This window comes from Arachis hypogaea, chromosome 6 (genome assembly GCF_003086295.3).
Source record: "Arachis hypogaea cultivar Tifrunner chromosome 6, arahy.Tifrunner.gnm2.J5K5, whole genome shotgun sequence".
In the NCBI taxonomy this organism is placed as follows: domain Eukaryota; kingdom Viridiplantae; phylum Streptophyta; class Magnoliopsida; order Fabales; family Fabaceae; genus Arachis; species Arachis hypogaea.
Window position 1 is genome coordinate 110,090,912 of NC_092041.1, and position 131,860 is coordinate 110,222,771.

General features: G+C 32.8%; 13 protein-coding genes and 1 long non-coding RNA gene across 31 annotated transcripts; 9 read left to right on the forward strand and 5 right to left on the reverse strand.

The window, feature by feature from the left end:
* Window positions 1-415: 415 nt before the first annotated feature.
* Window positions 416-9,013, reverse strand: LOC112755636 (glycosyltransferase BC10). Of its 2 annotated transcripts, none has more exons than XM_025803852.3 (11): window positions 8,339-9,013; window positions 7,416-7,890; window positions 7,016-7,114; window positions 4,742-4,842; window positions 4,577-4,648; window positions 4,312-4,402; window positions 3,561-3,641; window positions 2,692-2,754; window positions 2,487-2,609; window positions 1,097-1,135; window positions 416-975 (listed from the first exon to the last, which is right to left on the reverse strand). In XM_025803852.3, exons 2-11 carry the CDS (start codon window positions 7,806-7,808, stop codon window positions 847-849), a joined length of 1,191 nt encoding a protein of 396 aa, XP_025659637.1. In that variant the 5' UTR covers window positions 7,809-7,890; window positions 8,339-9,013; the 3' UTR covers window positions 416-846. The 2 variants fall into 2 exon arrangements, with proteins under 2 accessions (XP_025659637.1, XP_025659638.1); XM_025803853.3 differs by having other exon boundaries at window positions 8,131-8,947.
* A 16,536-nt stretch (window positions 9,014-25,549) lies between these two features.
* Window positions 25,550-25,978, reverse strand: LOC114925527 (uncharacterized). The gene has a single exon (XM_029293901.1). The coding sequence runs from the start codon at window positions 25,976-25,978 to the stop codon at window positions 25,550-25,552; it is 429 nt and encodes a 142-aa protein (XP_029149734.1).
* Window positions 25,979-28,935: 2,957 nt separating this feature from the next.
* On the forward strand, window positions 28,936-32,045 carry LOC112755637 (probable plastid-lipid-associated protein 8, chloroplastic). Its single transcript, XM_025803854.3, has 4 exons — window positions 28,936-29,344; window positions 29,958-30,081; window positions 30,812-30,991; window positions 31,660-32,045. Exons 1-4 carry the CDS (start codon window positions 29,120-29,122, stop codon window positions 31,845-31,847), a joined length of 717 nt encoding a protein of 238 aa, XP_025659639.1. The 5' UTR covers window positions 28,936-29,119; the 3' UTR covers window positions 31,848-32,045.
* An 869-nt stretch (window positions 32,046-32,914) lies between these two features.
* LOC112755638 (putative RNA methyltransferase At5g10620) lies at window positions 32,915-37,241 on the forward strand. Its single transcript, XM_025803856.3, has 7 exons — window positions 32,915-33,122; window positions 33,217-33,248; window positions 33,466-33,608; window positions 34,331-34,397; window positions 35,234-35,311; window positions 36,455-36,600; window positions 36,960-37,241. Exons 1-7 carry the CDS (start codon window positions 33,074-33,076, stop codon window positions 36,997-36,999), a joined length of 555 nt encoding a protein of 184 aa, XP_025659641.1. The 5' UTR covers window positions 32,915-33,073; the 3' UTR covers window positions 37,000-37,241.
* Window positions 37,242-41,600: 4,359 nt separating this feature from the next.
* Window positions 41,601-46,209, forward strand: LOC112755639 (uncharacterized protein At2g24330). 2 transcript variants are annotated; one of them, XM_025803858.2, is made up of 6 exons: window positions 41,602-41,821; window positions 42,007-42,329; window positions 42,661-42,805; window positions 43,663-43,772; window positions 44,997-45,420; window positions 45,567-46,209. In XM_025803858.2, exons 2-6 carry the CDS (start codon window positions 42,030-42,032, stop codon window positions 45,836-45,838), a joined length of 1,251 nt encoding a protein of 416 aa, XP_025659643.1. In that variant the 5' UTR covers window positions 41,602-41,821; window positions 42,007-42,029; the 3' UTR covers window positions 45,839-46,209. The 2 variants fall into 2 exon arrangements, with proteins under 2 accessions (XP_025659642.1, XP_025659643.1); XM_025803857.2 differs by having other exon boundaries at window positions 41,601-42,329.
* Window positions 46,210-50,152: 3,943 nt separating this feature from the next.
* Window positions 50,153-58,855, forward strand: LOC112755640 (ubiquitin carboxyl-terminal hydrolase 26-like). The gene is given in 15 exon segments (XM_072197613.1): window positions 50,153-50,480; window positions 51,153-51,247; window positions 51,365-51,961; window positions 52,755-53,010; window positions 53,663-54,335; window positions 54,338-54,395; window positions 54,579-54,687; window positions 55,239-55,417; window positions 55,671-55,955; window positions 56,035-56,233; window positions 56,443-56,514; window positions 56,760-56,990; window positions 57,439-57,702; window positions 58,269-58,416; window positions 58,494-58,855. Coding segments are annotated over 14 exon segments (3,246 nt in total). The 5' UTR covers window positions 50,153-50,480; window positions 51,153-51,167; the 3' UTR covers window positions 58,589-58,855.
* A 1,804-nt stretch (window positions 58,856-60,659) lies between these two features.
* On the reverse strand, window positions 60,660-63,515 carry LOC112755643 (mevalonate kinase). Of its 3 annotated transcripts, none has more exons than XM_025803863.3 (5): window positions 63,119-63,515; window positions 62,776-63,022; window positions 62,142-62,395; window positions 61,388-61,804; window positions 60,660-60,980 (listed from the first exon to the last, which is right to left on the reverse strand). In XM_025803863.3, the coding sequence occupies exons 1-5, from the start codon at window positions 63,249-63,251 to the stop codon at window positions 60,862-60,864; spliced, it is 1,170 nt and encodes a 389-aa protein (XP_025659648.1). In that variant the 5' UTR covers window positions 63,252-63,515; the 3' UTR covers window positions 60,660-60,861. The 3 variants fall into 3 exon arrangements, with proteins under 3 accessions (XP_025659648.1, XP_072053715.1, XP_025659649.1); XM_072197614.1 differs by having other exon boundaries at window positions 60,660-60,971; window positions 61,339-61,804; window positions 63,119-63,464; XM_025803864.3 differs by having other exon boundaries at window positions 60,660-60,971; window positions 63,119-63,459.
* Window positions 63,516-77,146: 13,631 nt separating this feature from the next.
* LOC112755646 (uncharacterized) lies at window positions 77,147-81,196 on the forward strand. 2 transcript variants are annotated; one of them, XM_025803867.3, is made up of 8 exons: window positions 77,147-77,332; window positions 77,603-77,687; window positions 77,824-77,894; window positions 78,864-78,970; window positions 80,052-80,158; window positions 80,425-80,474; window positions 80,566-80,648; window positions 80,741-81,196. In XM_025803867.3, exons 2-8 carry the CDS (start codon window positions 77,630-77,632, stop codon window positions 80,853-80,855), a joined length of 591 nt encoding a protein of 196 aa, XP_025659652.1. In that variant the 5' UTR covers window positions 77,147-77,332; window positions 77,603-77,629; the 3' UTR covers window positions 80,856-81,196. The 2 variants fall into 2 exon arrangements, with proteins under 2 accessions (XP_025659652.1, XP_029149571.1); XM_029293738.2 differs by having other exon boundaries at window positions 77,197-77,392.
* An 839-nt stretch (window positions 81,197-82,035) lies between these two features.
* Window positions 82,036-84,806, forward strand: LOC112755645 (uncharacterized). The gene is made up of 5 exons (XM_025803866.2): window positions 82,036-82,688; window positions 83,115-83,360; window positions 83,657-83,725; window positions 83,886-84,078; window positions 84,239-84,806. Exons 1-5 carry the CDS (start codon window positions 82,341-82,343, stop codon window positions 84,640-84,642), a joined length of 1,260 nt encoding a protein of 419 aa, XP_025659651.1. The 5' UTR covers window positions 82,036-82,340; the 3' UTR covers window positions 84,643-84,806.
* A 1,576-nt stretch (window positions 84,807-86,382) lies between these two features.
* On the forward strand, window positions 86,383-90,296 carry LOC112755647 (uncharacterized). 3 transcript variants are annotated; one of them, XR_011862673.1, is made up of 8 exons: window positions 86,383-86,678; window positions 86,774-86,867; window positions 87,380-87,619; window positions 88,107-88,215; window positions 88,760-88,805; window positions 89,036-89,121; window positions 89,429-89,839; window positions 89,934-90,296. XR_011862673.1 is itself a non-coding variant. In XM_072197624.1 (8 exons), the coding sequence occupies exons 1-8, from the start codon at window positions 86,675-86,677 to the stop codon at window positions 89,944-89,946; spliced, it is 651 nt and encodes a 216-aa protein (XP_072053725.1). In that variant the 5' UTR covers window positions 86,383-86,674; the 3' UTR covers window positions 89,947-90,296. The 3 variants fall into 3 exon arrangements, 2 of the variants coding, with proteins under 2 accessions (XP_072053725.1, XP_025659654.1); XM_072197624.1 differs by having other exon boundaries at window positions 89,429-89,487; XM_025803869.3 differs by having other exon boundaries at window positions 89,429-89,487; window positions 90,066-90,296.
* A 1,296-nt stretch (window positions 90,297-91,592) lies between these two features.
* Window positions 91,593-95,754, reverse strand: LOC112755648 (uncharacterized). The gene is made up of 4 exons (XM_025803871.3): window positions 95,499-95,754; window positions 94,680-94,760; window positions 94,128-94,505; window positions 91,593-93,433 (listed from the first exon to the last, which is right to left on the reverse strand). The coding sequence occupies exons 3-4, from the start codon at window positions 94,475-94,477 to the stop codon at window positions 91,897-91,899; spliced, it is 1,887 nt and encodes a 628-aa protein (XP_025659656.1). The 5' UTR covers window positions 94,478-94,505; window positions 94,680-94,760; window positions 95,499-95,754; the 3' UTR covers window positions 91,593-91,896.
* Window positions 95,403-97,982, forward strand: LOC112755649 (uncharacterized). The gene is made up of 2 exons (XR_003179056.3): window positions 95,403-95,711; window positions 96,154-97,982. It is a non-coding gene; the product is annotated as an uncharacterized lncRNA (long non-coding RNA).
* Window positions 97,983-110,575: 12,593 nt separating this feature from the next.
* On the forward strand, window positions 110,576-113,525 carry LOC112755650 (glucan endo-1,3-beta-glucosidase 5). The gene is made up of 2 exons (XM_025803872.2): window positions 110,576-111,531; window positions 112,299-113,525. Exons 1-2 carry the CDS (start codon window positions 111,188-111,190, stop codon window positions 113,392-113,394), a joined length of 1,440 nt encoding a protein of 479 aa, XP_025659657.1. The 5' UTR covers window positions 110,576-111,187; the 3' UTR covers window positions 113,395-113,525.
* Window positions 113,526-119,279: 5,754 nt separating this feature from the next.
* LOC112755651 (uncharacterized) lies at window positions 119,280-126,244 on the reverse strand. Of its 11 annotated transcripts, none has more exons than XM_072197618.1 (10): window positions 125,953-126,200; window positions 125,469-125,819; window positions 125,122-125,380; window positions 124,163-124,225; window positions 123,873-123,912; window positions 123,318-123,382; window positions 122,985-123,101; window positions 122,264-122,392; window positions 120,351-120,406; window positions 120,065-120,215 (listed from the first exon to the last, which is right to left on the reverse strand). In XM_072197618.1, the coding sequence occupies exons 2-10, from the start codon at window positions 125,534-125,536 to the stop codon at window positions 120,152-120,154; spliced, it is 861 nt and encodes a 286-aa protein (XP_072053719.1). In that variant the 5' UTR covers window positions 125,537-125,819; window positions 125,953-126,200; the 3' UTR covers window positions 120,065-120,151. The 11 variants fall into 11 exon arrangements, with proteins under 11 accessions (XP_072053722.1, XP_072053719.1, XP_072053717.1 ...); XM_072197616.1 differs by having other exon boundaries at window positions 123,861-123,912; XM_072197619.1 differs by having other exon boundaries at window positions 125,469-125,548; window positions 125,890-126,200.
* Between the last annotated feature and the right edge of the window lie 5,616 nt (window positions 126,245-131,860).

Sequence of the window (131,860 nt, forward strand, 5' to 3'; positions counted from 1 at the left end):
TGGGGACGGGGATGGAGAGTAGAGAGACATCACCCACCCCCACCCTGCCCTGCCCCGTTGACATTCCTAGTTGCTGGCATTTGAACATAAAAATAATGATATTTTCGACATTAAAACATTATCTGTCTTTTAACTTTTTAAATAATTATTGTCAATTACTTTTTATTTATCACAAATTTTAATGAAACAGAAAAAATTTTACTTCAAAAATTGTTATTTCATTAACAGTGTTTTATAAACAAACACATCATTGTTCGTAATGATACATAAAAACAGTATCGTTTAGTTTTACATAATAAAATAACGAAAAAACATACATTATTCACCATTTGCTATCGTAAAAAATCTAATTAGTATTTTTTGTCTTTAGAAACTAATTTGTCAGAAGTAAGAAAAAGTTTAATACTCTGCTATATACCATTCACCAAGTAATTTTCAATGCTGAAGGCTTGAATTCCAATGTAATAACAGAAATATGCAATACGTTAGCGTCCAGAGTCAAAAACAACCCCAAAATCCTTTTCCCTCCTTCTCTAAGTCTCTATCAATGATACAAAAAATTTATCCTTTCAGGGAAATCTATAATGTTCCCAATAATTAAGAAAGAAAATCAAAATAGAGTACAACAGGAATAACAAATCATACAAGAACAGCTCAGCGGTTTTGACAAATCCCAGCAAAGCAAAGATTTTGCATTGAATCAGCTCGTGTGTCTTCCTAAGAATTTTAACCATTCACCTTAGGGCGTGGGCGCTTCTCGAAACCAAATGATGAAGAGGAAGAGCATGAGGCTGGGGGATCGAATGGTGTTGATTCACCAAAGAATGATGATGATGCACAAATCATTCAGAATAATGTAGAGTTGGAGAAAATCTGTATCAACTTATCCTGAGTTTCTGGGAAAAATTTCCGGGCAAATAAATAACACGGTCGTTTCAAATTGTTCAATATGCAAGGTGTGATCACCACTGATCTCTGCAAACAAGGCATATATGAAAATGAAAACCTTATAATGATGCACTCAATTCATTAGATACAGAAGCAACATGACAAAATGGAGGACATCTGAACCTAAATTAGAGAAATGAGATAATACCTTTATATCGCTTGTATAATGCGGACTCTGGTCAATGGACTGCAGCAAAGGAAATCATGTTATTAAGTAGAATTGAAGATAATTGTGATTTTCGTAAACAAGTGAAGTAACAAGGAAAATACTAGGAGGTAACACCAAGGGTGCAAATAAAGATTAGGGAGAAGATAAAAATGGAGAAATAATTAATAAACTTTAAACACTGAGATTCTTGGATCGGCTAATATCTGGAGAGAATCTTAAATAGAGTGAAATCCGAAACATAGAATTAACATGTTCTATTATCATTTTCATTTCTCTTTATTCTCCGTAAATCTTCAAAGCTATATTAAGAGATTCATGTGAATAGGGATGGCAATACTACTCGAATCCGTGGGTACCCACCCCGCCCCTACTCGCTCAGGGCGGGTAATTACCCGCCCCGCACCGGGACGGGTTTTTAGCGGGGCGGGTTCTTGGGAGGGGTGGGACGTGGGACGGGGTCGGGTTTAGGTAATACCCGCCCCTACCCGCCCGCTATATATATAATATATAATTTTAATATATAATATGTATAATATATGTAAAATAATTAGTAAATGATTAATAATATTGTCTCATATTTAAATTTTTACTTTAATTTATGTTATGTATGTGATGATAGTTATATAAATTTTGAAATTTAATTTTATTTATTGGATTTTAATAATTATAGGGGCGGGTAAGGGCATGGCGGGTAGAAGCGGGGCGGGTTCTATGCGGGTTGCTGTATGGCGGGACGGGGTCAGGTAGAGCAAAAACCTGCCCCGTTACCACCCCTACATGTGAAAATGTCTTCTGAGAACCTTAACACAATTGATACATAAAACAAGGGGTCATGCACAAACATCCCACATTAACAGGATACGGAGAAGGGTCATACCCAAAGGATGTACAGAAATTGCTACATATTGTTTGAAAAAGTACAGAAGGAGGAAGGCCGAAAAAACTGATTACAGTTACATAGTCCATTTAGATGGTAAAAGTTAGCTGGTTTATGCGAATTGATATACCAATTGAACTTAAAATTTTGGATAAAGCACCAAAAATACACCGGAATTATTGTCACCAACAAAACTGCCTCCGAATTTTGTTACGACAAAAATAACCTCAAATAATTTAAAAATGTGCCAAAATACACTCCCGTGAACTAAGACATTCTACGCTAACAAAAAGGGTGAGGGCGTTTTTGTCACGTTTTTGAATAATTTAAAGGCATTCTTGTCGATAACAAAATTCAGGGTATTTTTGTCAGGACCAAAATAATCCAGGTGCATTTTTTGTGGTTTACCCTAAAATTTCATAAGAAATGAAGAACTCAGGCTTTCAGTAGAGCATATTAGCATAAAAAATAAGGGTAAGGTTGGTAACATACTGCTATTTTTCTAATGAGTTGATGACTAATATCCCGAGCCTTGTATGACCTTGGATGCCATTTTCTTTCAGACCAATCAACATAGGTCACTGACCAATTTGCAATTCCACCCGGATCACGCATCTGAACATGTCCGTCAAGTCAGCAGGGAGAAAGAAAAATGGCTGTTATTGCAAGTTAAAAGATAAGAGATTGATGGACTAACACTAAAAAAGGTTGGCAAGTAGTGTTCATCGGCGTAGCAGTTCTTTCCTCCCTCCATGTTTGGCTAGGAAATTGAAACATGAATAGTATAATTTTGTCAGTACTTATTACATTCTTCCAACAAGTAACAACGTCTAGACATGGCTAAAAAATCCCACATAAAAGATAATAAGTCTGCAAAGAGTGAAAGAAACAAAAAAAATATTGAGTGGTGCTTGAGACTTGCTGACTTGGTAAGGGGGGGAAAAAAGTAAAAATCAATTGTCACAATCATATTTTCAGAACATTTCACATATTCAGAAATTTGTAAACTTCGTGCATACTGCAGCAGGTACAGCAAGAAATACCCCAGAAAATATAAAACATAACCATCCAACACTTTTAGTACACGATATCAATTTCTTAATAGCAAAAGAAAAGAAAGAACTAAATATACATGAATAAAATATAAAATATCAGATATTAGCAACTGAGAAAAAAAAGAACCTGGAGCCTATGCTATTGGTAGATTTAAGTGCAGGAAATGTGCTATCTTTAAAATGTTGGCATGTTCCATAAGTTTACTCATTGCAGAGTTACAAAATGTTATATCTCACTCTAGCATGACAAGTGAGGTGTTTTATTTTTTTATTTTTTATTTTTAACCAAAAAGTCCAAGAAAATGGACAAAACAATAACTTCAATAAAAACAGTGGATCAACATAGTCCCGAAATACACTACATCTCTTATTTCATTAACCAAAAAATATGTATACTGGCTCTAACATTCTTAACAAAGGTGCTACTGTGAAAGGAACAATATAATATGGATAATAAACTCAATCCAGTTGGTAAATGCAAAAGCATGAATGACTCTTAGTAACATAGTACCCTGCAATGATGCTTGAATTTTGTAAAGTAGAGACTGTCTGCCATAACTATTATAGCATGTTGCCGCTTCATTGAGAACCACTGCATTACAAACAAGATCCAAATCAGATGCATGTCAGAAAGATTCTATTGATTTCCTACAACTCTATAATTGTAACATAACAAGTAATCTTTTATCCAAATCTAGGATGTAACGGATGCATCTACATTTTAGATGGTGATGAATTGTTAAAAACTAAAATTAGACTACCACATAGAATTCTCACAAACTAAGAATGAAATTCCACCATCTAAAATAAATGCAAGACAACAAATCTCAACAACTATCACTTATCAGGCATTCATTAAACAGATAATGTATCTCAAGGAAAAGCATTTGGAATATTGATGAAAGAGATAAGCTAGTGTTTTCACAATCAATTCCACTCCATGCAAGATAGCATGATAGTATAGGAATAGAATTCAATGAATGGGAATTAATTGGACTAATCAAGGACATTTGTGATGCAATGAAGCGGAAAAGGACCTTTTTACAACTAAAATTGAAATTGATGTTATTCCATATGGCAGTGAGAATGGAATGGAGAAAATAAGTCATAGGAGTAGCCAACCACTCCTTTCAAGAAATTACTCATACCCCTATCTAAGCAAAAGAGATAATAAAAGGGAAGTGACCTTGATGAAACACTGCAAATGAGTAGATGCTTAAATTTTCTAGCAAGTTTGGCATCAACATCGACATGAATTATACCTGTGAACCCTTCCGGAAATCTTTCATTTCAACTTCTGGCAACATACGCTCTATATACCTGCCATTTCCATGAGGACCAGCATCCACATAGCTTTTTTTTTTTCAGGAAAAAAAAAAGAAGAAAGAGAAGTTGAGTAGGGGAAAACAGACAAATATTAGTTCAATTTCCATCCAAAAATCTGCATCAAACAATTTTGTTAAATGAAAGGAAAATTATATAGGATTTCATCAACCAATTTGTAAAAGGTTCATTTATAATTCTTACCAGTCAACGAAGCTGACATTTGTTAATAACAAGTAGTTGTACATGAAGTCAAACTTGCGCACGGGTATACAACTGAAAGAAAATTTGAAGACATAGTTGCCAAAGATTAAATCCAGCAAATATAACATGTCTAAACAGGATAAAGAACCGGGTTGAAAAAAATACCTATCAGATAGCAAGACAAAATGTTGGTTGTCGGGATCTAAGAGTGCATTCGCCAACAGCCTTCGTTCTGCTTCAACCATGGAAAATTTTCCCCAACCTACCTGAACAAAATTGAAACTGAGTTGCCATGACTTATGTAAAATGGTTGCATTTTAAGTACCAGGTGTTTAGTGCTCAAAAAAGAAAGTATAATATCCACCAAGCCTTGTCCTACTAGGTATATTCAGCTACATAAATAAAATGTCTTGGTGTCCGATTATAAAACATATCCATAAACAAATAATTAAAATCTAAATCCTTTTAATTGTTTCGCTTGTAGTTATTTGTCTCTATACTTCTAATCCACTTCTAGCCTTATCTTATCTTGTGTAGCCACTCATCCAATACAACATTCTCATCTCTACAACATTGAGTTTATTATCTTGTTGCCTTTTTCACCACCCAACATTAGATCCTGTAAAATATATTTCCTATACAGTAAAATCTTCCTTAATGTTATGATACTTTTCTATAATAAATAAGACTAGAAATATTTTTTTTCCTTTATCCACTTAGCTTAGATCCTTTGATTTCCCATCATTTTGTATATGGAATAAAACCACTTGACTTGAGGTGGGATCTCTATTTTAGTATCTAACAAAGAATTAGTATCATCTTGCCAAAATTACACCCAATATACTCTGCCATACTTATAGTAAATCAATATCATGTGCCACTACACTTACTTGGTATACAAGAATTATGCTCAAAATTTGTAGTTTGGATTACACTGACAACTCGTTCCTATTGCAAAGATTGCTTCTGTTTGTCTTCTCTCTACAGCTGTCATGTGTCATTGGCCCCTCTATCATATTGATATCAATAATGCCTTTTGATATGGTGAACTTGTATATGGAGGCATCCCTCGTGGTATCACTAAGGGGAGGGCGGATTAGTATGTCATTTTTTACGGCCACTTTCTGGTTTAAAACAATCAGTAGTTTATCAGTTTTATATGGAGACGAGTCTATTTTGTTTCAATTTTGTTTAATTCTTGTGGGCTTAGATTTGATTCTTTTATTTATTCACTTTTGGTATTATCAATGCCTCTAAATCACTGAACATCATCTGGTTTACTAAACAATCTACTTGGAACTGAGAGGGTGAGAGACAAAAAGGGTATTAGTAGTAATCAAACCAGTAGCCTAGTACCAGTGAAATTTGAGAGATGTTATGTGTACATTAGCCTATCTTTAAGGGGTTCCCTCAAGCTTAATGACTTTTTGGTTGTTAACTATGAAAAGTTATACTTTTGTCGAAGAAGGGACACTTACATACTAATTAGGGTAATCCCTGACATGATATTGAATGGAAGAACTAGGATATCAGTTTAATTGAATTAATTTGGACTAGAGAAGGACAGCCAAGTCCTGAGTCCTTGCTTGTTTGTGTGAAATTTTCTACTAAGCTTCATACATGGTATTAGTTCTATCCACTACCTACTTCATTGAGTTCAAATGAAATAGACTTATCTAAGAAAAGCAGTAGTTAAAAACTCCCAACTGCTCTGAGAATGATATCGGCTTGCTAATATGCATTACTTATAAGCATGTATGTTTGCAAAAAGCACACACAATTCTATTATAACACAGATCCTATTTTCCCAAGTGTGAGTGCTAATGTTGGGTACCTAGAGTAGGCCATCCATTGGTAATGCTCTAGTAATTACAGTTCCTTGTGTAATTATGCTTCAAAATAACTTCTTTTCCTTGATGAATTTTGATAAATGATAGACCCAAATAATCTTTTTAGAACATCCATGTAGTTGATCCCACCTAGTAAAACAAAATTTAGCAGTTGTTGCATGCTTTTAGAACAGCCACATCATCTTTTATCAATAAATAAGAAACTTAATAAGTGTGCCACGACCATACTTTCCCTTTCACCAAGGATGTGCCCAAGTTATCCTGCTTTAAGATGCTTCAGTGGCAATAAATTAGTGCAATCTGAACATATATAAATCTTGGAATTTTAACCCACACTGTTAACCTATGGAAGTGCTTTGACAGAAAACTTGACCATGTATAAAAAAGGGTAAAAGAATAATGTTAAATCTATGCCATAGTATCCTCAAAGTTCAACCAATTGCTGGAATAATTTTTTAAAATTATATATCATACCATGCATATCATAATGACAAATTCTTACATTGGAACTTGAAAGTTGAAACCATAATATAAAGAAATTGTAATTTATATATTGAAGTCAGGTAGAAGTCAATTGCTAAACCCATACCGGTTCACTATGAATTTCTCTGCCAACAAAATAGGGGCTAACATGTACAGGTTTTTCCCTCGATGCATGTAAATAGACACTGAATTTGCCCTCATGGCCCTGCATTTTTGTTACAATAGAGTTCAAATAAATAGGAAGTATACATATCTATAACATGTTCAACGGGAAAGGAACTGAAATGGTTAAATGAAAATAAATCTGTATATCATAAAAAATGTTAAATCGTCACTCGATCAAATGTACTCATAAATCGTAACATCTGGTATATCTTTGAACATCCTTCTAGGACTCTTAAAATCAGACACAGTCACATAGCATAGTGCTTTAGGAAAATAGCCACCATGGGGAGGCTATTAGGTTGATTTTCCAGTGCAAATTTTGTGGAACAAGACTGCTTTACCTTAAAGAACATGTGCCATAGTTTCTCAAAAGGCAACGATCCTGGAGTCAAAAACAAGAAAGCAACTTTTGGGATCCTGGTCTTGGCAGGGTCAACATTGAGAATCTCATTAATAACAACCCGGGATTCAAGCTCTCGATCAGTTAATTCCCGGGCAACAGCTTTCGGAACCTCAACACGTGTAGTACCACAACCTTCAGAGGAAAAGAAATAGCATGCTGAGTGTTTAGGGGTTTGCGGCGGATAAATATAGGCAGCAACCAGAAAGACGCACACTATGGAGATCAGAACAATAATCCAAGTCGGCCTCCTCAACTGCGGCCGGTTTCTTGATCCAACAACCATGATCAGAAGATTCCTTAAGAACTTCGTCCATGCAAGTTCTTCCTTCATTTAATTTCAATGTAACTCAGCAACTCTCCCATACATCTATGATCTATCAACATTTATATCTCAATGATTCTTTCTTTCTTCCCTGTCATTGCAACAAAGAAACAAGCAAAGTCAAATTCATAATAACAAGTATAACTCTTAACTACCAAAAAACAAAGAAGGAAGATCAAATTAAATAAATAAATAAAAACACACACAATGACTTCCAAAAATAGCAACAGGGAAAAAAAGACGGTTATAAAAAGCACCATTCAGATCTTAAAATACTCGAAACAGCAAGATCCGTAAACAGAACAGAGCTGAAGTCAACGCATTAAATTACCCGAATTTTTGCAGTGTTCAATGGAATTTTCAGTGACCAACGTGGGTCCTTAACAATAAACTACAACAGTTCCATGTAAATTTCAATTCTCATGTCAAATTTGACTATACAGATCTTTGAATCTTTTTCCCCTCTTCACAAATCCAAATATCGGAAATGAAATTGAAACTGAAATCACAAGTTCACAAAAATTGAATAGTATTAGTACCTGTGAATCTGTGATCCAATGCAGAAGTGGATCTAGTACGGGTCCACAGGAAGGACACAGACCAAAGAAGATCGAATAAATAAAATAAAAAAGAAAGAAAGGAAAAAAAACACTCGGAAAAAAAGAATAATAAAAGTTTGTTGGAAAAGAAATAAATAAGGAGAATGAATGAAAGGGAACAAGAGAGAAGAAGACGAAGCAGCGACTAGAAAAAGAAAGTGTGTTTGGGAGATTTTTCAAAGTGGATCGATGATGTCAACACGAGAGAGAGAGAGAGAGAGAGAGAGAGAGAGAGAGAGAGAGAGAGAATGTGTGTGTGTGATGTGCAGTGTAGGTTGGTGGGTCGCTGGATCGATGGCCCTGATTTGTCAAATGAATCTCAAATCTCTGTTACTAAAGAAGTGGAGAGAGAGTGTGGAAGGGAGAGAGGAAGATTCCGGTGAAGATGCCACGTCACGCGCCAAGGGACTGGACTATATTATTATGATCCCCTTCATAATTTGAGTTGAGTCATTGCAAAATGGAAGCAATGGATGTTGTTATTGTTGTTACTCGTAACTCGTAAGTTGATGCTGTCGCTACCGTATTTTATTGCGTATGTTTCTGCCCTTAGACGTCGTATGTTACTTCCCTTTTCTCTGTAAGCTTTAGACTTTTGGATCCTTTTGATTTCCCTCCGCAACTTGTTTCAGTTTTCTTTTAAAAAAAAGGGCAATGCAACTCGTTTTTCTTTTTATTTTTATTTTTTTTTGGTCATAATTGCAACTTGCTTCATTTGGGCATTTGGTTATTGGCTTCAGGCTTTCATGCCTCCTCTAGGTACATCCCCCAATTTCTTTTTATTTTTAATAATTACTTATTATGTCCGGTGTTACGATGGTAACCGAAGATTAATGAATTGGGTTTGTAAGGTTGGCCCAAACGTTAGGGTGAGGTGGTCTCCGACTTGGTTTGCGTCTGAGAGCTACCGTCCGACTTGTGTGTATGAGGAAATAGGGGATGATACATGCAAAGATACTCTAATGCCTAAGTCAGCAAAAGGCTAAGTAGATTTTAAGAGTATTGAAATTTAGAGATACCTGAGGGGTATCAGTGTATTTATAGTGGTGAACCAATAACTACCGTTTGAGTAGTTCCACCTTTTAAGGTGAATAACCGTCCCTTTGTCTTAGGAAAGTTGAGATATGACTCCTAGAAGTGAGTTGAGAGATTTTAGGGGCAATTACTTATTTGAATAAGGGTTATCTCTCAGCTATCATTCGATCCCGACTTTCTTAGAGTGGAGTCTATGTTGGATCCGACCTCTTTTAAGGAGGTCGATAGGCAGCGAAGACCAATTCTTGAATTGGGCCTTTTTGGTTTATTTGGACCTGAGCCCTAATGTTGGGGCAGGGTATGAACATCCGGAATTAACAATATGTTTGTTTGAAAGAAAAATAGAAGAAAAGAAAAAGAGAAGGAAAATGATTATTTTTCATTGTTTGGTTGAAAAGAAAAAATAGGAGAGAAAGAAAAAGGAATGAAAAAAAATTTGGTTGGACTCACCAATTTTTTTTTTCTCCACCGTTGGAAAGAAAATGAAGAAAAAACTAATTCTCTCTCTTTAATTCCAATATTACTCTTTTACTTTTTTTCAATATATTTTATAATATAAAAGTAAAATTGTCTTTTTATAACATTTCTTTTCTTTTTATTTTTCTTTTATCCAAACAAACACGTTTAAAAAAAATAAAAATCCACTCAATTTCTTTTCTTTCTTTTTTTCTCTATTTTTTCTTCTCTATTTCTTTCTTTCTAACCAAACATACCCTACAAAATTTAAGCATCAATTTTTTGTATTGATTTTTTTTTAGTGATTTATAAGTGAATGAGACAAAAATATTGAATGCGTATATAGGCATTATAGTACAAAGAGGAGCTTGTCGATATATTTTAAATTCAGTAATTTCGTCATTATTAAAATCCGAAAGATTCTAACAATATGACAAAATACTAAAATGACGACGTTAGAAGTGAGGACAATGATATCAACGATCCAAAATTCTTGATACTGCTTAAATGCCAGAGTACCAGAGTGAAAAGAATAATTCAACAATTAATGATAGAAAAGAGATTAATTTATTAAACTGAGTCATCTTTTTGTTGTGTTGTTAAATTATTTGATTAATTTGTTTGAGTTTTAAAAGGACAATAGTTATATGTGGCTGTTATTTTTAGAATTAGAGGAGGTTTGAAAGATATAAAGAGTAATAGAGGAGGAGGTGAAAAAAAAAATTGAGAAATAGAAGATCATACTAAAAAGAGAGAAAAACAAATAAAAGGATATTTTTGTTTGATTGATGATTTTAAATCTAAATTTAAAATTTGAAATAATTTTAAACAAAAAAAATTTCTTAGGAGCGACTTTGATTTTCGATCAAAATCATAGAAACTAAAATTATACTTAATTCTGTAATATTAATATAATTTGATTACAAATTTAAATATAAATTTATTTTTTATATAGTGTAAATACTAGCATGTATATATTTATTTTGATATGATGTTTTTACTAAATTTGAGAATATTTTTTTACTATTTTTACATGATAATGATAGTAAACTATACAGATAATTAAATATAAAATTATACATATTATTAGAATAATTCTCATAATTTCTGTATAGTAAACATTAACATTAATAGGTAATATATAATTATAATTTTTTTATATTATTGGGAAACTGATTATGGCACTTGAAAGAGTTTTTAATTTTTGGATTTAGAAAATAATAAAATATTATTTTATATTCTTAAGTTTAGAAAAATATAAAAAGAATTTGATAAAATAAGAAAGGATACAAACTTAAATAAGTAGATAAAATAAGAATAAAAACTTGATAATTAAGAGAGAGAAAGAAAGAAATACTTATTAATAAGATATAAAAAATTTAATAAGTGTTGATTTTATAGAGTTAGGAGGATAATTAGGTTTACTGTTTAATCTTTTTAATAATTTTTTATTTATTTAATATCTATAATAATATATCAAGAATTATTAATTAATTTATATTTATTATACAACCATACAATGAAAATTTATTAAGAAAATGTTAATATAATAAATATCACAATAATAAAAAATTAATTTAAAAACAAAGGTAAAGGGACCAATTAGTAATTCGCTCAAAACAATAATTAATAAATTGAGTTGCGTTGGGATGCTGTAGGTTAAGTTTTTTTTGCTCTTGTTTATTTTGGGCTTACTAGACAATTGTTTTTTCCCATTAATGTTGGGCCTGAAGATTGTAGAAAACACAGAAAGGAAACAGAGAAAAAAAAATCAGAACGACGGGAAAGCGCCAAACTGTCAACTCTGTATCTGTTCAGTATACTAGCAATTGGGCCACGCGCAAGTCGCAACTATAATTAATCGAAATTTGCAGCCGAGGTCGTGGTTCAATGGCAGCATCATCTGCCTCGCTGGGAGCTGCACCTGAGTTCGAATTCTCAATGAAGAATATAAAATTCATGTTAGTAATAATAGTGTGTGTAACTTAGGATTGGGGGTTGTCCAATCTATTAACAAAAAAAAATCGAAATGTATAACTTTTATAATTTATTCAATTCTGTTAACTAGATAATAAAAAATCTGAACAACATAAATAATAGGCTAATTTTTTAACCCACTAAGAATTAAAAAAAAACCACCCCAACTCAAATTAGAAAAAAAACACTTTTAACTCTAGTAAAAATTTTAATCATACCCTCCCTTCTAATCATAATTACACTCCTTCTAATCCAAATCCTCTCTCCAGTGTCGCCATCTCTCGTTGTCACCAACCTCGAGCACCGTATTAAGAATAAACATCTCATTTATACAAAGAACAAATAAACATCTACATGTGTATATAAAACTTCTGCGGCATACCTTCTCACAGCATCGATCTACGCGTCCATCGTGTTGCTGTAGATAGCCTTTTGGATCGTGAATACCAAAAGCGTTACCGAGAAAAACGTAATCGAGGTTCACAAAGGTAGGAATGTCTCGATAAGCAAAGTAAGGATAAGCATTGATCATAAAAGATAATTACACCTTATATACTATGTACTCTTTATGTACTCTCACTAAAAAATAATTACAATGGTAAGCCTATTGTTGATAAAAAAAATTTAGGTAACATTTTCTCCAGCAACGGTAAGTTCTTATTTCGCAAACAAGTTAGGAAGGAAGGCAGCATTGTACTACAAGCTATGAAAAACTTTTTTTTTGTAAGTTATATGCTATACTTGATTGCAAATGAGAGAATGAGATCCTGATAGTGTTATTTACTTGGATGAAATGTTGCTCGATTTTGCCTAGGTGTTATTTGTACCCTAGTGATTTTGTTTGTAATGGAGCAGGTGTCTCTATTTTTTTCCATGTTGATGACAACGGATTTGTTTTGTGGTTAATAAACTCATTTTGAATGTGTTTTGGCTGGAATTTGTATGTGGTTTATAGTTTAGCATTATTATCTTTGAAATTTCGTTAGGATTTGCCAATTGTAATCAGTGGATGTAAACATGCATTAGGCTACATTTTTTGAAAATAAAATAAATGAAATGAATTGTTTTCAAATACGTACTCCAATTACGTAATCCAAATACGTACTCCAAATTATGAATGTTAATTTTTCTAAATTTGAAATTATATTTACAAAAGATCATGCAATTTTTCTCCATTTACCTGTATTGGTCTACTTTTTAAGAATAAGATCATGCAATATTATGAGATAAAAAATGGAGATAAGAAATTATTCACGTTCTAAGTAGCATGAAAAATAATCCTTAGCTAATAAGTTTACTTGTATGATATTACTTGTCTGCTATTACTTAGGTAATACTCTTAGAAAATATGAATGCTAATTTTCCTTGTATGCTATTACTAATGAGTTAAACTTTTTTTTGTTGTCAAAACTCTTGTAATAGGGTGATGTACATTATATAATTGTTTGTCATTTTGGAATTAGGCTGAGTTTTATCTTTATTCCTTTGTAGATGGAAGGACCTCCAATGACATTTGTATTTTACCGTGGGAGAAAGTTTAAAACCGATATAAAAGGAAAAATGATTTATGAACCAGAACACACGAAAGTATTAATGGGTATTGAGACAGATACAGTAGATAATTTTTTTGTAAAAGGGTATTATAAGGAGTTAAGATATGCTAAGGTGAACAACTGCGTTCGGAAGGTTCCCTGGTTGTTTCTGGAGTTTGGCTTGATGAAGTTAGACGTTGATGCTGATTTGATTGCGATTATCAAGTATTATAGGAGGAATAACAATGTTATTAACATATACTTTGAGCATGGGGTTTAGGAACCACAACTGGTAGAGGGTGTGAGTAAAGAAGTAGTTGTACTTGCAAATGATGAAGAAAAGAGTGTCCCAAAGTCTAGAAAAACTCACTCTCAGTCCACAGTATCCAGAAGTGAGTTAATACCTTCACTGTTACAGCCCAAGTTAAGCTCCTCTTAGCCCACAACAAGATCACAACCAAAAAAAACTAACATGGAGGCCAAAAAACTGGTGGAACAACCCCCTTCGAAGCCCACTTCGGTTCCAAAAAACAATTCCTCTCAGTCTAAACCAAAACTTACTTTTAAGCCCACACCAAAGCCTTGCTTAGTTGTCCCAGATCCCTCCAACATCCCAGCCTTTGGAAAAAACAAAGAGAAGGTCAGTGAAGGTGTTAAGACAAGATCTGGAAGATATGTTAAAAATACCACTTTAGAAGGTGATGCTGACTCTGATGACTCATATGATTGTTCTGAAGACAGTTTATACCAACCTGAAAATATTGTGGAAGACCAAAATAGTGACACTGACAGTGTGAAAGAAATTGGCATTCCTATAGCTTCCAAGAAGGGTAATGTCAGAGGAAGACAAGGATCAACTTCGTTGGGAGATCGGGATAAAACAATTGACACCGATGATTTTAGCTATGAATAAATTGAATCCGATAAGAGCACTGATTTAGGTAATGACTCTTGCTATTAGAATTCAAAATAATATAGACCACTGTTTTTTGCATAAATTAAAAAGAGTATGTGGTCAGATTTTGTTTATTTATCATGCTTTGTTTGATGGTCAGGTTTGGAGGATGAAGATGAATATGAAGTGGACTATGAAAGTGGATCTGATGCTAACTAGTGGCACTCGGAAGAATCGGACAAGGTGTTGGACTCTGACGATGAGGAACCACGTGTGTTTCCAAGATACAATGAAAAGACAAGGTTTAGAAATTTGAAAGTTTGAGGTTAGTATGATTTTCAATAGCAAACATGACTTTATGGTTGCCACTAGAGACTATACAATATAATGGGATAGGACTATAATATTCATTAAGAATGACAAGGTTAGATGTAGGGCTATTTGTAAGAATGAGGACTGTCCTTGGTTAGTATATTGTGCACTCAATAAACAAGACGGATCATGACAGATTAAGACTCTTATTGATAACTATACATGTGGAAGAAAGCGAAAAAATAGGACTGCCAACCAAGAGTGGACTGTGAATAAATTGTATCCTAAGCTTAGAAAGCATCCTACAATGAAGCATTGATGATTGGATTTTTGACGGTTTAGAATTTCACAAATGAAATCTCGTTGCAAGTATAGTTTCTAAACCAACACAAATCCTTTCATACAAAAATTTGGTTGTCACTAAGTGCAAACCCCTAAAATTAATAACCGAAGTATTTAAACCTCGGGTCGTCTCTCAAAGGACTTGCAGGGTAGTGTTCTTGTTATTGGTTATGGATTTATTTATTTTGGGGTTTTAGATGAGAAAAATGAATATCAAATGGTAATGAAATTTTATTAACAAAATGGTCTTGGCAAGGTTTGGTTGTCAAGGGTCTTCATCATTATCACTAGCCACAAGTATGGTAGTTGCAAGGATTAATCCCACTTAGTCATCCTTAAATCAATTAACAAAGGAAAGTCAAGTGAGTAATATCAATCCAAGTCCATAAATCCTAGCTTTCCACTAATTGGCTTAATGAAGGCTAGAGTCAATGGCTATCAACTATCAATCAATTGGACACTAACAACTCAAGAAATCCTAAATTACTTTCTCAAGCCAAGAACAAAAATTCTACTCTAACATTCTCCCAAGCATTTCATCAAACACTTGGAAGGTGCAAAAGAAAAGTATGGTAAATCACAACAAGAATGAATTATAACAACAATTGAATACAAAGAACTAACAACAACAATCAAGGAACTCACAATTATCATGAATTACCTCAAATTGCATTACTGAAAGAAAATAAAAGGACAAGAGTATCTCAATTACAAAACCTAGAAACAAAATAAGAGAAATTACAACAAGAGAGTAGAGATAGAAAGAAGAACCAAAGTGTAGCAATCATCAATTGAAGGTAGAAGTAGAAAGAGACTTGAATTAAACCTAGAACTATGAGATCCTAATCTAACCCTAATTCCTAATCCTAATTCTAGAGAGAAGAGAGAGCTTCTCTCTCTAGAAACTAACTCTAACTTCTTCTAAAACTAAACTATGACTATTGATCAAAAGTATATTGATTCCTCTTCAATCCTTGGCTTAAATAGCATCAGAAATGAGTTGGATTGGGCCCACAAGGCTTCTAAAATCGCTGGCCACGTGTTGCATTAAGTGGGTCATGTGCCACCATCGGCGCGTCCGCGTACCGTGCGCGTGCGCGCCCCTATGCGCGATGCAACTATGGCAAAATCTTATATCGTTTCGAAGCCCTGGATGTTAGCTTTCCAACCCAACTAGAACCGCATCAATTGGACCTCTGTAGCTCAAGTTATGATCAATTAAGTGCGAAGAGGTCAGCTTGACAGCTTTTACGATTCCTTCATTTCTTCATGAGTTCTCCATTTCTACATGCTTTTCCTTCATTCCCTTGATCCAATCTTTGCCTTCTAAATCTGAAATCACTTAGCAAACATATCAAGGCATCTACTAGAATCAAGGTGAATTAAATTTAGCTATTTTGAGTCCTAAAAAGCACGTTTTCACTCTTAAGTACAATTAAGGGAGAATATCAAAAACCATGCTATTTCATTGAATAAATGTGGGTAAAAGGTGATAAAATCTCCAAAAACCAATACAGGATAAACCCTACAAATGGGGTTTATCAAGCATATGAAGGTTTATGCTTGGTTTGTTAGGAAGTGTAACATTAGGCTGAACAGTACATGCATCACAAGGGCTTTGAAAACAGCTAAGAAAATTGTGCAAGGTGATGAAATAGCACAATATGAAAGAATTTCGGATTATGCACATGAATTGCTCACAGCTAACCCTGACTCTAGTTTTAAGGTTGGTGTCATCCCTATACCTGAGGGCCCCCCACAGTTTGAGCGATTTTATGTTTGCCTCGATGCTTGTAAAAAAGTATATATTCCAACTCAATTAAGGAATTGTTTTTGTCATGCATGAATGCCATGCATGCATGCGATTGCAGTCATACAAGATAAGCATGATAAGAGGCCAGAGGAGTATTGTCATAAATGGATAAGGATGAAATCATACAGAAGAACTTATGCTTTCAATGTCAACTCGGTCAAAGGACAAGATCTTTAGGAGAAAGCACCATCCCCAGCCCCCATTCCGCCCCCAAATAAACCTAAGCCAGGAAGGCCAACAACAAAAAGGAGAAAAGACAAGAATGAGGGCCCTTCTGGCACAAGGTTAGAGATGAAATGAAAATACAATCCCATCAGGTGAATATTCTGCGGTGAAGTTGGTCATAACAAGAGAACTTGTCCAAAGAAGTAATTGATAGAGGCTGAGGAACAACCAAGGCAAATGTAGCTGCAACTTACAGTTGTAACTACTGCTGCCTCTCTATCTAATGCTACCCCTGCTGTCCCAATTACTGAGCCATCTGCAACCGAGCAGAACGCTCCAACTGAGCTTGTGCTTAGCCAGACAGATGCCTACCCATCAACACAACACACACACAACTCACAACAGGTTGCATTTGTAACTTGGAAAAATTAGATGTTGTTGTTTATATTTGTAACTAAAATTGTTTTTGAATGTTGGATGAAATTCTTTTTGAAATTATGCAGAAAACTATTCCAAGGCTTTCAAAATTGAAAGTTGTTAAGGGAAGAGCAAAAGAAAAGTCCTCCCCCAAGCTGTTGTAATATCAACAGCTTCTTTTTCTGCTGAAACCATTAGGGGAACTAGCTCTGCCATTGCCAAGAAATTTGCAAACTTTATGACGTTTGTTTCTATTTCAGGATTCAAACCTCCTAGGAAGAAAGATAAACTTACTTGATGTTGATATATGAACATTATGTAATTAGGTATAGTGATATATTTTTTGTATAGGGGTCTGTTATTGCCATTAAAAACACTGTCGTTGGTTTCAATGTTAAGTTCCTTATGTTTTGGTTTAGTCCTTTGATTAAGTTAATATGGTTAGTGTAAGACCCGGTTAATTAACGGCCAATTAACTCATAAATGAGAATTTACTCTAGAAAGCCCAAAATGTGATTTTTGTGGCTAAATGTGATAGAGGAGATTGAGACGAGAATTTCGGTACCAATTTTATAGAATTCGGACCAAGATTGGACCGAACGGGCCAAACCGGACTAACCGGACCAAAAGTGGGCCTTGGCCCAACTAAACTAAACTAAAACCCTAGTTTTCAGCACTCTCTCTCCTTACACAACACTAATACACGCTGAAAAAGAGAGGCCATGGAGGGAAGAACACTCTCTCAAGTTCTATCTCTCCTTGATCTTCAAACCACAATAACTTTTGATCTAGAGCTCCGATTGCCGCACTGTTTACGGCCACGCGTTCACCGCAGAGAGCTCTACAAAACCCATATAATTAATCTTGAGGTAATCCACGTTTTTCTCTTCGAATTTCCAGCCTTATTTTCGAATTTCATGAGCAAAAATGTTGAGATTTTGGGCTCTTTGATGTTATAGGACCCAACTCTCTTGAAGGAGAATGTTAATCTTGTCTCCTTAGACCTTGGGTGTGGTAAGATTCTCAACCCTAGTGTAATTTGTGGTTCTATGATGTTTGGATTTTGAGATGTTGTGTATGGGTGTGATGATTGTGGCTTAGGTTGTGTATGTGTGAATATTGGAGCTTGATTGGTGATTTTGAAAAGGGATTTGGTGGTAAAAAATCTGTTCTTGGAGGTGTTGAGGCCTTGAGAGCTTGAGGAAAAGTGGTTTGGAAGTGCTCCAGTTGAGCTTGGAAAATCGGCTAAGGTATGGTTTCAGTTTCTCGTATCTAATATGTAATGTGGTAGGAAATACTTAGGCTAGAGGCCCTGAGATAGGCATTGAATTGTTGGTGTTGTTGAATGGTTGATATATATGATGTGGTCATATATGTGATGATGATTATTGATGCCTTGATGGTATAATGTATGAGAAATATGCATGTTGTGATATATGCTTGATGATTGGTTGTGGTTGAATTGTGGGTTGAACCATGTTAATGGTGAGTATGACATTGATTGTGTACAATGATGATTTATTGGAATTGCTGTTGTTGAAAATTGGCATGAGGAAGAGTATGTGATATGTCAATGTGTTTGGGTTTGAACCACTTGGGTGAAGTGGGTTAAAATGATGGGATAGTGATTTTGTAATTGTGGTAATGTGTCAATGTGTGAGTTGAGGAGGCTTGATGTTGAATTTGGTATATTTTGATTGATTTCAAAGAAAAGGGATGAAATTGGCATGTTTTGATTGATTTTGAAAATAGTTGAAAATGGCTTATTTTGCAAATGGCACTTTGTGGTTTTGTATGAAAAACATGGTTTTGGGCATACTTTGACGGGTCATAACTTGGACAACGGATCTCCTTTTTGTACCAAATCTGTTTAGAAATAAAATTGAATCTGGGATGTCCATGCCATTCGAAGAACGGGTGAAAAACGATTTAAAATGAGAAAGTTACGTCCGTTGGAAGATTGGGGTTTGAATCTGTGAATTCTGCAGCTTTTAACTTAGAAAATTTTAGCAGAATGACCCCTCGCGCGTAGGCGCGCTTGGCTCGTACGCGCCGTTCTTTCAGAAAACGCCATCCACGCGTGCGCGTGGTGTGCGCGGGCACGCCGATGTGCTGCACCCAATGCCCAACCATTTTCCAGAGGGTTGGGCCTGAACTGTGCCAGTTTTGTGCCTGGGGCACGAGAGTACCCACGCGTACGCGTGCGCGTCGATTGGCTAATTTTCAATCCACGCGTTAGCGTGCATGACGCATATGCGTCGATGAGTTTTGTGGCCATCCACGCGTGCGCGTGGAGTGCGCGTACGGGGGGCCCTGATTTCATCCCAAAGTTGATTTTTGAGTTTTAAAAGCCAAATCTCATACTTCTAAGCCTCCGATCTCACCGCTTATGTCTTAAATCATTATGATATGTCTAGCTATGAGAAGAAGGGCTAGTGAATGTGGTAACTTGCGAGTGAAGCAAGGGAAAAATGAATGATCAATGAGGATCAAAGATGATTATGTGAGAGGCAGAGGATGGGGGTGGAAGTGCTTGTTATGCCATGGGCTGAAAGGTCGTAATTGTTAATGAAATGGCTGGTTATGGATTTAACCGTGAGCCGGATGGCTAGATTATTGCTGTGTTACGGTAGGGTGTTACAGTTAGCTTTTTGAAAATCGATCAGACAATTATGATCAAATAATGTTGTTGTTTTAGTTTTAATATATGGAAATATTTTGTTTTTTTTACATATCATTGTAATATTGTGTAATTAAGTACAGTTGTGTAATGTGTTTTCTGATTTCAAAAAGTGTTAACTTCAACCACTATTTTTAAGTTCAATTAACCAGGTTACAATTTAAAAGATAATCTTGCTAAAATAAAATTTAGAAAAAACAAGTTACTCAATTAAAGACTAAATTGAATACAATAAGACATATCTTCTAGTTCTTGTTCATACAAATTACATGCCTAAATACAAATTAATTGCACTATCACTTGAAAAACAAAATGTGCAAATTAATCCCACAACTAAAATCACAATTATCAATCCAATGAATATAAAAAGTCATTAGCATTCTTGCAAATCTCACTTCTGCTTCCAAACTCCCCATTATCCATATAATGTTTACTTTTCACTCATCATGATTACTCTATACTTCCGCATTAATTTCTGTATCTCCATTTCTTCAATCATATTCATCTTCATCAACCCACTTGAAGAAGTTGCAATGGCCACCCTTCTGCCGAAATTTAAGGAATCTTATGATTGAAAACCCCCCACAACTAGTAAAAATGTTGAAAATAAATGAATTTATGAGAATAACTCACTCAGTAGCTTGGACATGTATGGAACAATCTATCTGGATTCTCTGAAGTTTTAGATTTCTTAACCAACGTCTTCAACCTACAATGACATATCAGGTCTTCTTTCTTCCTCTTTCTTCGCATAAACGAGCTAGATCCATAGTTACCAACTGATTAACAGGAGACCTCTCCATGACGACCTTTGTTTCCACCACCCATCATGCCGGCGTGCTCTAATATTGGTCTCTGAACCTCTGCAGCTGCACTCAACATACGGGTCCATAAATGGGATTAGGGTTTATTAGTTAGGGATTAATTTGACGAAATTTCGAGAAGTAGTCATGCTGGCAGACAACCAGGATGGATGGGGTTATGTTGACATGGATCCTAACGTACTACGTCAACTTCCGTTAACGGCGTTAGCGAGAGAATTGACGGAAGGACTAACGTGACTAACTAAAAATCTTTCGAGAATGATTTTGATTAAAAAAATCTTTTAAGGACCAAATTGGAGATCGCGTGATCTTTCAGGGATCATTTTGACTGTTTACTCAATTTTAAATTCTAAATTTTAAACACTAAATCTTAAACCCCTAAATACGAACTTTAAATCATAAACCCTAATCTATAAAATCACATACCCTAATAAAAAAAACCCTAATCCTAATCCTATATCATAAATCTTAAATTCTAAATATATAACCTTATATTTCACCCTTTTTTTAATAAGTAGATTACCATTCACTTGATATCGTACTTTTAGTTTTTTACGATTCTTTTTAATTCGATATATTAAGAGCAACTCCAATGGTGCAAAAGTAGAGTCCTTTCTCTGACATAAAGGAACTTTAAAATATTGGAGTGAAAAAATATTAAATTCCTTCACGCATACCAAAAAGAAAATCCCTATTTAGAGGAACTCTTGCAATCTAATAAAGTCTTGATACATGGCAAATTAATATAAAAAATTATATTAAATCATAATTAATATAAAAAATTATATTAAATCATTATTACATATTATGTATATTGTTATATTAAACTATAATTAATTAAATTTATTTACATAAAAAATAAATTTAATTTTTATATATTACAGAATAATTTTTAGTTGGGTTGTTTATTTTTATTTATAAATTTAAAATGCTAACCACATTATAAAATTAGCCGTTGCAAAATTAGTCATTGAAAACTAGTCATTACTATGTTATCGTTATTATTAATAAATTAATATTTTATTACTCTATATATACTACTTACATACATTTCTATTCTCACACTTTCTTCTACTCTTCTTTATCTTCTTTCAAGTTTACGAAATCAAAGTAGAGATATTATTTTTTGTTATCCGAATCAACTCAACTCTTTTTTCAATTACTTATACAATTTTTTCAAACTCCAAATACCCAACAATATCAAAGTTCAAACTCTCAAATTCCAAATTAAAACTTCACACTACAAAATACCTAAGAAGCTTGTAAACATAATGAGAGCTTGTATTATATTGCATAATATAATTATTGAGGATGAAAGAGGCACTTATGCATAAATTTTTGCTCAAAACTTATAATATGACGATGTCGATAATGGATTATCACAACCTCATATGAGAGAGGAAGATTTTGCACTATACCATCAATTTCTCAAAAGAAATGCCCAACTTCAAAAAAGGCAGCAGCATAGATAGTTAAAAGATGACTTGATTGAACACACATGACAATTTCACAATATTTGTCATCAACTATAGAGTTTAACTATGTTTTCTTTATATTAAGTAATTTTACAAATTAGTTTAATCTTAAATTATATATTGTATATTATTATCATCTATGATTTTTTTAATATTAATATTTTTTAATAGTGAATTATTTTTAAATTTATAAATTTAAATAATATTATTGTAAAAAATAGTAACTACATTAATTTTAATTATTTAATTAATTAATTAAGTGGGATTATAATAGGGACTAAATTATAGTTCTTCCTAATAGAAAAGAGGTTTTAAGTTCTTATTTATTCATTATGACGCAAAAATTAATGTGAAGTTGCTTTCTATGACATGTGAATCATAAATAGAGATTGAGATGAGTTCTATATTAAAAATGGTCTAAAGATTAATCTGTCACACATTTGAATTTCATTTAAAGATTTATTGCTTGCATAAATTAATATTTTTTTTGGTTTATTAAATAAAATTTTTTTAAGTATATCAATTCGATATTTCGATAATTTTTAAATTAAGATCAACTGCTTAAGATTATTAAAACATTAGTATATCGGTACACTTTAAAATTTTTCAACTAAATATATCAATAATGTTCTTTAAAAAAAAAAAATCAATAACTAAGCATTAGTCAGTTTCAGTGGATCATGAATAATCAAATTCATACCACACATGCTGTTTCCATTAAATGTCAATGTTCCAGCAGGAGCACGTGTAATCTGTCCTCCATTAGAAACATACCCAACAAAGGGTATGGCTTCTCTACAGTCATATCCACTTGTCCACGTGACTGTCATCTGTGTTTATTTTAATATTTCTTTACATTTTACAGAATAATTTAATCATTTTTATTTTTTTATTTTTTAATGATCATCTACCTAGTGAAATAAGAAGGTATTTTTATTAAGAATAAAAACTGAAAATTATTTTTTTTTTATGGATGGAGGGGTAGTATATTAGTTGGATATTAGCGAAAGAGGAGTATTACCGAAATGTGGAGTTCACAGTCAACATGTCAGGAACATGGTGCCTGAGCAGGTGAGCAACGTGACAGCACTCCTTCAACACGTCAGGGCCGTGCTGACTCAATACGTTAGGGACGTGGTACCTGGACACCCGTAATGCAGTGCAGAGTCTTGCAGAGTTCTAAAGTTGCAGCAGCACCACGCGAAGGCATGTTGCAAGCCTGCCTGCATGCAGGAGACAGTCTCCCACTCCGAAAGCCAGCGAATTCTCTCTTTCATGTATATATATGCACTCTTCTCCCTTTCTATTGTTAACATATACACCTACTAAAGCAAAGAACTAAGAGAGAAGGAAAGAAGTGTGTTAGCGTATAAATTGTAGCGAAAAAAGTAGTTGCAAGAGTGTATAGTGAGTAGTAGTGAATAGTGATATAAGAGGAAAAAAATTATTAGTTTAAAGAGATTAAAAAAAATGGTACATAATTATACGACATCCAAAAAATATATTTTATCAACTATTTGGATCATCCTATTTATGTAAATTGGCAAATTTTAATTTATTGTTTATATTTAAAGTTTGTTATGTGTGTGTGTGTGTGTGTGTGTGTGTGTGTGTGTGTGTGTGTGTGTGTGTGTGTGTGTGTGTGTGTGTGTGTGTGTGTGTGTGTGTGTGTGTGTGTGTGTGTGTGTGTGTGTGTGTGTGTGTGTGAGAATATTATTTTGTGTATTTTATGAATATTTTAAGAATATAACAATAATTTTTATAAACGTTAATAATATGTAATTTTTTAATAATTTTTTATAATTTTTGTTACTATGAATATATTAAAGAATAAAAAAAAATATTTTGATTTTTTAAAAATAAATATGTTGGGTATATTAATAAGTTAATATTATAATAAATTAAATATGTAAAAATGTATAAAATATATTGTTATTAAAAAATTAAAAAAATAAATAATTTGACAAATAAAGATTATTAAATACTTTATTTAAAGTGATAAATGTTATTAAATATTACTAAATATTGTTATTGCTTAAATATTTTTTTGTAAGAAATAAATATTTTATTTGTTAAATAGATAAAGAATTTAAATTTTTTAATAAATAAATAAATAAGCTATGTTAAATATTTTAATAAATAAGATATTAAAATAAATATGTGAATGTTTATTAAAATATTTATAAGGATTATTATTTAATTAATGTAACATATATCTTTATTGATGCAGCTTAACAGAAATTTGTTGGTGCATAAATTGGATCCGCCACAGACGTAGAATCCGATGGTCGAAAGCTACTTACGCGCCACGGAATTCTACCACGTCTCTAGGATTGGGGTCATAAGAGGATTTCAACCCTTATTAGCTGCTCTGGTTGAAAGGTGGAGGCCAGAAACCCACACCTTTGTATTGCTGGTCGGTGAGGTTACAGTAAAATTGGAGGATGTCGCTCATATATTTTGGTCTACCCATTGATGGATAGCCTGTAAGTGGATGGACAGATAGTAGTGGCGACTTCCTTAAAAGTCAGAGCATAGCGATATTCGGTCGTGAAGCAGCAGTCAACCATTCTTCGAAGTCCTATATAAAGTTGGGTTGGGTTCGACGTATCAGAAACGTACAGTCGTTGGTATGCGGGGTCATACTTTCGACCACACGTCAGGGAGTGCGTCATGTGATAGTGGTTTTATCCAGCGTCAGCGGGCATACGCAGTTGTTGGCACGTTCAACCCCGGTCCATCTGCTCCAGCAGAGGCAGGTGGGTCGGCCGCTCCGACAGAGGCAGGTGGGTCAGCAGCTCCGAGGGTGGATGACTCAGTTTGAGGTCACCCGTATGACCTAAGGACGGAGCAAAATCCACCTGATAGGTATACTCCATCGCGGTTCGATCAGGGCATTATGGGTAAGGAACTGAACTGGTTCGTTGGAAAGAAGTGAGCTTGGGTTTAGGTTTTTTAGATTTTATTTTCAGAATTAAGTTAACGTAAATCGTGTTTAATGTTTTGTTTGTTAACTTATGTAATCCATAGTTCTTTTTTGTATATTTACTTCAGAAAATCAGTTAATGACAATATTAAGCTGACATTAAATATCAATGGATAGACTCCAATTGACAAATACAAACACGTCTAATATCAAAAGCATCAATTGACAAAATGCAAATTAAAAAATACAAACATGACCGTATTAAATATCATTCACTAGGAAACATAAAGACAAACAAAGACCTACGAACCATCATCGTCACCCGCACCACTCGGTCTAGCATGCTGAGGACACCTACTCCGACTATGAACCTGAGCACCACAGAGACGACATATCCGAGGACCACGCATGTCGCGTGAGTCCATTTCATTCAAGTATCGGGTCAATTTGGGCCGGCCTTTCGACGTTCGCCTCAGTGCAGGATTAGCGACCATTGTGGGTCCTTCATAAGCAGGCCATGTCTCGGGGTCACCTAATGGTGTGAACTCAAATCTATATACCTTACGAACCTCCGTCATCTTGTACACATCATGCACATACAACTGCCAATCGAGACGCTGGTTAGCACAGCAAGCAATAACATGGCGACATGGTATTCGTTCAACCTGAAAGTGCCTACAGCCACACGTCTGTCGCGCAAGATCAACAACTAACACCTTTCCGCTAGTCATTTTGCACACCTCATTTCGTCTATCAAAGCAGTGCACAACTATATTTCCAGCCTATTGCATATTTGCTTCTATCCGCTGTTGTGCAAATACAGAGTAAGTAAATTTAGCACGCTTGTGTTCGTGAGTCTCGGCACTCTTCCGCATAAAAAGTTTATTTAACATATAATATGTTGCTTGAACCAGCGCCAACACAGGTAGATTACGGGCACCCTTCAACACTAAGTTAATGCGCTCGACAAGGTTTGTTGTCATATGGCCTCATCGATGTCCCTCATCAAATGTCAATACCCAATGTCGGAGTCCAATGGCATCGCACCACCTGGCAAATGTCTCGCCTCGCTCTTCCAATCTCTTATAATTGATATTGTACTCTTCCACCGTTCTTAAATATCCTATGTTGACAACAAGCTTTTGCAAGTGAGGAACTTTGAATGTCCTTAAGAAGTTACTGTCGATGTGCCTTATACAAAACATTTACCATGCTCTTGGAGGTTGCCAGTCACCTCTGGAACGATTTATTGCTGCCCGTATTGACTCATGCCGGTCTGAGATCATACCCACACTGTCTTTTTTAACAACATACATTCGCAGATTTCTGAGAAAGAAGTGTCACGCATTAGCTGTCTCCCCTTCCACCAAGGCAAAGGCGATAGGCACAATGTTCTGGTTCTCATCTTGTGCAACAGCGACTAGAAGTGTACCTTTGTATTTTCCGTATAGGTGTGTGCCGTCAACCTGAACCAGGGACTTGCAATGCCTGAATGCCCTAATACATGGATTGAAACTCCAAAATATACGATGAAGTATTTTTACACGTTGCGCCTCCTCATTCCTGTTGTACAGTGGTCGTATTTCTATTTGGACAACTGAACCAGGCATCTTCTGCACCATGACTGAGAGCCACCATGGCAAGGCTTGGTAAGAATCCTCCCAACCACCAAAAACTTTGGCTATGGACTTCTGTTTTGCCAACCAAGCCTTTTGGTAACTGATGGTATAGTTGAACCTTGACTGGACTTCCACAATTATAGATTTCACCTTAATGGACAGGTCCGTCTGGACCAATGGCCTTAAAGCCTCAGCAACTGTATCCGAGCCCAACTTGGAATGATCTTGTGAAATCGTTCTGATTGTGCACGTGTGCCTACCGTTGTATCTGCGTATCTCCTAACAACCTTTTTTCCGTATCAAGCTAGCTCAAATAAGTCAGTCGCACCCACACCCATACATCTTGCATTTTGCATAAAACGTCTGTGGCTCAGACTCATACACATCATAGTTAACTCCTTTACATATAGTGTAACTTCTAATTGTTGCAACAACCGACTTTCTAGAACTATATTCCATTCCAATCTGGAACTCTCCGTCCTCTGGATCAGCAATGCTTACAGAAAGCCGAAATCATCGTTTTTTGATCAATCCAAAGTATAAACTAACAAAAACTTATTATTTAGTCAACACGTACCTATGTTTGCATATTCCGAAAACTCAGGGGCATGCATGGCGTCGAGATCCAACTCACGCATAAAAGGTGGAACGTACATCGGTTGACTGCTCCAAGGATGAACCACTACATTCTCTGCTGTTGCCTCAACTCCTACATCACCATCCTCATCTTCGTTGCCGCCTTCATAAGTGGCTTCGAAGTCCTCTTCGCTGTCACTATTCATTCCTTTGTACACTGCAGCTCTATCATCATCTATATCTATATCATTTTGAACTGCTACTGCCTCTACAGTTTCACACTCAACGTACAACTCAATCTGTGGGTGTCGCATCTGAGTCTGCCGGTGAATTTGAAACATATTCCGCATACTCACTTTATCAGTGATCGGCATGGTATCAAACTGTATTAGACCACCAAAAATTACAACCGAATTTTGGTACAGAATTCTGCTCACTCCCATTAACGTGCTGTTCTCCATGCTTTGACAGAGGCCATTCTGCAGCTCCATTAACGTCATCGTGCATGGAACCACAAACAAAAATGGATTCTGGCACACAAACCTCACTCTCTCATGAGTATTACGTATTATCTCACTGTTGCGATACACCACCAAGTTTGCGGTGCCCTCCATTACACTAACAACACTCTCAAAGAACACTCAAAACGCACTCAAATCTTATTCAAAATGCAAAATACTATCGAGCTCTGCCTTATATAGAGGGGTGCATTTAACACCCTCCACGTGCTGCCTGCCTCAGCCAATCACGCTTTGACATGTGTCAAAATGCCCCTGTGTGCTGACTCAGCACTCCCCCCATGTGCTGCATACGTCAACCAAGCAATCTTCGCCATGGGGCGTGCTGACTCAGCATGCCCCCCACGTGCTGCCAATAAACCTTTGCCATGTCAGCACGCCCCATGCGTGCTGACTAAGCATGCCCCCTGTGCTGCCTTGTTGGTTCAACCACACAATGCCATGTGGCTTCCACGTCCTCTATGCGCTTCAGGTAACACGCCCTTTGTGTGTTGTACTTTCATTTGACACGTCCACCTGTGTGTAATACACAGAGTAATTCAATTTCCAACTAATACACCACAATGTTTTCCATATCCAAATTATTGAACCAATAAAAACATGTAATTAGATATTTATGTAAAATATTTTTACACCAATGATATATAAATTTTAAATTTATATATTAATATTAATTATTATAATTTAGGTGAAGTAATTATTTTAATTTTTTTGTATTTAAAATTATTTTAAATTCATATATCAATTATTATTTTTATGTGTATTATTTTTATAGTTTTTTAGTTTAAAAAATAACAAAAATAAAAATAAAAAATCATCTTTCATATTAAAAAATATATAAAAAAAGTTCTAAACGTAATTTTTATTTATTTTATTTTATGCATAACAATAAAGTGAAATTTCAGGTACAATCAACTTTATATGAAGTTGATAATTAAAAGCTATTAAATAATTTAATTAATTTGTCTAAATTTTGATGTAACGTCTTTCGATTATCAAATGAGAGGAAGCGGGAAGATATGCATAGTTAGATGATGGGAGATAAGGTTGGGCAGCGTGGTCATCACCAAAACCAAGCACTTAAATTTCCAATCACACGTGGCATGCCACAAGCAGCTTCAACACTCGCCATTGACCCTTGCTCCTTCGTGACAGTGCCATGGCCACAGCTTCAGCTTCTCCTTCTCTTTTCCTCAGATCTTCTTCGTCCTGTGGTGGCCGTACTAACATAATCACTCTTCGCTCCTCTCATTCACGTTTTCCTCACCTGAATCGCCGCCACGTAAAGAAGAGCCTCACACTCACTGTTTCCGCTTCGGTTTCGGTGTCCAATCCTGAGCTTCGTGCCGCTCCCGATGATCTTGTTTCGTCTATTCTCTCAAAGGTAACTAAGATCACCTTCTGAAATTCAATTTGAGTTGAAAAGAGAAACTATTAACCGTGGTGTGATTGAACTGAAGGAGCTTATCTCCGCCCTTGACCAAGTTTCTAGGGTTGATATGCCTACAAGCTAGAGAAATATTAGAATAAAAAATGTTTTATAGATGATTGACATATGGTATGCATAGAGCATTTTTGTTAATACTAAAATTGGAAAGATAGATGTGATTAATAATTTCGATTTTCAAATTTTAAAACTTGTATATGATATATATGTTGTAAATTTGATAATATTGCTAACCTCTCTGGATCTTTAGTTTCTTCTGTTCCAATTGGCAACTGATAATGAGTTTACTTATGATTAAGGCATCAAAATACTCAGCAGCAGATGATTGGAAGACACTAATTTTATCTAAAGAAGAGCATAATATGAACTGTAATGTTAATAAATTTTATGTGATAAATTTATGATTTATGAGTTGTGAATGCTGTTGTTCCGTTTCAGCAGTGCATTTTTTTTTATTTTTATAAATTGTTATAGTTTCTTCCATTTCATTCGATGTTCAATTTTCCAACTTGCATGCTAAAAAGGAATACTGAATCCTGACTTTAATCAGGTGTTGGAAACAGATGGAGGTGTTTTACTAAAATCTCAAGAACATAAAGAGGTGGCTGAAATGGCTCAGCAATTGCAGAACTATTGTCTGAATGAGCCAGTTAAAAGCCCATTAATATTTGGAGGTGAGTTCACATTGTGCTGCACAACCTTGAGATGGCGTTAAAATGGCTCTAACAAAGTATCCTTGTACAAAATTTGGTTACTGCATGTTGGTTTTATAGTTTGTGATGACACCAAAAATGAAAACCACTTAAAATTGATGATAGCAAAATGAATTGAACAGTTTCAAAAGTGTTTGGTTACTAAGGTGTGTCAACATACTTTTGAGAGCCTTCAAAGTATAAAAGTGAAGGTACTTTTCATTTTGGTGAACTGTTTTTACTTTTCACTGTTATAAACTTAATCTCAGTACTCCCCTATCAATCTCCAAAAGTTATCATATATTCAATATCCTTTTTAGTAATTTTGCATATAAAGGTAATTTTAATTAATTTATTTCATTTCTTCCTATCAGAATTGATCCTCCGAGACTTATTTGTAAAATACTCAAACCAAACAATTAAAAATTAAGTCAAAGGACCCTTAATCTTCTTAACCTTGCAAAAGAAGCCCTTTATCTTTATATACACTTTTAATTTCTACAAAATCTTTGTATCTTTATATATAATTTAAAATCATTAAGTTCACTAGATATCACCTTCTCCAAGTAGAGTCCACCTTCCATTGCTAATTACAATACATATTTATAAGCATTCCTTTGGGAATTTTAATTTATGATACACAAATCAAATTGGTTTGCCCTTTTATCTATCTTTCTTTTTTGCTCATTCCATTGACAAAAGTTGTTTCCAGAGTGGGATGTAGCGTACTGTTCACAGCCAACATCACCTGGAGGTGGCTATAGGAGTGCGGTGGGACGCCTTTTCTTTAAGACGAAGCAGATGACTCAGGTTATTGAAGCTCCTGATATCGTGAGAAATAAGATCACCTTCACTGCCTTAGGATTTTTGGATGGAGAAGTCTCTCTAAAGGGTACGTTTTCTAAATATTTGAAAGGAGGTGTAAAACAATCCAATTTCCACATGCTGATCTCAAATCCGAAAAAGAAAGTAGCATTAAATTTATCAGCTTCATAAACTCTAAACTGAAGAAATAAATAAGTAATTGAACGATCTAAAGTTTTTAAGGTAAATTACATTGACATCTCAAGGGTTAGGCAATATAATATATAACACAAAACACTCTTGTGGTTGTAGAAGTATACGTTAATCTATATTTAAGTTTGGGTGATACTATGCTCGACATCTGGGCATTTTTTTAAAATGTTTTAGTCATCTTCCTTCTGAAAAATGACACTAACCTCCCCAAACTAAAAGGTACAATCAAAATGGGAGCTTAGTATAAGTTTGATGAATAGAAGGGTATTTGTGTATTTTTATGTAACTTTAAGGACGGCAGCCTAACTGATTGCCTTGGATCTTAAATCTTGATATCTGTTTGCTTATTGTTCAGTCTGCGCATTTTCAGTCCAGTTTTTTGGGAATGTATCCTCTCAATTTTTTCTCTCAATTGTTTGGTAAACTATGACCTCTCACCAACAATTGAGAAAAAAAAAATTGAGAAGATCTACTCTCTAGTTTTTTAACTTCCTATGCGGTGTCACCTTCTATGCTGATTTTATCTATGCAAACTTGGAACAGGAAAACTCAAGGCTTTAGATACTGAATGGATTCAAGTTGTATTCGAAGCACCCGAATTGAAGCTAGGGTCATGGGAGGCCCGGTATGGCGGCGAGAGTCAAGTTAAACTGAGAATCACTTACATTGATGAAAAAATCAGGTTGGGAGTGGGTTCTAGAGGTTCCCTCTTTGTATTTCAAAGAAAATGAAGTTGAGCTGCAAAATCTCAGATTTCTTTAGCTTTGTACACTGCACACTTTCATATTTGATGTATAATGTGATTATGAGTGAATCTCATTAGATCTTGTAAAGGAAAACAGCTGACAAAGTCAAGGGGAAATTCACTAACCATTAACCAACTAACTATTTTCTATAAACCAAGGTATGTGAATTGTGGCAGGACAAAAGATTTATTTGATTTATTTTCAACACCTAAGAGATTAATATTATAATGATTAATATATTAAAAGACACATTAATATCTTATATTTTATAGAAGAGATCAAATATTCAAATTTTGGAAATACCAATTTTTCTTTTATAAATCAATATAATAAAAGATATGTTAAACATAAAAATTTGTATACAAAACTTAATTTTCATTGTATAGATTACGGGTTTGTCTGAATGAGTTTGTTTTTTTAAAAAAAAATTTTGAGTGATTTTTTTCCAAAATATTTTTTAGAAAAATAAAAAATAATTTTATGTAAATTTTACTTTTAACATTTGAGTACAATAATATAAAAATAATTTTTATTTATTTATTATGTAAAAAATATAAATTATAATTTTTAAAAGAAATATTTTTTATTTTAGTATTTTTATTATTAAAAATTTGTCAAACACATTATTAAATGAAAATAAATATATATTTTTACAAAAGATATTTTTCATTGATTTTTTTTATCTTTTTGACAATTTAACAACACCCAAACAAATTTTATATATAATCATTTATTAATAAAAACATCAAACTAAATTTCAGAAGAAGAATGTTAGAAGAATATCAAAAGTTATTATTTTTAGTCATTAATATTTAAAATTAGGGATTTAATTTTGATGCACAGCATAAAACATTTTTACACGTACAACCACATTTGTCCTGTTCTTTTAGATGATCATTCACGTAGTGAATGTAAAAAATAGTTAGTTTTATAATTGGATGTACATTTAAAATTATTTTAAACGGATTCGGAGTAAGAAATCCGTAGCCTAAAAATATGGATTAAAAATATATTGATAAATTAATAAATTAAATATGCATGAGTATACATTCAGAAAATTATAAAATATGCCGCAACATAATTTTTTTTTTAAAATTTTCCAAAATCCCGGTAACTTTCAACAACAGATATCCTTTTTCAAAGAAATACTGTTCAAATAACGCAATTGCGCTGTGCGTTTTGCACTGTTTCATCTCCTCCTTCTGTTCGCCATGGCCACCGCAGTGTACCTCAATTCAGCGAGTTCGAATCCTTTTCAAGGTTCTTATTATTCTCTAAACATCACTAATTCTTGCATCCCCAATCTTCCAAAATCCCACACTCTTTAATTCTTCTTATTCCAAACATTTTTCAGCTACAAAAGGCAAATACGCCGCTCAATCTGTGGTAACAATTCTCCCTCTCTCAATTACTTTTACTATCAGTTACCAATTGATTATGGACTAAATGCTCATTTTAGTACCTCAAGTTAATTTGGTCTTTGAAATTTTAAAATGTTCAATTTTGTCTCGAAGTTGCATCTCGTGAATCCCTTCATATCTTGAAATAGTAATGATGCTATTTTTGTTTAGAAATAAAAAATAAAAAAAATTGGTTTTTATAGAGAGCAGTTCCCATACGTGTACTATCGGTGGGGAAGAAGCGATCACGGGAGCTCCAACTCATGGTTGATGAGTATGCTGAAAAGATCAAGTATTATTGCAGTTTTGAAGATGTTCAAATTCGGCCAAACCCTAGAAATGCACGGTGAATTCTCCGCTCTATTATTTTTACTTAGAACAATTTTGGTACGACCTATTTGAATAGGTTGCTAACTCTATCACCTGATATATCAAGTTTCATTTTCTGTCGAGCTAATGAAATGACTAATTTGTTTTTTCGAATTTCCATCTAGCGCATTACTACAATCATTTCGATGTTGTGTTCCTCTCGTGTCAAAATTTCAGATGCATGTTTTGCTCCGTAGAAGGTTAAATGATAGAACACACCGATGAAAATTTGCTCAGGACTTTATCATGCAGATTTTGCACATGACGCAACCATGTGCGGTTAAGTCTAGAAATTAGTTTTCTCAGCTACATGATAGAAAACAAATAGAGAAGGTCATTGGATTTTGAAAAGGAAATTACACATTAGAATTTGTTTTAAGTTTGTAATTAATTTTAATAGTGATATAAGAAAATAAGCCTGAGTTGGAACTTATTTGTATGTGTATATATAATCTTTAAAATTTTGATTATATGTATGTTGTATCTGTGTTTTCTCTTATCAAAATTCAGAATTTTCCTTGTGTCAATATTGTATGATGTTTGGTACTTCTGTGTCTATTGAGTGTCTTGGGCTCTGAGATACATAGGTGCATTGTGAATATATGCATGCATGCTGAAACCTCTTGTCTTCTAGGTATAACAAGCTTGAAACTTTCATTGATGCCTAATGGAAAAAGTGGAATTTGGTTTGCATTGCAGTGATCAACGTGCTCAGGTTGATGATGAAGATGCAGCAATGATGAACCATATAAGGTCTGATGATTGGGTATAGTCTTTGAACATGCATGAATTGAAATTATAATAATATTTTTGTCATCCTACTTTTAATTACAATAATACTTGAAATTGTATTCTGTTCCTACTTGACATGATGATAGTAATCAAATTTCATACGGCATTGCTTTCAGGTTGAGAATGTATACTGTCTGCTTATGATACTTCCTTACGTTCTGCAATTTAGGCCATGCTTGTTTTAGGTTTTAAAACGAGTGACTTTGCAACTCCAAAACGATAAAAATAAGGCAAAACAAACACATCTTTAATTTTGAAGCTTACTTGAATTGTTTGTCTGTTTTCTACTCCTTGCCCCACTTTGGAGTCTAAATTATAGCCTAATTATAGATTTCTTGTAATATGTTTGTACAGTACTCAAGCTTAGTGTCTTTTGTTGATCTCACAATGTATTCAAACTAAAGTATGTAGATATTGGTGCTAATGTCATTGACGGAATTGCTAATGGTTTTCATGAACTTATTGATGACATTGGAAATAGAAATTTGATCCAGGTTTGTCTCCTGCTAGGGATAGTGTTACACCGATGAACTACACTACACCTTTAACTCAAAGCATGTTTCCATGTAAATCATAAATATTTTGTTGTATTTCAATCTCATATATACTACGATTGACATTGTTCCAATGCAACAAACACGTAATGCCATTCTCTTATGTTTGTTCCTTGCTTGGAAGTCAGAACATGCTTGCAGTTCCTATTTTCAAGATACAGTGAGAGTCACAGATTTATATATGTTTTATGAGCAAGAAACTGGGCTTGTTTCCCCTGCTAACTAGGTTTTGTTTGCAACACACCTGCACTAACAGGTTGTGATGTTGGATGAACGTGGACAAGACATAAGATCCGAGGAAATGGCAGAGTTGATTGGTAATGCTGGAAATATGGTAAGAACGTCTTTCTCTTTCGTTTCTGATCCATGAGTATTTCAGTATTGCATGCGCTTATTGGCACTGCATTGAAATAGCACAAGTTTTCTTTCGTTAAAGACCTTTGGCATGCTGTCGAAAATGTAAATTAATGTTAAATTTTGTAAAAGTACAATCCTCTCAATTCATGTTTCTGACACTTGGCAGTGTTTTTAATTTCCTATCAATCATGTTAGTCTTTACTAATATTCCAAAGGAGTAAACTACCAAAATGGTACCCGAAAGTTTGCATCGCTGACAAAACAAACCCCAAAAGATGCTAACGACAAATAAGTCCTTGAAAGATTTAAAAACATGACAAAAGAACTAGATATTAAATATATTCTAAAATATTTATTCAAATGTTGCTATAAATATTTAGATTTAATGGATAAGTCAATTTCTTAAATATGAAAGTTTTTTTGTTATTTACAAAAAATATAATATTTATTGGTTCTCTTTTATCGTATTTTCAAATTATTTAGGAATTGTTTTATCAATAACATTTTTTAGAGACTTTTTTATCAGCAACTGAATTTTTCGAGTACTCAATTGATAATTAACCCTATTCCAAAGTATTTGATGAGGTTATGTACGCTAACATGGCAGTTGGCACCTTGTTGAATAGGGAGAATTGGGGCCGGAGGCTTATCACCAATAATTAACACAACCTCACCCAATACTTTGCCAACTACTTTATAGTGAATTGCCTTTATTATCGATAAAAGGCTTTTAATAGCCACCATGACGTGTGCCAAATATATTTTACTTTGTATGATCCGGCTATTGAACGCTGACTCGGCTAAGACACTAGGCCACTAGGCCACTAGGCCTATGGAGCTTAGATGTCATAAAATTCAAATCGTAATCTTTTTAAACCTGATCTGGGAAGTGGGAACCTAAATTCGTAAATTGTTAACTCAGTAATTTGATAACATTTTCACACCAGGTTTGTCTTCTTTTAAGTATCTAAATCCACTCTGATTTGGATTATTTGTTCCAAGATGAGTTGTTGTTTAGCTTCTCTTTTGATGAGAAATTACTAACATCAATTTCCATTCTCTTTTACTGTCTATTCATGTAAAGAAATTAATTTTTTTGTTGATTTCTGCATTCTCATAGGGTGCTTCAAGATTATCTTTTTGCATCGGTGGGCCCTATGGTCATGGGAGAAAAATGAGGGAACGTGCTAACAAATCTATCAAGCTGTCTTCATTGGTCTTAAATCATCAAATCGCACTGCTTGTGCTCATGGAACAGCTCTACAGGTGACAATATCTTAATCTCCAATTTGTTCTACTTTTCTGATGTTCCATATCTTTTTGAAACAAAGTTTAACATCAGGATGATAAGAGTAGCACATATTGGAGGCTTTGACTTCCCTGCCTAGCCTGTTGTTTAAAAATATATGCTTTTTGACTTCAATTGTTTATAACCCATTTGCTTTGTTTTCTAGCTTTCTCTACTATCTGAAATTTTGAACTTTTTTCATATATATAGTTTCCTATAGTTTATTTATACCCCCGAACCACTGTCAGTTATTATCTCTAAGATATGCCATTTGTTCATGTTTTTGGATTGTATTATTTAATTGTTAGTGGCGTAACACATTCTTTTTGTTTTGTAGGTCATGGACAATTTTGAAAGGACAGAACTACCATCACTAGATATCCCTGTATCATTTTGTTTATCCTTCATATATGTATCTTGTGATCTGTCCAATTTTATTGTGAAATTTTTGTATCTTCTTTTTCTGTTTTACGGAATGTGCATATTTTGAAAGTTGCTTTGAAGGGTTTGTCTTCTTATGAGCACTGAAATTTCATTAGCTGAGTGTGTATGAACTATGAAGTAATGCTGAAAAGCCATTTGTTACCCTAACGAAGGGCGTAATGTAGTGTATTCATCATTCATGTGTTACTAACTACTTTAGCATAGTTCGTTGAAATATTAGCATAACATCTTGGCGGAATGAATTTTTATGTACTGCTGTGTTCAATATAGTTTTGGAAAATTATCAGGTGTTCTCGAAAACATCGGTGTTCCAGTTGTTTTAACCGTTGATTTTAATTAATATATATTATATATAATATTTATAATTCAGATCAACGGTTAAAACAACTAGAACACCAGTGTTCCTGGTACACCTGATAACCTTCCTATAGTTTTTTATCTCTAGGAACCTATTATCCTATATTTAAAGAGTTTATTTACCTTGGTGTCTTTTTTACCCAAAGAAATGAATTAGAACCACACTATTTACTCTCAAAAAAATTGGGAGACTTGGCATGATTCTACTCATTATCAGGCTGCTCCACCATGATTATTTTTTATTTAAATAATATATAACTAATTATTTTTTATTTCTCCGATGGAAAAAAATAAATTATACCTCAGAATCTCAGATTTTGGGAGTTTAGGTTTCTTGATTGAAAGGTAATATTCTATTACCATGAATTTTGTTCACGATAAAAAAAAACTTTTTTTTTGTGTGTGTAATTTATCATTTCCAAGCAATAATTTTTTGTACTCAATTTAGAACTTTTCTTTTATACTTTGTTTTTTCAAATTTCACATCAAATTATTGCAAAATCAATTTTATACTTTTCCATGTTATATTCATTGGCTTTGATCACAACTCACAAGTACTTTGAGGATACTAGTTAAAATACTTAATAAAACATATTTTTAGAATAATGTTATATATTTAATTTTTTTTTTGTTAACTAAGTTCAATTAAGTTAATTTAATATAATAAAAATCAGTTATGTCTATTATTATTTTAAGTTTTATTGTTTAATTCGATTGAATTTCGTTTATAAAAAAAATTTAGATGCGTAATGATACTCATATTTTTTATTAGAAAACTAAATAGTTATAATTTTTATTGTATTAAGAGAAAATACTTTTTTAAAAGATTATTTCTCATAGTGACTTTAATTACTTTTCTTAACTTCGTATCCAAAATTGTCACATTCTTATCTATCCACGATGTGCCAAATCTTGATGACTTATCACTTGACTAACCAGTTGACCTATTTAATGAATGAACAATAACAACACGCCACCTCATCAGTCATTCAATTAAATTTTACAAATCAAATTTATTTCTAAAAAATCGTCCGTTTTTTAAATTAGCCAAATCAACTTTAAATTAAAAAATTTTAATATTTCTTTTTAATTTAAAATTAATTTAATTTAATTATATAAATTTATCATGTATTAAAACAGTTAAGTATATGATATGATCCGATAGAAACAACAAAATCACTAACATAATTAATTTAAAGTTTTTTAAAAATAAATTTAAATAAAAAATTTTTTAAAATTAATTTAAAAAATAAATAATTTTTTATAGATATATTCTTAATTTTATTTATCACACATGGTCTTCATTTATTGGGGGTTGGGGAAGTTCAGTGAACCACCCACGACATGTGGTATGCAATCCCCGAAATCTAAAGAGAGAAAAATAATAAAAATAAAAGTAGAAATATAATTATTTTTTAATTATATTTAAAAAAATAAATAGGTCATTGAAAAATAAATTTAAATTTTTTATTTTTTTTTTAAATTTAGACACATTGATCTCTTTATTCATTTGAGTATGTTAAATCTAACGAAAAAATCAAATATAGTTTTTATTATATTAATTTAGTTGATACAAATATAAAGGCAAAAGAATTTTTTGAATAAAACAAATTAAATTTAAAGATCGATGTGTCCAGAATTTAAGAATATCAATATTTAAATGTATTTTTAAATTTTTAAAGGCTTAAATGTCAACAAATCAAAAAATTAAGAATAAATTTGTCTTTTTTTCTTATATTTAATTTAATATTAATATAATAATATAAATTTTAAAAATAATTGATCAAACCTGTGTGAGTTATGTTAATAAAATTCATATTTATTTTAATTTATTTAATAAAATAATAATCATTTTTAATAAAATATTACAATTTTAGAAAAACCAAAAAATTGACCGCTTATAAAAATAGAGTTTAACTAATACATATTTTTAATACATATATTAAAATTATCGATTGAATATATTTTTATAAAAAAATATAAAATTTAAATTTGTAATATATTTATTATGGATTTTATTAAAATAATTATAAAAATTTTATTAATAATAATTGTAATAACAATACTAATTACTAAAGATAATAACAATACTAATTACTAAACTCATCCTAAACAGATAAATATAAAAAAAAACATTTATTATATAAAAACAATAACTAAAAATAATTAAATATTTAATTCATTTAACTAAACTACTTAATCAATCTAACATATATCTATAGGCTCATCCTTAAACGCTCCTTGTTAAGTATAGAGTGCTGCACACCTTGTGAATTCATTAAATCTGAACTCTTTATTTATTATATTTTATTTGAATGGTCTAGATTTAAAAAGGCAACCTGTTAATCAGGTTAATCATTTTTTTACAAATTTTAGATTTTTTTTTTGTAAATCTCAGATATTGGGCTGAAGTTCAAAATAAAAAAATAGTACATAAATATTAAAAATAACATGTCTGTACAAAAAAAAGTTATTGGACTTTTGAATTAAAATAAATAATACATAAAAAATAAGTTAAAAATTCATGTACTAAATCCAGAAAAAAAAAGATATATTAGAATCTTAAAAAAAATATTAAATATATATTATGTATATAATATTAAAATTTAAATAAATTTTGTTTTGTGTGAAATAAAACTATAATATTAAATATAAACACAATGATAAAATTTTTTGTGTTATATATATATAATATTAAAATTTAAATAAATTTTGTTTTATGTGAAATAAATTATAATATTAAATATAAAGACAATGATAAAAAATTTTGTGTTATATATATATATATATATAATTTTATTTTGTGTGAAATAAAATTAAAACATTAAATATGAATAAAAAGATAAAAAATTTTGTATTATATAAATTTAATTAAAAAGAACATATATATAGCATAAAAAGCAAACAAACATATAATAATTTTATTTTGTGCGAAACAAAAATTTATATAAAAGATATTTATATAGTTTTTTATTAACAATTTTTTTATTGAAATATGTTATTTTATTATATTTATAATATATTATTTTGGATAATTATATTATTTTAGTTAATATATATTATTTAAAAAATATTTAAAATTTATTATTTTGTATTAAGAATATTATTAAAAATATATTATTAGTTTTTCTTAAAATAATATTTTCTTTTATTTGGTTCAAACACTATGACAATAAAATTTTTTTACGTAACTGCGTCTATTCAATAAATATTATATTCATTTATTTCTATATTGCATGTAAAATAAATAATTAATGTTTAAAAAAAGTTAATAAAAGAAAGAAGTATTCTTTTTTTTTACCAATTCTTAGATGAAAATTATGTCATTTGAACTATAACTCGTTGATAAAGAAAGAAATATTCTTAATTATATATTAAATAGAATAATTCTTTATTAGGCTCATTCTTATACAAATAGAAAATTTTCTTAATTTTATATCTGTAATATTTTATACCAATTAACTTTAAAATTTAATTATTTTTTGAATAAATTAATAAAAAAATAATACAAATAATTGTTTAAATATAATTATATTTTAATTTTTTATTTTATTATGTACAATTTGAGAATAATTTGAAATAAAATATAATGAACTTGTTGTAACTGCCATCTATTTTGTGCTTTGACTATGTCGTCATCTGATGGCGCCTTCATGGAGACCGTGATTCTTCTACAGAATCGATTTTGCGTTTGGAGTTAGCCAACCAGCAGCAGCGACAGACATGCGTCTTTCTTTTCTATGGCAGCAATTTTTCGGACTTTGAAGGTCATTTATGGTAGAGGTGGAATGTGGTGGGTTCAAAAGCGTTAAAATATGTGACTAGTCAGAACGATAATAGAAGCACCTGCCAACAAATAAAACAGTGAAAATGCTTGAAGACATCACATCGACAATAACAGAGTAATGGAGGAATTCAATCAAATTTTCCTGAGTATTTTTGTGGTGCAAAGGTCGTCCGTGTGTTAAATGAGGAAATTAGTATTTTTGTTAGTGCCGGTTTGTTTGTTCAGCCCATAACAAAAAAAAATAATAACAATAATAAATAAATTAAATTTACTTGATAACTTTTGATAGTAGGTTAACTTTTAAAGAGTGTTGCTCTCCCTACTTTACCTGGAGTGCACTAGCTTTCGGCATATCTATATGGCTAGGCTATATCACAATTTCACACCATCATTGGGAGCGTGAAGTACAAGGTGCGTGGCACGCTATGCCGTGTCCCGCGTGTGGGAAAAGGCATTAAGCCATTAACTAACCCCCCGAAACGGAAACCCAAAAACCCGTTTTAAAAGCCTCTTGCTTCCCACTCTGGTTCCCTCCCCCTCGATCTCCACCTAAGATAGATCCACCAACCACAGTACCTCAACCCAAGATTCTCGAACCTTCTCAGATCCAAGTTCGTTAATCCCACTTTCTTTGTCTCACTCATTTTCCTTCTCATTCTTAGTCGCTTCTTTTCCCTAACGAATTGCTGACCTTTCACTTACTCGCAAGCAATACGGTGCCGTATCATAGCTAACAGCGAAATTCAGTCAACAAAACCCTAATTAGTTGTTTTTTCTATTTTGTTTGAGGTTTTAGGGAAGAAGAAAGAGGGGAAAAGAATGGGTGAGAAGAATAAGGTAGTTGGAGAAGGTGAGAAGAAGACAGAGGAAAGTGTTGGTGCCACTGCTGTTGTTGGTGAAGGAGAGGAGGAAAAGAATACGAAGAAGAAGAAGAGTAAGAAGCAGGGGTTAATTTCTCGAATTTGGAACGGGATTTTCAGAAGACATAGCGATGATTTCGAGAAGAGGCTGCAGTATATTTCCAAAGAGGAAGCTGCGGTTATGGCCAGGGTCAATCGGAGAAACCGGTCGTGGCGGAGAACTTCGCGCCAGATCATCATAATTTCTGTTATATTTGAGGTACATTTTCCATTGCTGGATGAATGGGTTTATCTTTGTGTGTTTTTGTTTGTCATGAATCATTTCTCACATGAATTTGTGTATTTTAACATGCCATTCTATGCTAGAGTTTCTTTGAACTTGAAGTGCGAAAAACTACAAACTACGACTCATGGTAGCTATCTCAAAGATCAAATTAAAAATATAAAACTTTTGACAGTATAGGGATATGACAGAATAGAATGGAGTCACCTGATCAGTGTAGGTGGCCCCCTATATAGTGGGAAAAGATGTTCTTCTCTTAATTGTTTTGAAATATGACGATTTGGATTTAAACGATTTCATCTCCCAGGCCGTTGCTGTAGGTTTCGCAATCATGACAACTAGATCAATGGATATGAATTGGAAGATGAGAGCAATCCGAGTTTTGCCAATGTTTCTTCTGCCTGCCTTGTCATCTGCTGTTTATTCAACGTATGTCAGCTTCATAAGGATGCGTAAGTGTTGAAATGTTTACAGCTAACTTGTATCTTGCAAAGTTGCAATAGCTACTGTGTTTTTCTCTTCTTTTTTTCTTTTTCTTTTTCATCTAGATAAGATTGGAGTGGTTTGTATGTCTAATTTACTGTAATTGAGTTTATTCAAGTTTTGCTGAATTTGCAGTTTGTGTCTAGGACAAGAAATGCTCCTCAAATTTAATGTGTTCCAATTCTTACTGCCAAATTTGATGGCTTCTGCAGTTGTAGATTCTTCTGATCTTGTTTGTGATACAATTTTCAAATGAAAAGAGATCTGAAGTTTTCAATTTCATTAGAATTGCTGCTATCATTTGTATTCTAATAGAACGTATTATAGTTATTCTTTCTGAATTAGGGTGATAAGGATTCAAAGGGGAGTCTTTTGTGCCATTTAATTCAACAAACTTGTCTTGCTAAGCTATTGCGTTCAGTTACTTATCTATGGCAGTGGAAAAGTATGTGGGTACTATAATGGATAGATGCTTTTTAAAAATGAATTTCTGTGTGCTTCTAGTTGATTCCGACAGTGTGATATTGCAGCTAATGCTAGTAGAAGTGTTTGATCTTGATAAGTTTTTATATTCATTTGAAGCTTGGAAGTGTGTGCACAAATATCTAGAATGGATCTTCTGGGTAGAGACAATATGCTTGAAGCAACAGGATTTGATATTCAGCTTCATAATGAAGAAACTTGTTCCTATGATTCTGATGATTGTAGCGTTGGATTTCTGTTTGATAATTCAGTTTTTTTGCAACAGATGCATGTTTTTAGGATTTGGTAGATCATCATGTGCTGATCATTGTTGCTGAATATTTATATAAATGTATTTTTATAGGTGATCGCAAGGACCAGAAAATTCTTGTAAAGCTTCGGGCTGAAAGGCAGGCAAAAATTGATGAGCTCAAAGAAAAGACAAATTATTACATTACTCAACAACTCATTCAGGTGATTGTTTGAGGCAACAATTTTTAGGTGTATTTCAATAACTTCATTCCATGTTGCTTGAAACAGAATGAATGTTTTTGTTTGGGTTTGTACTGGTCTGTCCATTTTCCTTAATATCAAAATCTCTGGCTAACTATGGTGCATCTTTAAGAAATATCTTCTCATGTATGCAAATGCCATCAGATTTAACCATGTGTCTGATGCATTTGCATAACCGTGTAGTCAAATCTGGTCAACATTTTGATTGGGTTACAAATATTTCCTCCATGACTTGTCCACCTGATAAGAAGCAAAGTCTGACCTTCCTTGTCCCGATGGAAGGCCTGCTGGCTGGTACTGCTGCCACAACGACTCTTGCCACTATTCACCCAAAAATTGTCAATAATGAAAATGACATAATTGTTCTTAGGAACAACTAATAATTACTAATCATCTTCCTTTTCTATATTTGTCAATTTCTCATTTCATTTTTCTTTCCATTTGGCTGCCCAATTTCACATTGTTATTTTCTGTTGAATATGAAATTTCTGCTTGTCTATTTCCGGCATGGCTACGTTTTTTTTCTCTGGCATTTGTTTTCATTCTATGTTTGGATTTGTTAAGATTACCTTTCTTCGTTATGTTCTTTCTAACATTTAGTCATTTAACTAGTGACTTTTTGGTGGTCATGTGGGGATTGATTTGCGTTACTTCTAGTTGAGATTATCATCAGTATAAAGAAGGCACTTTTGTGGATATAAGTACCATTTGTACTCTCAGATTATATTTTGCCTGAATTTTGCACTCAACATCTATTACGTTATATTGATGTTGTCAAAACATCTAAGACCTATACATGACGTTGCTTATAAAACTTTGCACCCAATATTGATGATGTAAGGGCTTAGTAGCCTCTTTGTAGTATGAGGCATACCAAATGGGCTAAGGTGTTGGACACAATGAAATTTCTTATACTCATATTATTGAGTTCTGTCTTTATTTATTTATCTTTCTCCCCTTCTCTAAGAATCAACAATGTGAGCATGTCAATTATGTTAGTTGCTAACAGTGAGAAAATTTTCTTTTAAGGGGAAAAAATTAATGGTATCACATATAACCAATTCGTTTCAATTTAGTATAGTCCTGTGCTTTGAATTGTATAACTTGGAAGGCAACTTAGGATGGTGGTTGTTTGCAACTGCTTTAATAATGCTGTCCATTTAACTTAGTTTGTGATCTACACAGAGATATGACACAGATCCAGCAGCAAAGGCAGCTGCTGCAACTGTTTTGGCATCCAAGTTGGGTGCAGATTCTGGCTTGAAAGTATACGTGGGAGATGAATCTAACTCTGCTGCTCCAACAGGGCAGAGCATTGATGCTGAGCCTGCAAGGTCTAGTGGACTTAGAAATCGGAAAACAGTGCATTCTAGATCCATTAGTTCTGGGACATCTACTCCAAATGTTCCTGATCAACAACTAGTTGGTGCTGCCGGAACTGATCAAACTCATACTTCTGAGCACAATCAGCTTGTAGTTGTTGAACATCACCAACCTCAAAGTTCAACATCACAAGATGGGTGGATTGCTAGAATCGCAGCATTGCTTGTAGGTGAGGATCCAACACAGTCATATGCGCTCATATGCGGTAACTGCCATATGCATAATGGTAAGTGCACTGGATTTTATTTCATGTTTCTGGGTTTGGCTTTTGTCAATGTATATATATTTCCTTGAAAAATGGTGGTGTAGCTGCCAATTGTGTCATGAATACAGTGGCAGGAAGAGTGTTTTTATCTGCTTGTGTTTCTTCAGGTCTTGCTCGGAAGGAGGATTTCCCATTTATTACTTACTATTGCCCACACTGTCGCGCCTTAAACAAACCAAAGCAATCAGATGAGCGTGTCTCTAGTGGTAACTCCCCAAATATGAGGTTTCCAAACACAGATGATGGTGAAGCAGTAATTAAAACTGTTAGTGCTTCTGCTGCTGACAGCATAATCAAAAGCAATAATCCCTTAGATACTGCTACCCCTGAGATTGAAGAAGTATCCGAAGTGGCTAGTTCAGGGGAGAAAAATAGTTAAGGGCAGCCTCATTTAGTCATGGCCTGTTGTTGCGAGCTGTCTTGCCCCCCTTATCTCGGGAAGCTGACCAACTATGAGTATGTTCGGTTGGGGTGCTAAAATGAGGAGTGATTTTTCATAAACGAGTTTGATGTGTAAAATTATGCACGAAGCTCATTCATGAATTTGTTACTCAATTTTTACCCTCCAACCAAATATAAAGGAAGCAAGTATGGATATTGTTTCCCTTGTTGGTTCTGTAATAGGAATAGTGTTGATATTATACTGAGAATTGTGAAACTGTGATTTATAATTTATAGATTACATGTCTCAACTTGTGACTCGACAATTTTGGCGAATTTTTTTACTGAAAATATTTGTTCGTTGAGGCATTCCTTTTGTTTACCTCTTGGACTTCATCAGAGAAATTTTGGGGACAATGATGTTGGAAATTGATTGAAAAAGAAGACTGAAATGTGAAATGTTAAATTATCCAAAGAGATATAGTCTACAACCGGCAAGTTGTATTATTTGACAGTTTACCTGTATTTTACTCTTGTTTTTTTTTGCGACTACACACTCACACTGCTCACTTTTTAGCCTTTGAGGCTTTGAATGGTGATGACAAATCACAGAATGTTCCCCTACCTAATGGTGGTGTAGTAGAACCATTTTTTGTTTGTGACCAAAGGTGTAATGAGTTAGTGTGAATGCTAGAACTGATGTATTTGGATTTAGATTGCCAATACGTGCTGCTTTTTTGAATGCAAAAACCAAAATTAGCTATCAGTATAAAATACATGTTGAAATACAAATACACATTGAAAATAAATTAAATTATACATGTATTTATATACAAATACATTGGTGGTTGATTTTAGTGTACGACGGCAGTCCTTAAATCCTAATTGAAGGAATTAAAGCATAATTGTTAAAATCGAACTGGTGATCAAATTATTGATTTATTAGTTTATTAATTTAATCGATAAATTTTTATTTTTATACCATAATAACCATTATTTTTAAAATTTTTAAATAACTAATTAATTATTTTATACCTATTATATTGTTATACACTATGTGCAATTATTGAAAAAAATAACATTAGTAAATATTATATAATCATAAAAAATTGTTATAATTAATAAATTTTTTTGTTTTTTTGTAAGTATTTAATAAAATTTATATTTATAATAATTATTCATAATTAAAAAATATAATTACTTTAAAAATGAGTGAGTATATAATTAAAATAATAAAAAATAATTTTATACTTTTTTATTATATATTAATTAAATAGCATATTTATTAATAAAAAGTATAAGAGCTTGGTGACAAGCTGGAACCTTGAGTTCGAACTATTCTCTCTGAAATTTGAACTATTCTCGCTGAAATTTTAAAGTTTTCTTTGGGAACTGGTTCTTGCTAGTTCTCACCAGTTTCATGCTGGTTTTCAACTTTAAATGGTCTTAGAGCTGAAACTGGATCCGTTTGAAGTTTGATTTGCTAGTTTTTTGGTTAAACCTCCAACTCAAAAAATAAACAGAGAGAAGACAAAGTTTATCACAAATTTTCTCAATTCCTCTAATAGAAGGAGCGACTAACACATAAATTTAACACATAAAACAAATATAGAGAAACCCTAAAAACTCTGGTATAAGTTTTTAATGGTAGAATTTCTTATTCCATACGCCTGACGCCTCTAACTACATTGCTTTACATTGTGAAGTTACAAATTTGAGGTACCAAATCCTTAGTATTTATATAGGCAACTAATAAGCACAACTTGACAAAAAAGATCCACCACATATCCATGTAGAAACACAAGTTAACACTTGGGTTACAATATGCATATGAATACACAAATTGCATTCACAAAAGTTTCTCATTTAGAAATGTAATCAAGCCACTAACCATCTATGTGTGAAGAACACATGACTTCTAACTTCTTGCATTTACAACCAAAGAACAATTTCTATTTGATGTTTGTTCATTTGAGATTCATGTTCAATTTTCTCCAAAACCACCGTAAAACTTGAAGTTAGCCTATTTAATCAAACTTTAAACAACTGTGACAAATACCTTTTTTTTTTCAAATTTCTATCATTTGTAGATAGCCATAATTTGATCACCTTTCATTCAAATTTATTTTTATTATTTATGTATAATATGTTTATTGTATAAGTGTAGTTGATAAAAATAATAAAGGAAAGACTTAAGAAAATTGTTATTTTTTAAATCATATTTATTTATGAAGTATATCATATTTATTGGTTTATACTAAATATATATTTTATATTTTTTTTTTGTTCAACATTCATATTCATTATTTGTTTTATCAGGTTTACCAATTTATACAAAATATATCTATTGTATTTGTTTTTATCCAAGATTCATGCTTATTTGTTTATGTAAATCGTGTTTACCAGTTTGATACAATACATGAAAGTTAAAAAAGAAAAGAAAAGCAGAAGAGAGGAGAAAAAGAAAGAAAGAAAGAAATGAAGAAAAGAAGAAAGAGAAATGTCCATGTTGATTTTGAAAATTTAAAACATTTAGTTTTGCGTCTTTTTTATATCAATGTCGTACAATCATAAACCACAAATGACTCATTATAGGTGGAAACTCAGGTAAACTTCGATTTCATCGGAGTTTTCACCCTCATTATATCATATATGCGCTCCCATTCTCTCTCTTGCTTCTCCTTCCATTCGTTGCGTCTTTGATGTTTGCTTCCTCTCGCACATCGTGCTGCTATCGTGTCTTCAATTCGCTACCATCATCACATGAATCGGCTTTGTCTCCATCTCCGCACATGTCCTTCTTTGCAGTCGTTTTGTGTTGCTAGGTTTGGTTAATTCCGAATTTTTGTATTCGAAATGAAAGGGTTGAGTTCGCTTTGACCGTTAAAAGTAGGTAACCTGCTCCTACTATTTTTTGTTTGTCTCTATTGCATTCTATCTCATCGTATCTCATTTGGTTCTGCGATATTTGAGAATCGCCGTCAATATCTCGGTGTAGGTTCGAAATACTCTCTTATTCCACAGTCCAATACTATTTAAATTAACCAATTTAGAATTCTCTGATGTACTAATATTAGTAATAGCAAGTGCATCTTTGATGCAGTTATCAATTCTCCCGAGAGGTTACAATTGCCGCGAACAAACATATTGATGACAAAGAATGCATTTTTGCTATACTACAAATACTTTACTTGTTTTGCTATTCTGTCCACTGCGTAGTCGTCCTCTCCATTGTGTCATCGTAGGTGCACTGTTGACACAGTGTCATCCTCGCCATCGCGTTGCCTCCATTGCCGTTAACACAGAAGCGCTCACGAAGGATCAAACCCGCCTTCGCGTCGCCGCCGCAACGTTTGAAGTTCTCTCGGACCTCACTCGTGAGGTAGTCCACACAAGCATTAGCTGCCACTCGCATCCTCTCTCACATCCTCTCTCCCGTGACTGCGCGATTTACAGTTGCCGTCCTTTCTTGCACATAGTCTTCTTCTTGATTTTGGATGATTATTTTTATTAGTTTTGGATGCTTCTTTTTTCTAAGTTTCAGATTTTTTTTCTTATGTTGTATATTTTATTTTTTTAAATTTTGGATGATTTTTTTAATAGTTTTAGATATTTCTTTTCTTAATTTTTGAATTTTTTTTCTAATATTTTGTTGGAGGTCTCATCTTGTTAGATTTTAGATGCTTTTTTTTTGTTATGTTTTAAATATTTATTTTTATTATAAATTTTCAAAATGATTTTGAAAATTTTAAAATTAGTTTTAGAATTTTTAAAAATTTTAAAATAAATTTTAGAATTTTTAAAATGATTTTACATGATTTTAAATATTTGTTATTATTTAATGGTAGATATTTTTTTTAGATATTGAATATTTTTTCATTAAGTTTTTGATATTTGTCGTGATAATTTAAATTTATGTTTTTTCTAAAACAAAATATTCAAAAAAAATTTACTGGTGGGCTGTAGTTTGTTGTATTACCTAACAAAATTGATTGTATAAAATATTTTAAATAGATTTTTTTGTTAATAATTAATAATATATAATATTTTAAAATTCATTTAAATATATCAATTAAAAATAACAGTAAATACAATTAAACACAAAAGAAAACCCACTAAGTCACCAAAAAAAAAAAAAGAAAACCCACTAATGATACAATTACGGTATCCAGAATATGTTTAACACTAGAACTTAGCTTCTAGGTGTGTGTAGCCACTAGCCTGTGCCACAGAAGAGAAAAGCTCTGACTCGGACTTGACCCATCTATTCAGATTTCTTCCTTCTTACTTGGCCCATTCATTTTTAAAACCCACTCAAAACCAATTTCTGTCTTTTTCCCCTCTCTCTTTTTCTATTCACTGTGCGTGTCTCTGACTTTCCCTCTTCTCTTTTTCTACCATTCCCTCCCTCCCTACCATTTTCCCTCCGGTAAAAAGGTAAAAAAATAAATAAGATTTAGATTTGGAAGAAAACAAAAATTACAGTTCTCAGTAATTCATTCTAGCTTACAATTAAAAGAATCAATTGAAAAAAGTCATATATAAATTCAATTATTCTTCTCTGCTATTGTTTCCTCGTTACCCTGAATCCTAAAGTGATTATTGATCTTTCAAAGCAGCTCGTCTTTTTCCTCTCTCTGGTAATATCACAAACAACCAACCGAAGTTTTTTTTATCATGTTTTCCGCAATTTATTTTTTATTTATTATTATTTATTGAAGCATAAACGTGTGTTTCACATTTCATCGTGGCTTCGATTCTACGTTGATTTTGCTTCGTTTTATTTGTGTTTTTGTTCCTCTTGCACTGTTTGAGATTTCTAGGGTTCTCTTTCAGTTTGGCTTTGGCTCTTTGTGGTTTATTATAATCTAAGACGTGCTTGTTCTGATGTGTAATGAATCATGATGATGAGAGAGTGAACTTACGGTAATGTGTTTTGTATATATACACATGAATAAAGCCAAAGCTTCTTAAGAGTTTTGTTCTGGGGAAATTTTGAGTTTATTCATTCAAAGTGATGCTGGAACTTTTTTTTAGCTAAATATTTGGGTTTCTATTGTGTTATTGGATCACCATTTTTATTATCATAAGAGTTCTTATGAGAACTATTATACTTGGCTCTTTGATATACAGTGGTCATTGCCAATTTTCAGAAGGGAAAACAAATAAAGATTCTGAGTTAATTTGATGTGTTTGAATGTTGCTGTAAAATTTTTTAATGGGTGTGAAAACTGAAAAATGTTGTGTTGATTTGTTTCTTCTATTCTTCTCTAAAGAAGTTGGTTTCTTATGCCTTTGATTGTCACTTTTAGGTTATATATTCTACTATGAGTAGACCAAATACGCGAAGCAAAAACAAGAGGCAGAGGCAAGGGGATGATGTTGATAGCACTACCGAAATATGGAGGTACTAGTAACAGATGTTTATTAATTTTTAAATACTAGGAATTGAGTGAAGTGCAGCTTTTTGTTCCCTATCTGTGCTTCATTTTTGTTTTGACCTTTGATGTGCTTTCTTGTGTAGGAAAATTCACAAAACGGGTGGTATAACTGAAGAAGATATAAACCAATTGTATATGATTTGGAAGCCGGTTTGTTCAGGTTGCCGTGTCAATGCTAAAGACAACCCAAATTGCTTCTGTGCATTGGTTCCTCCTCCAAATGGATCGCGGAAGTCTGGCTTGTGGATGAAGACGTCAGATTTTGTTGAAAGTCTTGGCCCCGACCCAACTAAGGATCTTCGCGCATCTGCTTCTTCACCTGCGGGTCTAACAAATCTTGGTGCAACCTGCTATGCCAACAGTATACTTCAGTGCTTGTACATGAATAAATCTTTCCGGGAAGGCATATTTTCTGTAGAACCAGAAGTTTTGCAACAGCAACCGGTGTTAAATCAGCTGGTTCGGCTTTTTGTACAGTTGCATGTTAGCAAAATGGCTTTCATAGATTCATCCCCATTCGTAAAAACACTTGAGTTAGACAATGGAGTTCAGCAGGATAGCCATGAGTTCCTGACATTGCTTCTTTCATTGCTGGAGCGTTGCCTGAGCCATTCCAAAATTGCAAAGGCAAGAACAATAGTTCAAGATCTTTTTCGTGGAAATGTGTCTCACGTGACAAAGTAAGAATCAGTGATTTGATGAACATATTGATTACATAAACATTTTTTTGATATAGGATCATTTTTTTCATTAATAATTATCAAGAAATCCGAAATTATTTTTCTGTTAAGTTTGATATTTCACAGTTTAGAAATCTCCATTTTCACTTTTTGTTGGGTGGGGCTTCGAAATATTGTAGACTAATCATATATGATATGTTTTTCTTTTATTTATTTTAACTTCTCCTCAGCACTCTCGCACAAGAATCATTTTTCTAATGTCATAAATGCAGCTATTCATTGTGATTGTTGGGTCTCCCCACTTATTTGAGTTTGAATTCTATGAAGGAATTTTCGTTTTTCTTATTACCAATGAGCTTTTAATAATCTTTCTGTGCTAATCTGGCTTCTATATTAGTCTTGAGTACTATTTGGAGTTTGAAATTATTAAGTAATTCGTGGTACTGGTTGTGTAGAATGATTTCATCATAATTGGTCAAAAGCTATGAAGCATATACATGGGACATGACACTGACTCAGACATGGTGGCAGAGCAAGATGTGATGTGTCCATGTGTATTTTGTAGTGTCCCATTGTGATTTCTCTAACTCTTAAAACAAAGTATTCAACATGTTTCCTGCACAGCCCTTTTTTGAAATGTTTGTGCTTCATAAGTCAGAAGTGACATTGGTATTTATGTTCAAATGATCTCAAGTATTTTCTTCTCCCTACATTCACGTTTGATATATGTGATTAGTTGTAGCTATGTTTGTGACTATTACGCATTATTTAATTCTATCTCTTTATTATGCAGGTGCTCGCAATGTGGAAAAGACTCTGAAGCTTCTTCGAAAATGGAAGACTTCTATGAGTTGGAGTTGAATGTCAAGGGATTACAAAGTTTATATGAGAGCCTAGATGATTACCTTGCTATTGAAGAGCTTCATGGAGACAACCAATATTATTGCGACTCATGTAGAGCAAGAGTTGATGCAACTCGTAGCATCAAGCTCCGCTCATTGCCCGAAGTACTTAATTTTCAACTTAAACGATATGTTTTTCTTCCAAAGGTATTGTGGTAAATTCAGGAGTGTCCTTCTGTTTCTGTTATTATTGTGAGGATTATACAACTAAATATTCATCATCATCGTTGTTGTTGTTGTTGTTATTATTATTTGCCTTGTGTGTATAATATGGACATAGAGAAGTAGTGTTACTGTATTAGAATACAAGAATAAATATCCTATAAGAAAAGGAAAATAACTATAATAGAAAGTTCTTTTTGCCATGCACTGTGTCGCGAAATGAGCTGTCTCTTTTCTAAGTTTCCTTCTCCATGCCTAACCTTAAATCAGATAAAAACTACTCCAACGTTACCACTTACCAAACATCTTGGTCCAAGCACATCACCAGAAAGAACAATGCATGCACAGTGGTCTGTCTTCACACACACAGGGATGCAAGATATCTATTTTCTGTTATTTCCTGTTATTCTTTTTTGTTTTCCTTGTTTTCTTTGAGGAGAATGTGTTTTCTAAAGATTGTCTTTATTATTTAAGTTTCAACTTCTATTAAGCAGAATAGGGAAAGAACCATGAATGGTTTGTTTCACTTTACGAACATACGCTTTGTCCTTCATGCTGTGGAGCAAAATTTAATTTTCTCTATCACTCAGTTGTGTTCTGATTATTGTTTTTCGTTATTATCTATTCCTTATGACAGACTACAACAAGGAAGAAAATTACTTCGGCATTTTCATTTCCTGCTGAACTTGATATGCGCCATAGATTGTTTGAATCATCTCCTTTTGAGTTGATATATGACTTGTCAGCTGTACTAATTCACAAGGGAAGTGCTGTTAATAGTGGTCACTACATTGCTCATATTAAGGATGAAAATACTGGGCAATGGTGGGAATTTGATGATGAAAATGTCACTAACTTAGGTCGTCATCCCTTTGGTGAAGAAGCTTCAAATTCTACTTCTAAATTAGCCAAGACTGATGTAGTTCATAGTAATTGCTCTGAAGCAAAGATAGCTGACAGTAATGGGAATGGTTTAGATGCCAAACTGTCTCACTCTTCCCATGTGGAGACATTTTCTTCTAGCGATGCATACATGTTGATGTACCATCTTAAACGTTCGAAGAATGTTGATGGAAAAGATGTTATGTTTTCTGGTACTAACCATAAAGGAGAGCGTGATGCAGTTACTGCCCAGGATGATGCTTGTCTTCCTTTCCATCTTCGTGAAGAGATTAAAAATATCAATGCCTCATATCTTGATGCTTGTGAACAGTACAAGCAAAAGAAAGAGTTAGAATTGAGTCGTATCAATGAGCGGAGACAGGAAGTTCGATCTGTTTTAGCTGAAGCCCCTGTTCAGCCACTGAAGCAACCATTTTTTGGATTTATAGTGACTGGCTTCGCCAGTGGGCTGACAACATCATTCCAACGTTGGTGCATACTTTTATTCCATTATTTATTATTTATAATACATGCTTCAATTGATTTTTGTTATACAGTGTCGATTTCTTCCCCTCCTTGTCTACAATCAAACATTCCTCGGGTAAATTACTCAATTATTAGGGTATGATGATATCACTTAATCTATATATTACTTTCTAACTTTGATGCAGTGCTGTTGACAACACATCTATTCAATGTTCACATGGGAAAGTCCCAGTATCAAAGATTACCACAATGAAAAGATTGTCTTCTCAAGCATGGGATAAGCTACTCTCTAAGGTAACTGCATTGTTGTTGGCTGTGATGCATTTTGGTACATTTAGTTACTTGCTCAGTGTGTTTAATGATTTGTCTACATCCCCTTTCCTGCTGTTTGACATTCATGACGGATAATACTAGTATGAAAGATGAAATGTAAAAGTAATCAATAGTCAGAGGGACCAAGACAACTCTTATGACCTATAGGAGGGTTACTGAGGGATTTGATGCTCTGGGCTGTTTTCTTCTTGAAGCGTGAAGCTTATCCTTTTTTTTCTTGTTGGCGATGTCATCATGAAAAATTTTGTAATATATGGGTTGAAGGGGTATAAGCATGTTGGCAAATGATAGCTCTAGAAAGTAAGTTACTTTATATGTTGTTTATGGGAGAATGTAGCTTGCTTTTTTGAATGAACTCCTGATTACATAAATAGTAAGGTCATACAATTGCAATCCGCCTGAAAATTTTCAGCTGTTTATTTTTATGGTTTTTTAATTGATAACTCCAGTTCTGCCATTATTGCTGATATTTATGTTCATAACATGTTCCTTTATTGGCTTGTAAAATTCAGCATGGTGGGGGGCCCACACTTTCTCATGATGATTGCTGTTGGGATTGTCTGATTGAAGGAGCTCGGAATGTGGTGTCAGCTGATACCTATCGGGATCGAAGGGAATCACTGAAGCAGCTTGCACGGGATGTTCTAGATGGACATTGTGAAGATGGAAAGTACTACATTTCCAGGCCATGGTGTGATACCAAAATCTTCTTTTCATACCATTTTTGCTCCTTCAGGAACAAAGGAGTGGTTATTGAATGCTGACTAGTTGTGTTATCTGTTGTGTTGTGGAAACAGTTAATATGTTTTGTTGTAGAGATATCTATCAGCGGTGCTGATCTGTTTTAAGTTCACTGCAATGTCTTCATTAATCATTATGATATCAACATATATCAAAAGCAATAACACTAATGCCTGTTGTGCTGATGAACTTACTTTTCATAGGTTACAGCAATGGTGGAAACGAAAAGTTCTTGATGCTCCATCTGAAGCTGATGCTGGACCAACAGCAGCTATTAGCTGTCCACATGGGCAGCTTATGCCTGAACAAGCTGCTGGTGCTAAGAGAGTGCTTGTTCCTGAGGATTTTTGGCTCTTCTTATATGAAGATTCTATCTCTGTAAAACCTGATGATCCTTTGGGTTGCCCTACTTTCCCTGTTGACTCCAGAGAGTGTTCTGAATGCAGTAATGAATTATCTGAAGTGGCTTGCTTTGAGGATTCATTGAGGTCGTTTCATTTGATGATTGCTGTTGATCTAGAGTTGATATATAGAATTTTAAATGTGACTTCTGCTTAAATGCTGCAGATTAGTGAAGCAAAGACAACGTCAGAAACATGAGAAACTATTCCTGGGTAAAAGTATGCCGCTCTATCTGCATTGCAAGTATTTCTTAGTTCCATCTTTGTGGATTTCAAAATGGAGAAACTATGTTAATCCATCTGTAAAGAATTCAGATAAACCTGAAACATTAGATGGGGTAATTGATTCACTGAAGTGTGAAAAGGTACCTTGTTATTCCACCTTGCTTTTTTATTGTGTTTTCTTTTTTTGTTCTGTGGTATGGAGGTGGTTTGCAGAATTTATTATTGCAAATATTTTGTTAAATTTTGAGACAACTTTAGGTATGCACTCACAATTTGTACTGGGTGTGCTCAATTTTAGCAATTCCATTTTGTGAAATTTAATTGTAATTCTTCCTCTGTTTTGTTACAGCACTCACGACTAGTTGAGAGGCCTCCTGAATTGGTTTTCAGACGCAGTGCTATAGTTCCAAGAGAGTCTTCTGTAAGTTTGAATAGGAGGAAAAGATGTCATTGTGTACTATAGTCAAATGACATAGACAACACATCTGTGTATCTATTCTTGCTTGCCATGATAATTATCTTACTTATGGAAATATAAATTTTTTATTTGGGGAAAAATATATTATAATTTCCTAATACCAAGATTTTTTTTTTCGAAATGATCTAACTTTAAGTGCAGTTTTAAGTCTGATGACTCAGTTTGATATTATCTTTTTTGGATTCTAGGCAAGTGGTGTAACAGTTATATCTGAAAATGATTGGAAACTCTTATGTGAAGAATGGGGTGGTAATGAGGCCAAAGGAATATCTGCCAGTATTGAAAATATTGATGAGTCTGAGAATGTTTTGATTGGATCATGTGAAGAGTTGCCAGTATGTGAGGATCAGTTGGGTTCTTCAGATAAAGTGAATAATGAAACTGAGAATGGACAATTCGTGATCAAGACTTGTCCAGAGGTAATGCAAAATACTACCTCAATCTGTTGAAAATGCCGTTGTAGGCTCCTATCCTTCTGTATGTACATATCTTGGTTGAAATAGTCCAATATGATAGTATGAATTTATACGTACTTTGATCGACATATCCTTGGCTTCCCTAGTTTCCCTTTAGCTGTTTCTCAGCATATTATACATGCACAGAGACAAACCGTCTGGAAATTTTTTTGGGTCTTGTGCATATTCGTTATATTTTTTAATGAAAGCCTTCCATCTTCAAAAAGCAGCTTCAAATCTGTTTGTAGGTTTCTGTCTAATCTACACTGTTATCCATTGGTCCATCTTTTGTTCTGAATAAGTTATACAACTTACACGCCTTACATTCATTGTGTTATGTTTAATTGAATATATTAATTGATAATATATTTTACTACTGAATTGAAGTATCTCTGTCTCTCTCTATATGCAGGTTTGTGAAAGTTGCATTGGAGAAAAAGAAAGCTGTGAGTTGATGCAGAAGCTAAACTATTGCAATGAGAACATAACTGTAATACTTGTCCGTGGAAAAGAGGTACCTAGATCAATATTGGAGGCTTCGAAGGGTTTTGTTGAAACAGAACGGCGGGCTTCTAAACGCACCCGTAAAACTAAAAATGGGAGTTCTATTAGTCTGAAAGTTTCTGCTTCAACATCAATGTACCAGCTTAAAATGATGATATGGGAATCCTTTGGGGTAAGCCTACTTTCTTGTGCATATTTATAATATCCTAAGATAGGATTTTTTTTCCTCTCCCTTTTAACCATGTTCTTGGATGTGATCGCTAAACAAATCCAGGTGCTTGCGTTCAAGCATCCTGCTTTTTGAATGATGTAGTCCTAATTAGAACAAATGAAGAATAAGATGACTTGTTTACAGACATGGTTTTTTATATAGGTGTGTGTGCTCATATTTGTGCAGAGTGAGTGATGGAGAAACTTAGAAGTTATGTATGTAGATATGATTGAGGAATATGATTTTATGTGAAACTTTTCATCCTCTCTTATACAAGAATCCAGTTTGTGGTATGGATAAATTCTATAATAGTTTTGGTTACTCCGTGTTTTGTTTTCCCATTGGAAGTGTAAATAACTCCTATATAAACGCATACTGATTTTCAATTTAAAATAAATGTTTTTGTTGAGACATGAAAGAAAATATTTCACATATCTTAGGTGTTTGGATAACCAGTTCTGTTCTCATGTAGGGTGGTTTTATAATAACCTATTGTATTGCTTCTAATTTTTATGCTCCATACCCAGGTGGTCAAGGAAAATCAGTTACTACAAAAGGGCGATAAGACAATTGACATTGATGATGAATACACTACACTTGCAGATGTAAACATATTTGCTGGAGATCAGATTATAGTGAGGGATTCTGAAATCCATGAAAATCGAGATATTGCCGGTTAGCTACTTTGCTATTGATTATTTACTTATAATTTTTTAATACATATACTGAAAATTGATCATTCAATTTTGCAGAGGAACTTTATGATGAGAAAATGGATACACAGCATACCGAGGAAGGGTTCCGGGGAACACTTTTGACCTCCAATGCTTCATCCCAGGCTGTTTAGGAAGCTATCTTAGTGGTTGATGTATGCTTTGTAATGTTTTTAGGTGTAAATATCTAAAGAAAAATCAATCTAGTGGACACGAAATAGTTTGGTACAGTTCATCTTGTAAATTCATATTTCTAGCCCCTAGCTAGCATTGAACGCACTATATTGGTATGCCATGATAATGGCAAATTTTGGAGTGAACTTGTTTCTTGAGCTGAACTTCAACGGATTGGAGGCTACCTATTTGAAAATCAAGGGCATGCAAAATTCATATTTTATGCAGCTTGTCTACTATGAGGCACTGTTAGGGCGTTAAGTTGCAGATGGATCCATCAATTTCTATTTCTCACCATCCGTTTTCAAATAAAAGAAAAATGTTTCTGGTAAATAGTGTTAAATGTAAGATTCTTAATAACAGGATTAGATTATTCGAACGATGATTCAGTCAAGACTATATATTACTAACTGCTACGTTAACTTATACAATAACCATCTTTATCTAATAGCTTTTCAAAGAATATGTAAAGCCGCCTATCTGCTTCATAATTATTAAAAATAAAAAAAGTATATCTTTTGTTCCCATTATTAAAAAGTTCAAAAATATTCTTAAATTTTATTCCAATTTTGTTTTCAAAGTTTTAAATTTGTATCAAATATATCAAAACATTAAATCAATTATGTTAGTGATGTGGCAACTAGGTATCTGAATTAGATAAAAAAACATTTATTTTTAAAAATTATATTAACAAATTAAAGGATAAAAATTTCAATCTAAATCCTAGAATTTATTTCTTCTTCCTCAAATCCATGGCTTTCCAAGACTCTATCATCACAAAAGAACAATAGGCGATGAGGAACACTTACATGCAATTGTGGTGAATTCCTTATGTCGAGATGGTCAAACCAGAGAATTCGACTAGAGATTTTGGGGCTGTGTATACTTTGATGTAAGTTTAAGGAGAAAAGGACAAATAGGTCCCTGACCTTTTGTCCTGCGGACATTTTCATCTCTGACCATTGAAAAATACTTTTAAGTTCCTGACCTTCACAAAATTTGGACAGATCAGTCCCTCCGTCCAAATGTCTACGTCAGGGACTGATCCGTTCAAATGCCTCCGTCAGGGACTGATCCGTCCAAGTTTGTGAAGGTCAGGGACTTAAAAGTATTTTTTAATGGTCAGGAATGAAAATATCTGCCGGACAAAAGGTCAGGGACCTATTTGTCCTTTTTTCAAGTTTAAGTGTTCTTATTTTAATATCTCTGTGAATTTTTTCAAGTGCTTTTTGTTTATGTTGTAGATTGGGAAAGAATGCACTTTCTTTACTTGAGCAAATAGAAAAGTAACAACACAAGAGGCTGAAGTTGCAAGATTGAAAATGAGGATTTTGAATTTGAAGGCTAAATTAGTTTATGCTAAATGGAAACCATTGGTGGCTACCATCTTTGGTGTTTTGGGTTGTTTTATGGTGACTTTTATGTTTTATTTGTGGGTGAAGGTTCGAACTCATTTGGGGTTGGGATATTGACAAAGGGAGGTTGTTAGATGAATTATCTGATGCGTTTGGAACTGCTGTAATTAGCAGTAGTAATAGTAAGACAGAAGTAGTAGAAGTTCGGCATGTGTAGCTAGTTTTAAAAGTGTACTCAGCACGAAAACTTTTTAAGTTGTGCTTGAAGTTTACTTTATGTTTCAAAAATACCTCTGAAAGAATTGAAAAAGTTTGGGTTTAAAATTGACATTAACACTCTGTTGTCACCAGTCATCTTAGATAATACAAACAAACTCAAATAATATGAGACAATCTCAATAGTACACTAATAAAAAATGGTAAAAACTCAGGTGAAGTCAACTTCACGTGAAGTTGATATCTGAGAACCGTTAGATGAAAATTTAATTAACTCAATCAAATTATCTAACGATTCTCAAGTATCAACTTCACGTGAAGTCACTGCACCTAAGTTTTCACCATAAAAAATACATAAAATAATCAATTACATAACCGTAATTGAAACCATCAAATCAAATATGTGTTTGCCATCCATTTGTAAAGGAAGAGTTTTTAGTGCTAAGAACAGAGATCAGTATGGAACAAAAAATAATTGTGGTGTTAAGAACTACGTGTTCACCAATTCACGGTTACAAAAAAATGTGTTCCGAGTACCAACAAATCCAAAGTTATGCTAGAAATTAATTACATGCAAAAAAATTGAAGCATATATTTTTCATGCTATTTATTTTGAAGATCTTCAATCACCGACGGTAATCCTTCCGGACAAAAGAGAAAGATCAAGATGACACCTCAAAGTTAACTTCAACACCTTTCCCACCAATTTCGGCAGTGAAACACTGGAACCCGCATGACTCCAATTCAGCAACTACTTTTTCGACAACGAAACCTGATAACACTGATTAAAAGCATGTCAAGGAAAAGATACATAACATAAACTTCAAGATACATTTCATAATTAGAAAGCTATGTAATATCATGTTGGATTCACAAAACATGGTTTGTGCAAGTAACAATTGTATAAAAGACATGAAACCATCCATCCCTCCCACCCCAAAACTAAGGTAAGGTGTATAAAATGAATGATAGTGCAGAGAATCTTTATGCAAATAAGCCTAAAATGTGGGTGGCAAGTGTTCTTATCATGTTTGTGTGCTGGGCATATAACTTGATGTATAAGTCTAAAAAGTGGTTATCAAGATGAATCTCCTTTATATAATAGAATCATAGTATATATATAACAGATGATGGAAAACCTTAAGCGAACAACTGAATCAGAATCAAGATGAGGAGTAAAGAGGATACATGTTGGAAGCAGTGTGAGAACACAGCCACCACCACCAGCTCCGGTCAATTTAGAAGCCAACTTGTACTTCAATGTCGTTCTAAGAACAGTTTCTATTGTGACATGACTAACCCCCATAGATTGGAGCAAACCTTGATTCATTTCCATCAGTTCCCCTATCTTCTCTTCTTTCTCCGTTACAGAGAGAACATCATCTGAGGCTGGTGACTGCAAAATCAAGGTTAATTCCTGGCTAATAGAATCAACAGCACTGAACACAAAAGCCATTGCGTCCGGGTGCCTTAGCATCCTCTCTGAAACACCAGCCACCAATGCTTTCGTGTTTCTCCCTACTTTGGTGTTAGTTATGAGCATTTTCAGTAACGTATTTGCCTTCATGTGTGTCATGCTACCAGACTTGAAACTTATGATGTTACCTGATAATAACATAAGTCAAGTAACTTCAGCATTCAGAGGCAACAACTTAACACTACAACTATGAACAACCTACAAAGTAATTGAAAATTTCAAACGAATCACAATCTGTATAGTATATAGATCTCCCAATCAAATACTAATATGTTATAATGGATCATGCCTGGACTCATCCATTTATTTAAATACAGCAATTTTATGAAATGAACTGAAGTATTTGTATCATAGCTGATATGTTATTTCTCAATTCACTTGCTCCATTTTAGACTATATAAACCTTCAAAATGCAGAAACACATGTTGAAATTATGTGTTAAAATCTGACTAAGTCAGGGCTCACCATATGCGCTAACAGAGTTGTCAATTCCAGAGGGCTTTCCGTGGATGATCTTCTCGCCTTCAAAAGCCCATTTATTTACCAAATCAAGTTGCTTCTCCTGAAAAGACTGCCATCCTTGTTGTTTCAAATCCAGAGAAACAAAATCAGTGCAGGCGAGCAAGGCAGCCGCCAGCGCCACGCAAAACGAGGCTGATGATCCGAGGCCGGAACCCATGGGAAGTTCAGAAGTGAAAGACACAGTAGCAGGCTTAAATCTGCACAAGCAGAGAGAAATTAAGAAAAACAACTCACACGACTACGTTTGGTATGTGTTCAAACTTCAAAATAAAACTATATCACTGTCCTTGCCATGTTTAGAAATTGGAACGGTAATAGTAGGGAGAAAATAACCCAAAATTACCTATTTAACTTAGTATCTACAGTTTCATGCATGTAACATCCATGATTAATTATACACTTATTAGATAATATTACCCAATTATTACAGCAATAATCAAGGAACGCAAAGTAACTCTTGGCTGTTTAAACATTTCTGGAATTGGAAAAAGAAAACAAATGCATACTCTTTGAACACATTTACTGCATACTTCAAAAACATTCCCCACCACTAATTTCAAATTTGTAAGAATAATACCCATGAATGGAAGTGTATAACCAAAGGAAAGCAGAAACACCAGAAGCAATAGCGATCTTGGCCTCAGGAATGTTGAGTCCTTCAACGAGAGATGCAATAGACTTGGCAGACTCGACGGAGCACGATGGTGGCGCCGGAGATTGCGGCTCAGCTGATGATTCCGGAAACTCTTGTTTGATTCTGTTAGTCGGCCACGAGAACTCTAAACCCTCGTCCTTCAACACAAGTTTCAACGAATCCTGATCGTCTGTATATAAATAAATACATACGAAATTGAAAACAAGCAGAAACGAAAAATGAAATCAAGAATGGATCTAGAGAAAGAGAGAATGAAAGAGCGTACCGGAAGGGGTGGAGAAGCGGAGAGTAACGTAGGTGTATAAGTTGATAGAGGCAGCAACAGCAGTGGATCCATGAACAACAGCATGTTCCCCTGAGAGTATGATCTTGCCTGGAGCTCTGGCTTTAACCTCCATGAATGAGCTCTTGGTTTCCCTTTTCTGTGTTGTTTGGTTGTGATGTGAGTCAGTGAAAGGCCATTGGTTCCTCTCTAAAGGTAGTTATTGCTGTCGTTGTCGTGGTTGTTGAGCGGAGAGTGATGGAATCATGGAATCAAATCCCGTACTGCTGTGCCTCTCACTGTTCCCAAACTCGATGGAGGCCCCAAATCCATGCGGAATGCATGCTCCCTTTTTAATTATTTTTTCTTTAAATATATAAAAAAATTCAATATATGTCCCATGTATAGATGACTGTAAAGATTCTCATATATTTGTCTTTATGTAAAATTAATAATTAAAAATTATTAGATAATAATTTAATTAAATTTATAAAATTATCTAATAATTTTTAAATATCAACTTCACATAAAAATAATTACAGTTAAATTTTCACTTTAAATAGACTCATCTTGTTATAAATATAATATTATTTAATTTTTTTATACAATCATATCCCACATGGTAAATAGTTAATTTCGTCGCTTAACACTTGTTTTTTAAAATGATTTTTAAATATTTTTTAATTAAATTCATCTTTTAAAAATTTTAAATTAGTTACATTAGTAATATTTTGTATTTTTTTTATAACATCACAATTTACTAATGTGACATATTAAATGATACTATAATATATATTTAAACATCTTAATTAGATATTAATATAATAAATTTATAAAATTAAATTAAATTGAATTCTAATTAAAAAGGATTTTGAGGTATTATTAGAATTTTTTAATTTAAAATTAATTTAATTTAATTTTATAAATTTATTATATTAATTATTGTCAATTAAAATCGTTAGGCATATACTATAATATCACTTAATATATTATATTAATAAATTATGACACTGTAAATAATAAAAATTATAAAAAAACTACTGTAACTAACTTAAATTTTTAAACACAAAATTTAATTTAAAAACTCTTTCGAGAATCTATTTAAAAAATAAGTAATTTTGCATGAACGAATTTGGTTATTTACTTAAAAAAAAAATATTAGTTAATAAACTAACAGAACTTTATATTATTAAAATAAGTTGTTCTGCTAGTATGGATAGAGTACTATTATAAAAGCAATATGGACCAAGAGTGTAACCATGTAGAGTATCCTATGTGACACTAAAATGCGGTGTTTTGCAAAACATGTTTGAATGCTAGTAATTTGTGTTCTAAAGAGATTTCAGGAATCAGTGGCTATGCAGTACATAAAAGATTAAAAATGGGATAGGACCTTGTTGAATATATAAAAGGGATCCTTTTCAAGTCTTTTGCTCTTCATTATGGGCAAAAATTTTGTGTATGGTGTGAAAGGTACCTGTGGAAAACGATCCAACACAAAACTCACCGGCAAGTGTACCGGGTCGCATCAAATAATAATAACTCACTTAGAGTGAGGTCGATCCCACAGGGATTGATGGATCAAGCAACTTTAGTGGGTGATTAGTTTAATCAAGCTAACATAGGTGAGTGAGAATTGTTGCAGCAGAATGTAAATAGTAAGGAAAATTAAAATGCAGAAAGTAAAATTGCAGAAACTTAAAGTGCAAGAAAGTAAAATAGCTGAAACTTAAATTACAAGAAATGTAAATTGCATCAGATGTAAAGGGGGTTGGGTGCTGGAAACTAAAGAGAGCAACGAAGCAAACAATCAAGGAGATCTTGAGAACAAGTAACAGGAAGCTTAAAGTGCAGGAAAATTTAAATCAAGCTCACAACAACTCAAATGTAAATTTCAGAGGAACAAAAGTACAGGAAGAATAAATTGGGAACAATGTAAGCAGAGAAGTAAAATTGCAGTGAACAAGAACTTAGAGCACTTGTAGGAAATGTAGATTTGAAGCAATGCAACAGAAACTAAAAACGCTTGAAAGATTAAAAACAGAAAAGCAATGCTTAATTTGCAGCAAATTAAAAAGGATGTTGAAGATCTCAGGGGTGGAGGAGACTAGAAAACAAGTCTAGATCTCCAATCCTTCCTTGATCCAACAGAGAAGATGCAGGAAATTAAAGATGAAAGCAATGAAGAGAACTTTGATTCAAATTACAAGTCACTTGAAAGTTTGCAGAAGCAGAACCAAGAGAAATCTTAGACTAAGAGGGAAACAGAATTCCTTCTCCCCTCGATCCAAAATTCAAAAATAGAAAATAAAAACTAAAGAGAGAGCGCTTTCTAATGGAGCTACCCTCCAATATTCTTTAATGGGGCTCCCCCCTCTCTGAAACGAGAGTGATGCCTTTATATAGGCTTTTTTTTTACAAAATGGAAAATAAAAATGAAATTGAAATTCACAAAATAAAATTCCTAATCTAGCTTGTTCTTGTGCCTTTGAGTGATGATGTGGGCTTTGCTTGCTTTGATTTTGAGGAGAAATGGGTTTGGTTGGCCTTGATTCAATTTGGAGAAGAATTGAATTAAATTAGATTTTTATTGAATTTTTTTGGCCCATGTGAAAATTTGCTTCCAGGAGGATGCTCAGCTCACAAGTTGAGCTGAGCATTGAGGCCTTGTGCGCACATCCTGTGTGCATCTTACTTCCTGGCCGTGTCGCGCTTGTGTGTGGTGCATCATGAGTAGGTGAGCAGAGCATTGGCTTCCAAGGGGAGGTCCTTTCAAATATTTCGCGTGCCAAGTCTTGGACATCATCAAGGTAGTGCTCAAGTGGTGCTAGGAGCGCACCTTCTTTGCTAAAGTCTCTGTGTTCGAAGCTAATTTTAGCTTATTTTCCTTGCAAGGAGTAGCGTTCCCCTCTTTCCCTTGGTCATGAGCTGAGCATTAGCACTTTTCTTTTTTTTGAACCACACTTCTTAAGCCACGCTTTCTTCTTTTCTTCTTTTTTTCACCTACAAGAAATTAAAACAACCAATCAAAATATCACCAAATTCACAAGGTTTATAAATCATTAAAAATCAATTAAATTTAGCCTAAACCTCATGATTTAGCATCAATTAGATGGTGGTTGTTTGATTCAAAGAAGTCATGCATTTCCATTCCAAATTACTTACTTAGAATGCAAGAAAGTGCATAAAACTAAATAAAAACAAATGAAAAAGCATAGAAAAACATGACATGGTGACATGTCATCACCTGTTACACAACAATCAAACTAATATATCAAAAACAAAACACACAAATATCCAATCCATGATATATATATATATATATATATATATATATATATATATATATATATATATATATATATATATTTTGGTTAAATCATGTTAATTTGTCTGCTATTTCTTTTTTCATTTTGTTTATATTGCCTTATGACACTACTGTTTTTTATTTGTTTTGTCCAACTTCTTCTATATTATATGTTGCTATTCTATCTTTACCTTTTACATTTGCAATCTTTACAAATAATTCGGGTGTAGTTTTATGGAATTAAATTAAGTAAAAAAAAAATTAAGGGTATGTAAATTTATGAAAAAAAATTTTTATTAGTGATAAATAGACAATACAAGAATAAAAGATGAGAAATAGTAATAGAAAATAAGTATTGAAATTTTTACTAATTTTGTAAGAGAATAAATGAATTTTTTTAAGTTAAGTAGAACTTGTTTCTGAATGCTAATTTTATCTTTTTATTTGAAATTGATGAACGGAATGAAAAATGAGAAAGATTAGAAAAGAGAAAAAAAAAAAAGAGTTGATTTCTTAATTTTCGAAAAAAAATTTTAGGGACGGATTTAGATCTTTTTTATAGTCTCAAGCCATTTTAAAAAAGAATACATTGTCCAATAATTACAATGTCATATCTAATATACTCTTTTTGTTCAAAGGCTAGTTACTAAATAGAGTAATTGTGAACATGTATTTTCTTTATATTTTTATTATTTTAAATTTATTTAACTAAAAATAAGTATAAAAAAAGTTAATCTTTACAAATTAAGGTAGCTGAATTTATGGTTATTTATCTTTACAAAGTTAATCTTTACAAAGTTAATCTTTAATGGTTAAAAGGGAAATACAAAGCTGAATTTATGATTATTTATCTGATGTATGTGTTTCTACATTTGGAGTTTAAGGTTAAACTATATAAATTTTGAGTTGCTGTAAACGTGGAATTTTTATTTTTAGCTGCTGTAACTTTGCAAGATGATAATCATGAAAATAATTGAATTATTCAACGAAATTTTGTAAGAATGACATTCTTTATTTAAAATATTTTTCTTTTGTTAATTGTTATTGAGCTATAGTATATGAAATGTGGATTTTTAAATTGTGCATTTATGAACTTTTATCAAGTATTTTTTATAATTATATTTTTTAAAAACTTAATTAATCTGATAATAAATTAACAATATTCTTGTATTCAAATATTTTCAAAATTAAAGAATTGAAAGAAATTTATATACAAAAAATCTTCGCATGAAATTATTTGCTAAAAGCTTACAATAATTTAATATTAGTGTAAATAACAAATAAGTCTCTAACTTTTATTTGGAAAATAAATAAATTATTAACTATTAAAAATATAAAAATATTTTTTATTTTTTAAAATGTGAAACGTCTAAGAATTTGTTTGTGTGAGTTTTTAAGAAAATATATTTTTTGAGTTATCTTTTTTTAAAAGATCTTATAGAAAATTAAATGTAATTTTATGTTTGGATATCTCATGGAAAAAAAATCTTTTTATCTATCAATTATGTTTGGATATAACAATATAAAAATATATTTTTATTTATTTATTATGTAAAAAAATCTTTTTTTAAAGCAAAAAAATATCTTTTAAAAAAAGATGTAAACGACAGCTTTTCAAAAAAAAATTTTTTTAAGTGTTTTTATTTTTACTAATAGAAATTTACCAAACATGCTAAAAAATAAAAAAATATATTAAAAAAATCTTTTTTTATCAACTTAATAACACCCAAACAAGTACTAAGTCTCTTTAGAATATCGATTTTTTTTTGTGACTAAACAAACAAAGAAACAAAGCAAAACAAAATAAAACGCTTATCCTATATATCATCAAGCATGAGTTACTGTAGATCATTATAAGACTCGGACCAAATAACATGAGTAAGATGAGTCTTCACACCATATCTCGCTAGCCAATTCACCACATTGTTAGCTTCACGGGTTATCCAATCAAAATACACAACCTAAGGTCTTGACAGAAGCTCCTAGATCTCATTAAGAATATCAACATCAGAATTATGCCCACTATCCGGATTGTATAACAGGTGCAAAATATCAAGATAATCCGTTTTGCACACAATATCTCTCAAGTCACAATTCCAAACTAAAACTAGACCTTTCTAAATAGTAAAAAGCTCACATCAGACAGTAGACCTAGAAGACAACTACTAGCTAGAACAAGCCGAAATTCAACAGCCATTAGAATCTCTAATGACAATTAATTTCAGCCAAGTTCCAATAAAAAATAGACTCACATCACAATTAACTTTAAAATGATTACCTGTTGGAGGTTTCCACCTCATCCGATTCTTAAAAGATCTAAAGCACACACTGATTTTAGCAGACTTTTTTAAATTATTAGCAGTTATCTGTGTTATAGCAACAACCTTGTGATCTGACCATTGATCTCCAGTGTTGAAAAAGATCTTTACAGTGATGCTTCCACACTCATCAAAGATCCATCCCAAATAATTTTTCATTACCCGACATGACCCTTCGAAACCAAAACTCCAAAAGGGTACCTTCAAATGACTCAATAAACGAAGGATCCAACATTTTTCAAATGACTCTAGATTTCACAGAGTCTCTAAGATAATGCTCCATTATTTCCTAATCCTCATTGCATCTCGGACATCTATCCAACTCAGTTAAATGATGCTTAAAATGAAAGGTGTAAAATCCAGTTAAATAATGAATAATTAAATGATAAATTAATTATGAGCAAATATGGCTAAAAATTTAATAATTTACAATGTGAAAAAAATAAAAATATCCAAAATATGAATTAAAACACTTATCTTAAAAATTTTGGTCTTAGGTTGGGCCAATGGACCGAAAATCACAAAACGGCCATGTTGAGCCCAAGCCCACGTACATGGCCCTCGTAACTTAGTGAATTTAGTCATTCCTTCCTCCTTCTTTCATTTAGAGTTCCACAAAAAATAGAAGAGAGTGAAGACTTATCCTAAATTACTATTCATCACATTACTCAATTCCTCGTAACTTTCAAACTCTAACTTCGATCGAAGACCCATTTGTAGCTATGCGTCACTCTCGTCGCGCTCTTCGATTCTATCTAACTATTGCGGTAAGAAATTTTAAAATTCTTGCCTTATTCTTCATTTATCCTCAATTTCACGTATTAATTTGGATATTGAAAAAAATTTGATTTTTCAATGTTTAAGGGAGGCTCAATCTTAAATTCTAGCAAGGTTTTGACCCAATGCTATAAGAAATAAAGTAAGTAAACCTTTTCTCTTTAGTTTTTTCAAGTTTTAGTTATGAACATTGTGTGAATATTGTGAAAATTGAATGTGATTAGATTGAATAGGATTGGATTTGTGTAAATTAAGTGTGGAATTGAGTCAAAGATCACATTGGTGAGGAATTTGGTGGAGCTTAGATCGGTGGAGGTTGGAATTTTCGGAGAAGAGTTTTTTCGAGGTTGAGACTGCCGTCAACGAAGGTACGAGTTTTAATTTTAGATAGACATTATGTAACATTTTGTGAAAACCTAGCTTAATTGTCCTAGGATAGTGTTGAATGTTGTGTGTTGATGATGAAGTGTGATTATGTGAATTAGGTGTTTGGTGAGTGCTATATGATGGTAAGATTGAGATTGGATATGCATGTTGTGGTATAGTTGTTATTATATCCATTGGTGTGAAATTAGACCAGAGACCGTAATAGGGTGAGGTATTCCCTATTTGGTAAGTTATGATAAGTTGCATAATTGCCATATTTTGATTGGTTATGGAATGATGTGGTTTGGCCGGGTGATTAATGTTAGGATTTGGTTGAATTAGTCCCACATTACTTAGGATAGCAAATGGAGTGGGTGGCCTAGGCTATAAATATGAGGCTAAGTTCTTCATTTGTTTTTGCACCAGTCAGAAACACTTTAAGCTTGTATCTGATTTTTCTTTTCCTCTGTACTCTTTGATTAGAGAGTGTTGTGAGGTGTAGTTAGATATTTGCTTTGAGAGAGTGTGGGTGTACTGGGGTGCCGGTGAGAGAAAGAAGTCTATGTGTTGTAACAATTTTCACATAGTGATATTCTCTGGTTGTCATTTGACAACGGCCGTGGTTTTTTCTCCGGTAATTGGAGTTTCCACGTTAAATTCTTGTGTTGTGATTGTGTCTATTTTATTTCTCTGTCAAAGGTGTTTTCTCAAGGGGGAATGGTGTCTTATTCCCAACAAGTGGTATCAGAGCTTCGGTTCGGTGGGATTTATTCTTAGTATGCTCTGTGGTTGCAGCCTAGTCTGACCTTCCACATCAGAAAAGAATTTTGTCCTGTAGCTTGAGGTTGATCTTTGGTTGCTGTTGTTGTTGCTGGAAGACAGTGTGACTCTGTGAGAGTGTAGTTTGGAAAAGGTTCTGGCTAAGGAAAGACTTGGTATTTAAGTGTGTCCATTGTGACCCACCTCTCTTTTCTGGGGATCCTTCCTAGTGCACGGTCTACAGTTGAGTTATACTATTACAGTATACGGTTGCAACAATGTCAGGATATTCAAGTGCTGTGAAGCTTGAAATAGAGAAATTTGATGGAAGAATCAATTTTGGCTTGTGGCAAGTACAAGTCAAGGATGTGTTGATACAATCAGGTTTGCACAAGGCGTTGAAGGAGAGGATCTCTGGTATGAAGGATGAAGATTGGGAGGAACTAGATTTGAGAGTTGCAAGTGCTATTCGCCTGTGTTTGGCTAAGAATGTTCTTGCAAATGTGCAAGGAATGAAAACAGCCAAGGAACTTTGGGATAAACTCGAAGGGTTGTATCAGGCAAAGGGTATTTCAAATCGGTTGTTATTGAAGGAGCAGTTCCATAATTTACGCATGGATCACAATGTGAAAATCTCCGACCATCTTAGTGCTATCAATGGTATTGTCTCTGAATTAGAGGCAATTGGAGTGAAAATTGATGATGAAGATATGGCACTGAGGCTCATATTGTCTCTTCCTTCTTCCTATGAGTATATCAAACCTATTTTAATGTATGGGAAGGAAACTCTGAATTTTGAAGAAGTTGCCAGTAAGCTCATTGCTGAAGAAAGAAGAATGAAAAATGAGGGTAGCACTTCATCAGATTTGGCGCTTGTAGCTAGAAGTGACAATTATGGAAAAGGAAATCGTGGAAGGAGTGTAATATGCTGGAAATGTGGAAAGTCTGGGCATGTAAAGAGAAATTGTCCAGGTAATGCGGTTTCAGAAAAAGACTCTCAATCTGATACTTGCAATATTGCTCTCTATGAGAGAAGATGATGTTCTCTAGAAGACAAGAAGTATCCTCATGGTATTACCGCACTGCCATGGATAAGGATAAGTTGTGGCAATCGGGTCCACAATTGCACACGGGCATTGGTTGGCGTTGAGATGCAAGGTGTGTGGCGGAGTTAGGTCGATGGCTGAAGAACTTCTAGGAAAAGCCAATTTGGAAGTTGCACCATGAATTTTCAACAAGGTTTCGATCTGTACCAAGGTGAAATGCTTGGAGTGGTCTAATTCCAAGTGAGTATACTTTCATGGTGGAGTATGATAGTTCTCTGAACTATGATTGTCGGTATAGACAATGGCAGCAAAGAATTGTCGGTGTTGACAATGGAAGCTGAAGATGTGTGACTATTTCAATCAAGGTGGAGATTGTTAGGATTTGGTTGAATTAGTCCCACATTGCTTAGGATAGCAAATGGAGTGGGTGGCCTAGGCTATAAATATGAGGCTAAGTTCTTCATTTGTTTTTGCACCAGTCAGAAACACTTTAAGCTTGTATCTGATTTTTCTTTTCCTCTGTACTCTTTGATTAGAGAGTGTTGTGAGGTGTAGTTAGATATTTGCTTTGAGAGAGTGTGGGTGTACTGGGGTGCCGGTGAGAGAAAGAAGTCTATGTGTTGTAACAATTTTCACATAGTGATATTCTCTGGTTGTCATTTGACAACGGCCGTGGTTTTTTCTCCGGTAATTGGAGTTTCCACGTTAAATTCTTGTGTTGTGATTGTGTCTATTTTATTTCTCTGTCAAAGGTGTTTTCTCAAGGGGGAATGGTGTCTTATTCCCAACAATTAACATGTGATTGATTTGCTGATAGAAGTTTGGAAAGTTGGATTATTGTGTTGGAACTTTTTGATTAGGTGTTGAATGGATAGAACTAGATAAATGTATGTTGAGATACTTTTGGGATGATTTGAGACTAAATTGAATTGAGAGTTAGTAAAATTTAGCAATAGGATAAATTTAGCAAAAACAGGATTTAGACCAACATCGATGGGTCATAACTTAGCGCTTGAAGTTTGGATTTGTATAAAATTTATCTTAAATTGAAGATGGTGCAAAGAACTTTAAAACCGTTTAAGAACGGAAGAAAATGAATTTTATAGAGAAAATTATGAAGGATTGAAAACTAGTATAAAAATCTAGAATTTGAGATTATGCAGAAAATCAGAAATTTTGGTCTGCGTATCCACGCACAATATGGTGTGTGTGCACTACACAAAATGGGTGTAAATACTCGTGCGTACGCACGAGGGTGTGCGTACGCACATCAAGAAGATTTAGTAAGTCATGTGTATGCATGAGGTGATGCGTACGCACAAGTCCTGTTTTCTTGAAGAAACCATGTTTTTAACTGTTTGGCCTTTCTGGCACTCTTGTAAACTTCTGTAACCCCTAAATGAATCTCGATAACTCATTTTTAAGTCCTGGATAGGGTGTGGCTAAGTCCAATGAACTAAATTTTATTATTCTGGAATTAAACACTTAGTTAACCGAAAAAATATTGCGTGATGGTGATTTTATTCCGACTGCAATGAGGACGGAGGTTTCATCCCGCTCACGTGTTAATAAAATTAGCAAATTGATAAATGAATTGGGGGTTAATGAATTCAAATTAATGCAATAGATAACGAACTGGGGTTAGAATTACTTATGAAATTACTAAAAGACATTGATATTGATTTATTGTGGTCTGAATGGTTGGATTAGCAAGGTCTGTGTGTTATCCTATTTACATACTGAATTGATTTTGCTTTGGCACCTGCACCGGATAAGGACAAATGTCTCATCCTACTTGTTCTGTGGTTGCAGTGTGACGTGGGGACAGCGATATGTAACACCCGCGTTCTCTTGGATGAAAGGTGAGATAGCACTCTCCGTTGTTTGAAATGTTTATACTTTCGGGAGAAGGTGAGACAACACTTTCCGTTGGAATAATGGTACCATGATTTATAATTCATCCCAATGATGCACATCGAGAGACCGATTCGGGGTGTCAACCGAATTTTGTGTCGGACTTAGCCTAATAATCGACACGTGAACTCATTGCTAGTAGGACAGGCATGCATAATCTGCATTTAAGTAACATTGTTTGAGTATGCTCATTGTATTTGGTTTGTCTATGTGATTATTTCCTATTTAACTGCTATTTGCCTTGCTGTAATTGTCTTTGTTTGTGCTTAAAATTCTCTATTTGTGCTTGTTACTACTACTAAACAAATTACTGGACACTAAATTATTGATATTGAATCATTATGACATGGAGAAAATTGATGACTTGTATAGAGAAGAATTGAGAGTCTGAAATCACTAGTTTAGTTGAAACTTAGTTTGATTTTTTCTGTTTGGATTTAGAAAGGACTTTAGACTTAAACTTTGTGTTGGTTGGAGTTTAGGATTACCTAGTGGGTTCATATTTTTTTACATACACTCCATTTAGAATTACTACTCTACTGGAAATCTTTGGGTTCTCACCCCGTTGTGGAACTATTTATTTTATAGATACAGGACGTGATGTACCTTGTTAAACGTGCTAGATTCCTCTCAAAAGCGAATACACTCTTTTAGGATTTTATTTTGTATCTTGTTGTATTATATTTTCCACTTTTGTATATGTTTTTGTATATCCTTCTTAGAGGTTGATTTTGAAGAAACATGTATTTTTTTTTTGTATATTTCTGAGTTGTGTTATAATTTTTAACCGGCATTGTCTTTGGGAGTCGAGACTAGTACTTGCTATGTATCTCCTTTTGAATATTATATATATATATATATATATATATATATATATCATTTCTGTATATCGGTGCGGTATATCTTTGATGTTTCGAGTGAGATGTGCTTGTTGTTTCGTTATTTTTTTTACAGGCTATTGACTATATTACTATCTTTTAAATATATGTATGTATTTTTTTTAGGTATCCTTACCACCACTGATTTACGATTATAGCATAAAATTTTGTGTGATAGAGTGTTACAGAAGGCATTTATCGGAAAGGCATTTTGTAAACCCAGCCACATTATCATATTTATCTTTTCTGGAGAATTAGAATGCCAAACTCACCTACAATTGCTATTACCATTCCCATTTAATTTCTTCTTCAAGAGCCAATGATAATCTTCTCTAAAACTATAAACCTTTAAAGCTGCGGGGCACCAATTCCATCTGGACTTTAAACCAGACATAAGCGGAGACCAAATGCTATGAAGAGACTGTTTGATTTTATGAGAAATTGGCGCGACAAGTCTTTCTTCCTCCCAAGTCCCATTGCTCCACAAATGTGCAAGAGAAAAATTTATTTCAGATATGTATACATAAGTAAGATCATAAAATTTACTGAGAGGAGTCTATTTATCATACTAAATCGATTATTGCCATTAGATGCTACCCATATGATTGAAAATTTGGAGGTACTTATGAGTTAGAACCTGTACCCACAACTTGTCCTTATTATCTCTAGAAGATCGATTTGTTTTTATATATCTTGGATAGAGAGACTTAAATATCTCATATTTTAAAAAATAAAAAATATTTTTATATTTTCAATTAATTATAAACTTATGTGTTTTTGAATAACTATGTTATTACGTGTACGCTAAAATTAACCACTAAAATAAGCCATCAATATAAAAATATATATTGAAATACAAATACACATTGAAAATAAATTAAATTATTATGTATTTATATATAAATACATTGATTGTTAATTTTGATGTACGAATAATATTTTTTGTTTTCAAATTAAAAAATTGAGTATATACCCAAATAAGTTTCTGGAAAATTTTATACTAGACATTTTCATCTTCAATTTTTTTTTTTTATCACATTGAGGTTCCTAAATTTTATAAAAATAAGATATATAAGTCTTTATCTTAGTTAAATATGATATTTTCAGTTAGACAAATAAATTCTCAAAAGTGTGACACAATAATATATATATCTTATGAGTTATGCTACACATACAAGTCTTTTTGGCTTACAAGTCTTACAAGTTAGGCAAAGTCTAACAAAAACTACATTCACCCACTGGAGCGTGATAACAAGCGCGTCACTCAATCGTTTCCAGAGCGCGCTCTCACTCACCATTATGGAAGACGCTTCTTCTTCTTCTTCACGTTCCTCCTTCTCCTCCTCCTCTTCCTTTTCCTTCTCTTTCTTCTTTGCGTTTCTCATCCTTTTTATTCGCGTGTTTCATCTTCATTGTTGTTTTTTTATTACTATTGTTGTTGTTGCATTTTTTTCTCCTCCTCTTTTTATTGATTTTGCAACATTATGTATTTTTTTCTTCTTTGCTTGATTTTTTCTCCCAAGAAGAATTATAAGAAAATGAAATAAGAAAATGAGAAAGAAGAAGCAGTAGAAGATGAAGAGGAGGAAGAGGAAGAATTTTGAATTATGCAGAACTTATCAGAATAAAAATACACAAAAATTTTTTTAAAATACACTCAAATATCTTCGTGTTACACCCAAATATTTTTGTGTTACACTCAAATTTGCTGCAAATACAGAAAAATATTTTCTTAATGCTGCATTTTTTTTATTCTTCTTCTTTTCCTTATTTCTTTCTTTCTTTTAGTTAAATGAATGTAAGTTCATCATATTCTAAGTAATTTTGCACCATTATATGTTTCTTCTTCTTTTTTATTTGATTTTTTTGTTTTTATTCTTGTTAAAAGAGTAAAACAAGAAGAAACTTGAGAAGGTAAAATAAAAAAATGAATAAGAAAAAAAGAAAAAGAATATGGTGATGATGATAAAAAAAGAGAGTAGAAGATGAGGAGGAAGAAGAGTTTTGAATTATGAGAACTTCTCAGAATAAAAATATACAAAAAAATTTTAAAATACACTCAAATGTATCTTCGTGTTATACCCAAATATCTTCGTTCTACATCCAAATTTGCTGCAGAAAAATATTTTTTCTAATGCTATATTTTTTCTTCTGAATTGAACCACACCTTAGCTACTTGATTGGATTAAAAACAACAATCAATTTTGTTCTGGTTTAATTGATAATCTGAACTTGAATTATTTGTTATTTTCAACGACGAGATAACTGATGATGGAGGAGAAAGAAAAAAAAAGAAAAAAAGAAAAGAAATTCTAATAAAAAAGAAGAAGGAAGAGAAGGAAAAAGAAGTGGTGTTGATGACAACGATAATAAGAGAAAAAAATTACGGAAAAGAAGAAGAAGAGACACGAAGAAAGAAGAAGAAAAAGAAGAAAAGGAGACAAAAAGAAAAAAGAAAAAGAAGAGACACAGAAAAAATGTAAAAATACATAAATATAAATAATTTGTATGACTTATATAAAAAAATGCTTGTACATATAAAATAACTCATATCTTATTTCTATAAAATTCAAAAATCTGAACGTAATAATTTTTTTTAAATACAAAAATATCCAATGTAAAATTTTTCACTAATCTATTTAGACATATATATACTCTAAAAAATTAGACATGTATTTATTTTTTTCTCTTAGTATTACTATTATCTTACCGCCTCAAGGATCAACTTCAACCTAAGAAACTTCTTGAGTTTGAGGCATCTTCCGACTTCGATAATAATCTCGTCTTCTTCTCTCTTATTTCTTCGCTTTTTGCGGCCGCTGCATTCTTCTTCCCCCCTAGGTGGCGGCGAGGTTCCATTTTCCCCCCTCTCACTTCTCTCTTTGCTTTTTACGCTCTGATTCTCTTGCTTGGTGCTTATCTTCTACTCTTTCTCTCCTAATGCATATTCCATTTACTTTTCAAACACTCATATATCTTGTTTTCCCAATTTTCTTATATATTGGTTATTCTAGAAGCAAAATCTTTCCACTGCACATCATTTAATACCCTTGCCCTGTGAATCTGTCTCACATCATTCTATGCGAGTTTTATTTATTTTTATTTTATTTATGCGATTTTAGGGTTTTGTAATCCCCTCATCAACTCCTATGCTAAGTTCAAGACTTCCAAGACTTGGACCATGGATCGCCAAGCGCCTCTTCACAAGTACATCACTGCATTTTTAACTATTTTTTTATGCTTCCCTTTTTCTTAATTACCAATTTAATTTACATAATGTCCGTTACATGTCAACAATATCTAATTCCGTTAAATCCATGATTCTAAAAAATCATTTTGGCAGGGAATTATGCATCCATTTATAGAGGAAGATACAATCAAAGCACCAGAAACCGTTTCCTGCAACCTCCGGCAGTAAGTATGATTGAATCATTCAGTTTAAATTTTACGATTTTTGATATCTAAATTTGGCTCTTGGCTTTCTGTATATGATATTTGGCTGTTGTAACCATTGCCAGAAAAAAAAGGAAAGAAATACTGGATTTCAATCAATACCTAGTTTACTGATGAAGCAAAGACTAGTATAAGAATTCAATTTTGGCCTTTGTTTGGCTGATACTATGAATAATCTGTTTTTGTTTGTTATTTGAAGTTCTGTTTACGAGTATGATGTAATTCTTATTGAACGGAATGGTAACTATGGATGCACAATTATGGAAGGTTATATATCATTCATAGAAATTGAAGCTTTTGAATGTATTAGGTGAGCTTGATAATAAGATTAGACATTCACCAGTTCAAGGGGTGTCGAGGAGTGGAATCATGAATGTTGTCCCATTAAGTCGAGATGACCAATGTGTTTGTGTATGACACAAGAATGGGAATTCAGATTTTGGTTATTTTGGAAATGTTAATGAATTAGCATTTTTCTGTTGTTTTGGAAATGAGTTTATTTGCTTTTCATAATTTTGTCTCAACAGATTTCGTTGCTTTCGATTTCTTGTTATTAGAGATAGATTTCATTGTGACAACATTCGCAATTGGTAAAGGAAATAGCCCGAAGATATGTAAATCTCTGAATGTTTTAATAGAATTTTACACTAGAAAAAGGAATCTAACGGGGAGTAAGTGAGGATATATTAAAAACTTGGAATTTCTAGAATAATGTATATTTAAAAATTTCTCCAATTGGAAATTACGTGCTATGATATTTGTGGACGCCATGTAGATTAAAATTATATATGTATATATATTTATGGATTATTAGCTAAATAGTTTTATAAGATTTTTTTTTCTGTGGCATGTTTATATCTGTGTTTTTAATTCTAATTATTATTATTATTATTATTATTATTATTATTATTATTATTATTATTATGTTAGGTACAGTTTCAACAACTTTCTCTTAATAAGTTATACAATGGAGCTATGATTGGAAAACATAATTTCCTATCAACAACTAGCAATGAAGGGAATGAACAAAAGGAAACGTAAGTCTCTTTTTTTTATCTGAAAATATTATTGAAATTGCCTTTTCTGTAGCAGTGTGTGCATCTTCATGATGAGTGTAGTCAAGTTACATGACTTACCTATATAAGCTCACACTTTGCCTTCCCCAAGTTAAACTGAGACACAATTGGAGCTAGGAATTTCATTGTTGCACCTCAATTCTCTATTTTTGTCCCTTCCCCTCCCCTGGCGCTGTCCTCTACTGTTGCTCAACATATTATCCCAAAGCATTCCCATAGACTATGTATCATACATACTATGTTTCTCACTTTAAACTCTGTTGTCTTATCTATTGCTTTTCCTATATATATATTTTGTATGAATTGGGAATATTTATCTATACTTCTCAAGTTAGCGGCCAGCTTTCCATCCACTATCCAGCTATAGCAGTTTTTGAGTAGGCTACATTGCATCTTGATCCAGGATTAGCTACCATGATTTTGGACGATTCATCCTGATGGGAGAAGTTAAAAGTTATGTGATTTTGGTTTATAATGGTTCAGACAATTTTATTGGGAAGGTCACAGTTTGTGTGTAATCTACCTTTATAGGTTATACTACTAAGTTGTAATGGTTGAATTTTTAATGGGATATGAGAACTTAATGCAAAGAATGCTAATCTCATGTAGTGTGCATTTTACCAGTCTGGATTTGTGCTCTTAACCATGGGGTTGTAATACTTTACCATCGTAGAATGAGTTGAGTTGATGTTGGGGTGTGGTACTTCTGCCTAAATGGCACTAGTGATTCCGGGTGAGTCTTGAGTTGTTGCTCACAGTCATACTTTCTTGAAACATCTTTCATTCCATTGCTCTTGGCAGAGGACAATAATACTTATCAAATGCTAAACTAACATTTTAATAGTTGTTCAGTGCTAACTTTACATAAGATATACGGCACAATTAATGCTTTATATTTTTACATATTGGATTAGATGAAAACAATGCATTGTCTAAGTGTGTCCTTATTCAATTAGGTGAATGGTTGTATCTCTTCAAAGCTTAGGGGTAAAAGTGCATGTTTATCATTTAGTTTTTTAGTCTTTGATCCAACTATGTGCAGGATATCTGTGACGTTTGTTGATAAGGATGGGGAGGAACAACATATTCGAGTCCCTGTTGGAATGTCCATGCTAGAAGCTGCACATGAAAATGACATTGAACTAGAAGGCAAGAGCTTTGCTATTATCAATTTTTTCATTATACACTAAATTGTATATTTTGATTGTTTTGAAAATAATTTCTTTTGTTTGTGTAACTTGCTTTGGTTGCTACCTTACTGGTAATGGATGTATTGACCCATGTCGTACACCCTTATTTTTTTTAACTAAGCTTGCAAGTCTGTCTTTTGGGGCTATGGAAGTTGCATAGTAGTATGTTTACTATTGATTCAGCGTAGGTTCACTTTTCATCAGTTATAATATGTTGTTTTGCAGGGGCATGCGAGGGCTCACTTGCATGTTCAACTTGCCATGTTATAGTCATGGTAAATTAAATTAATTTATCATTTTTATGCAATTACTTATTATTTTCAACATACGTGAGTGTCAAATTGCTTGAGTCTGAACTTTGTGCAGGATGTAGAATATTACAACAAATTGGAAGATCCAACTGATGAGGAAAATGATATGTTGGACCTAGCTTTTGGCCTTTCCGAAACGTGAGTTTGTTTAATCTGAACATGGGATCCCTTATATCTACTTTGTATTTCAACCCTAAATTCTTCCCAGACTAATCTTGGTAGTTATACAGTTCACGTTTGGGTTGCCAAGTGATTGCTAAGCCTGAACTCGACGGGATTCGATTAGCTATTCCAGCTGCCACGCGGAACTTTGCAGTCGATGGTTACGTGCCGAAGCCACACTAATGAATACAATTTATTAAGTTTGAGTTCCAAAGAATGGCAACTGATAAGGTTTAGGATTTTGAGGTTTAGGTTTTGTAGCTTAATGATTGGTTCTAGATAAATGAGCATTTACATCTTAGGCATTATTTTTGGGCTGAGTTTTGTGGATAACAAGGTACTCAGTATGCGAGAACCAGAAATTTGTCACTTTGTTGGGAATTTTCAGCGTCCCAAGTATAGTTGCACGCCAATAAATTAATCAGATCTGCGACACTCGACCAATATTGTCATTCAAGTTCCACCAAGTAGACCCAATATAAACAAAAACCACACATTAAAAGAAGTGTGATTACACTTGCACATATCATTTTTTTAACCTAGTCATTTATGTTCATGGGCGTTGTCGTCATCTTCTTTTTCTTTGCATTCCTCCTCCTCCGTCTCTTTTTTTTTTCTTCTCCTTCGCATGTTTTCTCTTCATCATTATTTTTTATTGTTGCTGTTATTGCCGTTGTTATAAAAAGTGAGGAAAAGAGTTTTGAATTGAGCAGGACAACGAATTTAAATGCAACTTAATTTACTCTGAAATGAATTGAAATTATACAATAATTGGGATATAATTAACTCAGAAAAAAGAGTAGAGTACAATGATAAAGAATTTGTAGAACTCAAATTGTGTTAAATTTGAGTAAATTAATAAAAATTTTGAGATAATGAAATAAAAAGTAGAAGATGAGAGGGAAGAGGAGAAAGAGTTTTGAATTGTATAATGATTGCGATACAATTAACTCAGAAAGAAATCGTAGAGAATAATGGTAAAGAATTTGCAGAATTTAGAAATTGTGTTAAATTTGAGTAACTCTAAGAATTTTGAGAAAACGAAATAAGGAGAAGATGAAAAAGAAAAAGATGAAAAAGTAGTGGAAGATGAAGAGAAAAAGTAGAAAGAGCTTTAAATTGTGCAGAATAATGAGTTCAAATGCACCCTAATTTATTGAGAAGCATACAAACGAGACTGAATCATGAATAAAACACATCCAAAATCAATTTTAGATCAGACAACATTATCAACATGGTAAAAATTTAACGATAACGACGATGACGATATGTATAAAAAGATGATGATGACGATATCATAATGATGCTGACAATGGAGGAGGAGAAGAAATAAGAATGAGAAGAAGAAATTCAAATAAGAAAAAGAGGAGGATGAGGTGGTGATGGTGTTGGTATTGATGATAATAAAGAAGAAGAAGAAGCAACTCTGCTAGAGAAGAAAACTAAAAAAAAAGCATATGATTCTAAATCACTTGGATGAATTTAGATGTTAAAATTGATTAGGGGTAGAAAATAATTCAAAAAAATAAATCTTTTAGTTCAACGAAAGTGAGAGAATTTGTAGGATTAGATCACTTTTAAAAGAAAAAAATTGCCCCTCTCAGGTTCTGGTTCGTGCTAGTCAGGTGTGTTTTTGATTACCAAAGCAGAATAATCGGAATTGGAAACATGGCAATGCTCTACAAGATATCATTACTATCGCTCTCACCCACACACATCCTCCTCAACCGCCTTCAAAACCTCACTTCCCTCTCTTCTTCTTCTTTTTCAACTGTCAATAGCCCCATTCGTAGCAGCGCCACCTCAACAAAGAAGCAGAAGCAAAAATCGGCGTTGGCCAAAGAGAAGAGAAGGACCCGTTCCGATAAGGACTTCGACATGGACGCTGTAATGGACCGTTCTGAATCTCGTCATCATTTTCCTGTTATGCTCGCTGAAGTTTTGGACGTTTTCTCCAATCGCTCGCTTACTTCCTTCGTCGATTGCACCCTTGGCGCCGCCGGTCATTCCTCCGCTGTTAGTATCAATCAATGCCTTCACTTTGCACGGATTTCTTAAATTTAGGGGTTTTCTTTTGCTACCTTTGTTTTGTGCAATTAATTACTAGTTAGTATAATTTAGAGTAAGGGTTCAATTTGGTTCTGAAATTGCAAGTGTTTCATTTTACTATCTTATCAACGTTACCAGAGAAAGGAGTGTCTTGCATTGCAGCTGACCATTGAGTTGAGATTAAGTTAGACTCTTGAGTATTTCGAAGTATGTGTTCAAGGACAATTGTCTTTCCATTAATTCTTATTGTATAACATGTAGAGAGAATTTGATATGATTTTTATTTTTTGATAGACTAATTTGATGTTATGCATTTATTTTGGGCATGTATACTTTTTCTTATTTGATAATGCCATTGTGATGATGTTAATTTGGATATGAATGTTGAGACAGGTGATTAATGGGCATGCGGAGTTGAAGTATTTTGTTGGGATGGATGTGGATCCTGTGGCACATAACATGGCTCAAGCTCGAATCAATTCTGTAGTAGAAAAGCAATTGGATGGTGGTGTAAAAGTTTTTACGTTGCTAAGGAATTTCCGACATATCAAGTCTGCTCTTAGGGAAACTGGCGACGAACGGTTGGTGGATGGGAGCATCGATGGAATCTTGATGGACTTGGGCATGTCATCCATGCAGGTTTCATTCTTGAACTTGTATCTTCTATACTGTTACATGATCGGCCCACTTGCTGCGTTGTTTGGTTTGGTTTCCAATATTTGTGCATGAGTGTTTTTGATCTTTGGAACTTCCAATGGGGAGAAACGGAAATGACTTCTTCTAATTTTTGGTAGAGCAATTGCATTTTATTTATTTATTTGAAAAGGAAAACCCTGTCTTGCTTAAGTTGTAATTATAAACTTTATTGAACTTAAAATAAACTGATGATCCTTTTTCTTTTGGCTTTTCTTATTTATATTTGTCCTGGTTTTTAGGTGGACAATCCCCAGAGAGGATTCAGTGTGCTAGCTGATGGCCCCCTTGATATGCGTATGGATCCACAGGTGTACTTTTAGACATTAAATGCAAAAATCAACATGCTTTGTCAGGATTACGGTTTTGGTGTAGATGAGTATTTTGTGGAATGATACTGTTGCTTGCTTGATGCAGAGTCATTCATAATTTTCTTTCCTGTGTAACTGATGAACAGGCCTAATATGACAGGCAAGTCTTAAAGCAGAGGATATATTAAATTCTTGGCCAGAATCTGAAGTTGGGCGTGTCCTAAGGGATTTTGGGGAAGAAAGTAATTGGCGTAATCTGCAAAAGAAGATTGTTCAAGCCCGGTTAGATGGTGGATTGCATTCCACTAGTGACTTGCTCAATCTTATTCGACGTGTGACTCCTGCAATGAAAGGTAGGTCTTTCTCCATTTTGTTACTCTTGATTAGTTGTCTTTAAGGCCATCAGTTTATTTATGCATGTCTTTTATTTAGATACTGTGACCAATATCATGCATGAAATACAAATTATGCTCAAGGAAATATCATCACCGATTTCAATCAACATTGTAACAGGTGGAAGGCAAGGTTGGATAAAGACAGCAACCCGGGTGTTTCAAGCTCTTCGAATAGCTGTGAATGATGAACTGAAGACACTTGAGGATTCCCTCTATTCTTGTTTTGATTGCCTCTCGCCGGGGGGTAGGCTTGCCGTGATATCTTTCCATAGTCTAGAGGACAGAATTGTGAAGCAGACATTCCTTGATATAATTAAAGGACGCGAAGATGAGAGCTGCGATAATAGTGATTTGAGGAAGGTGAGTGATGAGATAAAAGAGAAAGAAGCATGGATAAAACATGTGATAAATGGATCAAATGGAATCATTCTCACAAAAAGACCAATCACGCCCTCGGCAGAAGAAGAAAAATTGAACCGCCGAAGTAGAAGTGCAAAGCTCAGGGTGATTCAGAAGGTTTGATTTTTTCTTTTTTTGGATTCTTTTAGAAAATGAAAATATTGTATGCATAGACTTACATGTAGTTTGTTCTTCTTTTATAGTCATCTCTAGAAAATAGTCACTGCTGTATTCACAAATTTCATTAAGAAAAGATTTAAATTATAAATGCCTGCACCTTTAGCAAACTATCTGCTTAATTAGACACGAAAAAAAAAAGCTATCTTCTTAATTTACTCATAATTAATAATTCACACTTCCCCCTCATAATTTCTATTGCATTTATAGGCGTTTGCTAACAAGTATTTCGCTATTTCCTTTTATGTATGTTAAAGTTTGAAACGAGGTAGTATTGGATGAAAAATCGCAAAAGATTTCTTTTTTGAAAAATGCTCAAAGACCAGAAGAATTTATTGTTTTTTATTATTATTTTTAGTCATCAACCTAATTTTTTTATTCGAATAATTTAACAATATATTTTTAGTCTACACTTTTAAATATTAATGATTAATTATTAATCAAAACAATAACTTTTACTGGCCTTCTAATATTTTTTCTTCTTTTCTGAAACGAAAATGTCATTTAAAAAAAAATGTGATACTTTCTGAAAACTAAATGTCTTTAGAATATTCCTTAGTGAAATTCAATAAAATATCACCATAATTATAATTAAAATTTGCCACAAAATAGATGCAATGGTAGATGAATGACGTGTCCGATGAGATGATTAAGATTCAAGCTCCAGAAATATAATTGTTCAAAAGTGTCTTTTTTATTATAAAAAGTAATATCAGATTCAAAATACATTACACATCAAAATTCTGATTAATATAACTAGTGAATCGTTTCTCAATGATATATATACCAAGACATACCATTTTTCTATTCAACGGAGTAGAGAAGAAAACAAGCGTAGGCACGATGTTAGATTTGTTACATTCTTATCCTAATTCACATTAAGAAATATTTCTTTTAATTGAAAGATAAGTCCTTTTATCTATTTGCATGCCAACGATTTGTACTGGGATTAATTGCTGTACTATTTTCCTTGGTTCAAATGAGATTACTGGTTGTGTAATATGCTTAGAACGTTCGAATTCACCGGACTTAAGAAAAGATAATGTTGTTGACTATGGGATCCAGAGCTTGCTACAATTATTGGTGAAGGAATTTCAGAATAGTTTGATCATTAGAAACTTTGAATTCTAGTATACTTGTAGATAAATTTCTCAACATAAATTCTCTAATTGCTTTTAAGATATGAAAAAATCAGAAAAGAATCTACTAAATTTATGTTTTTATCTCGTGTATTACATGTAATGCTTGTGCATTACGAGATAATACAACTTAGTATTAGCTTACATTATCAGTGACATAAGGAGGAATAATACAAAAAAATGAGGGAATGAAAATGACAATAAATATATCGTAGAAAGCAAGAGAATATGACATTTAGACCAAAATGGATATAACAATATTATAGAATAGTAAGTTGTCAAAATATCACTTTATCATTATTTTCTTTCTCTTTTAATATATTATAAATACATTTGTAAGTTTTTTATAAATTTTTATTAAAATAAGACATATTATAAACTTGATGGACGGACTAATGTCAAATTCATTTATTTTTTGTTTAAAAAAAATATCCTGTTTGAGATTTTACAACAAGTTTATTTAAATTAAATTCCTTTTAAATAAAAAAAAACGCTGGAAAAACTATTTCCGTGGTCAATATAAAATGTAATTATTTTAAGGTGTATCAAAGTTAGATTCATGTTTAAATTGTTTGTTGTTATCACTTATCCAATTTATTTGGAGGTTTATACTTTATTTATACTACTATGTAAGATCTTGTGCACATAACAATCTCTGCGGCTCATATGTCATAACACGTTTTATTGCGCACTTTCTGGGTTGTGTCTGTGATTGTGAAGAAGATGAGATAAGAAATGAGATTACGATATCATGAAGTTTTAAGTGGCATTTCCGCAATTCCGCATAGAACTCATCTCTTTCAATCTTGTTCCTTGTTCGGATTCCTCCAACTTCCTTAATGGGTGATTACGCTAACCCACACATTCTTTTTCACTTAATTCTCTGCAAACCAAACACTCCCTTCATAACCACTGCACCTCTTTATTTCCTTTTGCAGCAAAAGCTATTCCGCTGTGTAACAAATGGTGTGGATATCGCCATCACTGCTTCAAACATTCGCCTTCTTTTTCCATCCCTAAATTCAGTTACTGGTAACTCCATAACTTTATAGACTTCCATCTAATCAAGTTCTGCCACGTGGCAGTAACTGAATGGATGATTAGATGAGATTACTATGAAAGAAGGTGAAAACTCAGGTACAGTTGACTGAAGTTGATAATGAAAATTTAGTTAGATCAGTCCAATTATCTAACGGTTTTTAATTATTAACTTTACGTGAAGTCGACTGCACCTGAGTTTCCACCATGAAAGAATTTTATACTGGGCGATGCACTCTAAAGTAGTTATGGTTGTTAAAAGAGTGAATAATGCTAAAATATTTGTGGTTGCTGTTGCATTGTGATTAGGTGCATCGTAGAAAATTATGGTAAAATATTTACGATGTCTTTTGATATGATTTTGTGAGCACTTCTTGTGGCATTTTCTTTTAATTGAAGACATTATTATTAAAGCATCGTTATTTCCCCTTTTTTTCTGATAAATTTTGTTCCATAAACTGTGTGATCTTTGTTAATGGTTGTTAATATTTTTGGTGTTAAAAAAGGGCTTCTAGGAAGAAAACTGTTATCAAAGTAATTGCAGAGGATTCCTCTGGTTCAAATGTAAAGAGAGCAAATTTATCAGCCGCGAAATCGGAGAGAATTAAGCTGCCTGATTATAATGATGGCGTTGGAGGTAAGAAATACCACATAAGCGAATTTCTAAGGCAGCCTAGTGGTATTGCGGCCGTGTTGAACACGAGGGCGTTGCAAACATTTGAATCTCTTGATGCTAACACTTACAGGTCTGTAAAACTTTCTAATTCTGTTTTTGTTGATTAGTTATTCTCTCAGTTACTTAATGATTAATCAGGTTATGGAGTATGAGTTGATAACCAGTAATGAGTCTTGAAAACCAGTAGTTTTACTTTTCATGTTGATCCTCCTTGTTCCAATTACAATCAGAGGATTCCTTAGTCCCACACCCGTGTTAATGCAGGGTTTGGGGAGGCAGATAATTTACATGAATGCCAAAAAAGGTGGAGGAACATTGTAAATTTATGTGGTGATTCTGACATAGTACACTGAAATTTGAAGATTTAAGCAGATAATTCAACTGTAACCTATAGAACATAGGTTGAAAAATACTATTCTTTAATCTTTATAGTGAAAATCCATGACCATTGTGTTTTAACCTTGCATTTATGAATTCTAGCATATATCTTACCGCGCTTGTTTGGTGTAATAAGTATGCATCTGAAATCAAATACTAATTATTTCTTGTTTGTGTAGGTGCTCACTACCTAAACTTCAATTTTTGAACTTTGAAGCTGCTCCAATGATGGATCTGCGCGTCACCCCAACAGAGGAAGATTGCTTGGTTGAGATGCTTTCCTGTAAGGTGTGCCACGCGACAACACAATACTGGAAAACAAAATGAAAAGTTTGGTAAATGATTTAACAATGAGTTTAATTCAACAATTGAATTGCTTAAATGTGCATTTGTAAATACTAAGAAAGATTTTAATTAACATAAGCTACTTGTGTTAGGTTTTACTCAAATGCTGAAAACATATTTAATTATTTATTCTGCTTTTAAGCAGAAGTTGAGATAAATATATTCTATACAAAACCTTAATATTCAATAAACATAATAAACCTTAGTCTCTTTACTTTCAAAAGATCATTTTCTCATTGTTTTCTGTTTTCAACAAACTTGTTTTAATTGTTTCCTTTAGAAAATCTTGAAAACAGGAAATGGATTGAAACCATGTGATATTTTTGTAATTGAAACTGAAAAAGGAGAAAATGAAAACAGAGAATAATTTCTTAAATCAAACAAGCCCTTTTTATATCTTCATTGGACATGCATCTTTGCACTGCTACATTCCATCAGTCACTCATCCCATTTTAATTTTCTGGATACTTCACTGTATTCTTCACAGTTTGAGGGTTCTGAAGTTGTGGAAGAGCAAAACAACCACTTTTCAGGTATCAATGGATGGACTCGGTGCACAGCGAGGGATTCGAGTCATATGTTTAATTTGGGATCTAATCTCTGTTTATGTGAATTGACCAACAAATTTTTTTTATTTGCTATTAAGAGCCTTCTACAGATAAACTTATTTGTCTTCCAAGAAAATGAAAAGATATATGTTTCATGTGACTTTTCTTTTTCATTTTCTTTTTCAATTCATGCTTTTATTGCTATGGATTTGCAGCACTTATGGTAAATCATATGACATGGGGAGGTGCTGATGCTGAATCATTTTTAGAAGTTGATGTTAAGTTGAATCTCACACTTGAGGTTGTTCTTAATTTCTTATCTTCATCATAGATTTAAATTTTCGATATACGATTGTATCCATGTTCATTTCAGTTTCTTCTGTTCTTGTGTATAAGCTTCGGTTTTTGTTCAAAAATCATTAACTTCCTTTATTTGATGCAAACTATGAGTAATTTATGTAATAGCCTAATTTATTTGATATTTACCACTATAGAGTCTCTCTATAGCTGCATGTTTGTATGCTATAATGTCAACATTCTGCAATCAAAATTATTACAATATTAACTATATTTTGATACCTTTTCTTGTGTTCATTTGTGTTTTGCAGATTTATACAAAACCATTCACCATGATGCCTGTATCAGCTGTGGAGCGTCCAGGAAATTTGTGAGTGTTTTTAGTAAATAATCTTGGTTTAATCCTTTTAGGTTGTTTTCCAGATGTTACTTTCCTCTCATGCTTTCTGATGGTCCCAAAATTCAATTCCAACCAAATTAACTCTTTCTATTTTTGTCAATTCATAGAATGGTACAGATTGCTGATTTCTTCCAACAAAATTTGCTCATTTCTTTCTGACCTTGGTTTATTTATTCATTTTGCTTTCAAGAATTTGTTTTTATAATTTATTGATTGTAGATTAATCCTTGTTGGAAGAGATAGCTTCACATATCAGGCTCAAACAAAAGTTACTTCTGTAATTTCGACTTTTGACCAAATTTGTGAATTAATAATTCTCAAGGTTATATATCTTCCTAGAAATTATACTTGCTTATGATAGTGGTTTCGCAATGTTGCTACTAATTCAATGCAAAACTCATCAAATTTTTTTACAGATTAAGTGAATAGTTTCTCTGAAAACCAACAACAAAATGCTAGTTTTGTCCTCTTGGCACTATATTATTCTACCAGTTTCAACCAACAACTTTCATTAATGAATTATGATACATTAGTGTGGTTGAGTGCAGAATAATGCAAGCTTTGGTGGACAAACTCGTGCCACTGCTACTTCGGCAGATGCTTCAAGATTATGATGAATGGGTTCAAAAGCAATCGGGAAATACTACTTAAAATCTGGATTCTAGCTTATAAATTATTTGTACTTTGTTTTATCATCGTCACAAAAGGTTCATTTTGTTCAGGCTTGTAAAGAATGATAACCACATGCAATCAAATACATGGAATCTTCTCACGAGAAATATTAAATAGTTGGAGGAGTATATATAGAAATATTAAATTGTTGGAGGAATATCTATATATATTAAATAAAGTAACTTAACTTTCTTCCTTTAGAATAGAACATACACCCTGATCTTAGTTGACTCTACTTAAGAGACAGGCTCGCTTTTTATGAACACATAATATCATTCCAACAGAAGAGAGAAGAGATGACAAGAAAATTTTCATGGTTGAGGAAATTAATACCAAATTGATGCAATTAGTAAGAATTTAATCAGTAAAGATCAAGGGGAAAAATGAAGGATCAAGGTATGTTAATTGATCAATGGTTAACTATGATACTCGGAGAGAATTGAGGAAAAGAATCATGTTTCCCTAGAATACAGGATTAAAAACTTGATCAAAATAAAATTAAATTGATATAATAAAATTTAGATATCAATGAAAGTAGAAAATCAATATTTCAATAATGCAACCTCAATCCAAAAACAAAACCTTCAGTACCATAAAAATATGAAATGTCACGAGATTAAAAACTTGCCATCAAATAGCTTTGACATATCAATGCCAAGCATGATATTAAAATAAACTTGATCAATTCCAAAAAAAAAAGAATAAATAAAATAAAGAGAATGGATATTGTCACTCCAATTTTGATAATATCATTCTTTTTTTCTACAAATTAATGTAAATATACAATGTAAAAGAATCATGTGTGGAATGACATTATCATTTTCCAATAAAGGATCATGGACATAACATTGAAAATTCCATAAAAGTAATTCAAGTTGAACTTCTACAATATAGAAAAAGCTAGCAATATCAACAAACATGATTGGCAAATATAGAAAGCTCTAATTCTTTAGGAAAAATTTATAGAATGTGTATATCGATGCAGAAAGAAATCATACCTTCGTATTGCATGGACAAACTACATTATCCTCGTTAAAATCACACATAGTTCAGTTTTTAGTATATCTGTATATGTAGCTGTGACATTCTATAACCGTGAAGAGTTGAAGAAAGCAATAAAATCATTTCGAGAAGAAACATAAGATCAAGCAATCATAATTCCAATTAAATATGCAGCGATTTTACACACAGGCAAGAAAAATTTGTAAAACCAGTTGGTCAATACCAATCCATACACTGCAAAGATAGATGAAGCCAAAACTAACCACAATCCATACACTGCAAAGATAGATGAAGCCAAAACTAACCACCAACCAAAGCTGGTCATTAAAGGGGTGTTACAGGCAACTATCTACTTGCTAGAGAACTATGCAGCAGCCGCCAATGGCTGCTTGGAGAGAACATGAACAACTTGTGCTTATATTTAGAAGAATCAAGAGGATTATTGAACCGCTTGAAAATAACAATGAAAAACCGTACATATTACATAATCAATGTCACTGCAGGTCCCAAATATAGATGGAACAGAACAGACTGGTAATACAACCCCGAAGTACAAGACGGAATAAAAAGACTTGGTGCATAAAGCACATGTCTAACAGACTAATACTGTAATACATTCTAGTTAATGAGATGACTTCCTCTTTCAGCAACCTTCCTCTTAGCATTGCTAACAGAATCATATTCACCGCTGTTGTCCACGTCCCCTTACCGATGGTGCTTCTTTCTGCGACCCTTCTCATAGCTGTCTGAATCAGATGGATCGCCCTCATGCTTCCTTCTTCGAGACTCACCCTTCTTTCCAGCATTGACCTTCCTCTTGGAATCGCGATCAGAATCGTATTCACCACCACTGTCTGGAGTCTCTCTACGGTGCTTCTTTCTGTCCATTCTGCTGTCTGAATCAGAAGAATTATCCTCATACTTCCGTTTATGATATTCATCTTTTCTGAGTAGCCCTGTATCTTTAAGGCCCTTCCTTTTAGCATTTTCATCCACTCTATGATGCTTGTTTCTATCATCAAAACTGCTGTATGAATCTGAAGAATCATCACCATACTTTCTCCTTTGAGTTTCACCCCTGTGTTGCCTTGTATCTTTAACATTCTTCTTTGTATCATATTCGTCCACCTCTCTTTGGTTCTTCCTTCTATGGTCCTTCTCACCATCCAAATCAAATGAATCGTCGTCATACTTTCTCCTTTGAGGGTCAGCCTTCTTGTCATACCTTCTATCTTCAACACCCTTCTTTTTGGCGTATTCATCCTGCTCCCTTCCGGGTTTTCTTCTATGATCCTTCTCATCATCCATACTGCTATCTGATTCAAAAGAATCATCATCATACTTCTTCCTCCGAGTGTCAGCCTTCTTGTTGTGCCTTGTATCTTCAACATCCTTCTTTTTAGCATATTCATCCTCCTCCCTTCGGTGTTTTCTTTTATAATCCTTCTCATCATCCATACTGCTATCTGATTCTGAAGAATCATCATCATACTTCTTCCTCCGACTGTTAACCTTCTTGTTGTGCCTTGTATCTTTAACATTCCTCTTTTTGGCATAATCATCCTCCTCTCTTCGATGCTTCCTTCTATGATCCTGTTCATCATCTGTGCTGCTATCAGATTCAGTTGATTCGTCATTATACTTTCTCCTTTGAGTGTCAACCTTCTTGTTGTGCCTTGTATCTCTAACATCCATCTTTTTGGCATATTCATCCTCCTCTCTTCGGTGCTTCCTTCTATGATCTTTCTCATCATCAGTACTGCTATCTGATTCAGATGAGTCATCATACTTTCTACTTCGAGTGTCACCCTTCTTGCTGTGCATTGTATCTTTAACACCCTTCTTTTTGGTATATTCATCCTCTTCTCTTCGGTGCCTCCTCTTATAATCTTTCTCATCATCCATACTGCTATCTGAATTGGACGAATCATCATCATACTTATTCTTTTGAGTATCAACCTTCTTGTGGTGCCTCGTGGTATCTTTAACATCCTTCTTTTTAGCATCTTCATCCTTTATATCTTCAGCCATTTTTTTCTTCCGACTGAAATCTCTGTCCAAAAACGCATGCTCACTTTTCGAGTTATGCTTCACCTCAGCAATAGAAGCATTTTTCCCATCATCATTCCCATCAGCAATTATTTCACCATCTTCAACAGAAGCTATTCCAAGAGCAGCTTTTAAGGTTTCCATCTGTTTTTCCTTTCTAGCAGCAACTTGGTGAGTCTGGGTATCTGAAACTCTGAAAATTTGCCCCAAAAGCAATATGGTTAATGAATGACTGGAAAGGAACTATGGAAACATCGCTTAAAAAAAACCAAGCAAGCATAATTGTTTGTTAGCCCTAACCCCTTCTTTCAATCTTCAAAGCAACACAAATTGTTCTAACATACATACCAAACATCTATTTCACAAGCCTAATAAAATACCACGACTTAAACAAGCTTTTCATCTATAAAATATAGCACATATTAGTTTCAACCTCTCAATTTCTGTTTCAGTCTCGTTGTCAGGTCATCTACAATGAACTAGGGATGAAGACTATAAAGGATTATAATTTCACAGACCAGATCAAATCCATGCTTAAGCACATGGAAATGATTACAACCGATATTGTTTGCGTCCGTCAAAGAAATTTGCTTTGTTTCAGTCTCTATCTCTAACTCCCAGACCCTGTCAGGTGCATTTGCCCCTAATGAGGGCCTGGTATGGGGTAAAGAAATTAAAAATTTCAAAGCTTGCTCAACAGCAGAATTTTACTGACAGTTCTCATCCAATGCGAAACATACCCTCACTATTAAAAAAACTAATCATCAAACATTAAATGTGTTAAATTTTCACAGAATAAACATATAAATGATCACATCAAAACCTAAGCACATACAAACCCCAAATCAAAACACATCCAAAGATTACATAAAAGCAAAATTTCTCACTTCTTATCGGATGCACTGGTCGGTCCATCGCCGTCCTCAGCAGCCGCAGCGGTTTCCAAATTCCTCCGGGCCTCATCGAGCTTCTCAGCGATCTCAGCATCAGTGTAGCCCTGATCAATGAGCTTATCTTCGAGGATCACAAGCTTGAGCTGAATCTGGCGCTTGCGGTCATGCTCAAGAATCTCCTTGTTGGGCTTCCTTGTAACACCAGCAGTTCCCTGATCCGCTTCGAAACCCTTTGTGTTCTCCGAAACCTTGTTAGTTTTGGCCTTCACGAAGAACTTGTTGCCCTGGATGTAACCGTTGGTACCGGACCCTCTCGGAGTCTGTAACCCTATTCCGTTGTACATAGTATCGTTCTCTTAGCAATCACAAAAGCTGAAATTCAAAAGGAAAACCGAACCGAGAAAAAGGAAATTAGAAACCCTAAATTCTACAGTAATTATAGGAATGAAATATGATAATAACAACGAAACCGGATATTGATGTTTAGAGAGAGAATGGGAAAAAGTGAATGCTCGGGGCGATGCAAAACCCTAGAGGGAGTGGTACCTGTTATCCTGGACGAGAGAATGGAATTGAAGAAGAAACCGCGACAGATTGTTTCCCAGAGTCTAATTTGTTTTTGACAGCCTATTTCAAAACTTGATTTATAATTGAATTTCACCCAGAATTGAATTAAATTCTATTATTTAAAATAAATTAATAAATTTCAGTGTTTAAAATACTTATTAAATAAATTAAAATTTTATAAAAATAAGTTTTTATTGATATAATATTATATTTATAATGAATAAAAATTGTATTTTAATTAAATTTTTTAATTAAAATTTATTCACCTCTTTTAAAAAAATTGGATTAATTTAAAAAATATTATTATTAATTAAAAAATTAAATAATTATCTATGATTAATTTTAACGATAAACCAATAATAAAAAATAAATTTAAATTATCAAAAATTAACTTATTGAATAATCACATAACAAATAAAAAAATTAGTTATTAAAACAATTTATTCAAATTATTAAAATAGAATAAAATTATATCACTCTTTATTAATGTCATTATTAACACAATTTCATTTAAAATATTTAAACGTATTGACAAAGAATTGTGTTGTTAATCTAAATTAAATTCATAAAATTTATATGTTTAAATTTTTTTTTAGGTTTATGTAGGAAATTTTTCCAAAAAAATAGATGTACAACGGCAATGGTGAACAACAGATTTTTCCAAAAAAGTAGATATACAACGGGAATGGTGAACAAAGGGCTACACACACAATCATAAAACACATATCCCAGCCTAATTACCAGATTCTCAATTTCACTTTTCACCTTTTACTGTTACCCACTTCCAATTTTACTTACCCTAAACCCTATCTTCACCACACCCAATACACCGCTGCAGCCACCGTGAACCCTTATCGCCGCCTCCACTGTGATGCCGGCACGAAGCAGTCCTCCCGCCGTCCTTGTGCCACACGTTTAGAGTCGCCGTCACGCGGGCGAACATCCGCCCCCTGCTTCGACGGTGTGCCGATGCGACTTCTCTCCACGATTGCACGCTTCTCTTTTCCCTAGGTGTCAAACAAACATCATCTTTTCTTATGTGATTAAGTGCTTCGTTTCTGCTGATTCTGTCCTTATATTATATAGTAACTGCCTATCTCTTTGTATCTAATGCACTTACGCTTCTAATATTACTTAGCATTGTAGGATGCTTTAGTTATTATTTATTAACTATAAGATCTCTAGTTTAGTTGTGCAATGCTTGCTTTATTGTATACCTTTTTGTCTTCCTCTTCACTATTTTATCTCAGATTTTAAGTTTGATTGCTATTTTAAGGTAGTAGTAGAGATTTATCTATCTTCATTCTTCACCAGAATTAAGTCAGTCTTACTTCCTTTTCTTTTAATTAAAAAAAAAAGTGCTTAGATTCAATTTTGTTTGCTTATTGCTCAAATTGTCCTAGTACTTGACTCCTTATATGATTGTTTACACCACAATTTTATTGTTTTACAGAGTTGAGAAACTGAAGCATGGATTTGGCATGAAAGTACCTAGACCAGCTGCATAATTAAATGTAGAAACAAATACTGTTGTAGGTTTGGGAAGATGAATTTTGTGCCTTCCTTGTGAATACTCAGCAACGTTATTTGGTATCAGATCATTCAACTAGTCTGGAAATGCTTATAAGATTACATATTTATGTTTGTTAGAAAAACTGCATGAGGAATTCTAAGATTGATAATGTCAAGAAGTTTTAGGAGTAGTTCTTTATTGAGCAGCAAGGCTTGCATCTAGTGTAGAATTTGATGTGTAAAAATTTAATTTATTCCTTTGAGTTTACAATAGTAAATTTGTAGTGATAACCATGAAAATTATATTTTAATATGATCTTAGAATTTTTGAAAGATTATTGTGAATTATTTTATCTTAAGTGCATGCATTCGTGTCATATGTTTTTAAAGTGTCATGTGAAGTGCAGTGTTAGAGGAGACATAACACATTACCCCTTTGTTGTAACTTGTAATGTACATTATAAGCTAGTTATAGATGTAGGAGTTGATGTGAATTTTTCTTTTCTTCCTTAAGTATGATTCAAACACACGAGTTCAAACAGAAAGAGCTGAGGTTAGTACTTAGTGGTCCTATAATCAAATTATATAGTATTCAGTTCAATATTTAATTAATTACTCTAATTATTATGGCATAATCATTGAAAATAATGAGACTTAGTGGGACCAAGAGTAAGGTGGTATTGCAGGATGCAGAATTTCTAAGAGCCAATGGTTGGTGAATCAGAGAAGGTGCTACTATTCTCCCATTTTTTTTGTAAATTTATTTATTTATTTGGTCATGATTTATTCTCCTTACTTCCTTAGTACTACAATATCCAGTACCACCAACCGAATCTCCCTTTCTTTTTCTAACTTTTTTTGATAATCCTAGTATTTTATACTAACTTCAATTCATAACCTTATTTTCCATTATTTGGGGATGTTTATTTTACTATATATGCGGATAGTTATTTCATATGAGAAATAGATGTTTGTCTGGTTTATACCATTGTTCTGTTACTTGATTTGCTAGATCCGACATGCATATGTTCCACATGTTTCTTTTCTTATATGGTTTGGATTTGATTTAGTTTAATTTTGCTTGAATTGAAATTGCTTGTTTGAGTTATGCCATTTAAACATGGTGCACGGGTGGTATTTTGGTCAATCTGTTAGTTGTTACTGAAGAACTAATAAAGCATATGTTCATTTCACCATGTATACAGATAGTTCTTTCATATGAGAAGTGAATGTTTATTTGGTTTATAGCATTGGTCTTTTGCTTAAATTCAAAATTTGTTATTTGTAAATTCTGTAGCCTCAATTTTTATGCATTATGTGCTTGACGGTTAATACTACTATAAATGATATCAAGGTAAATAGTATTTTTTTTTTCTTGAGGAGTTGGAGGAGTTCAGTGATGATGTATGCTTGATGAAACTGCTGAAAGATAAAATGAAGAGGGTGAACTCTGCATTTGAAGGGCACTCGCATACAACAAAGTTGGAATTTGAAAGACTGAGCAAAGTGAAGGCTAAATTGAATAATTTGAGGCAAAAATTAATTGCAATTCTAAATTACTGGACAAATGCTTCTAATGCATCCCATTCTAATGAACCATCTATTATGTATGTGTCTACTGCTGCGTTAAGGGAAAACGTTGCATAGTACTTTTTTTTGTTTCTCTTTTAATTTTTTTTGTTTACTTCACACAGCATGGTAATAATTTGTACTACATGTTCATTGTTAATCCAATTTTCATGCCTCGCCTTTTATGTTTAGAGGAAGCAATTGTTTTGAAGTAATAAAATTATTTATAAATGTGGCATAATTGTAGTTCGATAGCCTATAGGTATGATTCTCCATATCGTCTATCTTCATCTTAGACTTGTACAATTAAATTTCATCACAGACTAATTATTTTATGTAGTAGTTTTTATCCATTCTTGCATCAAAATGTTAAGAGAACCAAAAGGTAAGAAAACTTTGTGATCAACAATAACTTAGCCACTTTGGTACCCAGAAAATCTGTTATTATATCATTCATTTCAATATGTAGCAGTGACAAGGGTCATTTATCAAGTTAAAATCAGATGAAATCTTTTTTTTCTCATCATTAAGTATTCTATAATCATACATCAACGACAAACTAAAACAAGGCTTTCTCATTGAACTGACTGGATGAACAGTATTATATTCCAAATCCCTGACATTTTTTAAATTGGTCAGCCTTCAACATTCTTCTTGTGCTGGACATTGAATGACAACTTCAACCATATCAGCAACTAATTGTGACAGAACTAGAACAATAGAAGAAACTAATATAAATCACAATATTAGTGACATGAAAAAAAAAATAAAAGTAAATGCTCAATCTAGTCCTTAACCATTTGAACGACGGACAAAGCGCCCCTTGAAGATAGGAAATTAACCCACCGGACTCCAACCACACACGAAACTACTTATAGTGGACCCTGCAACCGGATGGGTGAAGGTAGAGTGATGACATGTCAGTTTCTCTGCCACATAGATATTGTCTTCCTCCAAATTGAGACCAATTGACCCCTCCAAATTTCAAAAGCGGCATCGTCAAGGCTATTTTGAATTTCCATAAAATCCCCCATTCTCCTTTGTCATTTATGCTTTATCCTAACCTAGACAAACCCTTCATCTTCATTCCCTCCAAAAACTGTACCTGACGTTGACGACCTGCGAGTTAAGGTATGTACTCATAAGGTTCCAGGGACGACGAGTTTGCGACGACGGTATTGCATTGCAAGAGTAGTCGGGCACGGCGAGTGGCATTTCTGTTCTTCTTCCTTTTTCTTCATGTTTTACTTAGCGTGAGTGAAGAACATCAGATAGGTCATATTCTGTAATAGGAAGCTATGATGAAAAATTTGTACTGGTTGAGAAATCGGTTTCGTTAGGATTAAATTTTCTGTAATTATTTATTTGCAAATTAGGACAAAGTAGGGCATGTGCAAAGTTTAAACTTGTTTTAGTAAAGTATATTTGATCAGGAAAATCACAATTTTTTATCCTTATTGCGTTTAAATTTTGTGGGTTGAAGTTCCAAAATTTATGTTGGTCAACGTTTTGAAGTGTATATAATGTCATTTTTTAATGTGATGCAGATGTCTGTTTTTGTTGTGCCTGTATTTTATCATGGTGGTAGATTTATTAGAGATAGAAATGGAATTTTATGTTACAGAGATGGGAAGGTGACAAGATTTCCTCACATGGATGTAGATCTTGTGAATAAGAAAGACTTGGAAGAACTGCTTAAGAGTTTAGGGTATCTAGACTACAAGACAATGTATTAGTTGGACTGTAATTGCTCTAACATGGAGTTTGTATTGTACATTCTGAAGGGTGACAAGGAGATTAACAACATGTATAACTATATCCTTAACAATGATCACCCAAAGGAGTTTTATGTGTTTTTTGAGCATTCTGTTAGTGAAGAACCTGTGATTGTAGAACATGTGATTGTAGAGACAGAGTCTTCTTCTTCTTCACATGATAGTTATGAAAGTGCAGAGGATGAATCATACAAGCCACCTCCACTTGGTTATGAGAGTGAGAACAGTGATTCACATTTCACAGTCATCAAGAGACTATAGAAAGGGAAAAAAAGTTATTACACCAAAAAAGTCATCTCAAAAATCTTCAAAGAAGTATGCTGGAAAGAGGAGAAAATGACATGTTTTAAGGAAGGGTATGGAGAGTGGAGCATGGACAAATGGGTTAGATGCAAAAAATTCAGGTAATAATGGTTTAGGACTTAGTGGGTCAGGTGCAAGTGAAGTCGGACCCAGTGCAGAAGTTGGGCCTGATGCTCTATATAAGAACCGCAATTAATCAAATCGTTAATTAAGTGGTTATATTGCCCCGATTTGATTCCGAAAATTTAGAGTGAGAATTTGAGTTTTTAAACATCATTTTTGGAATCAGTATGTCTTTCCGAGTCATAAAATGTGTTTTCTGCGAAAAATCATGAAAAATTGCGAATCGACAGTTGAACCGGTTCAAGTCTGCCCGGTGCTGCGCCGGAAAAAATTGAAACAGTCAAGAAGCTTAGAAAAACATTAGAAATGAAAAATCGAACGTTAATTTTAAAGGTTTGGCCCGAAGTTGGGCCAAAACGGACTAAAAACGCTAACGGGTTGAACCGGACCCAAGTTGGGTCCAAGTCCAACATATATAAAGGTTCATTTAATGAACCCTAGCCTCACAAACACACACACACACACTTTAGAAATTGAGAAAGGGGGAGAGGAAGAAGAAAACCCTTTTCACCTCAATCTTCCCAAGCTCATATCTTGAGCTATAGAGTTTCGATTTGCGTGTCGTTAGCAGCTACGCGTTCCTTGTGAAGAGCTCTACAAAACTCATCCAAGAAAACTCTAGAGGTAAGCTCAAAATCTCCTCAGTTCTTCTCTCCAAAATTTCGGGTACCTAGGGTTTATGGCTAAGTGAGTTTTTGTGATTTTTGATGAATAAGTTCACTATAATCCTTGCTTATCTTTGGGTTTTGACATCCAAATCTGTTGGAAGAGGTAAGAGGCTTTGAACTCTTGTGAACTTTTGATTTATGATGAGCCCTAGGTTGATTTGTGGTGATTTATATGTATATAGCTTGATTATTGTGAGTTTGGAGCTTGTTGGTGCTTGTTGGAGCTACATTGGTGGTTAGATTTTGGTCGAAAGCTCATTTGGTTCATACTGGGAATCGGCCAAGGTATGGTTTCGGTTTTCTCTATGTAGTATATAACATTCATAGACACTTAGGCTAGTGACCCATAGGATAGGATTGGATTTGAATGGTTGTTGAATTGCTGGATATGGTTGTATGATGATGTTTGATAAAATGATGATTAATAGTGATATGATGAGAATAAATGAATTGTGAAATTGAGGAGTGAATTATGTTGATAAATGTGATTTTGGTGTTGAATGATTGGTAATGTAGTCGAAAATTGATAATGAAGTTTGATATATGAGATGTATTGATATGGATGTTGTGGATGAGGAAAAGTGAAGAAAAATATGGTAAATTTGGTATAAAATGACAAAGAGGGTTGATTATGATGAAATGTGGAGTTTGAACTGGGTTGGTTTGGTTTTGGTTGTGATTTCCAAAGCAATTATGAAAATTGTGATTTTGGATAAAAGTATAATTTTGGTGAACTTTATCTGATCATAACTTTTGCCTCGATTTTCAAAATTGGTTGAAATTTATTTAAAGTTAAAGATCTTTGAAAACCCTTTAAATCGGTATAAAGTTTGTGAAATTTAGAATTTTGTAGAGGAGGTTATGATCATTCAAAGTTAGTGTTGAAAATCTGAAAATTTTGCAAAGTTATAGAATTCTGAGTGTTCTGTTGTGTGCGCACACCCACTCTGCATAAATGGTGACCTATGCGCATGCACAGACCTGTGCGTCTGCACACGCAGAGGCAGGCAATCTGTCTGCAGCATTGTCACAGCTTGCGCACGCGCACAACAAAGGAAAAATTGCAATCTGTGCGCATGCACACGTTGGGGAGGCCAGTCTGTTGGGGGCGCTCGCACAGGTTGTGCGAGTGAATAGATCCTTTTATGTTTTGAAACCTGTGCGTATGCACACCCCTGTGTGTATGCACACTTTTAAAAATTTCCTGGGCGTGCATAAGCACACCCATGTGCGGACGAACACGTCATGTTTCTCAAATTTTGCTTTGTTTTTAACTATTTCACCTTTCCGACGAGGTTGTAAGCTTCTATAACACCTTTTTAAGACTTTTGGGCATATTTTTGGGCATTCAAACATGGGAAATGAGTTAAAGGTCTTAGACATTATTGTTTGGAAAAAGTTAGCAAACGGAGTACTAGGTTTCTGTTGTACTGGGAAGGTTTGAGGATGTGTGTTGAATGGTTGGTGAATGAGATGTGAAAGCAAGGAACTAAATTGTGCAATGAACAATGGTTGAAAGGAGTCGAGTACTCTGAATGAAGTGATGGATCCATCTTGTACTACAAATGTTTTTGAAAACCACTGTATCACTTTTCATTGAGATTATAAGACGTTATGCGTCTGGCAGGGGCCGAGGTTGGATCCCGCCTGTCGAGGTAGCGGTGGCGGCGTAAGGGCGGTAGTTCGTCCCGCTTGCGCTTAGATGTGAGGTCAGTGGCAATAGATCCCGCTCGCATCCCTTCGAATCATCAGAGCGTACAGCGCAAAACCCTGGATAGTGATCCGAGCACTATATCTCGGGGGTTCCCACACCATGAATCCGAAGGGCAACATCTCCATGGAGATGTGTCGGGTTGGCAGTTGAACCGACAATGTGATATCACAACCAGTAGGGCAGGCATTCATCATATGCATTTTCTACATGTTTGTGTGCTTTGCCGACTTGATATTATTTTCCTTATCTATTTAACATGTCAAATTGCTACTTGTATTAATTGTTGTATATACCTTTACTTGTGTTTTACTTGTATTGTATATACTTGTGCTTTTACTGGGGTTGAGGAGGTTCAGACGGCGGTAGCGATGAGATCGCATGATGGATCAGTTGGTGAAGGCTGTGGGGCAGCGGTATTTGATTAGAGTAGAAATTTCCTAAGATAGATTACCCTAAGTTGGTACTATGACTTAAGTTGTATTAAGGGATTACATATTATGCTGTTTCGGTTTAGTATGCTTTAAGCTTGAATTCTTGTGATGGATATGGAGTCTAGGATTGCCTTTGGCGTCCCGGGGTCTTATATCCTACATCACTGGGAACTGTTACCATACTGAGAGGCTCCGGTTCTCATACCATATTTCTGTTGTGTTTTTCAGATGCAGGTCACAACCCACCTCGGTGAGTTGTCTGGTTGGTGACAAAAGCGGAGGATCTAGATATCTTTCGGAGTCCTTTTGAGTTATTATTATTATTATTATTATTATATATATATATATATATATATATATATATATATATATATATATATATATATATATATATATATATATATGTCTCTCACTTTTGTATTTTGCTTTAGCCTAGAGGCTTGTATTGAGAGAACAAAACTTGTATAAGCTGTTTTTACTGTCTAGTTTCATACATGGTCTGTATATGGCTAGCCAGCTTAAACTCCGCGAGTCGTAGCTAGTGTCTTATGATATTATACTATTATACTATGATGTTTTGTTATTCTATACCTGTTTCTTATGATTTAAGTCAGTAGCTTCGTTAGTACGTCTTGCGCTTTTGAAATCCTGTTTTTGATCTATATTCTTCATCGGGCTTCTAGATAATATTAATTTCTTGTCCTTCTATATAATACATGTAAAATCTTAGAACTGTTGTAACCTTTGATTAACCCTTGCTTTACGACGTGAGGTAAGGCTTACGCTAATTAGGGTGTTACACTCTAGCGGTGGCTAGTGAAGATATGGGCTTAAATAATGGCCCAATAGGAGCAGGTGTCAGAGACCCAAATGTTGAAAGTGAGTCTGAAAAGGAAATCATTTATGATTATGCCTCTGAAGAGTTTCACACCCCTATCTCATCAGAGGATGAAAAGGTTGTTGCAGATCCTAATTTCAATGAAGACAATGAATATAGTAATATCAGGTTTGAGTTGGAAATGCAATTCGCAATAAATGGAGAGGTTTAAAATAGCTTTGAAGGATGTTTTCATGTGGCAGGGACTACATGTACATCAAAAATGAAAAAGAGATGGTCAGAGCTAGATGTGCGGAAGAGACATGTCCTTGGTTGATATACGTAGCTAAAAATTCTACTACATTTTCATTTGAGGTTAAGACATTCCATGACGAGCAGACTTATAGGAGGAATTATGGGAGTAATTTGGCTGATAGCAACTCAACCTAGTTTGAGTCCAAGAGAGGCCATGGAACATCTGAAGCAAGATTTGAATGTTTAGGTACATCCTAAAATGATAACTAAGACTCTTAAGGCTATCAGGGAGACTGTACTTGGTAATTAGGCATGTAAGACTAAGTTTAAAGTTGGTTGTAGGCCACTGATAAGGTTAGATGGCTATTTTTTAAGGGTTATTATGGTGGTCAGCTCCTCTGGGCAGTTGCACAAGACGCCAATAATCACTCTTTTGTGATTGCATATGTAGTGGTCAAAACTGAAAATACAGAAAATGGAATGTGGTTTCTCAGTTTGAAGAGGATTTAGGTGATCACAAGACACATGGATAGAACTTTATGTATGATCAATAGAAGGTTAGAAAACATTTGTGTAGAAAACTGATGTTTATTTTTTCTTTAGAATATTCTTAAGTTGAATTGTTAAGTTGCTTTTTGCATTTTCTTAAGTTGCTTTCTGTTATTGAGATTATTATTCACTAATAGTAGATGTAGGTTCAAATGTTGTAATTAACTATAATGGAAGTATATAGAGTACATGTGGTCTTTTCATTTAATAAAAAAATATTGTGAACCAACATGTTGAATGTGATTTGATCTATAAATACGGTTGATATATTTGTTTATCTACATAAGTTCTTATAAGAAAATATTGTAAACCAACGTGTTAAATGTGATTAATTGTGAGTCTATGTATTACTTGTAGGGTCTTGTTCGTGCCATGAAAGAGGTGATGCTACATGCATACCATCGACATTGTGTGCTGCATATTTAGAATGATTTCAGACAAAGATTTAAGAATAAACAAACTGAAGGACTTGTGTGGCAAGCCTCAAGGTGCACAACACATAGTCAATTCAAGGATGCCATGGAGAAACTGAAGAGTGTAAACACTGGTGCATGGGAATATATGAATGGCATTGATCCTTGGTGCGTGGTGCAGGGCTTTTTTTAGTCAATTTCAAAAAAATGATAGCATCACGAATAACATGTATGAAGTATGGAATGTAATGATAGTTGCTGCTAGAAAGAAGCCAATATTGACAATGTTAGAGGAGATTAGATGCACAATCATGAAAAAGATGGCCAACCATAAATGGATCCTAAGTTCATATACTAAAAAATTGGCACCAGCTCAACAGAAGAGGATAGACAAGTTTATCATGCCTGGAAGTCACAAATGGACATTATTAGTAGACACTTAGAATAATGGATTGTATTTAGAATAATAGAAATCAATGTATTGTTATTGTTCCGTCCAGGTATGCCATGTGTGCATGCTGTTGCCGCCATATCTAAACTTAGGGTCAGAGCTGCTGAGGACTTTGTTAGTCCACTGCTAACAATGGATGCTGTTAGGGCCACTTATAATATGTGTGGAAAATCAGTGAACAGTTAAGAGATATGGGAAGAAGCAAGTCAACCAAAGCCTGATCCACCTGGAAGAACAAGACCGGCTGGACGTTCGAAAAAATGAAGGTCAGAGGCAGCTCCCCCACCAGCACAAACTAATGGTGACAAGGTTACAAGGACTTTTCAAGTCACGTGTAGCAAGTGCGGAAAAAAGGGGCATTATTACAAGACTTGCAAGGGAGCACCTTCAAGACATGATTGGCAACCAAAGAGAAAAAAATCAAAGGCTTCTAACCTACAATTGGCCGTGCATAATGGAGATGAGGCAGACTATCAAGCTGCAGGGGTGCAGAATGCAAATGGACAAACAAAACAAGTACATATTTGTGATTTCAGGGACCAAATTGTACTATACTTATAATGGTTAGGTATTTATCTGTATTGAACTTACATTTGTTAGGGTATTTTCTGTCTTGAAAGATAAGGGATATGCATTCATGGTCTTTTAATTGTGCTCAGGTTGGAGGCTCAGGTCAAACTAACATAGGTACTGCAGATGTCAGTGATGAACCCTTGGTCAACTCAGTGGTAATGGATCCTTTTAGTTTGCAAGGACATAATGTTTTTGTGGATTTAATTGTTGTGTTGTGTATATTGTCAAGATCAGTATTGAATCTCACTTTTGGATTCATATAGGAAAAGGCTAGAAAGAAAAAAAAAAGATGCCAAAGAGGCTCATAGGTGAGGCAAAGGAAATTAATGTCTCACAATCTGCCCCACAGTCAGAGGTAACAACAACCATTTTTATTGCTGTGTATTTGAAGCCTATTGTGTGCTTATCTGTACTGAGTTGCTGGTTGTCTTTATGTTAACAGCCCATTATGGTTCAACCTGAAGCTCCTAAGGTGCAATGGCAAACATTGGCATAAGGCCCCCAGCCCCACCAGTAACACAACAATATGCAAATACCACTATTCCACAACCTCAACCTAATGCAAACCCTACTCAGACCCAAGACCTCCTCGTGTACAACCTAACATCAGTGGTGAAGCTATTTCAGTGGAGACAATAGCAGCAGTTGGCAACCGAACCTCATCAACGCTGCTTAAGTTCATTCCAACCCCAGGCATAAATCTACCAAAGAAGGATTAATTAACCTTTTCACCATGAAATACTCTTTTTGAAAGGTCTTCCTGTAGTACATGGGATCCCATGTTTTGTTTTGGTTTAAATGCTATTAAACTTAATGCTCAGTTGTATTTTGATTTAGTTTACTTATGTTGTGCAGCAGTACTGATTTAGCTTAGACATTGCCTCTACTGTGATTATTCTAGTTATGTATTTTGGTTGACTCATTTTATGTATTTTGAGTACCTTAAATGGACTTATTTGCTACTAATTTGGTTACAAGTACTCTGGTAATGTTACCATGTTACTTTTTTGTTACTTTTGTCAACTTGGATCACCTATCATAATGAAGTTGCTAGTATTCATGTAGTGAATATAACAGAAAATAACAACTTATTTTCATTTTTAAGGTTGCAAAACATACATATTACATATAAACTCACACATTTGTCAACAATAAATATCCATGACACAACCCTATTTTGATATCCTAACTTAGTTCTTATAAACTAAAAACAAAATTTTCAACCATACAGTCCGCTGAATAAGACCCAAAATGACAGTGCCACTGCAATTCCAACCAACAATGTTGGAATAGTCTTGCATTTAGTACTCTTAGATTTTATCCCTGTTCTATCCTTTGCCATCAACAACTCTATGGATTGCAATTTCTCTTCCAATCTCTTAACTTGGTCCACTAATTCATTAGAAGTAACATCTTTAGCATGGAAAGATGTCACATATTCATCCAGCCAAGCAAAGAATTTGCAGTGAGTAGTTCTGATCTGCAACAACACATGAACTTGCTAAGACAAGAAAGAGAAAGAAAGAAAGAAAGATAGAATGTGAAACTGGAGAATGTTCCACTTTAATTTATGTTTACCTTAAAATAGGTGCACCCGAAGAAGAGTCTGTTTGGATTGTTTATGGTGCTTGACTCAAACAGTATGGCATATGTTTCTGCAGTTACATGTAGGTGCTGTAAATTTTTTCTTCCTACTATTCACACCTTTCCGAAAGCTACCGGTCGAGCCCAGCTTCGCACTCGAACCCTCGCTTTGTGCATCGGCACCCATCTCGGTTTTGCTTCGTGAGTAGTAACCACCATCTTCTCCAGTCATGACTTGCATATAGTAATCCCCAAATGTGGCTACAATAAAGATCCGAACCCTAATTTGAAGAGACTCAATCCAGCCTTGAGGATGCCATTTTTGAAACTGGAAGGGGTCGATTGGTCTTAATTTAGAGGAAGGCAGTATCCACGTGGCGTAGAAACTAACATGTCATCACTCCACCTTCTCAGATCTGGTTACAGGGTCTGCTATAAGCAATTTCGTGTATGATTGGGGTCCAGTGGGTCAATTTCACATCTTCAAGTGGTGTTTTGTTCGTCGTTCAAATAGTTAGGGACCAAATTGAGTATTTACTCAAAAATTAATAATGAAAACCAACCTATTGTACAAGTTTAAGTTCATTCTTGGCAGAAGCTACTACTAAAGGACTATGGGGGTTCGGAGTTGAGAATAACATTAAGAAAAGTTATAACTGATAACAAAAAGAGGTCCAATATGCAGAATGTTATAAGCAGGGCCATTCAATATGATTCCAATCACTTTCAGTCTGGATTCTCTATTTTCATCGGGAATTTCCTAAGGTTTATTCCAATACCAGTTTAAACAAAAGGAAAAAAAAGGAACCGGGGCACAAATGGCGGAACCTGGTTGTGATTTTTGTTACTTCGTGTAGAGGACGTTTGGCACCGGATTAGTGAGTGGCAGCAATGGCATGAGGGAGCGGCAACGATGCGTGTGCGTGGCAGCAACGGTGCGCGAACTAGCTTCGTGTGGGCTAGGGTTGTCGGCGCTCTCCAAGTGAAATGCGGCTTCTCAATGTAGAGCGGTGTCGCCAGAACTGGTTCAGAGACGGCAATGCGATTGAATGGACTCTGGCGACAGCGTCGTTGGGAGTAAGAGGAGAGTCGCGTGCTATGAAATCTAATTTTTACTGCCTTTGAATGTGAAAAGGTAAGTTTGGGTGAGAGTGGTGAGATTGTTTTGTGATTGAAAACTCAAATGTAGTCGATTTCATGTGAAGTTGATAGCTGAAAGCTGTTAGATGAAAATTTAGTCAAATCAGTCAAATCATCTAACGGCTCTCAGTTATCAACTTCACGTGAAGTCGACTTCATTATAAAGTTAAATTTTAATACATTTATTATGAATTTATTAAAATAAAAATTTAAAAACTTCTATTAATAGTAATTTTAACATATATATATATATATATATATATATATATATATATATATAACACATAATAATTAAACTCATAAAAAATCGATTTAATAAAACTAATCAAAATGTGTAAATCGACTAAATAATGATTATTTTTTTATAATTAAAAAATAATAGTTAGTCATAAATATGTCTAAAAAATGTGTAATTCAAAAACGAGAGTGAGTGAAAAAATATTCTTTAACCAAGCATTAATGATTTAATATGCATTTTGGACATACAAAAATTTAAACCTCTAAATCAACTATCTAATCAATCAAAGTGCTTACAAGGAAAAAAAAAACAGTAATCATCATGTTTAACAATATATACCCCAATTATGAGGGGAAAATAAATTTAAAAAAAAAAAGAAAAGAAAAAACCAAAAGTATGTTAGTCTAGCATGACTCTAGCAAGAAACTTTATGTTTGGATAAGAAGGACAAGAAGCAGTTGGACATTGCTGGATAATGAGGTGGAAAACATATTATACCTTAAACGTTAAGATTATTATACACCCATATCATGTCTAACTATTAATAATTCATAATATGATATTAATTAAATTTGCAACAAGTAATGCCATCTATATCTTCAAATGCTCTTCTTCTTTTGTCTCCACTTCCATGTACACTTTATAGTTTATAACCTTAGTATTATATACAGAACCATATCAAACCGTTAATTAATGTAGCCGAAACATAAAGAGAGAAAATCTTGTAACATAATCTTTGTTAAGATAAAAAAAAATATAATGTAAGAATGGGAATTGGCATCTGAAGTCTATGAATTGAAGTAAAGTGGTTTTCTCTGGGGACGGCCACACCTCAACAACACAGTGTACTTATCAGGTTCAACAGTTATGACGAAAAAAGATATACAAAAAATTGAGTAAAATTAAAGCCATTTATTGCAATTTGCAAGCATGTGGGATTTTCTATGTAATTCTTTTTTGGAAAAGGGTTGGTTCCACTTTGTGTGATGTGATTACTTGGCTTCTTAATTCTCCCAAACAAAAAAAAGATTCCCTCACCATTGGAGAAATATTTAATATCCAGCAAAGTCTAGATATTTAGGGTTGGATTCGTTTTTCTTTTTAATATTTCACGTTTTAATATTAAAAATTTATTTTATCTTCTTATAAAATCTGAAAAATGAAAATATTTAAACTAGAAGTCGAAGAACTCAAAGCAACCAATCACTTGTATTTTAACTTCTATTCCCTTCTCCCTATTTTATCATATTTCAATAAAAAATTTAGAAATTAAAAATAAAACTAAAAACTAAATATCTTACTTTATATAAAAATATAGAGTAATATTCCAATCAATTTTTTAAAAAATTTTAGTTAGAATATTTTAATGTTCAACACATTTTAGTTAACAAATCAATTCATAATTTTTATTTTGTTAGATAAATTAATTTTTATATTAAATTTTAGTAAAAAATTAGATGAATCAATTTTTATTATTATTCAATAAAATAATAAAAATTTTAAAAATATTAAAAATTCTCATATAAATCTTTTATGTAGACAAATAATTTAATATAAATACTAATTGTCTAACGAAATAAAAATTTATAGATTAATTTAGTGGTTAAAAATGATCGACTAAAAATATTTTAAAAATTGATTTGGGATATTATTAAAAAATACATTATCCTTTATATCTATATTTTAAAAATAATTACAATAATAAGTTTTTATGTTATATTTTTTCTAATATTATAAATAATTATTTTACCCACCGTCTTGTTTTTTAATACAGAATTCCCCCCACCATTGAGCTTCTCTGCTCTGTCTCATAATTCAATAATGCATTAAGGACTCATTATTTTCTCTCTCCATCTTTATCTCTCTCTCTCAAACACACACAGACACACACATCCTCATTCTCCGTCTTTGTCTCTCTGTTGTTTTGGGGAAGCAGCTCAGCTTAAGTCTTAAAGCACTTAAGCAGAACAAAGGTTCTGCACTTCTGCTATTCAAAGAGATCCGTTCTTAGCTTCTCTTTTATTTTTAACCTTTTTTAGGCTTTCAAGCTCCCTTAACTTTGTTGCTTTCTGAATAATTTCAGTTAGGGTGTTTTTTTTTTCTCTTTTTTTTTCCCTTTTTACCTACTTGTGATTTTTACCATTGTTTTTGTATCACTATTCTTGAGTACTCTTCTCTCTCGAGTTTCATGCTTTAACAGTTATCCAAGTTCTGCTTTACTTAGTTTCATAGCTGGTTATAGAATAAAGCAACAAACTTGTGAAACCCCAGGAATAAAAAAAGCACCTTTGAGTTTCGAGCTTCAAATTTGACATACCCATATAAATAAAAAGCAAGATTTTTTACTCTTCATTTATCTGGGGTGTCTTATAATGGGGTGTGGAAAACTGAAGAGGTTTCTTGTTATGGTGTTGTTCATTGAACTTTTGGTGTGCTCAGTGGTGAGTGGAATTGGTGTTAACTGGGGAACACAAGCAACACACCCTTTGCCACCATCAACAGTGGTGAAAATGCTAAAAGACAATGGTATTCAGAAAGTGAAGCTTTTTGATGCTGACTCAAATATCTTAGAGGCTCTTAAGAAGACTCAGATCCAAGTCATGGTTGGTATCCCAAATGACATGCTTTACACACTTGCTAACAGTGTTCAAGCTGCTGAAAAATGGGTCTCAAAGAATATCTCAGCTCATATCTCATCTGGTGGAGTAGACATCAGGTAGAAAAAGAAAAAAGAGAACACTTTTTCTTTGGGTCTTTTGTTGATTCATTGATTTAGAGTTCAACCTTTTGGTCTTTGATGTTTTTGTGAGTGATCCCCTTTTGTGGTTGCCACTTAATTCATCAATTTGAATCTTTTACTATATTGCCTCTTAGTTTGTGTGGTTCATAGCTTTGAATGTGGAATAGTTATTTATGTTTATGCCAAGTTATTTGTGCAATTGTACTATTAAGTTTTCACCATTGATTGATGAAATAAGGACTTATAAAATATGACATGAGCCATCAAAAATAAAAAATCCATATCAGTTTTATTTTAGGCGTGTACAAAAACAGATTATTTGTTCTGTTTGATTGTAAAAATTGAAAGGTCCAATGTTATGAAAATTCTCTTGGAAGTCGAGTGTAATTAAGATCTCATAGGGAGTTATATTGAAATAAAGGCCACCTTGTTTTTGCTCTGGCTTTTATTTCCAGGATTTTGTGAATAAAATAGTGACAAAGGAAACATTGAAATCAAAATGGTTTCTTTCTAGTAAAACTTGAAGCTGGTACAATGAAAACAGAAAATGAGAATGCAAACCGAATACGTCCTATTGTTCTTTGCTTTTTGAAAGAGTGGAATCATGGAATAGAAATGATTTGAGATTTCATTCTGCAAGATCTTAGTATTTTACAATGTTGTTTTGATACAATGAATTACTTTTTTTATTGTTTGCATTATGTGTATCTCCCTAACCATTATTTCTTGTAATTTTTTTCAAGGTATGTCGCCGTGGGAAATGAACCTTTCTTGTCAACTTACAATGGAACGTTCGAGTCCACAACCCTTCCGGCTCTTCAAAACATCCAATCAGCTCTTGTGAAGGCTGGTTTGGGCAACAGGGTTAAAGTCACCACCCCTTTAAATGCTGATGTGTATCAAAGTTCGTCGGATAAACCTTCCGACGGAGACTTCAGGACAGACATCCATGATCTCATGATAAAAATTGTCAGTTTCTTGAGCCAGAACAATGCTCCATTCACTGTAAACATCTACCCTTTCATCAGCCTCTACGCGGATCCCAACTTCCCAATGGACTATGCCTTCTTCAATGGCTTCTCGAGTGCTATAAACGACAATGGAAAGATCTATGACAATGTGTTTGATGCTAACCATGATACTCTAGTATGGGCATTGCAGAAGAATGGCTTCGGAAACCTGCCCATTATTGTCGGAGAGATTGGGTGGCCTACAGATGGGGACCGGAATGCGAACCTTCAATACGCCCAACGCTTCAACCAAGGCTTCACGTCTAGATATCTTGGCGGAAAAGGTACCCCAATGAGGCCGGGTCCGATCGATGCCTACCTATTTAGCCTCATAGATGAAGACAGCAAAAGCATTCAGCCAGGTAACTTCGAACGCCATTGGGGATTGTTTTACTACGACGGAAAGCCAAAGTACCAACTCAGCCTTGGACCGACAAGTCCGAACGGCTTGGTAGCTGCTAGTGGCGTCGCATATCTTCCTAAAAAGTGGTGTATTATGAAGCCTTCGGCGAACCTCAACAGCGACCAAGTTGCGCCGAGTGTGTCTTATGCGTGCCAAAATGCTGATTGCACTAGTCTTGGATATGGAACTTCATGTGGAAATTTGGATGTTCAAGGTAACATATCTTATGCATTTAATAGCTATTTTCAGGTGAATGATCAAATGGACAGTGCATGCAAATTTCCTGGACTTTCTGTTGTCACCGAGAGAGATCCTTCAGTGGGTGATTGCAAATTCAAAATCATGATCCAGACAGATTCTGCTGTCAGAATTGGTTCTGTTAGAATATTGCTATTTGTATTCTTGTTTTTAGGTATTGTTGTGTAATATTATTTTTTGCTTTTTTGAATTTGTTATTATTGGAGAAAAGTGAAACCGTGTATTTTGAGTTTCTTATTTTTTCAATGTGCTGGATTGGAGCCAATGGAAGTGAAAGCATGTTGAAAATTATGTGGAAACCAAGCATAGAGACGGTTTTTTTTTTGTCTCTCTCAATTGTCTTTGTTTCTCGGTTTTCGTCCGAGACACATTCCGGACACTACCTCGGTGACAACGTTTCTTTAAAATCTAAATTCTTGTGTCACAAAAAAGATATATTTGTTGAGTAAATAAAGCAGCTTCTCAAATTTTTTTTTTTGGTAATTCCTTCTATAAAGATATTTTTATGTAAAGATGATATTTGTGAATTGTTAAATGGTTTGAAATAGTTAATTGAATAACTTAATGGTTTATATAACAAAAATATTATTTGTATACTAAAATTAGCTATTAAAATCAGTCATTAATGTATTTGTGTATAAATATATGTGTGGTTTAATTTATTTTTAATGTGTATTTATATTTATATAAAGATGTCTTTATAGAAATTTTTTTTTTGTCTTAACATAGACTAAAGTGCCATTTTAATAGTGAGCCTGTTACAAGTAAATTTTAATTCTGATATCTAAATTTTTTTTCTTCATTTTTCTATTGGTTTGTTTCTTGAAATTGTGCGAGTTTTTTTTATTGTGCCATCAACTTTTTGCCTAGTTAGTTTAAAAATATTGTGTACACAAAATTAGTCAGTAAATTAGTTATTATGTATGTATAATATTTATATGTATTTTTTATTAATTTTAAATATATATTTTATATAAATAATGAATTTTGTGACTAACTTTTTTATACACATTTATATAGTGGTAAAATATAAATTTGAATTCGTTTCTGATATTTCTAAAAGATGTCAAGAAAACAACGTGAAACAACTGGGTAGTCGATTGGGGAAAAAAATAAGAAAAACAGTGAAAATATTAATAGAAATGAGTGAAATTAATCTAGTCCATCAGGAGTGGTTTAATGGTAAACTTACTCTAAAAAGATGGGAAGATAATAACACAAATTATTATTATTATTAATAGGATTCCGCTAGGGAGATAATGAACTATTGAGTTATAAAATAAACATCTATCATATTATTGATTTTAGAATTCACCAAAAATCGAACTCTTGACCTTTTGAATCTAGCATTCTAATACCATATCATGATACCATTCATTCTAAAAACTTCGGCTGATAAAAAAAAATAACACTAATAGTTATATCTCTAATACTCCATAAATCTCTATTATACACATTGTATAAATATTTTTATTGACTCCTCGTACATTTTCTTATTATTATTATTTGAAATGGAACAAAGAAAAATTATTTATGCCACATAAAGGAAGCTTTGCAACTCTGAACCTTATCACTATCGCTGTCGCACATGAGATTCAAACCAAGATAATGAAAATCCACTTCTAATATTCTACTAAATGACATCACAAAAACATGGCCCATGCATCCTTGCAAGCCATATCAAACATTTCACTAAGGAAGCGACTTAAATAAAGATGTTTAAAATATTTTTTTAAAAGATATTTTTAAATAATTTAAATTTAATACATATAATTAATTAAATTATATTATTTTTATTAAAATTAGATCAGATAAATTGATTTAACTAAAAAATCAATAAATTATATTTTAAATTGTTCTAAATTAACATTTTTTTATAAAAAATAATTATAATATTTTTATTATAAAAAATAACTAAAATATTTTTTTATATATATATAAATTAAGAATCTTAAATATATATATATATATATATATGTATATATAAATTAAGAATCTTAAATTATAACTTTTTTTTTCTTTGTGTTGTTATAAGGTTAGAATTTAAAATTTTTAAAATAAAAAAATATATAATAAAAATATTTTAATCATTTTCTATAATAAAATTATTGTAGTCATTTTTTTATAAAAAAAATATTAATTTAAATCAATTTAATATTTAATTTACTAATTTATTTATTAAATCAATTTATCTGATTTAATTTTGACAAAAATAATATATTTTAATTAATTATATATATTAAATTTTAATTAATAATAAATATCTTAAAAAAAAACGTTTTAAATATCTTTATAAAAACGTCTCACTTTCACTAATCCGGCAGACTAAATTTTGACCGTAGTCTCTTAGATTTATGAGATTATTTAATTTAATTTTTTCATATTCTAATTTTATTATAGTAGTCTCTTACTCTTTTAGATTAAATTCCGGATATTATAGTGATTTTTTAATTACTGTTCCGTGATGAATCAACAATTGCAACGATGATGTGACAATCTGTTGCCATACAGATACTAAATGTTACAACAGTTTGCTAACATGACCAAATTGAAATTTCGACCCAATTTGATTCCTCTCCCTATATATGATCCTAATTCATTCCCCCCATTCCTTCTTATTGAAGCTCTGTCTTCATTTACAATTATTGAACAGAAAGGCATTTAAAAACAACTCATCTTTTAATTATATAAAATATTAATAAATAAAAAAAATTACTAATAGGGGCTAACTAATATTTTTATTAGTAATAATATTATTATAATATAAATCTTTTAGAATTACATCAATTTTATTTTGATATTATATATTATGACAGATAAAACTTATAAAATCAAACTACTTTTATAAAAAGATTGTAGGGATATAAATAATCATCGGCTAAAAAGACCAATGTCTCATATAAAAAAATTAAATAATAAGTTTTTTAGTTATTATTTTCATATGAAATAGTTTAATTTTTGCTAATAATTAATTTTAAAATTTTTTTCAGAAATAAAAAAAATTCATATTTTTTCAAACACTATTTTTGAACTTTAATTCTTTAAATACGATTTTTTTTTGTTTAGAACTTGAAAAAATGTATTTCAAAATAAAATACAACTTATAATTTGAAAGAATTTGATATGTATACTTTTATATTTGATTAGGTGTTAACTTTGTTGTACACAAAAAAATAATTAGTTTTCATATTTTTATTTAAAAATAATATTTTCTCTCTCTATATATAAAAATATAATTAGATATTAGTATAAAAAATTTATATTAATAGTTATAAAATTAACTCAAAATTATTTTTCTAAAAAAATTAAATCTTGATTGTAACTATTAATTATAATATTATTATTCTTTTTAAATTATATGTAATAAATATTTAAAAGAAGAAAAGTGAAAATATAAATTAGAAAGATAAGCGGTAAAACTTTAAAACTAAATATAAAAAAGTATAATAATAATAATAATAATATACTTTTATATGAATAATATTACGAAATATTTTTTAATTATATTTAGTTATGAATTTAATTTATTTTTTATAATTTTATGAATTTATTTGAATTATATTATTTTATTAATTTTAATTTTTTGTAGAAAAGAAATGTAGGGAGAGATAGAGAAAAAAGAGAAAGAATGATAAAAGAAAAAGGAGGAGAGAGAGAGAATTTATTAATTTTGGAAGAAAAGATTTTATTTTAATTATAATGAAAGAATATCTCGTCACACATTTTGATTTTTTTGATTAAAGATAGGGAGACTCGAATGCGTAACCTCTTAGGTGAGTATGGCCATTTGAACTATAATTTATTGGCCACATTTTGATTTGTTAGATTAGTAATATAAAATATAAACGATGAATTATATAGGATGGGAAGGGTAGAGAGAAATAAAAAAAGGGAGAGAAATAGATAAACGGATAGAGAAAAAAATTATTAATTTAAAAAAATATTTTATTTCAATTTAGATGAGAGTATCATGTGACACATTTTAATTTTTTACTTAGTAATATAATATAGTTATATTTTAATTTTAATTTAATTTAATTTAATTTTAATTATAATTAAAAAATATTATGTTAGATGTTTTAATTGTTAAATTTATAATTAGTTATTAATAATGATATATAAAAGAGATAGAAGGAATAAAAAATGAGAAAAAAAATTATTTAATTTTAGAGAATAAAATTTTATTTTAACTATAATAAAAGAATGACATATAATATATTTTAGTTATAAAATTAATAATATATAATAGATATTAGATGCCAATATTGTTTTTCTTTAATAAATAATTATAGGTTAACGTTTTAGACATAAAAATAGAATAATTGATATTGAAAATGTTATATATTTTTATGTAACTTTTAATACTTCAATAGAGTTTATCTTCAATAATAGGATGATAGATGCTATTTCAAAAAAGAAAAAGAAAAGGTACCAGTCACAAGGAAACAACAAATGTGGTTCTGACTGGTCCGTAATATTTTGTAATCGATTTGGTTGCATAGCATTGTCATCACTCTTACATTGATGATTTGGACTTCCCAAAAGCTAAACGAAAAGATGCTAAGTTAGATATTAATTATGATTACAAGCTGACCCCACATGTGATCATCGACCGTGCGGTGAAATCATTCATTGATTCATTCACTATATAAAATCCGCAATCATACATTTTATAATACTAAGGCATATTGAACATTGTTATTTAAACATATCATAAGCCATCTAATTAAAGGTGTTTCATCTTATAAAATTCTATAAAAATTATATTTCCGAACCCTAAACCCTATAAACCCTAACCACCATTATATCTCCTAGAAAATTATGTTCAAATAATACTTTTAAGTTCTCTTAAGATTTGCATAACTATACCCAGACTCCTTTTTAGTTGACCAACTACAATGACTACTTTTAAGTGTGTGTTTGGATTTCAGTTTGTAAACGAGAATTTGCATAAAATTGATTTTGCAAACTTGATTTTGATGAAAAGTGAGTTTGTGTTAAAATGATTTATGTTTGGTAATCTTTTATTAAAATAGATTATAGTAAAGTAAATATTGTTTGGATTACACTACTCAAAATTACTTTTAGATAAAAAATTACTAAAATAGACATCAAATTAAATAAATTTTTTATATTATTCTATCATTTTAATTTATTTATTTAAATAAATATTATTAATTAATTTTATAATAAAATTAATATTTACTTACTAAAATAAAAATAATATATAAAAATTGACAAAATATATTTTTATATCAAAAGCAAAAATAATATATGAAAAATATATATATAAATATATTTTATTAAATTATATTATTTTTAATTTTTTTAATACTTTCAATATTCTTTTATTTAATACTATTTTAAACTATAAATTTTAATTATTCATGACTTGATTCTTAGTTATAATTAATTTTTTATTTATTTTGTTCTTTTTAATGAGATCAATAATTTATATTATAACAAAATTATAATAATAAATTAATATACAAAAATTACACTTACAAATTTTAACAAAGCCAAACAAAAATATTTTTTTATACAAAATCAAAAGTAAAAATTTAATAAAAAAATATAATTATATATTTAAAATATTTGAATACTAAAAGGACTACAAGCAAAGAAGTAAAGGGTAGAATTGATAAAACAAAATAAATCCAATCCTAACGTGATTATCTAAACGCAGAAGCTACAATTTCCAGCTTCTTATAAACGCACGTTAAGAACCTAAAATCACGTTAGCGTTTAAAGAAAAAAAAGCATCCAAACAAAAAGAGAAAGCGTTCAATGCACTCAAACGTGCTTCTCTTCCTTCTAAGGAAAAACCAAACACACCCTAATTTACCCTTTTTATAAAAATGTCTATAGCTGGAATGCCAATTTCATCAAAACCAAAATTATGAAAAAGAACTTCACTAACGAAGGAAAGGAAATTAACAAGGACAACACAGGTCTCTGCTCCAATTTCAGGGTTACAATTTGAATTTTGAAAATAACAAAGATATAAAGAAAGAGTGTATAATATGTATGGGGTTGTCTGAGATGTATGTATGTAAATCTGGGAAATAATTGGAGTGTGATTATAAAGAAAGTACTGAGACAAAATTCATGGGGATATGGATCAAAAATCAAAATCATGTACAACCTACACTTGAATCTATGGAATCACGGTCATACTATCTGTTCATACCCAGGTCCAACGACGGGGCTCAGATCCAATAGTACGTAGAAGCCCAATCCACAGGATTGGCCATCCTCTGCAAACCGACCTCCTCGTAAGAGGTCGGGTTCGACATAGGTTCTGCCATAAAAAAATCGGGGACGAAGATTAGTTGGCAGATAACACTTATTCAAATAAGTAACTACTCCTAGAATCTCTCAACCCATTCCAGGAGTCAAATCTTAACCTCCCTAAGATAAAGGGACGGTTATCCTCCTTGAAAGGTAGAACCACTCCAACGGTGGTTATGGGTTCACCACTATAAGTACACTGACAACCCTCAGGTATTCCTAAGTTCCCATACTCTCTAAACCTACTGAGACCCTTGCTAACTTAGGTATCGGAGTGTCTTTGCAGGTACCATCCCCTTCTCCTTCCTTCGCACACAAGTCGGACAGAGGTCTCACGCGCGGGATCAAGTTTGAAGGCCTCCTTTCCAAAACGATTGGGCCAACTGTGCGTGTCCAGTCTATCAACCTCCGGTTACCCAACGTAACACCATCTTTCCCTTCGGATTTCTCTTGCCCATTTTAGCTTGGGCCAATTTTTCAGGATCATAACAATGTCCCATTTTCATAATTTCATTACAGTTGTGCCACAATTCACAACAATATCATGTGACTAATCAAACATTAATCTCATCACCTTTATTGTTTACAAGTGGTCGATACAGTTTTGCCACCTACTATCATCTTGTAATAACCATCATGGTTTGCAACACATTTGCAACATCTGTTTCCAGTTCAAGTAAGTCTCACCAATGAGAAATCTGTATTTGGAACCAAAGCAAGGCCAAGAGCAATAAAGTTTATATCTCAAGGTTCTGTAATCTTATTTAATTCATTGTAGCATCAATGTTCAAGAAACAATGAGCATTAATAATGTACTGTATCAGTGAAATTACTTCATTCTGGCATTCATTTTGAGCTTCCGAATGTAGTCTCTGGATCTTATATCGGCCTGCAGTAAAAATACAGATGAAAGAAGTGGATGCATTTTCCAGTTTCATTAGTTACCAAAGAATTGAAACATAGCCAGTAACTGGAGCGGTTCTGAAAAATAAAACCCTTCAAAATGATAGATGTTGTAAGGACATTAAGAATGTGAGATGCAGCAACATCTCATGGATCATCTAGAGAATACTTCGCAATACAAGATTTTTTGAGTTGAACCCAAGGTAGTAGTCAAAGGCTAAAGGTGCCCTTAAGGTGCGAAAGGCTCAAAACGTCTTGATAATTAGACACAAATCCTTCAATAAGGCATAATAATAAGTTAATACCCAAAAGCAATTTTATCGGATGCCCAAAATTCACCAAAAATAGAAAAAAAAAAACTAAAGTTGATCAAGGAAAAGAAAGATTAAATTTACCCATTGTTTGGTCCTCAAGAAAAAAAAAGGAAGGAAAGAAGAAAAAACAGCAAAAAGAGGATGGGGAGAAAAGTAGATTTTCTTTGGTTGGTTGTCAAAGAAAATGGAGAAAAGGAACAAATTGTTCATGAGACATTGAGACTTGGATATGCAGTTTTTCCAAACAAGATTATAACTATACCCTTAAATAAATGACATTTATTAAACATAAACATATGATAAGCTTACCATTAATAAAAAAATTTAAATGCTTTCATTTAATAAATACAAAACAAATACATTGAAAACTTTAATTTTTTATATTTTCAATAAAAACTTTTTTATTTTATAATTTTAACATGTACTCTTAGGGCACACGATAGATAAACCCTAAAATTAATTATAAAAAAATGTGGTGTTTATTAATCTATTATATATGGAAATTAGATAGCTTTTGTTCGTGAACAAATTTTTATTCTTAAAATACCATAACCTCTTGATTAGAATGTAAATGTTTACCATCTTAACTAATCTTACAATTATTATTTTTACACAATTAATAAATAAAATAATAAATTAATAGACAGTTAGAATTAAGATATTTACCATCTTAACTAGTTTCACATGGTTGAGTTTTACACTCAGTTAATAATAATAGAATGAATTAAAACACTAGTCATTAAAATAAGGATATAAACGTCATTTCATTCTCTCGATAAAAAAAAGGTGCAATAATTTGACAACCAAATTTAATAATTAGATTTCAAACTCACTATTTCATTGTATTTTTCTTTCAAACAAGTTTTAATCTTTATTATATCAACTATTTGTATTTTTAGTTGGTTCTCCAACACTACCTCAAAAGCTAAGAAATCACGCCCCATGCCTCCATTCAACCCAGTGCACCTACCTATTTAATTGAACCGGCTCCATTCTATTCAACCTAGTGCGCCTCAAAATGTGAGAAGTGCAAAACTATTTTTCCACAGCTGCTAGTGTCCAAGTGTGCTTTTGATAGCAGTAACACTGGTTGAACCATCAAGGGTTTGTATTTTTATTTCTAGTAATTTTTTTTATTTACAGGATTTTATGGAGAAAAAAAAAATCATAAAATAAGATTTGATTGTTTCTACATTTTTTCTTATTACAATGTTCAAAACAAAACCAAAAAGTTGTGGTAAACCAAAAGGTTTTTTAGTGGGTCTCAGATAAAAAAGAACATAGTGATTAGTTTTCAAAACTTTTCCTTTCTTTCCCTTTAAGTCCTTAACAACTCTTCTCAATGAACCAAGACTGCTATAGTGTCCTAACATGAAATAAAGAACTAGAAATAAAAGCCATAAATATTCAATTTATAGGATTAATTCTTGTAAATAGTTTACTTGTATCTAGTAATGGACATACGATTTATATGAAGAGATGTGAAACTAATGAGATATCAAAAGCTTTCAAAAGACAAATAATTTCACCTGTCTAGTTGGCTCGGGAACACGATACTTGCAAGTCATCTGAACTAGTCTAAGAGCAGTTTGAAGTGAAATCCGATGACCAATTGATATAAATATTGGCTTTATAGATCCTTGTGTAGACCTCATGGCCTAAACATATTGTTTTGGAAAAAAAAAAACTGATTCAATAAATATTTATAACTGTATAAATACTTGAAACTGGATTTTAGCAGCATGTGTAAGTCTAAGCTGGATAGCAATTCATAACATGCCAGCAATATGGCACGGACTTTTCCAATGGCTTGTGCTCACCACAGCAGTTAGTGTAACAAATAACAAAATGCCGTTAATTCAAAGAGTAAACTTGCTATTTAGTCCCACAATGATATAGGTGACATTAGTTTGATTTTTAAAAGATTTGTGACATCAGTTTAGTCCCTGAAAGATGTACGCTCACATTAGTTTGGTCCATGGAGGATTTTTTACATCAATTTAGTACTTGAAAAAAATACATGTAACATCACTTTGGTCCTTAAACAATAGATGTTGACCTCAAATAAATTAATGAATTTACCTGAACAAAGGATCAAATAGATGGCACATGAAATTTTTTAACTAAAATTATGTTACAATCTTTAAAGACTAAAACTGATGCTAACATGTATCGTTCAGGAGCTAAAACCAAGTCACATGTACCACTGAGTTACCAAATAGCTAGTTTGGTCTTAGATGAATGACTTACCGCTCCCCATATATGCCCTGAGCAACCTACCAAATTAATGAAATCTTTACAAGAATTTTCTCCAGCTTCAAGAAGCTCTCTAACCCTAGATTGATTAAGACCATCCACATGATGCAACTGGAACATACACAGGTAAAGAATAAGTGTTCGAGTATTTAAACGGCAATTCTTCTTCTTGATTGTAAGAACAAAAGAGAGTACAAAATCTCTTAAATGATCGATAAGAGAATTTCTATCAATAAAAGCTCCTCAGTTTTGTGACAGGTACAAGATAAAAAAAATGACTAACCATGACAATAAGAATGAATTAAATCGAATATTATCAATACTAACATTCTTTCCAATTCCAATGGTTGGGAGATTTGCCTCAACTCCTAGATGACAGGCCAGGCCAAAGCCTGCATAAGTTAATTTAGGGAATTTCCATTTAAACATGGTAAGTTAATAACAAGCTAAAATTTCTATATCTTTTATCAATTATAACATGAAAAAGTTGCAAACATAATTTACATTAGGGGAAAACCTGGACATTGGAAATGGAGTGATAAAAATTCACTGGTTGAATCACTATTCAATGTCATGGTCTATTAAAGCATAAAAATATTTGAAAAACAATGACCCAGTGTTACAAATTGACGGTTTACTAAGCATACAAAATGTTTGAAAAACAATGTCCCATTACTAGAAGAGAACAGTCTAATGACAATGAATAATTCCTCACTTTAAAGCAGCTACTCTGCAAATACAGTATTATATTTCAAATTCACTACTGCTAAATAAATTCAAATTTATAATTCTTTGAGAATTCAAAAGAATTTTTTTAGCTTAAACAAACAGCAGTATAAGAACGATGCATAACATTGGCATATCTCTTACAAAAGCACTTGCCTCGGGGATGTAGTATTCCGTTTCCATCAACCATTAACAACTGTCAATAAACACCAAAATCAACTTCCATTCAGATGACAAAAACATCGTACAAAATCATCAAAAAGAAAAAAGACTGCTACAAAATTCCAAAGTAAATAATCTTCATTTTAAAATTCAGTATATTTGAAACACACTCTTGCAACGGTAAATGGAGTGTAGGATCCACATGAGCCACACACCATCCAATCGATATACAAGGTAGACTAAGCAAATTAGAACTATTTTTTAACATAAGATACGACAATCACCTGTGGGTAGAAAGAACTACCACTCTTTTTCATTTTCTCCAGAATCTCTAAAAGAATTGGGGCCTAAAATATTATAAGATTAATCAAAACAAGAGCTGAAACAAATAATTTAGACACTTAATGTAAGGAAAATTATAAATCAAAATTGAGAAAAGACTATCCTAGCTAATTGGTCCTCAAAGGTATGCATGACATCATTTTAGTGTTTAAACCATTTGTGACAAAGTTTAGTTCCTTAAAGATTTGTGAATCAATTCATCTGTCAGGCTGTGCTTAGACACTGCAAGAGAAACATAGAGACAGTAGAACCAGAAACACACTTAGTTGTAGAGAGAGTGAGACTGAGACAAAAATTTTCTTATATTTTCTATATTTTCTAAAAGTGAATATCTAATCATCCACTCTATCTATATATTGGTGACTACTGCAAGACCGACCCGTTGAGCAGGACGAAAGTCAGCCTTAGTGATCTGTAGGGATGAAAGTCAGACTTAGTGATCCGACCACGGTGTTGAGTGGAAGGGTTGTTGCTCAATGGATAAAAGTTACTCTAGGGAAGGTTTGGTACCCTGATGTCGGCTCTTCGCCACTTGGGGCTGTAGTATGTTTCAAGGGTTGGGTTGTTTGCCCTACTCACATGAAGATTCCTATATCTAAATATGATATTTGAGAATTGTTAAATATTTTGACATATTTAACTAAATTATTTAACTTAACAGAACGTGTCAACATGTTAGCTATCATCTTCACATGAAAATTTTTATGTGAGTAGTCACAATGTATATTTCTGTCTTAAAAAATAGAATCCAAATGGTAAAAGAAAGGGACAAATGTCAAATATATCTCAGATTAACCTGAAGTCACCTATAGTTACAAAGGAACTGAATTGATGTCACAAATTTTTCAAGTAATGGTACATGTATCTTTGAGTTTAATCATAAAAAAAAAGGAACATATACCTCCCTGAATGCAAGGAAGCCAGGAACATAGGGAACTCGAATATTGACCAAAGAGAAGTCTTCATAAACAACTTGCAGAGTTCTTAAGTCCAAAACCACAAGTGTGCCACACGCCATTGATGGGTCATCTTTTGAGAAGCTTATATCAACTCCGCCAATGTATCTCAATAATCCTTCCTCCGAATCCGAACGGTCTTCGGGTATTTTCCATGTGAAGCTATCCTCTCTGATCAGCTTCTCCCTCAGCAAATCTTGTGCTCTGAAATGGGAAAAAAAATTATCCTTTTAATCAAAAAGTAAAATTGATTAACGATAATAAGGTTAGTGCAATAGAATCTTTTACACACGCTATCCAGTTTTGGTGATCTGGCAACGAAGTTGAAGAGGGTTCTTCGGTTTCTGATGGTTTTTCCATTGGTTCTGTAATCTGTGTCGGAGGATAGTTTCAGAGCAATTAAATTCATCTCCTTTCTATTTGCAAAATTGTAAAGTACCCCTTAACTCTTAATAATTATAAAATATCCACTCTTACGCCTTAACATTGAATTTTTAGTCAACACTACTGAAGTGCTTTAAAGAAGAATAAGAACATGGTTACAGTTTGTGACATATGGATGAGTTATATCCTGTTGCACGAAATGGTGAAACTGAAAACGCAAGGATTGATTCAGTTAAGAGTCTGAAATAATCCGCGCGCACTGGAAGAATGAACAAAAATTACACTAATCAGTAATCACCGGGAAGCTCAAAAAGCACAAGTAAAGTTACCAGTTAGTACAATCCAGTAGCAGAACAACTAAAATACGTTAAAAGGAACGGGAATGACCCAACTTGTTTCTGAGGCTTTTCATCAAGCAGTTTGCGTGCATCATTCCAAATGCTTTGATTAAATAAAAAATTAATCACAACAACCAAAAAAATCACAAAAACAAAGGCAAATACTAGCTTAATCCGATATTCGTAATGAAATCAAGCAGCGATTAAACTAACACGACATGAAAATGACATTGTAATAATGGAATTTTATTGTACGTCTCTCAAAATCCGTCACTCTGAATTGAATAAAAAACTGAAAAAAATGAAACAGTGGAGATAAAAATAAATAAATAAATAAAACAAAAGCATTTTTGTCACGTGCTTAAGCATATAAAATATACCATAAAGTAAACTCCAATATATATATATATATATATATATATATATATATATATATATATATATATATATATATATATAATATAATATAATATAAAATAAATGTTAATTTTTTAAATTTTTATGCATGCATTGAAAAATAAAAAACTTTTCTTATTCCTTCTCTTAACTATTATCTTTATGAGATTCTTAAGCGAAATCATTAAATAGTATAATTAATTCTTCTTCTCTTATTTTATTTTGTTTCTTCGCTTAGAAAAAAGAAAAAAAGCCAAAAAAATACAAAAATTAACAAAAATAACCAAAAAAAAAAGAAAATAGAATGTTAAGTTGGAAGAAATAATAATAATAATTTGATAATAAACAAATATTATAATATTAGGCAAAAAACTTAAAGTGTGTGAATAATGTGTTTGGCTAAGTGTACAGACCAAAATTAGAAGGAACTAGCCTAATATTAGATTAAGTTCATGATCATAGTCTTCAACTTATTCACTAACAAATGGTACAATGAATAGTTACTTATCACTATCTAAGATGGAGAGAAGCAACTCATTTTCTTCTGAACCAAAGTGAAAATCACTGAATTCATTTTCTCTCTTTTTTTTAAACCCACGTAAAAAAGTTTCACAAGAAAGCAAGAAAAAAAAATCTAATTAGGGTTCAAATACAAAAATTTTTTATCAAAATCAAGAAATAAAAGAAAAAAAAAAGATAAAAATCAAAAGTTAATACTCAAAAGCAAAGATCAAATTCAAAGATGAATCAAAAAATTATTTTTTTTTGTGCTTTATTATTGCTTGTTGAAGATACGCTTGTTATTTTTTATGTGGGAGAGAGAGAAGTGTATAACAAGAAGCTGTGAACAGAAGTGTGTTTCACATTGGTATGGGATGTACAAATCGGATGCACCGATTTGTTTGTTTTATTTTTTTTTTTCAAACAAACAATCACAAATCGGACGGTCCGATTTGTGAATTCGAAAAAAAAAAATTTTAATGTTGAAATCGGACCGTCCGATTTTTATTTTAAAAAATAAAAAATAATAAAAAATACAAAACGGACCCTCCAATTTGTAGTTTACTTTTTCTCCAAACAAATCGGACCCTCCGATTTGTAATTTATTTTTCTCTTCAAACAAATCGGACCGTCCGATTTAAATAAAACACCATATCAAAAAAAACATCCAATCTTCCAATAATAATGTATTACACATATATTTAAACAATATACAAAAAAATTAGCCTTGAAGATACTTTCCTCCTACATGCACATAACAAAAAATTTAAAAAGAATGGAGGTTATGAAATTCTACTATAAATCAATGATTAAAAATCAAACTTGGAGTCAAAGTATTAATAAATGGCTCAAATCTTTGAAGAATTTTGAAAAAGCAAAAAAGAGATGCACTTTGGTAAGAATGCATGTTTGCTTTTATTCACTGCTGCTATCAAATCTCTCATCTGCACTGCTGCTATGTTATTTGTGGAATAAGAAGTCAAAGATGTTCAAGCCAAGTTTCAAATTTTGGAAGCTTTACTCCTCTATTAAAGGAGTAAACGGTTAGATATTAGGGCAAAGAGTGAGCACACAAGTTTGGGTCTTCATATCTTTTAAACTAACCATTCTTCTCTTTCATGAGTTTATATTATTTCTGTTCTTCAATGTCGATCTTTCTTTATTTTTTTTCAATAAAAAAGGGCATTTATTGAGATATCAGTAAAAATTATTGAGAGAAGAGACAAAGAGGGTTATCTAGAAAAAGTCAGAAAATTATGTCAAACTCTTTTGTTTGTATTTTTATTTTGTACACATAATCTTGAGAAAATTTTCTTGCTAAGTTGGGTGAGTAATTAGTGGTTGTAAGTATAGGAAGTGAACCTAGTCAAATTTAACTTGGGTAGAAGATGGGTTTGTCTTAGATAGGATTATTGAGTTGAATCCTAAGAAAATTTGTGTTTGTAAACATTGTGAAAGATAGTGAAAATTGCTCCACTGTTATAAGGGAGACTAGATGTAGGTCATGTTGCACATGGTAACTGAATCAAGATACATGACTGTGTCTTCTATTTTTTCTCGATATATATGAGACAAAATAAAAATGTCTCCTGCATTGCCTATTTCACATAAGTCGTAGCTATTCATAAGCAAAGAGTTGCTCTATTCCCATTCGCATCGTGAAGAGACAAAATAAAATTGTCTCCTAAAATTTCAACTTGACAGACTTAATAACAACTAAGTTCCAAATCCAGTCAGAAGCAAAAGGCAAAAAGACGTTCAAAAAGGGTCATAGATTCAACCCCTTTCTTTAGGTCATTCACAAACCTTTAATTGATATCAGAACTTGATTTTAAAGAAGTCAAGCTTTACAGTTTGGAGAAAAGATCCAAATGGTCAACAACATGGGTTCGAATGTCGTGGCTTATATACTCACTGAAAGTCAGTCCAACAACAGACCTTCCTTCTTCAACGGCAAGAACTACAACTACTAGAAAGAAAGAATGTGGATATTTGTCCAATCTTATGACTACAACATCTGAAAGATAATTATAAATGGTCCATAAGTTTCAACCAAAACAAGTGTAGAAGAAATTGTGACACCCAAAGAAAAAGTTGAATTGAATGATGAAGACAAAAAAAAATAGAGTTGAACGCCAAAGCAATCAATATGATGCACTGCTCAATTAGCTTTGAGGAGTACCGGAAGATATCAAGGTACAAAATAGCAAAAAAAAACTTGGGATAAACTCCAAGTCACACATGAGAATACGGAACAAGTAAAGGAAACAAGGATCGATATGTTGAGAAAAGAATACGAGATGTTTGCTATGAAGGAAGGAGAAACAATTGATGAAATGTTCAAGAAGTTCTTTGTCATCATCAATAACTTGGATGTTATAGAGATGACTCATTTTGAACAAGTGCTAGTGAGAAAAATACTGAAAAATCTTACCAAAGAGTGAAAAATAAAAGCAACTGTCATTGCTTAGAGTGGCAACCTGAAACAGATGTCACATGATGAGTTGAGAGAAAAAATCTTTGTCTATGAAATCACCCACATAAATTGTGACATGAAAAAGAAAGGAGTGGCTTTAAAGTCTACTATTGAGTCATTGGAAGATGATTCTAATGATAGTTTATCAGATGAAGAAATTGTATTTATTGTTAGGAAGCTCACGAGGAACAAAGAAAGCAGCAAAGTTCAAGTTCAAAGGAACACAAGAAAGACCTCAACAAAATTATTTGTCATCAATGCAAGGAGGCAGAACACTATAAGTATAACTATCCCAAGTTCAAGAAAAAAGATAAGACAAGGAAGGACAAGAAAAATATTCTGATAGCTTCATGAGAAGACTTGAAAAATGATTCAGAAGAAAAAGACTCTGAACATGAAGCTATCATGCTTGCTTCATGGCTGATCAAGATCAAGTTGAAGAGGTAATTTATTCCATCTTAATTAATGATGAACTCTATCAAAATTCAAGCATTTATAGCAGTTTTTCTTTGTAAACCATTCATTTTCTCATTCAACTTCCATCATTCTCATAACCGCATTCATTAAGCATTCATAAAGAAGAGAAAGAAAGTGGTTACTAAAAAAGACACTAGTATCCATCGTGCTCTAAAAAATCCTCCACCAAAAAGTCAAGCATACACCCACATCTACATATATTCTCATTTCTCTTTGCATTCCTCTCCTGTTCCAGAAATCATGGTACAAATGAAGACAATCTCTTGCCGCCCATCAATAGCACCACTAGAGATTGAGACATCTAGGGCTAACACCGCTAAAGGAAAGAAGCCCATGACAGAGGAAGAACCATCCTTGTCTCCTCCTCTATGTTCTTCATCTCGTCCACAAAGACGTTCTACACATTCAAGTAAAACAACCAAAGATAGTTATAGATCCTTTTTTAAATTTGTGAAAGAACCTGTAAATCATAATCCTGTTAGGTTCAAGTCTTATTACCTTTCATATTCTCATTTTGATCCTTTTCCATTCTTTTCTAACATAAATTTTGAATTTTATAGAGCTATAACGTTTAACTGTCCATTGTGCTCAATCTATGTGGCTGATTTAAAGGCTCTGGCTAAAAAAGGATAAATTTTGTTGATAATATTATTTATTTGGGATGGAAAAATCTTTTTGAAATTCGAAAGTTAATTTACTCCAATTTAGTTCGAAAATTTTATGCCAACATGTACTACCATGAAGTATCTGTTCACTCTTATGTTAAGACCGTGAAATTCATTTGAACAAAGAATCCATTAGTAAAGTCCTATATTACTATAATGTTGGTGTCAATGCTTATCTCTTTGATAAGTGGGACAATGATTTGGATATTTCATACAAGGATATTTTGGCCAACATATGTGAGAACATATCATTCACAGATGGTGTCACTCCTAACCACCGAGCTTTAGATCCTGTTAAAGCCTAGTTACACCGTATCATTACTCATATTCTCCTGCCATAAAGCAGTTCATATCAAAGGGTTACTCTTTGTAGTACCTTGGTTCTCTATGACATTATCAACAAAACTGAAATTTCATTTGCATATTTGATGATACGTCATATGTATGACTATATTCGAAGTGATAAAAAAATTTCATTACCATATGTCATATTTTTTATTTGTTTATTTGAGTATTTTGGTATTGACCTGAACAATAAGACCCAAGAAAATAAAATTTTATTTCTTAAAGGCGGTGGTGCAGTCAAACAAACTAAAAAGAAGGACTAAGACTACTAAAGACACAGCTAGGGAAGAAGAAGAAGAAGATAAAACCATCCTTCCTCCTAGTACATTTTCATCCAATAAGTATTTGATCAATGAATTTGTAAAAGATATCTTATAAGAATTTGTGAACCTGACCAAGCATATGATTAACGCAAGCCAACAAGTTAGGAGATTGGCTATTCAAAATAAAAATTCTTTGAGGAAATCTCAAAGCCGAGTTGAGGTACTTTTGAAGTACATTAAATTATTGAAAGATGATCAAATGATATTTGAGCAAAAATAAGGAAATATCTTAGAAACCGAAAATAAAGAATCTAATGTCGAAGCCATTTGTCTTTGATATAGATTATGAAATATTATTTTTTGATGTTTAAATCATGTTACTTTGATACCTTCTTAGTTTGTTTTGGATAACGGTAATAGTGATTTATAGACTTTTAACTCTGAATTGATTGAACTGATACAATTTTTGAAAGCTAACAAATTTTTGTGAAGGAAATATTACCTCTTTTTTATAACAAAAGAGGGAGTGAGTATGAAAAATAAATTGCTGGTTAGTTGGTGCTGCTATTTTACTTTTAGCAGTAATGATTTTGTTGGTGTTAATGATTTATTGAAGCTGTTGTTTTGCTTTAGATTTGATAAAATGCTTTTTGATCACTCTTCATATTGATATATTGGTCATATAATTGTTTAATACTAAATAACGATTTTTGAGAGCCTTATTAATATTTGAAAAAATTATTTTATCAGGTTGGTTCATTAGATTTGATTGGTACATAGGATTACTTGTAAAGTTATTTTTAATTTTAGATAATTGACATTATTTGTGAGTATATTTT

Coding starts and splice junctions, on each gene's coding strand:
- LOC112755636 (XM_025803852.3), bottom strand. CDS start 7,808: ATGAAGGAAGAACTTGCATGGACGAAGTTCTTAAGGAATCTTCTGATC. Junction 4,649..4,741: donor TTTGTCTTGCTATCTGATAG/GTATTTTTTTCA, acceptor ATTTTCTTTCAG/TTGTATACCCGTGCGCAAGT. Junction 1,136..2,486: donor AACTCATTAGAAAAATAGCA/GTATGTTACCAA, acceptor CCTTTGCTGCAG/TCCATTGACCAGAGTCCGCA.
- LOC114925527 (XM_029293901.1), bottom strand. CDS start 25,978: ATGACTAGCGGAAAGGTGTTAGTTGTTGATCTTGCGCGACAGACGTGT.
- LOC112755637 (XM_025803854.3), top strand. CDS start 29,120: ATGGCCACAGCTTCAGCTTCTCCTTCTCTTTTCCTCAGATCTTCTTCG. Junction 29,345..29,957: donor TTTCGTCTATTCTCTCAAAG/GTAACTAAGATC, acceptor GACTTTAATCAG/GTGTTGGAAACAGATGGAGG. Junction 30,082..30,811: donor AAGCCCATTAATATTTGGAG/GTGAGTTCACAT, acceptor AGTTGTTTCCAG/AGTGGGATGTAGCGTACTGT.
- LOC112755638 (XM_025803856.3), top strand. CDS start 33,074: ATGGCCACCGCAGTGTACCTCAATTCAGCGAGTTCGAATCCTTTTCAA. Junction 34,398..35,233: donor ATATAAGGTCTGATGATTGG/GTATAGTCTTTG, acceptor CTGCACTAACAG/GTTGTGATGTTGGATGAACG. Junction 35,312..36,454: donor TTGGTAATGCTGGAAATATG/GTAAGAACGTCT, acceptor GCATTCTCATAG/GGTGCTTCAAGATTATCTTT.
- LOC112755639 (XM_025803857.2), top strand. CDS start 42,030: ATGGGTGAGAAGAATAAGGTAGTTGGAGAAGGTGAGAAGAAGACAGAG. Junction 42,806..43,662: donor TGTCAGCTTCATAAGGATGC/GTAAGTGTTGAA, acceptor GTATTTTTATAG/GTGATCGCAAGGACCAGAAA. Junction 45,421..45,566: donor TAACTGCCATATGCATAATG/GTAAGTGCACTG, acceptor GTGTTTCTTCAG/GTCTTGCTCGGAAGGAGGAT.
- LOC112755643 (XM_025803863.3), bottom strand. CDS start 63,251: ATGGAGGTTAAAGCCAGAGCTCCAGGCAAGATCATACTCTCAGGGGAA. Junction 62,396..62,775: donor TTATACACTTCCATTCATGG/GTATTATTCTTA, acceptor CTGCTTGTGCAG/ATTTAAGCCTGCTACTGTGT. Junction 61,805..62,141: donor CAACTCTGTTAGCGCATATG/GTGAGCCCTGAC, acceptor TGTTATTATCAG/GTAACATCATAAGTTTCAAG.
- LOC112755646 (XM_025803867.3), top strand. CDS start 77,630: ATGCTAAGTTCAAGACTTCCAAGACTTGGACCATGGATCGCCAAGCGC. Junction 77,688..77,823: donor CGCCAAGCGCCTCTTCACAA/GTACATCACTGC, acceptor TCATTTTGGCAG/GGAATTATGCATCCATTTAT. Junction 80,475..80,565: donor CTTGCCATGTTATAGTCATG/GTAAATTAAATT, acceptor AACTTTGTGCAG/GATGTAGAATATTACAACAA.
- LOC112755645 (XM_025803866.2), top strand. CDS start 82,341: ATGGCAATGCTCTACAAGATATCATTACTATCGCTCTCACCCACACAC. Junction 82,689..83,114: donor CCGCCGGTCATTCCTCCGCT/GTTAGTATCAAT, acceptor ATGTTGAGACAG/GTGATTAATGGGCATGCGGA. Junction 83,361..83,656: donor TGGGCATGTCATCCATGCAG/GTTTCATTCTTG, acceptor CCTGGTTTTTAG/GTGGACAATCCCCAGAGAGG.
- LOC112755647 (XM_025803869.3), top strand. Junction 88,216..88,759: donor TTGAGATGCTTTCCTGTAAG/GTGTGCCACGCG, acceptor TATTCTTCACAG/TTTGAGGGTTCTGAAGTTGT. Junction 89,488..90,065: donor GTGGAGCGTCCAGGAAATTT/GTGAGTGTTTTT, acceptor GGTTGAGTGCAG/AATAATGCAAGCTTTGGTGG.
- LOC112755648 (XM_025803871.3), bottom strand. CDS start 94,477: ATGTACAACGGAATAGGGTTACAGACTCCGAGAGGGTCCGGTACCAAC. Junction 93,434..94,127: donor ACCAGTGCATCCGATAAGAA/GTGAGAAATTTT, acceptor GCAAATTTTCAG/AGTTTCAGATACCCAGACTC.
- LOC112755650 (XM_025803872.2), top strand. CDS start 111,188: ATGGGGTGTGGAAAACTGAAGAGGTTTCTTGTTATGGTGTTGTTCATT. Junction 111,532..112,298: donor TCTGGTGGAGTAGACATCAG/GTAGAAAAAGAA, acceptor ATTTTTTTCAAG/GTATGTCGCCGTGGGAAATG.
- LOC112755651 (XM_072197615.1), bottom strand. CDS start 125,536: ATGGAAAAACCATCAGAAACCGAAGAACCCTCTTCAACTTCGTTGCCA. Junction 125,381..125,468: donor GATCACCAAAACTGGATAGC/GTGTGTAAAAGA, acceptor TTCCCATTTCAG/AGCACAAGATTTGCTGAGGG. Junction 123,102..123,317: donor CCATTGGAATTGGAAAGAAT/GTTAGTATTGAT, acceptor TGTATGTTCCAG/TTGCATCATGTGGATGGTCT.